Below are 144,179 nucleotides of genomic sequence, written 5' to 3' on the forward strand. Positions count from 1 at the left end.
AATTTCAATCTTTGCTGAGCTAGACCTCATGTTTGATACATAAACAGTGGCTCCTTGTTCTTGTCTATCTTTACTCCCTCCCACATCTTCTTATATCAGTGAGTGGTGCAGGACAAACTGCTGTGATTCATGTCTTGCCACTATTCACATGGCTGAGACTGTATCCCTGAGTTAGAGCTAGGAAACATGACAGACTGGAAACATAGCGCTCTTTGCATCTCATCACACTGAAACACATGGTAAAACCACCATGTGTTTCAAAGAAGTTATTTTAAAGCAAAAGAGAGCACCATAGAATCATAGAATGGTTAGGGTCGGAAAGGACCTTAAGATCATCAAGTTCCAACTCCCCTGCCATCAGCAGGGACACCTCACACTAAATCATGTCACCCAAGGCCTCATCCAACCTGGCCTTGAACACTGCCAGGGTCAGAGCATTCACAACCTCCTTGGTCAACCCATTTCAGTACCTCACCATCCTAACAGGAAAGAATTTCCTCCTTATATCCAATCTAAACTTCCCTTGTTTAAGTTTTAACCTTTTAAGTAGTCACTGGCAGTTATAACTAGAGAGCCACTTCACAGATTTTTGGGGGCCATTTTTGTAGAATAAAATGCTTTAGGCCTGAGGAAAAAAAGCTCTGTTCTTTTCCTTAGGAAATATTTACATTACATATGCCTCCTTTCTCCAGTCCCAATAGTCATGTAGGTCTGGCTGGGAAGGGAACTGATAAATAGAGCAGTAAGAAATGCAAGACCTCATGGGCCTTTCAGCGATAATACCTCTTCTAACAGATGCTGATGCTCACTACAGCAGTCTGATCTCATCTAACACTCAGTTACCTCAACAGCTCAAAGTAAACCAAAGTCACCTCATTCTCCTCACTTTTTGCTCTGCTATCCTCTGCATTAGTATGTGAGGCAGAAGGAGGACCACAAGTCCTGTTTTGGTAAGTGAACTGCAATGCAGGTTAGAGTACCTCTAATTAGTCTTTGCCGAGATGAATAAGCCTTAGCTTAATAAAATTAAGCTTATTCTCAATAGCAGGAGCAGCATTCATAGTGTAAGAAGGACACATTGAAATAGAACTGGATAAAATACAGTTAAATTAGTACATATGTAACTCTACACCCGCTTGCAAAAGAAGTAGTTGAAAAGGCAAAAGATCTTTCAGTGTGCAGTTGTAGATATCTGGTGTCATACAAGCATTAAGTCTTTTAGATGGAAACGGCGCAAAGGAGACTCCAATAAGACGTAGTTATCAAACATCACCAAAGGAATAAAGTCAACGGGCATAGCTTGGACACAAGTATCAGAAGTTTTATTCCCTGAATATGATGTAGAAAGTGAATGATCCTAAATGGGTGTCACACATTGGAAACCAAACAGGAAATGAAATGGGTGAGAAGAGAAAGCTAAAATTTAACAGGAGACCAAATCTAAGTTTGCAAACATTCCTTAGAGTTCATGTGCAATGAGTCAATAAAATTTCTAAAACTCCATTTCATCCACTCTTTTTAAGTTAAGACCTTCTGAAGCACTAAATATATTAAAAACTAAGGTGCCAAATCTGGCAAAAAAGAAATGGAGTTTCCTAAAGGAAATTATTAAATGTTGTTACTGAGATCATAGGTCTAATGAGAATTCTTGAAAGACAAGTTTCTTTCAGTGTTTCAATCACAAACTAGTTACTTGCAGAAATAACAAATCTGTGGAAGGGTATCAAGATCAAGAGAGGGGCATTGTTTTAGTCCTTAGTTTGAAAATGTTTTGTTCAAGTCAAAAAAATGTAGGAGGAGTTGAAGTTGCTTTTCTTTTTAGGAGTGGTAGCACATCCTTCCAATTTTCATCCACTTCTAGTTCGTATTTTTGTTTGTTCCAAAATTCATCCATCTTTCACAGTTGGCACAAGGACAGGGACATTCTGTGCTAAGGTGACATAGATGGTTGAGGGCCAACTGAGTGCAATATTTAACATGGACCTTCAAGCGAGCACCTCAGTCTTGTGCTAGATTACAACTGCAAGGTGGCTTACATCACAGCTAACTGCTTAGAACTCCTGAACCTCACACTTGGAGAAAGCTTAAGTCTGAAATGGCTGCTTCTGTATGGATAGACTACAATTCCAGTTTGAACTCCTGGCTTAACCAAACATGTTTTGTGCATAAGTCAAATGAATTATATGATTTTTATATTTTTTTCTGCTTATTATTAAGTAATACAAAACCCCCAAATCTTCCCCTAGATTGTGCAGACATGTTGCCAAACGATGCTAAAAGAAGTTTACACATGGTACAGTGAAAGAAGAATATATGAATCTGGAAGCCATAAAGCCTGTAGAATAAGCCTTAGGTCTGTTGGCTAGGGTTTGACACTGTTTATTGTTTTTCTCTTACTGTCTATGAGAAGCTGAAAAACATGCAGATATTTGGTCTTGTATAGCAGAGGATTTTGGCCTCAACTTTTTTTAACCAAAACAATCCAACTGGATAGCAGAAATCAAGTTAGATGTCTAACCAAAAGCACATGGTTCATCCACGTCTGTGACTCAGAGGACCTGATAAACCATGTGAACATTACTTCTGTTTGTCAAGTTGCTGAGTTTGAAGAACAAGGAAGCCTGGCAGAAACCCACCTATGATGGCCAGCATATTTAGTCTCTTGAAAGTCTGTATCATTTAAGCAGTGTTGTTATGCACTCACCAGAAGTTTCTAATACAGTCAAGTTTTGTTTTAGTATCTTTGAGCCCAGTCATGAGCTACTGAGAGCCCTTTCCCATTTTGTACTGGTGGGCTGGACACCAAGACATAGTTTCTCACTTGCTGTTCCTTCTAGACTGAACTATCAAAATCATATCCTTCCAAGAACTTTACTGAAGGCAAAAGGAGTTTTATGGGAACAAAGACAGAGCAACATTAACATAAATCCCCTTAACTGAGATGGAAGCAGACAGTGCTGGACTTTGTTCAGTATTTTCCCCAGCGCAGTATGTGAGGACTCGGCACCAGTCACCATGCTTTGGCTCTTATTATTTATATGATTAGACAAGAACTTCTAAAGAGTAACTCACACCATGGGAGCTTTTCCCTAGCTTCAGCTTGAGATCAGGAGTTATGCCGCTGATGCAAAGTAGTCGTGTTCTGCTCTTTTTCTCATCTCACTTAAATTAGTACACCCTGGTAATTACTGTATCTAAACATGACCCATCTGGGTCACCAGATCCACCAAGTCTCCAGGCTCCTGCTGTCTTCCTCTGAGTTACTCAACAGAGGTCTCAGGTTGCTGAGGTGGCAGGAAACCTTCAGCCCTGCCCACCCCTCCAAACAGACCCTATATCTGCTATAGAGACCAACAATTAACTCAATGTCACAATAACAGGCCTAGTTTCTCATGTTCCAGGACCATCTTGGACCACTTGTCATCTAGCAGCCAGACACCTTTCTTTCAACAAAATAGTATTTATTGAGAACAAAACCACTGGAGGAAAAAATAAAGAAACTATTAACCACATGTGTGCATAACTAACTCACCTGACCTTTTATGTGGAGATCCCAGCAGACCGATCAGATGGTCATGCAAGCCTGGTCCGGAGTCAAGTCTGGCTCCCTGCACTGAAGCTGTGGTTTTATACAGCATCATATCTTTCATCTATTCACACCCTTTGAATAAAGGCAAAGCAAATTGTGTGTCTTCTATTGTGGAGGGAAAAAGACTTCAGAAGCAAAGATTTGCATTAATAAGTGCCTTGAATCTGGGCAGTGGAAATTCCTTATCTCACCCTTTTGGCCCGAAATGCAACAATTTCTTATATTAAAAGAAAGCCTGAATTTTATTTTATGAATCTGTACTTCAATAACAGTCTCATATTAGCTTTCTACTGAGCCCAATCTATTAATGAGATAAGCTAATGACAGAAGAAAAACAGTTGTTTGGTGTACAAAACCGCATTTCTCATAGAAATACAACTTTGCTATTTGCCAAAGAAACTCCTACTGCCATTGCATTTATTAGTTATATTTATACACTTTTAGGATAGGGTTCTATTTGCCTTAATTGTTAAAAAAAATCCTGTTTGCCTTAATTACTACTTAAGATCACGCTGTATATTGGAAACTTAAAAGCTTGCATTAAAAACATCACAAGTTGCTATCACATTTCTATGCATAGCCATTACACCTGCATAATTGCAAACAATGCATTATTTGTACCAGAAAGATTAGAAAATCATTTTAATCTGGAATGCCTGCATTTTCTAAAAAGATATTTCTTACTTCAAATCTAGCCTTCAAATGTTCACAGATTATACATGACTGAAAAGTCTAAAGTTGAGTGAAAATCAAACTGAAAAAAACCCAATTCTCATTAATTGAAAAGGCAATTTTTAATATGAATATTCCATAAGAACCGACAGGAGAGGTGCCATGCTTGACCTTGTGCTCACCAACAGGGAAGGGCTGGTTGGAAACGTGGCCCTCCAGGGCAGCCTTGGATGCAGCGATCATGAGATGGTTGAATTTGAGATCCTTAAGACAGTGAGAAGAGCGTGCAGCAAGCTCACTGCCCTAGACTTCAAGACAGCAGACTTTAGCCTCTTCAGGAACCTGCTTAATAAGGTTCCACGGGATATAGCCCTAGAGGGCAGGGGGGGCCAAGACTCTTGGTTGGTCTTCAAGGATCACCCGCTACAAGCTCAGGAGTGTTGCATCCCAACTAGAAGGAAGTGCAGCAGGAAGGCCAGGAGACCTCCTTGGATGGATAAGGAGCTGCTAAGGAAAATTCAAATGAAAGAAGAGTCTTATAGAAAGTGGAAGCAAGGACAGGCAGCCTGGGAAGAATACAGCAATGTTGCCTAGGAAGCTAGGAACCAGGTTAGGAAAGCTAAGGCCCAGTTAGAACTGAACTTGGCTAAGGATGTTAAGGGTAACAGGAAGGGATTCTACAGGTACATAGCAAATAAAAAACAGACTAGGGACAACGTAGGCCCCCTCTGGAAGTTTTCAGAAGAACTAGCTGCACAGGATTTGGAGAAGGCTGAGGTTATTAATGACTTCTTTGCGTCAGTCTTCTCTAGCAAAGGCTCTGACCACACCACCCAAGTCTTGGAAGGCAGATCACAGTATCACAGTATCACAGTATGTTAGAGATTGGAAGGGACCTCAAAAGATCATCTAGTCCAATCCCCCTGCCGGAGCAGGAACACCTAGATAAGGTTACACAGGAACGTGTCCAGGCGAGTTTTGAATGTCTCCAAACAAGGAGATTCCACAACCTCCCTGGGCAGCCTGTTCCAGTGTTCCGTCACCCTCACTGAGAAGTTTCTTCTCAGGTTTAAGTGGAACCTCTTGTGCTCCAATTTGTACCCATTACCCCTTGTCCTTTCATTGTTTGCCACTGAGAAGAGCCTGGCTCCATCCTCGTGACACTCCCCCTTTATATATTTATATACACTAATAAGGTCACCCCTCAATCTCCTCTTCTCCAAACTATAGAGACTCAGCTCCCTCAGTCTTTCCTCATAAGGGAGATGCTCCACTCCCTTAATCATCTTAGTTGCCCTGCGCTGGACTCTCTCCAGCAGGTCCCTGTCCTTTTTAAACTGAGGGGCCCAGAACTGGACACAATATTCCAGATGGCAGGGACTGTGAGAATGAAGACCTTAGGCCAACTGTAGGAGAGGAACTGGTTTGAGACCATCTTAAAAATCTGAACGTACACAAGTCCATGGGTCCTGATGAAATCCATCCACGGGTCCTGAAGGAGCTGGCGAATGAAGTTGCAAAGCCGCTGGACAGCATATCTGAAAAATCATGGTAGTCAGGTGAAGTTCCTGATGACTGGAAAAAATGAAATATAACCCCCATTTTCAAGAAGGGGAAAATGGATGACCTGGGGAGTTACAGACCAGTCAGTCTCACCTCTGTGCCTGGCAAAATCTTGGAGCAGATTCTCCTGGAAGGCATGCTAAGGCACATGAAAAACACCAAGGTGCTTGGTGACAGCCAGCATGGCTTCAGTAAGGGGAAATCCTGCCTGACCAATTTGGTGGCCTTTTATGATGGGGCTACAGAACTGATGGACAGGGGTAGAGCAGTTGATGTCATCTACCTGAATTTATGTAAAGCGTTCGACACTGTCCCACATGACATCCTTGTCTCTAAATTGGAGAGACATCAATTCGATGGATGGACTACTCGGTGGATAAAGAACTGGCTGGATGGCCTCACGCAAACACTTGTGGTCAATGGCTCAGTGTCCAGCTGGAGACCAGTAACGAGCGGTGTCCCTCAGGGATCGGTGTTGGGACCGGTCTTGTTTAACATCTTCGTCAGTGACATGGACAGTGGGATTGAGTGTGCCCTCAGCAAGTTTGCCGATGACACCAAGCTGTGTGGTTCGGTTGATACGCTGGAGGAAAGGAATGCCATCCAGAGGGACCTTGACATGTTTGTGAGGTGGGCTGATGCCAACCTCATGAAGTTTAACCATGCCAAGTGCAAGGTCCTACACCTGGGTTGGATCAATCCCAGACACAGCTACAGGCTGGGCAGAGAAGAGATTCAGAGCAGCCCTGCAGAGAAGGACTTGGGGGTGCTGGTCAATGAGAAAATGAACATGAGAAAGCAGTGTGCACTTGCAGCCCAGAAAGCCAACTGTATCCTGGGCTGCATCAAAAGGAGTGTGACCAGCAGGTCGAAGGAGGTGATCCTGCCCCTTTGTTCTGCTCTCGTGAGACCTCACTTGAAGTATTGTGTCCAGTTCTGGTGTCCTCAACATTAAAAGGACATGGAGCTGTTGGAACAAGTAAAGAGAAGGGCTACAAGACTGGAGCACCTCCCATATGAAGATAGGCTGAGAATGTTGGGGCTGTTCAGCCTGGAGAAGAGAGGGCTGCATGGAGACCTCATAGCAGCCTTCCAGTATCTGAAGGGGGCCTATAGGGATGCTGGGATGGACTCTTCATTAGGGACTGTAGTGATAGAGCAAGGGGTAAGGGTTAAAACTTAAACAGGGGAAGTTTAGATTGGATATAAGGAGAAAATTCTTTCCTGTTAGGGGGGTGAGGCACTGGAATAGGTTGCCCAGGGAGGTTGTGAATGCTCCATCCCTGGCAGGGTTCAAGGCCAGGTTGGGCGAGGCCTTGGGTGATACGGTTTAGTGTGAGGTGTCCCTGCCCATGGCAGGGGGGTTGGAACTTGATCTTAAGGTCCTTTACAACCCTAACTATTCTATGATTCTATGAAACACTTTGGGAAATTAAATGTTTGTGTGTCAGAAACTCAAAACCTAATATTATTTATACTTTCTATATTATTTTACTGTTTTTATGGTCAAGATCAACAGCCTGGGGAGCTTATAACAAGCCAGAAATCAAAATATATAAAGGCAGGCTAATTGGAGGTCCAAAATAAAACTGGAACTTCTATTTCTAAAGTGGCCAAAAGAATGCAATGGAAAATTGGTTTTTTGTAATTCACTTCCTAGAAACCAAATTAAGTTAATAATTTGTAGAAAATTAATTACTAAAACAATCAGTACAACTCTAATAAGACTTTAACAGCTTCTCCTAATATGGAATAGAAGGGAAAAGGCATCTTCTGCTTCATAAGTTGTTAGATGCCAGGGCATTTCAGAGTTGACTGCAATTAGAAAGAAATTTTGATTTTATGACATATGTATCTTTCATGTAGACTTCCTTATCTACAATGCAGCTTATATGAAGCTTTGCTTGTATGCTTTCTAAGCATTCGTTCCTAATCAGTCTTTTAATCTGTGCCCCAAAAGATGGCTTATTTCTCTCTCTTCCTTCTTGCTTTCAGTTCCCTCCGAAAACTGTTCTGACATTGCTTCTTTACTGTATATTTTTCCTCTGCTTTCTAAATCCACTAACACATAATCAGAAAGGATATATTTTGACAAGAATTTGATTTAGTTACCCTAATATGTATCCTGACAGATACGTCAAGGCAGCATGATTCGCTGCTGCCAGAGAAGGAAAATAATCAGCCACTTACTCCTGCCTCGATATCAGCCTTCCCTTCTTCCAGCTACTCCATGAGATGGACCAAGGAACTCTTCTAGATGAAAATTAATTCTGAAAAGTTACTAATTTTCATTGTTTTAAATGATGGTTGCTGTGTAGCAGCACAAATGCTCATGTCATCCTAAAGGTGGAGATACTCCACTGATGGTAGGAGGAGGTTGGACGGCATCTTTTGGTGGACATGTCATTTCACAGGAGCTTAAAGTAATCATTCATCTGCAGCTGTAATCCAACATGTACAGGTGTCTAAACTTCAGAGGTGTCTTTCACTTTTGAGGATATCTTCTGTAGTAATCATTTTGCCTATGTGCGTATATACAGAATGTATTTGTCAGCAGGTGTTAGTAACTTTCAGGGTTCAAGAACGCAAGGATTAGAACTTCAGTTCTAGTTTACTTAGTTTGTATTAGAATACAAACAGACAAACAAATGCATACACAGGTGTTTTTTATGACCAAACTTGGAGAAAGAACTATGATAATAATATACAAAATGTTTTCAGATCATAAGTATACTTTTCTCCCTGACATGTCAACACTGATCTCTTCCGTATCTATTGATATGCAGATATATCTCCATCAACGGACCCTAAATAAAATCTGCTATTTTTGTGCCAGTAGGTAACAATGAAAACACTCCTTATTTTGTGTGGATAGCAAGATCATTAGTCACTGTAATGAAGTTACTCTTCCAATTCCACTTCCATAGCTATACTTTCATTTTCAGATGCAAATTTCCTTTTTTATAGGTAACATTGCTTCTGAACTTGAGGACCAATTTTTATGTGGTTTATACAATTGGTAGAGGTGAATTATTTGTGACCTGGAGTTCTATACAACCTTGGCCAGCTTAATTATGAGAACTGAGCAGAGCAGTGATTTGTTGAAACTCACCTGTTTGAGCTGAAGATACCATTGCAAGTCTTCTTGCAACTGAGACTCCTTTTGACACCAAACAATGACCAACATTTTGTTTGAGAAATCTAATTCCCTGTGCAAACATGACTTTTTACAAGGAGCTTTTCTATCATGGGATTAGAACCCTACTGTCATGGTTTAACCCAACCAAACAGCTTGTTAACTCACTCCCCCCCTTCTTGCCCTCCCCCTACTCTCGGAGGGACGGAGAGGAGAATCAGGAAAAAAAAATGCAACTCCCATGGGTTGAGATAAGAAAAGTTTAGTAACTAAGGTATAACACAAATCACTACTGCTACCACCAATAATAGTAATGATAAAGGAAATAACAAGCGAAGAGAATAAAACACCCCATCACCAGCCGACCAATAACTTGCCCCCCCCAGCCTGACCAAGCACTGACTGATACCTCCTCCAACCCTGCCATCCACCCTAGCCCCCTTCCGGGTTACTCCCAGTTACATCCTGGGCATGACGTGCTGTGGTATGGAATACCTCTTTGGTCAGTTTGGGTCAGGTGTCCTGTCTCTGCTTCCTCCTGGCTTCCCCTCCTCCCTGGCAGAGCATGAGGCCCACAGAGTCCTTGGCCAAACCAAAACATCATTGTTTTTCAGTTCTGTTCCCAGCTGAAAGTCAAAACACAGCACTGCACCAGCTACCAAGAAGGAGAAAAAATGACTGCCACTGCTAAAACCAGGACGCCTCCTAACCTTCAGACGACTGCAAGTGCCTGGGAAGCTGTCTGGTTTTGCCACCCCAATTTCTTTGTCAGAAGAATTTCTTATTCCACAGATGCCATGCTTACTAAGGGAAATCACCTATTTCGGGATTTAAAAAAAAAAGGACATTCTGAGGGTTCAGTTTCAGCATAGCATCGTATTCGAGACCTTTTGTTATTCTTAATCACTGAAGAACATTTCTTTAAATGGCCAGAGGCCAGGTCTTGTGCCAAAAATCGATTTGCAAAATCCTTTGAGTTCAGTTCCGCTTTCCAATACCCACCATCAGTTTCCATTAAAAACTGATGAACCTGTAATGCCATTTTTTGTAACAATGGATGAGAATATTTTAAAGTTACTTCATCTAGTTTTCTAGAGTCTACAAGTAACCAATTGTTGCCCTGTCTTTGTTTAAGCAAAATTAAATGGGTCAAAGACCAGACAGTAGTCTCCAACATGTCTTTCTGATATATTTAATGGCCCTTCTGGGAAATGCACAACCATGGCATTAATAATGCTCAGCAAACAGACTTTTCCCAGAAACATGGATTTCTGCAGAATAATGAAATGAATCCACAGTAAACCAGAGCAAGATTCAGGAAGGAGAATTTGGGCAAAGAAAAGAAATGGTCATATATCTTGCTGCATAATTTCAGAGCACAAAGCATCTCCAGAACCTAGTGTATGTCAGGCCATTGTAACACATGCTTCAGTACTATCTTTGTAGAATACTGAAAATGCAAATTCTGGAAAATCACAAACACCCTGTTCTGTTCTGTGGTCTGCCTACACAGATTCATTCCCCACAGTCTGCACAGTCTTACTTCCATGATCAATATATGGTTTTTTATAACCATAAAGATTTATAGTAGTGTAGAACATTTTCCTAGGATTTTTTTTAAATGTGCTAAGAAGAATTATGTGAGTTGGACAAGCCAACAAGCAATGTACCTGAATTTTCTTTAGGTTTTGGAAAGTTGGCAGTATTTTGCACCCCGCTTCAATTTCAGTTACAGAAATGTGTCTGTGGTATACTTTTGTCTAAAAATAAGAGTATCTGCTGAAGTGAAAGTTTTCTAAAAAGTGCTATAAAATAGGTTGAAAAGGCTCAGAATTAATGCAAAGAAATAAATCTGCATCTCATCTTTCTGTTATTCCCACACACACCATGGAATAAAGAATATTTGGTACAAATGACAGTCCAGAGAGAAAAAAATAATGCAAAACAATGCAAATGATACTTTATAAAGAGTAAAGGTAATGCAAACTGACTTTAAGAGATGGAGACTCTTTCTCTGTTTTGTTTCTGGAAGAAATGAGAAGCGACAAACCCCTATAGCTGTGGCACAAAAAAATGAGGTCTGTAGTAACCTTTGGAGTGCCTTGGCTTTGAAAAGTTTCATTGCTTGATGAGTTCACCAGAAGATAGGTCTAATCCAACCCTGATGTAATTCAAGTCCATGGAACAATTAATTTATATCTTTCTCACCTCTGCTGCTTTCTCACTTTGTCCACATTTCCTTTTCTTCCTCCTCTCTAATAACCCAGCCTCAGTTCTCTTTCTAGATAGAGCTCTACACAGCACTCATAGTGCTGCAAGAGTTATGCTTTGCCTCCCAAATCTGACTCTTCTTCCACTTTCAGATCCAATTCTATTTCCTACTCTGACCTACTCCTAGATCAGAATTTTATTACTAAATATACTGACAGGGTAAAGAAAGTTAAGGTTTCAGAAAGGCAAGGCATCTCAAGGTATCAGGTAAACATGTCCAGCTTCAGATAGTAGGTGAGAAAGGGACTCTGCTAACAGCTGTGATAAATTTCATGGTTATATTTAGCAGTGTTATCATTAAGCCTGGGGATGTAGAAAAGGAGCCCGGTACTCAAAGCAAGCCTGTGTTTGTGGTTATGTCAGCTCTAGTAGCTGCCAAAATACAACATGAACTTGTATGTTCTCTGAATGAATGACATTGTAGAATGAATGAGATCTAAAGAGTCTTGTAACTGAATGGATATAAGATCCTGTTGTGTCACACTGAAGTGTAATAGTTTTCCAGTGACATAAGTTTATATGTTAAAACTGTACGTTTTGGTCTACTGAAAATCTTATGCCTTCTTCCTGCTACAGTAGACATGTCAACTTGTTTTGGTGATTCCTCATAATGACTTTCATCCTCTGACTGATGGACCTATCCATCACTACCCATTCTTGCCACATTGTTGAATGTGCGCACACTATGCCAGATTTATTTCCCTCACCTAATGATGCTCCCCATTTGCATCCTCCTGTGAATGAAAGGGTACAAGTTGACCAGGGCCAGAATCTTGTTGGTCACATTACATTAAGATTAAAGGTATGACTCAATTCATGGAATCATAGAATAGTCAGGGTTGGAAAGGACCGAAAGATCATCAAGTTCCAACCCCCCTGCCATGGGCAGGGACACCTCACTCTAAACCATGTCACCCAAGGCTCTGTCCAACCTGGCCTTGAACACCGCCAGGGATAGAGCATTCACAGCCTCCCTGGGCAACTCATTCAAGTGCCTCACCACCCTAACAGGAAAGAATTTTCTCCTTATATCCAATCTAAACTTCCCCTGTTTAAGTTTTAAACCATTACCCCTTGTCCTGTCACTACAGTCCCTAATGAAGAGTCCATCCTCAGCATCCCTGTAGGTCCCCTTCAGATACTGGAAGGCTGTTATGAGGTCTCCATGCAGCCTTCTCTTCTCCAGGCTGAACAGCCTCAACTTTCTTAGCCTGTCTTCATACAGGAGGTGCTCCAGTCCCCTGATTGTTCTCGTGGCCCTTCTCTGGACTTGTTCCATCAGTTCCATGTCCTTTTTCTGTTGAGGACAGCAGAACTGCACACAATTATTCAAGTGAGGTCTTAATTCATTATTTCAATGACTCAAGCTTAGAGACCTAAGTAACTCCTATAGAATGGACTGTAAAATGTTAAGAAGCTTACACATCACAGAAAAAACTTAAGGTTATTATAGAAGCATGGAAAAGTCCCATTTTCAGGGGATACTTAGCCATGAACAGCCAATGGAAGTAAGACACAGGCATCCTGGAGATCAGCTTGAAAGGTCAGGTCAGAACCATCATCGAGCTTTAAAATAATTCAAGCTTCCTAAAGAGATAAGAGGAGGATCTTCTGAGTTATTCTTTTTGTCAAAAAATACCCTATATAAAGTTTGATTCTGATACCAGAGTTATATATATGACCAAATTCAATTGCCAATAGACTGTGGTTGCACCCCTTTTCCCTCTTTCCTACCTCCAGAAATTTTTCTTTCCTTCATGTGCATTTTCTGTGGTTGTGCTTTCATGCTCATGGAGTATGGGTTCAAAATCCTTCTTCCTCTTGTGTTATGGTATCTTGGACATCTGTTTGATGTAGTGAAGGTCTTTCTGAATTGCTTTTACAGAGCTAGATGCACAGTTTTACCTGAAATGTTCTTGGCTACCTAAGCATTGTGTGGAATGGATTCCTTTCTCTGTAATGAGAACTAACATCTATGATGATATGTTTGAAGTAACTTCACACTTTAACTGCTAGATCCCATAGCAGACATTACTGAGTCACTAGCCAAAAAGAGAAATAGTCTAAAATCAGCAGAATAGTATATAATAAGTACTATTTTTTTCCCTTATTCAGGCTCTATAGGATGGAAACTAACTTGTCATAGAAACTAAAAAACTAAATTGAATTAATTTAAATTAATAAGAAATTTTCTGCAGATGCCAATGGCTTGATGAAAATAAATTCCAAAGGAAAAAGCAATTTAGTAACAATCAAATAATTTTATTAGTCAAATGACTTAGCAAACATTTTGTACTTTGAAGGACTTTCTGAAACTGCAAATTGATACATTTGAAAGTATCAATTTGAAGATGAAAATATCAAATATTAGGGAATCAGGCACTACTTAATTAGATCATGACACAGACTATGTTTGTGTGTGCACTGAAATATTTACTTAACATATAATAACAGACTCATGTAGTCATCTCTGCTTAAATTAAGATACTTGGCAAACAGTGGCAAAAAAAATCAAAAATAAAAAAACCTGAAACCAAACAAACAAACAACAAAAAAAAAAAAAAAAAAAACAGAAAAACCACACACACACCCACACACACAAAAGGCAAAACAAAAACAACCAACAAAACTACAAAACTACAAAACTCTCCGTTGTTAAATCAGTACATTTTTATGCCAGATCTATTTCCCAATTTATCAAGTGCATGACTCAATATAAAACATACCAGTAATCTCTAACAAGGTCACTACAGCAATTTTTGGCTGATCAAAGATTTGTTTGACTTACAGTCTGAGAGTGTTCTGTATTGCTGCATAAGACACTTTCTCCAAGACAGGGGATTTGAAATATTTGGGTAATCTTTGTGTGTTATGTAGAAATTCATCCTCAGGCAGACAACCCATTTCAAGGTAATCAGGCAACAGAAAATGGAGAAAGTTCTAGCAAGAGTGGTGACTAGTGCCACAAAATGTTGGTGTAACATAATAACTTGGACAGGATTAGAAAGACAAGGCAAGAAACTGAATACAAACAAATAAAAGGTAAGAAGAAATACCCTATACATTAAAATAACTGGAAATAAAACAAATTAGTCAGTTTTGCAACTCCACAGAAATGTCAGGTGATACTGAGACTGTTCAAGTGTTTTGTGCCTTTACCCTTCGGTTTTCACTGAGTCATTCAGTAGGGCATCTGTCAGGCAGAGGACATTTAGCAGCAATGGTGAAGGTATAACTAAACCAGGGAGAGGAAATGTTGGCATATTTGAGAAGGTAGGTGTTGATTTGGCCTAATGAAATTCATCAAAGCAGACTTAGAAATATGGCTCTTGTACACCCAAAGTTGCTAGCATTTACCTTTGAGCCAACAGAGGATGACAACTTTTTTCTTTAAAAAGTAAGAAATGGAGGAACAGAGGAATAATAGGCCAGCTGGTTTAACGCTGAATTTCAGAAAAATAGCAAAAATTCTTTTAAGAATTTTTAAGAATTCTTTTTAAGAATTTTGTTCTACAGAAGAAAACAAGAATCTATATAAACAAGATCAACTTATCAAAAAGAAATTGTATCAAAATAATTTATCTTATAAAAATGTAATAAACTTTGTGGATAGCTACAATGCAGTGGGTGACAACTGTCATAGATGACATTCCCTTAAGCAGATAAGGGAAGCAAACAAGTCTGTTCTGAATTTGGTAGTACTAATATATTCATTAATGATGATGGATTACAGAGTATACAGCATGCATTTGCAGATTATCTTCAAGCACTCTGGGACACAGAATTAAAAAATAACATTGACAAATTACATATGGGTTGTGAACAAAATAGCATTTAACTCAAGCAAACCAAAAGCAAAGTCCTGCAATGGAGAGGAATAATCAGACAAACTTGTCCTGGGACTGCTGTGTACAAAATATGTGAAGTAATCCTTCCACTTTAGTCAGTGGTGTTAAAGTCCCAAATGATGTACATTTTCTGGCCTGGAACATAAATGTTAAAAGAACCTACACAAATCATTAGCAATCTAGAAAAGATCTGAGAAAAAAAGCAGTGATGATAAGTTAAAAAAAAAAAAAAATCAGAAGGGAAAAAGAAATTAGTTTTTAAATAAACAAGATACCTATAAATATGAAAGTTCAGAAATAATGAACTTAGATTGAAGCAAATAAATTTAGAATAAAGATTAGTAGAAGTGATCTAGCAATTAAAGCAATTAAGCATTAGAGCCGATTATCTGAGTGACACTGGCATTTCTGGGATAAAGGTTGGACTTGATCATTTTAAAGGTCTTTTCCAACCTAGCTGATTCCATGATTCTATTTCCAGGCATCTGTCAGACATAACAGCAGGACTGATTCAGCTGCCTGGAGATGGGGAGCACAGTAGGGAATAGATGAGAGAACCATGCAAAACCCCTTCCAGAACTTGCTTTCTACAAGTTTCTGAACCTATTGCTTAAATCCCTTAAAACTGTTCTTCAGAAAATGAGGTGAAAATTAGTCTCAATTAGCTGTTTTTTCCTTGAAGTAAACAACTTCAGCAGAATGATCCAACATATGAAGACTGGAAATATGTCTGGGAGCCACACCACACTTAACATCATTTGCCAATTCAACATTTTTGGTGCTGCCTGCAAGAAGTAAATGGGATGAGGTACGTGTGTAACAGTGCTAGGCTTTGAAATTTTGCTTTTCCTCTTTTCTCTTAAGGCAGATACTGTTAACTCAAGGGAGTTAAACTACACCAATAGCTCTACATACAACATTAGAAATAAACACAATTTCAATAAATGATGTAAGCCAAATTGACTATCTTGCTTTATGTCATTCTGATCATTAAAAGTGGTGCTGAGTAGTAAGACCTCAGTGCTGAAGTTTACTGATCATTCATGATTCGGAACAATGAAGTCTGGCAAATTTTAAACATTTTTATTTACAGAAGGGGGGGGTAAATAACTGCCCTACAGTCCTTCTGTGTCCTGAGCACCTGTCCAGTGTTTTTGCTTCCAGCTTGAGGTCGGAAAGCAACACTGTTTACATTTTTAAACCCTGGAAACTTCAAAGGAAACAAGTTTTCTGGTGTTGCACTCTTCCTAACAGACTATCTTCTGCAGGGCCTAAAATTATCCTGCCATGTTTACCATCACTTTTGATCCGCCACAAAGTACCCCAGTATCATGCATGGAAAGCAACAAACAGCACACATTACTGGCTCCCCCGTCTGCATCTGTCAACCAATTCCTTATGTGAGTATTAAAACCCAAGGAAGGATAAGAATCAAGTAAGTGAAGCAAGGAGGCTCTGAAGGAAGGAGTGAGTGAAACTAAGAGCCCTACTGATTGTTTGTATGAATGCAATGTTCTGGAGTGCCAGCTGCTAAAATTTTATTTGGAGTGTAAATGATATATTTATTAATTAAAATTATCATTCTCATTATCACACTTTATGTACAACTGATAGAGCTTCAAGAGGGTGGTATGAATTAATGTAATGAATATAACTTCTAGAGGAAAACAAAATTATTTACCTCTGAACATTTCTTTTCCTTACAGTCTCCAATAGTTTGCTGTAATAAAATCATTCATCTGTTGTCATTGTGCTTGAGAATGATTACAGATTCTAAGCATAGACAGGTGAATGTAGGTTCACTGAAATCCAAATGATCACTAAGTATTTTTTTAAAGTGGCAATCGTGCAAAACATTTCCTCCTCATATGACTTTGAATTTCAATTCTTTGAGACACCAAGCTTACTGCTATCTAGGTGGAGACTTCTTGGCACATCACAGTATCACAGTATCACAGTAGGTTAGAGATTGGAAGGGACCTCAAAAGATCATCTAGTCCAATCCCCCTGCCGGAGCAGGAACACCTAGATAAGGTTACACAGGAACGTGTCCAGGCGGGTCTTGAATGTCTCCAAAGAAGGAGATTCCACAACCTCCCTGGGCAGCCTGTTCCAGTGTTCCGTCACCCTCACTGAGAAGAAGTTTCTTCTCAGGTTTAAGTGGAACCTCTTGTGCTCCAATTTGTATCCATTACCCCTTGTCCTTTCATTGTTTGCCACTGAGAAGAGCCTGGCTCCATCCTCGTGACACTCCCCCTTTATATATTTATATACACTAATAAGGTCACCCCTCAATCTCCTCTTCTCCAAACTGTAGAGACCCAGCTCCCTCAGTCTTTCCTCATAAGGGAGATGCTCCACTCCCTTAATCATCTTAGTTGCCCTGCGCTGGACTCTCTCCAGCAGGTCCCTGTCCTTTTTAAACTGAGGGCCCCAGAACTGGACACAATATTCCAGATGAGGTCTCACCAGGGCCGAGTAGAGGGGAAGGAGGACCTCTCTCGACCTACTAACCACCCCCCTTCTAATACACCCCAGGATGCCATTGGCCTTCTTGGCCACAAGGGCACAGTGTCGGCTCATGGTCACCCTGTCGTCCACCAGGACCCCCAGGTCCCTCTCCCCTACACTGCTCTCTAACAGGTCGTTCCCCAGCCTATACTGGAACCTGGGGTTGTTCCTGCCCAGATGCAGGACTCTACACTTTCCCTTGTTATATTTCATCAAGTTATTCCCCGCCCAGCTCTCCAGCCTGTCCAGGTCCCTCTGGATGGCAGCACAGCCTTCTGGCGTGTCGGCCACCCCTCCCAGCTTAGTGTCATCAGCAAACTTGCTGATAGTACACTCAATTCCCTCATCTAAATCGTTGATGAATATATTAAATAATACTGGGCCCAGTACCGACCCTTGAGGCACTCCACTAGATACAGGCCTCCAACTAGACTCCGCCCCATAGACTACAACTCTCTGGCTTCTCTCCTTCAGCCAGTTCACAGTCCACCTCACTACCCGATCATCCAGACCACACTTCCTCAATTTAGCCGCAAGGATGCTGTGGGAGACCGTGTCAAACGCTTTGCTGAAGTCGAGGTAGACCACATCCACCGCTCTACCATCATCCATCCACCGCGTTATTTCCTCATAAAAGGCTAAAAGATTGGTCAAGCACGACTTCCCCTTGGTGAAGCCATGTTGAATGCCCCTCATAACCCTCTTATCCTTGATATGCCTTAAGATGGCACCAAGGATAAGGTGTTCCATCACTTTCCCAGGAACGGAGGTGAGGCTAACCGGTCTATAGTTACCCGGGTCCTCCTTCTTGCCCTTTTTGAAGACAGGAGTGACATTTGCTTTCCTCCAGTCCTCAGGCACCTCTCCCGTTTCCCAAGACTTGGTAAAGATGATGGAGAGCGGTCTAGCAATGACCTCAGCCAGTTCCCTCAGCACCCGCGGGTGCATCCCATCTGGACCCATGGATTTATGGATATCCAGATTGCTCAACTGGTCTTTAACCCATTCCTCATCGACTAAAGCAGACCGCTCCGTTGACCTATCTTCATCCGGGGTCTCAGCGGTACAGGGCTCTTCAGGATTGCCTCCAGCAGAGTAGACAGAGACAAAGAAGTCATTCAGTAACTCTGCCATCTCTGTATCTTCTGTCACCAGGGCACCCGTCCCGTTCATCAGCGGGCCTACATTGCCTCTGGTGTTAGTTTTACCTGCCATGTATTTGAAAAAGCTCTTTCTGCTGTCCTTGACCCCTCTCGCCAGCTTTAATTCCAAGGAGGAATCCAACTGGAAGTAAATCAAGTAAAAATAAATAGTTCAGTAAACGAGCAATTCTGACTTGATCAGAAATGAATGTTGGAAAATATCTTCTACATTTTGGCATGTGAGGTCTATAAACAAACTTCAAAAGAACAACTGAATATTACACTGGGGAACATTTAATTTCTCAGTCACACTTCAAGTATTTGTAGAAGTCACCTGTTTTTTCTGAGCAGCTTTGGAGATGGAATGCAAAATATATCATCAAATCTAGATCTTGGTTACTGCCTCAGGTCTCACAAAAGTGTCACCAGTTTATGTAAGCTGGAAGGCCATCACAGTTTCTTCAACAATAGCCAGTTTCTTCTGTCAGTCATTTATGCGTGCTCTAGACAGATTCAAGCAAATACAGCTATGCCAGGTCTAGATCCCACTCCACTGACCTCAGCATCATTGCTCTGCATTTCACAGCATCATATAATGGTTTGAGTTGGAAAGAGCTTGAAAGATCATCTGATTCTAACCCCCTGACACAGGAAGGGACACATTCCACTATACCAGGTTGCTCAAAGTGCCATTCAACATCTGGAACACTGCCCGAGGGATGGGGCAACCACAGCTTCTCTGGGCAACCTGTTTGAGTGAGATCTCAATGAGATTTTATATGTCTAATGGAGGAATGAAACATCCTTGCTTCTTTTAACACTAGACCAAGATCCACCTTCAGACCAGTCAGGTTTTGATTTGTATTTTCCCCAAGCTTTGATTGAAAAAATGTCCCAGAGCATGACTGCTACAGCACTTAGAAACTTTTTTCTGATGCTTATTTCAAATACAATGTAGTAATGAGAAGGGTAATCACATATTATGCCAAGTATTTCCAACAAGGAAAAGAAAATATTAATAACATGAACTTTGATGCACTGAGGTCCCACCTGTGACAACAGCAGACTCTGTTCAGACAGGATTAATTCAAATCAGAACAGAAATGGAGAAGTATTTTAGGATGATCACTGATACTTTGGTTTTTTTCCTATTTTATGTAATGAGATTATATGAGCTTGGCTTGTCTTCCTTAGACAAATGAGGCTTGAAAAGAGCTATAGATAATACCTGCAGATGCACTGAGAAATAAACACTGAGATGAACGGGCAGTGTTGGAGCTAATGGGCATTGTTACACATGATCGCATGGATATTAGTTGGCCACTGATTTGGGCTAGAGATTAGCCACTTACAAGTTTCATTTAAATACCCCTACTTCCCTCTTAATAAAAGAAGTAGAGGTATTTAAAGAAAAAGTGGAAAGGTTAATAATGAACAGGTACAGCAACATTTTTTTAATACAAGTAAGTACCTAGATTCAAGATAAAACTAGATAGATATATGAAGGGATTTTTTTTTGCTCTGACAGCTATAAGAGAGATTAGATGTGATGATCTTTCACAAGCTTTTTCCAGCCTGATTTTCTATTTCATTTCTATGTTAGGAAAAATAAAATTATCAAAGAAAATCAGCAGTTTACTCGGGCACACTTTTACTTGGGGAAAAAATGACTGACATTTAGTTCATTTAGTAGTAACTCACTTGATTTTAATTATTTTTAAATCTTGCATATCAGAGAAATATAACTATATTTGTTCTAAACTAAATATTTATCAGTGACTCTTTGCAGTGATACAGCTCTTAGCAGCTTTATTTGTAGCCCTTGCTACAATTCCACAGTTTCTTGGACTGGTTTTGTTAGTATTCTATGATGGAAGTGACAGAGTAAATGCTGTCTTCTCCTTGATGTGGTAGTTTCTACTTCTGTAGACTCCTTTACATTTTGAACACAATAGTCCTCACAGAAATAGCAACTCGGTCATGACAGTGTATGTGCTTTAGTGATTGAGCCAATAAGAGTTCAAATTCAATGTGAATGTTGTAATTAGTTTTGGAGTGTCCTGCCCATGGCAGGGGGGTTGAAACTAGAGGATTATAAGGTCCTTTCCAATCCTAACTATTCTGTGATTCTATGACAAGGATGTCTTATTTTTAATGGGAAAAATTGGGAAAGGCTGATTTTTTTAAAGGCTGTCTCTGAACTACAACATTAATTAATATAAATCAGAACTCACAGAGTGTTAGGAGAGCTTAGAGATAAAAGTCAACACTATAAGTGGTACACTAGGTCCATCAAAGCACAAAACAAGTTTTCATCTGTATTTTACAAGCTTAATATATTGCTTCTGGCCATTAGACTTTTTGACTGAAAAAAGGCAAGGGTCTAAAGTTAAACATCTACTATTCATCTTTTTCTTGGCAAAGTCTCTATGATTTCATCAAAAGGCATGTTTTAAGACATACTAAAAAAGCCAAAGCAACAATATATGCATTACATGGAATATATAATGTCAATTTTATTTGCTAGGCTCACAAATCAGAGAAACAATTCCTTTATATGTGAGCATGTTTATTTTCTGTGCTTCACAAAAGACTTGGAATCTAATCATATTTGCCTGAGGAAAGCATCACCATTTGCCAATAAAAGTTAGGAACTACTCTAAGCATTTGTAGTGAGATAACTGTTTAATATGGGGCTGATGAAAAACTGAACTTCTACCTAAGCATGATATGATTTTTGTGGTTTTTAAGTGGAATAAAGGTGAAGTGAAACAAGCAACAGTACCCTATTAAACACTTTGTAACACATGGACACTTTCCAAGAGGCACAGAAAACCTAGTGGTGCATTTTCCAAGTTCTGACTCATATAAATTTGGACATAGGCAGATTTATTTCTGGCAGGAATAAAATGCTTTACACAAGGGGAGAAAAGAAAGGCCAGATTTGGGGGAAGGGGAGATTTAAGGAGATTATTGCTTAAAAGCAATATAACCACCAAGGATATGCTCTGTGGGTGTTTATATGTGTATGTTTCTGCTTGTCTATGCAAGATCCCGCTTTATTTATGAATAGAATTATACAAAAATGTGCCTGTATAATTTGAAAATGAAACATGTCTTTTAATGTTAGGTCTTGGGAGAAAAAATAACATATACATACTTCTATTTATTTTCCTTCTTTTCAGATGCATATTTGTTGAGTAATGCTGTTTCTTCCTGAGAACATGAAGAAAAGACATTCTCATGGAGAGGACACAACAATCAAGTTTCATTCTCTGCATGACTGTATTGGATTTCAACTTGTGGCATTCAGCACTGCAGGTAGATCACTTCCTGGATCGGGTTAGCTTTGCAGAATGAAAATCCATAGCATCAGGGGAAAATAATTTCAAGAAGGAGAAGAAGCAAACATTTACAGAAAAGAATTTGATGAAAGGGAAATATTTCATATAATACCCCAGAACAATGAAGAAGGCAACAACAAAACCTTTGAAAAGATGAAAGACTTCTCAACAGCAACCTCTTAGTCTAATATGGTAACAAACAAACAGTAACTTGGCTACTCTTTTAGGATCTGAAGCTAATTCAGTCATAACAATTTCAGGGATGGTTGCACCCTCTCGAATTGCTTTGAATCCCATCCCTCATTGTCATCAAATACTCTTATGCAAAAAAAATGAAAGGACTATTTTCTGTTATCTATGAGAAAGTTTTCCTCATTTTCTCAGGAAGAAACAAGATCATTCAAACATGCTATGGTAAATCACAAGGTTTATCCTGCTTTTGCTCCAAATAGGTCTTGTTAAGCTTTAGCAAGGAAGCAAATTATATAGGTTAGGTGATTCACTCTTTCAGGTATAACTAAAAGTGACTTCCTTCATTCTGCCACAATCTAGTTTTGTGATTTGCAGGACCAGAACCAGAAGTCATCTCTTGTCTCTTTGTCTTTCAATGATGGCAATGTAGACAAAACCAGATTGAAATTCCTGAGGTGGAGTTTAGACAGACCTTGGGCACACAAACTCAGGAAGCCAGTCCAAAAGTTCCTTCTCAGTTGGCAGGCACATGAGATTCTTCCAGTCCTGGGTGCCTGAAGGTGCAAGTTCAGTTGGACTGACAAAGGAAATTTGCTTAGGATGTAATTTTCCAGTAACCACTGACTTTTGTTAAAATCAAATCTATAAACTCACATCATACTCTTTCTGTACACTTCTCAGAATCTGGTGTTTGCTTTGGGGTTAACCAGTTCTGTAGATCCTTGAAACTTTTCTCAGACCCAAGTCTTGCACAGTGCTTGAAGAAAGTTAGGTATCTAAGATCAAGATCCATGGAATCACCACAGCGAGTAAGAAACTGTCCAATTTGGTCTAATTTGATTTGCTTTTTTCTTCCTATAAGAACTCTCTTTCATCTATTGGCCAAGAAACTTCCAAATCTAGAAATTACAAGATCATAGAATCATAAGGTATCTCGAATTATAAGGGACACAAAAGGATCATAGAGTTCAACTCCCTCCTCCTTGCAAACTACCTAAAACTAAATGATATGGCTCAGAGCTTTTTCCAGATGTTCCTTTAGCTCTGACATATCATGACCAAATCCCTGGGGAATCTGTTCCATTGACCAGCCACTCTATCAGTGAAGAACCTTTTCCTAATTTCCAAACTGAACTTCTCCTTATGAAGCTTCATCCCATTTCCTGGTCACCGGAGAGAGAAGAGCACCTCCCCAGAATTTTTTCTTATACTTTTGAAAAGAAGGTAGAGCAGTGGATTGAACGACTTTACAAGCTTATTTCGCACTGTGGTAACTAGCTGTGGAACTATCACTCAACTGGAAACCTAATCTTACAAAACTGGCTAGAGAATCTGAGTGGCAGCTTCAAGCAACAATATAGTATCTCTCCGAATGTAACAGAGAAAGTGTAACTAGAAAAAGTACAAAAATGTTTGTACATAGATCTGAATTTTGAGTCTGAATCAAAAAGCAAAGACAGGATATATGCATAATGTGAAATTCCTAATTAGAATTCGAGTGGCAGTCTTTTTTGGCAAAGAATCTTCCTCATTTTAGACCATTTCACTATTAACATAATAAGATAAATCAAAGGATAATTTAGAATTTACAACTGAAGACAGGCAATCTGTGGGTTTTTTTCACTTAATCTGAGATCCTTTCAAACTGAGATCAATGAAGGAGGGACATGTTTGTTATGGTGCTTTTCACAATAAGCAAACAGCACTGAATAGAAAAATAAAAGCTCTGGTGAAGGGTGGAATAGCTTATGTAAGAGGGAAAAGAGTTAATGACACATATTTTCCAAGGAGATATGAAGTGAAAATTACTGTGTGCACGCAGATGATTCTTGTCCAGCAGGGAGTCGGATGCAACCTTGGACAATTGCACATGGGCATTTGGGGTGACTGTGAGAGGAGACATACACCCAAGCAAGCAAGGAAGCACTCAGGGAACAAGGACATCAGATGTTCAGCAAAACTCTGCTCAGCTTCTTGATGAGCATTTCTGGCCTGATCTACACATTTTTTTCTATATAATATTCTCAAAATGGAGTTCCATTAAAAACCTGCTATGATAATTCCTTTAGGCATTGCATGCAGATGGAGGGCTGCATTTGTTTACTTTGCAAGCAGAAGAATTCCAAATAAAATATTTTCTTAAATATGTTCAGAATTAAATATATCCTGCAGCTATTTAGCTTATAGGAAGCAGAGAGCCAAGCATTCATCTGAGAGGACTAGATCTTGAAGTCATTTTCCCATTTTACTGGAAACTTGTGCTACTTCAGATTTTCCTGAAACTGTCCTTGTTTCAAGTCATGATCAAGCATAACTACAACAAAACAAAACACATGAAAAATTGGCATTTAAATTACATACACAAAACCACTTAAAGTTCACATAGAAAGCTGTTATTTTCGCAGACTGTAAAGGAAAAAACTCCACTGAAAATCACTTACCTTCTGCAGGGTGATACCCAGAAGATCCTCAAGTCCATATCTTTTTGTAGAGCTACAGCAAGGAAGAAAGTATGTGCAAGACAGAAGAGCACTATATAAGGCACATGTTGCTCTAGGGAAACATTGATGTCATCTGTTGCCTTGTCTGTTATGGCCTTACAGAAGAGGAAAAATGACCACCTGAGAAAGGCAGCCCCAAAGGCAAGTGTCTGCCTCTGTATCTGCAAGAGGAAATAATGCACATGATTCAATTAAACCCTTAAATATATGAAAAAATTGACAGTCAGGTCCATTGCATAAAAGGGGCTTGGCAATTTGAGCTAACGCAATTTTTCATGGAAGCTATAAAAAGCCATCTATAGCATTTTGTTATTTCAAATTCATTTTCTGTAGTAAGCCCAAACTCTCTTCATTTTATTGCCCCTCTCATCAACTTGGAGTGCAGCATTATGTGACCACAATGACACACAATCACATCAACAGCAGTTGCTGATTTATTCCTTTATTCCCCTGTCTTTATTAAAGTTTTGACAAAATGCATTTCCCAACCCTCATTGAAAACAGTTTGTCAAAAATAGAGTAAAAAAAATTCAAAACTCTTTCAAACACTATATCCTATTTGCATGGCAACTTGCACTCTCTTCCCTGCCAGAGGTGTTTGAGAGCAAAGCTTGACAACCATATGGGTAGTAGTTTTCTACAGTTGCTACAGTTACAGTTTATTGTGTACCATAACTATGCAAATAGACTATACACTCATCTGGGAAGCACATGTCTAACTTCCTTCAAAGTTTAGCTTTCAAGCAGAAAAAATTAAGATTCGTGCACAGCCTGGACTGCCTTGATAAACTTGAGTTTCGTAAAATCCAGTTGATCTTTGCACATCTACTTCATAGGAGATGTAGCAATTCAAATTCTGATTATTTAGCCTCCTGTTTGTGTCTGAAGGTATGGCTTGTCCAGTATTTCAGCTGAAGATAAAGTTCCTATAAAGATTTCCTTCTTGTGTCATCTCCCATGTTTCACCATTTTCCTATGTGTCATTGCCATCTGTGGCTTGGTGTTTCATTTTTCCTTTCAGTCATTTCACTTTCCTATTTTTGCATCTTTTTTCCTTCTTGCAAAGCTCTTTAGTCTTCTGGTCTCTTACTGAACGCTATGTTTATGCTGTACACTTAATTTTACTGCACCTCTGAGAGATACCTTTATTATAAGAGACATCTTTCTAATGAAAGTTCCCCTGAATGTCAAGTATAATGTTTTTGTTTTTTTTCTTTCATGCTATTTAGTTGTCTTGCAGCAACCTTTGCTTTCTGTGTCTCTAACAGAACCTGTACTAAAAATCTGATAACTCCAATACAGGAAATACATTGTCTCTAACTATTGCTTCTTTTCCTGTTCCCCATTTGTAATAATAACTGCCTTCAGTAAATTCTTTTCTCAGTCTTGGCATTTCCTCTTAATTTCAGTCCCTTTATTTATAGATTTGGCTTGGTTATGGAAAAGACATTAATATCCTCTTGGCGTCTAAAGAAACAAAAAGTTGTCACTGATTAATGTGATATCACTACCATAATCTGTCTGTCCAGTTAGGAGCTCTTGGCCTATTTCAAAAGCAAACTGATGGAATTGGGCCAATTTTTCTTGCATTTGCTTCAGGCTATAAGTACTCTCAAGTAGTTGTCAAGGCTTTAGCAAATGCGGAGGCTTTGTAATCAGCAGTAACCTGAACACAGAGCCCATTTCGTTCACCTTATTCACCTTGAGCGCAAACTGGGACAAAAGGATTAGCTGAAAAGCATCACGTAGGGTAAAGTAGAAGTATATTTATTTGGTAGTCCCATGTTCTCAGTATCAAACCAGAAGCCACTAGGCCAGTCACTTATGAGAAACATCCAAACAAGTGCACTGGATGTTTGTGCAACACAGCGTCTGGTGTTCTACAGGAGACAGTACTGAGTGGAAAGCTGACAGCAGAAAGACAAGCAGATATAAATCCAAATCTGCCCTACAAACCCCTAGTATTCAACAGTCTAGAAGTTTAATGAAAGTGAACTGGTACCGACATCTGAAGACATTCAATATCCATGCTAAGTACTTCCATAAATTTGCTAGACTCCCACATTTTTATTGCCTACTATCTGGAAATGTATTTCATTTTCTTGAAACCCGATAACTGAAACTTTTTGTTGGTGTCTGTTCATCAAAGAAGCAAATAATTGTTCCTTATTTATTCTCTCTGTTAATTTTATGACATTCTCCCCTCACCTTTAGCCTTTTAGGTATCTTTATGTCTTTTCCTAGGCAGAAAAGTCCTAGACTAAGCCAGAGCAACTAAAATCACAGTAATCTAATTTGTGGTATCAGAGTCTCTGCCAGACTGCATTCCCTTTCTAACACACTTACCTGGACCTGGTAGTTTACATTACTTTTGCTTATGTTCACAGCAGTCAATTTGTTTCCCTTAAAAACCTGGCTGGATGGCTGCACACAAACAGTTGTGGTCAATGGCTCCATGTCCAGCTGGAGACCAGTAACGAGTGGTGTCCCTCAAGGGTCAGTGTTGGGACCGGTCTTGTTTAACATCTTCGTCGCTGACATGGACAGTGGGATTGAGTGTGCCCTCAACAGGTTTGCTGATGACACCAAGCTGTGTGGTTCGGTTGATACGCTGGAGGGAAAGAATGCCATCCAGAGGGACCTTGACATGCTTCTGAGGTGGGCTGATGCCAACCTCATGAAGTTTAACCATGCCAAGTGCAAGGTCCTACACCTGGGTCGGAGCAATCCCAGACACAGCTACAGGTTGGGCAAAGAAGAGACGCAGAGTAGCCCTACAGAGAAGGACTTGGGGGTGTTGGTCAATGAGAAAATGAACATGAGCCGGCTTCAGTGTGCGCTTGCAGCCCAGAAAGCCAACTGTATCCTGGGCTGCATCAAAAGGAGTATGACCAGCATGTCAAAGGAGGTGATCCTGCCCCTCTACTCTGCTCTCATGAGACCTCACTTGGAGTATTGTGTGCAGTTCTGGTGTCCTCAACTTTTATGGAACTGCTGGAATAAGTGCAGAGAAGGGCTATGAGGATGATCAGGGGACTGGAGCACCTCCCGCATGAAGACAGGCTGAGAAAGTTAGGGCTGTTCAGCCTGGAGAAGAGAGGGCTGCGTGGAGACCTCATAGAAGCCTTCCAGTATCTGAAGGGGACCTATAGGGATGCTGGGGAGGGACTCTTCATTAGGGACTGTAGTGACAGGACAAGGGGTAACGGGTTAAAACTTAAACAGGGGAAGTTTATATTGGATATAAGGAGGAAATTCTTTCCTGTTAGGGTAGTGAGGCACTGGAATAGGTTGCCCAGGGAGGTTGTGAATGCTCCATCCCTGGCGGTGTTCAAGGCCAGGTTGGACGAGACCTTGGGTGATATGGTTTAGAGCGAGGTGTCCCTGCCCATGGCAGGGGGGTTGGAACTTGATGATCTTAAGGTCCTTTCCAACCCTAATTATTCTATGATTCTATGATTCTAAGAGAGAGAAACACTTAGTTCTGAAACCAGTTTGTTTTGTAACATATACAAAACAAGAACTGACTTAAATTTCCTTCCATGAATGTCACCTCATTTACAGATGCAGTTTCATCTCATTGAACCCATGCAGCAAACCACACACAGAATGGTATAGTTGTCCTATATTAAATCCAGAGTTCTCATTTTAAAGTACTATTTAAGGAACAATCTTAATTTAATAGGGCCTGTAGCAATAGGAAAAGGGGTAATAGTTTTGAACTGAAAGAAGGTAGGTACAGACTGAATATAAAGGAGAAATTTTATGCAACGAAGGTGCCCAGACAGATTGCCCGGAGAGGTCGTAGATGCTCCATCCCTGGAAAAATTTAAGGTCAGGTTGGACAGATCCCTAAGCAATCAGCTCTAGTGGAAGATGTCCCTCTTTGTTGCAGGAGGATTGGACAAGATGATCTTTAAACTCTCCCAACCCAAACCTTTCCATGATTCTATGATTTCCACATCATTGAATGGTAAAAACGTAGTCCGTATTCTTTAACTGAAGAATTGGATGGTAGTTTAGCATTACAACCATGAAGATAAAGACAAGAGAGAAAACTATCTGAAAACAGTTTTATTAAAAGTACACTAGTAAACATAACCACTATAGTGAAGTGCTTTAGTCATGCAATTGCATTCCAAGATTCATACATCTTGATCTTTTAGATGTCATGTTGACACTGAAGAGAAAATTCCTTGTAATTACAGGTGTGTAATGCACCTCAAGATGCATTTACATTCATATTCTTTCCATAAAAATATATATAGCTCTCCTGAAATAGTCCTAGAGAATCATTCTGAGTTTAAGATTGTATCTCTGACCAGATAGAGTACAGATGCATCTCCAGCTGTTGAAAAGAAGATTTTTTACTTTATTACATTCTGTTGTAATTTTCAAAGCCATTGTTTTAAGTAAAGTATACCCCCCAAACCTAATTTTTAAACATGTTTGCCAAAAAATTTTTGGTGTCATTTTATATATGTACAGATGGATTCAAATAGTCTTTTAATCAGCAGTGTTTTAAGTACTCTGATCTCTGTATTATTTAACTGGTTCTAGGGTAAACAGAGTAAAAAAGTCAAGATTTGGCAAAGACTTCTAAAGTAAAATTAGAAACTTTAATTATTTCCCTTAAATCTAGGCTAACATCAGAACAAGTTACTGTGTTTATTTTATTGCCTAATAAAAATGCCTTAAAATGGTATTTTAAAAGCTATTCAGAACCTTGGGTCATGAAAAGTTGTTTTTGAATGAACAGTTATCCTTGGAGCAATAGACTTCATGTGTGAAACTATTATTTTAAGGTAGAGATAATGGAATCTTATGTTTTACGTAAGAAAGGCCAAAAATTTTAATCCAGTATTTTCTGCACCAAACCTCCACCTCTCAGTGAATGACAGGATATCTTTTACAGCACTGGATTTCATCCTGGTATTTAGTTGCTCTCAGGAGCTCTGTAACGGAAAATAAAATTTAAGGCTTAATTTTCACAAAAGCACAGAATGGTTGCGGGCAGAAGGTATCTCTGGGGGTAGGTCATCCAGTCCACCCACCTTGCTCAAGTAGGGCCATTTAGAACCCATTGCTCAGGATCACATCTAGATGTCTTTCAAGTATCTCTAAGAAGGAAGATTCCACAATGTCTTTGGTCACCCTCACAATAAAGTTCTTCCTGGTGTTCAGATGGAACCTGCTGTGTTTCAGAGTGTGCCCATTGCATTGTGTCCCCTGCATCAGCTTTTGGCATCTAGCATGAACAACCTTCTGCCTAAGTATAAATTAGCCCTAGTGACGCACCACTCTGAAACACACTTGAACAAAGGTGGGTTAAAGCAAAAGTGACCTCCACCTCAGCTGTTCTGAGCATGCCTTGGCTACTGGTTCAAGCCCCATTTCAATAGCAGTATGGTTTTTAAATTACTTCAGCAGCTTTTGTATATAAAGGTTTCTAGCAACAACTTGTACGTTTTTAGTAAATATGTGACATCTCTACACATGATCTGACTAAAATTGAGAAAAGCAAATGAATAATCATCACTGTCTGAAAGCATTTTTTTTCCTTCTTATGACACATAAAGCTTATGACACATAAAGCATTCATAAGAACAGAGAAAAAGATGTGTTACAGTCCAGAGATTTGTGGTGAATTGCTCAATTTACGAATGAAAAAATATCATCCCATAAACACTGCATTTAATCAACTCCTTGACTGAATTATTGTTGCCAGAAATGTGCTTGTCAATAATGATCTTTTTTCTACTTATTCTAAGGCTGATGAATCAACTTTAACAGCATGTAGAATCTGTGCCCTGCTAAAAAACCTCCCACCAGTTAAAATATGTTTGTGTGACACAATTGTCTGTATTTTAACTTTCCATAATTTTACATGCTCACAAATTAAATATTAGTTATTCTATATTAACCACTGTTGAACTACACACAATGCACCCCGTGGATGAAATAATTTTTTCCTAACAAAACAATGCAATTTATAGCAAGACAATAGATGAAGGTTTTAAAAAAGATAAAATAACTCAACTGGAAGAAAAGTTAGACCCTCAATAAGCGTTTTTGAAACACATTTTGTTTAATACAGATCTAGACAAAATAGTTTTTAAACATCTGCTAATGCTGAGGTGAAATTCTAAGCTTTATTGCTGAATTTACATTTGCTGGTTACCTCCCCTAGCTCTAGCCATAACACCAGCACTCTCTTATCCTGCGTAAAACAGTTCACATCCAAACTAGATAGTCTTATTCTTCCCTGGAGATTATTGTCTAGTTTGCACATGAGCATCTCTGTCAGAAAACTACCAGATTCTTTGCAGAGGCAATCCCAAGTGTAAACTAACATCTCTGCAGGGTCGCCTATGTAAATAAGTAGAAAAAGGGAGCAAAAACATTTTGAAAGTGTAGATGTGCCTTTTGCAACATACAGAGCAACATATTATGGTCAACTTCAAATTATATAGGGATAATTCAAAGCTGCTTATCCCTATGGAGAAGCATTTCTGTAAGGCAGGGTTATTTTATCAACTCTGCCTAGTCTGAATTCAGATTAACATGTCAGTCAGTCACTACACAAGTCATCTAGGTTTCTGCTCCACAGCTTCCCACTGATCCTCACAAAATGCCTGTAGCTGATGGCAAACATAAGTTAAAAACAAAAATCTGTATTCATTTGTGATTTAACCTTAATTTTTGCAAAAACCACACCAAAATTATTACTTTTGTAAGATATTAACTTGGATTCCAGCTTAAACTGTCTTCAGACTCTGAGTTTCCAGAGTCCGGGTTGATGGCCATATTTTATAAAAAGTTAGTGAATCTTGTAATAGCAGAAGAGGAGGGTGCTTTTTAATTCAATTCAGTGATACGAAGAACTGAATAAATACATGTATATTCATCCCAATTCTTTACATAATTAATATTCTTACTTAAAACTGCAACAAGACTTTCCTTAACTGCAGACTTTTATGAAGAGCCACTAAAGTTCTTCCAGTCATCATCTAGCCGGTGGTGATTTTCATGGGCTGATATAGACACTCTTTCTCTCTTAATCCATTCCACATATAGGTCATGATTCTGAAAGTTATTCAGATGGGAAGGGTGGGGCTAGAATTTATCTTAGGATGGAAATTAATATTTTGTATTAGAAATAGAATAATGCAAAAAATATAATTAATGTGTAAAATGGATTCTGATGAGCATATAAATCAAATAGGTTGTTAAAACTTCATTCTTGGATAAACAAAACCTAGACATTTTCAGTTTGACACAACAGCAGCAATTTCTTATGTTTCAAAAATAATTTTTCATGAACAAATCTTCTGTCCTTGACAGAAAATTGGCAAAAGATGGATTACACAATGTACTTAACAAATCTGCACTGGATCTAGGGAATAAATGCAATATTGCCTATAAAATCTACTATTAAAAAAAACCCCACTTCTGTTATTAATCATAAATTACAGTGTGGAATGATTAAAAACAAATGGGTATGGAGGAGCAGTTCTTTAAATGGAGACATCGAGTCTGTGTTTGAAGACTGTAATGTTTACTAGAAATGTCAGAAATTCATCACACCTTTGATATGTATTGATATGTTTTGATTTGCATTGAATATTTTTAATAAAATGGTTAGTTAACCATTAAAATAAGAAGCAATGCAAAAAGGTACAATAACTGTATCTCATGCCTATTCCCAATATCCCAGTTTGTGACTGTAACCTGCATCGCAACAGTACACTGTTTTTCAGATTTCATATTGAATGCTATTTTTACATGAAGATCCAAACCCACATATATTCATATTTCATTTTCCTCTGTACAATATAACAGATACATACTATGGGGTACTTTGAGGACTGCAGGGACCCTGCTGGCTCCTGAGGCCTCTCAGAGGGTGAAACCCTCATGAAACGGCTGTGGAAAGCAACAGAAGGACTGCCACCATATGATGACCAGGCTGTCCTGTTGGGCACAAGCTGCTGAAGATACGATCCTTTCCAGCACCACACCTGGGTGTGAAGATGTTGGACTGGTGCATATTCCTCATGCCAGTATTAAAAACCTCTCTGTCAGAATATTCCTTCCATGCTTTCATAGGAAAAACGCTTCCTATAGCTGCCTGGTTGTCTGGAAGACATCTGTGGCTTCTGTATTGGGGATCAGTGTCAAGGTTTTGGTAGATGGGGTCTGCAGGGTGGCTTCTGTGAGACGAAACCAAGGGCTGCCCTATTCTGGAAACAGGACTCACCACAGGACACAACAGAGCCCATCAGCCAAGCTGGTGGTGCTTCAGGGAAAACAGATTTCAGAAAAGGTAAAATGACAGAAAGAGAGGAGGAGAGAAGGTGGAGAGAGGAAGGAAACAGGGAGAGAAGAACAGAATCAGAGACACAACAGAGGCAACACCAAGGCCAGAGGAGGAGGAGGTTGTCCATGGTAGAGCAGATGTTCTTGAAGGATTGCAGACCATGAAGGACCCACATTAAACCATAGGAAATGAACTAGAAGGAATGATTTTTATTTTTTTTCTTTACAAAAATAATTGGTAATTGATTTTCTTGCTTTATTTCAAGCCACAGTTTTTTTTGCTCCTGTCCTTCCTACCCTTTCTCCCATCTAAATGCAAGAGGGACAAACAAGAAAGCAACTGGCTGGGTGCTTGGCACTCAGCTGAGTCCAGCCCTCCACAGCTTTTTTAATAACTAGGGTCAACTAAAGGCCGAGCAGGACAGTAAAAAGTGCCAGCTGAGAGGACTGGAAATGATTTATGGGATTCTCATCTAGCCCTACTAGTCCTACAGCCCTGTTCCTAATGGCCAGAGGGAGTGAATTGAAAGGGCTGTACATTGGCTGTACATTTTCCCAGGACTCAAGCAAGTCACATGAACTGAATGTGTTCAGATTGCATAGATTGGCAGGTTTTATATTGTAATGTGATGGTTTGGAAGTATGCAGGAGAGATGGTAAAACTTCATGGGTAGTTGGTAGAGCAAGAATCCCAAGGTACCTGTAAGAAACAGAGTACTAAGCCTCCTTCCTGTAACAAGCCATCCATAAGGCAGATACAAAGAGCATGAAACTTTTCCTGTGATCTGGAACAAAATGAACTATTAGATTCTCTTCATCCCCTAACAGAGCCAGGAAAGCCAGCCAGCTATGCAGGACACCACACTGCCTAATAGGGATGCACCTACTCTCCTTGAAGAGTTAGTCTTAAAACACAGTTATGTTTGTAGGAGGTAGGTAGTGCCAGGCACAGCCAATGGAGTTATCTCCAAATTAGCTAGTTGCTGACACAAAGGCAATATGGGTGTGTAATTTGGGACTAGCAAAAGCCTAGATTCTCTGGTTATTTTTCTATTTCATCCAAGTCAAACAGCCAACAAATATCCTAATACAATTTCTACAACTCAAAGGCAGTGATTTTTCCCAACTGTATTATGCATCAGGTCTAATTTTAATGCGTTGTGCTCATAACCTGTGCACTTCAGTAATTTCAATAGGCTCCAGATTCATTATGCATGCTAAAAATTAATTTTATGACATGAACATATACGCAGTGATGCCTTGAACTCAGTGTTCTTGGTTTAATGCTGATTTATCCTCATGGTTCATTTCCATCTTGTTCAGAACATGTAGAACTATAAAAACAAGCACAAATTACCAGTGTGCTTTAGGAAGTGTAGATTTGATGTGCTGGCCACTTAGATGTGCTTGGCATGAATTTCATGGCATACGCATAAATATTTCAGCCAAAATTTTTCAGACAAGCAGCCTTTCAGGAAAGCTCCAGATGCCTGACCAGTAGATGAAATTATCAGCTCTGCTGCTTCTGGGATAAACACTGTTACTTCTATCCAGAACTACACTGGCTTTATAAGCACCCTGATCACACAACACTCATCATGTAATAAACACTGTGAGATAATGTCTTTAAAAGTTTTAAGCCACAATGACTTGAACTGTGAAGCCCATCTTCTTCATGCTCTAAGACTCAGGACTCTTACTTGTATCAGCATTTTCCACAGGGCCCAGTGTCCCACCCTTGTTTTTTCTGAAGTTTCTGCATTTGGACACCACAGGTCTGAATGATAGATGGTTGCTATGGACATATTTCATCATTTGAGAATAGTAATACTTTTCCAACTTACTAATCATGTTTTGTCATCCAAATGTACTTGTAATACAAAAGTGTCTATGAAAATTCTGAGGGCATTAGCTCTCTCTGGTAAAACAATGAGGGCACCAGATGTCTTTAGCAATAATTTCAGTCTCCAGAGGGAATATGTTGTTAAAATAGTAAAGTCAGCATACAATGGTACATTTCTATTGCTGCTAATGCTGATCTGAAAGCTAAAATAGAAATGAACTGTTTGTGCAGGAAAGACTGTTAAGCGATTGAACTTTTTGTGAATAGAGCAGAAACAAAAGGATAACAAGCTGGTTTTGGTGGGGGAAAAGCCAACTGTTTATTAGTCTACCTTCATATGTGTAGTTATCAGAGATGGTAGTCAGAAGCTATCCTCCAGTACTCATAACTTAAAAATTAGATAAATTACTTTATTTTAGAAACATTCATCTTCTCTTTCTAATACTACATGTAGCAACCAGTACTCTGTGCGTTAATAATCAGGTTCCAGCTTGGTTGTAGAGCCTAATTTCATCTTTAATATGGGCAAACACAGTATAAGTCTGAGTGTGAAGATAGCATAGCTCTATAACTGTGTTTTGTCAAGAAACGTGTTCTCCACCTTTGGAGGTCCTGGTCCAATAAGCCTAATAAATTATGTTTGCCTCTTTAATTTTTTTAATTTATTTTTCATCTAACTACTAATTTTGATAACAGACACAATGAAAACTTAGGACATATTTCTGATTCAAGATGCCTTGCAAAGAGATCGAGATAGACTGGAGCATTGGGCTCCATTAATGGGTGAAATGTAAGAAGTCTAAATGCCATACTCTGTGCCTGTGACTGAGCAATGCCAAGTACAAGTATAAATTAAGAAAGGAGTGCCTGGAGAGAAGCCCTTCAGAAAGAAATCTGGGGGTGCTGGTTGACAACAGGCTCAGTGAGAGTCAGCAATGTGCCCTGGCAGCCAGGAGGGCAAACTACATCTTGGAGTGCATCAGACACAGTATAACCAGCCAGTCAAAAGAGGTGGTGATCTCGCTGTATTCAGTGACAGTTGTTGTGCAGTTCTTGGCCCCACAATGTAAGACAGATGTTTTCTTGAATGTGTCCAGAGGAAGGCAACAAAGGTGGTGACAGGGCTAGAAGGAATGTCCAATGAGTGGCTAACGACCGTGGGGTTATCTAGCTTTGAGAAAAGGTGGCTGAGGAGGGACCTCATTGCTCTCTACAGCTTCCTGGGGACACAAAGTGGAGAGAGAGGTGCTGGGCTCTTCTGCCTGCTATCCAGTGATAGAATGCATGGGAACAGATCAAAGCTGTGCCAAGGGGAGATTTAGACTAAACATTAGAATGCATTTCTTTACAGAGAGAGTCATCAAACACTGGAACAGGCTTCCCAGATTGCTGGCTGATAGCTCAAACCTGTCAGTGTTTAAGAGGCATTTAGATAATGTCCTTAATAACATGCTTTAATGTTTGACCAACCTTGAAGTGGACTAGACTACCATTGTACATCCCTCACAACTGAAATATCCTACTATATTCTATTCTACTTATTCTATTCTATTCTAATTATAATTTTGTGGCTGGAAATATATGAGAAAGACTTTCTCTGTACTTTCATTATTTTCCCATTCTTCCTTTGAGTGTCCACTGCTAGGCACCAGAACATACAGAGCACAAGGGAAGATGAACTATTGGCTTCACCTGAAATTATTTCTTATGCTTTTATGAACTTGATGTTTTCTAGTGAAGGACTCTAACTATCCAAACAGCTACACACCTAGGGGAATGCAAAGTGTATTCTACAGTCTACAAACTGTAGAGTCTACAAATTCTATCTAGGTTTAACTGAGTCTGCCAAATGGAACCTACAATTCTCATGACTACAGTCATGAGAATTAAAAGACTGAAGAGAAATAAAAAAAGAAAAAAAAGACCATTCTGATTCATGGAAACCTACAAGAATCTTTTGTTGTGAATTTACTTTGTAAGAAGCTAAAAGTTTTAAGTTGTGGTGTTTTTTTTCTCCCCGCCTTTAAAATGATGAAGAGGCTGATTTATTTTTCACCAAGAAAGCAAGCAACAGTATTTTCCATTAAAATGTGTGAAAAGCTTCCTGAAATTGCTTCACCACATCACAATTGATCCATGTTAAGCACATTTCCTATCACTTACACCCTCTTCCTATTTTACTAACAATGTCTTCTAGTATTGTAAAGTTAAAACCACAGAATGGTGTTAATATTGAAAAAGTTGAGTCTTATTGAACCTGAACTTTGCTGTAGGTCTCTCTTTATGGCAAACTGTACCAAAACTTGGAATACAAAGACCTCCAGGTATTTGACCTCAAATTCATGCCTTCAGTGCAGCTGGAGGCTAGCAACATACCTGTTAATGGATGCTTCTGTTCTCACCTTCTGTTATAGCTGAATGTATTTCTGGTAGGGAATGTCAAAAAGACCAGCAAATGTTACAGATGTGTTTTGTCTGAGATTACTTCCTGTGCTAAGTCCACAAGCAGCCTCTGACTGGCTGACCAGCTAACTGAAATACACAGCCATCTATTACTTCCATTAAGAAGATTAAACATTCCAGACTTTTGCCAGACCAAATGCCATCCTCTGGTTTCCTCAGAGAGGAAAATCTGGCCACTTACAATTAGTATGAGCCAAGCAATCAGCCTGCCAGGTCTGCAGCTGAAAATCTGGAATTATAACAGCAGTAGGAATATTTAGGGATAAGTGATTGTAAGAAAGGACTCATAGGACTGGCAGCATTCATCAGGACTTTGGCCAAGCTAAACACCAAGTAGAAAATGCTCGTCAGTCATTGCAGCATAATCCCAGACCCTCTTCTGTCTACACATATCTAACAAACTTAGTTTAAGACATTAGAAAATAAATGTGCAGACAAAACAAAGTTTCACATCCAGTTCATATGGATTTTTTCTTCCAGGTGGAGTGTAGGAAAGAGTAAAAGGAGCAGCTTCATGAATGGCTTCAAGAGATGAGACACTGGTCAGCAGCAGCTTGAGAAAAAGACTGAAGACAGCCGCTAGTCCCAGTGAGACCTCTGCACGTGGGTCATTCAATGACCTTGGCAAGCACCTAAGGCTGTATTTCTAAAATAGTGGCTTTCAATCTGTGGTCCAAAGAACTCCGCAAGCCCATGGACTTTTTCTGGAAATGCGAAGTTAGCAAGACAATTCTCAAGAAGGAGAAGTTTGGTAAGATACTGGGTTCACGGGGAAAAGATTCACACACCACTAACAAGAAAAAAAAAAAAAACGATGAAAACTCTGCTGTACTGTATCTGATCTGGCCATCTTCTGTAGACATGAGAATGTTAGAAAGAAGATAGAGAAAACATAACACATAGCTGACTGTTACTTAGCTGGAAGGTAAATGGCTAAGAAAAATAGCCATAAAAATACAGGCAAAACTATTCTGTCACTTTAGAAAGAAGCATGGGAGCAGGTCTTTAGAGTGGTACTCTACTCACAGCTGCTATTTGGAAAGAAAACGACATCTGTGGCCTCATTTGTTTTCTCCCTCTCCCCCTCTTCCTTTCACACAGCCCAAAGATTAAATAATTTTATTTTATTTTAGCAGATCTTCCAATTTCTGCCATTCATGCCATGGTTATCTCTGACTTAGACTGCTAGGACAGCAATTCTGAAAGAGCTAAATTGTAGACATATTTAAGATGTAAGGCCAGTGTAGGATTCAGGAGGTTACATGACATCTCTTTCAAATAGTGCACAGCATAAACAAACTTGAACTTGCACTGGCTCTTTAAAGGTTAAGAGATACCACTTCAGGCATCATCTTTGTCCTGTAATTGCACAGAAATGCTGAAAGAATAATTCTCTCTATTGCCATAGTTCTACAGGCATGATTAGAGACTGTGTCTGTTGTGGCGATAGATTCATGAGCAAAGGAAGCATGTGGCAGAGTTCTGCATGAGGCTACCTGGCATATAGAGAATAGGGGCTTTTCCTTCAGATGAAAATTATTCTAATTTTCTTGCCTTTTGGACATTCTGTTTACCTGAGCTGAAAAAGATTCAGTTAATCATGGCTTTAATTTAGGTAATAATAGATGCAGGATTAAGATTTGTCTTAATTATTGTTCTGTGTGAAGTCTTTTATTTAAAAACTGGGTTTTGAAGTTTTGTGGAAATCAGTACCAGTAATCTGCACTATTAGGACAGAAGCTGTGAATGCTGGGTACTGTAACAAGAAAACAATACCATTTCTGCATCAGGAAACTTTTCAGCATGACTGAAATGCAACTATAGCATTTCAGCATTACTTCCTTGCTTAGCACAAGGTTTACAAATTAATGTTTCTACTTATTTTACACAGAAAAGGCTTACCTTTTCTTTCACTCTCTATTCTCCATATGTGGGAGTACTCACCAGGCACTAAATATTTTAAGTCCTCAACTGACAGAAAGTAGGATTGGTAACTGGAACTGCCTTAAAAAAAAGGAAGAGTGTAACATTTTACAGATTGGATAGACTAGGACAATCAAATTTTCAAGATTGTGAAGGAGACTTATTGAATTAGTTAGAAAACAGAATACTCAACTTTTTCCAGGTGTTTTCCTTGATCATGACAGTCAAATGAGAGAGTAAACTCAAACTACGGAATGTAGCCACAACAGCATCTAATTTTTACATATATTGCAGACCAAATGTATCTTCAGCATTGACCAAGGAGCTTTTATCCTAAAGCTGAGAACTTAAAATGGTGAGAAATTTGAGTTGGCCATTAGGAAGTAGTATGGGAGCTCATGCTTACTATCCAAAGGAAAATGGTGGTAAGACAGTCAAGCTAATTACAAGTACACATGAGCAGCTATGCTCTCCCTGGTAGCCTCTGTGGCTACATGAGATGAAATGTTTAATTTTTGATGAAAAAAGATTTTTTTCTCACTTTGCCTCACAGTTGTAACAAATTAAAGAGATGAGTTACCAGAGCCCATCTGACATGCAGTTGCTCATGAAGCCACAGGCACCCACCAGCAGATTTCAGCCCTTAAAAATCTGTCCTTCAACCAGCATTACAAAGAATCCGACATAAACCCTAGTTTTGCAAACAGGGGGTTGTATCCATTAATCCCCTCCACAGTCTGCAGATTGCTGGTCAGGAAAGGCACCATGGAATTGGAAAACCAGGATCAAATTATTCTTTTTGAGACCAAAAAAAAAAAAAATGCATTCTGTTAAGAGTACCCAAGACTGAAAGCTTTGAGGCAGAAAGGAGACAATTCCTTCTCACTTGTTTTCATTGAATGCAGAATACTGTGAGGTGATTAATTTAATATCTTCTGGACATGAGGGAAGGAGAAAATGGGGTGAAATAAAATTACTATAAGCTGATTAATAAGAGGTGGACCTACATTTCTGGCCCATAATCTTTTATGCAAAATATTCCAATAACATTTTGAAAATGGCAATTAAACAAACATTCAAATCAAATGTAGGCCCACTCTTAATTGAAATTATTTTTGAAGTTGAACCTACAAAGAAAACACTGAGTAAGACATTTTAAGCAAATTGAAATTATTTTTTTTTCTATTGTTATTCACTCTGGCAGTGGGCCAGGATATTAATTATTGTGATAAGGTTTCATTTAGTCTGTATAAAAGGAATGCATGGCGTGTGGGACATTTTCCATCTCCTGTGGATCTGTGTAATGGACTTTGTGAGTCAACACAAGGTTGCCCTATGGGAGGTGCAGAGCATGAGTTCTCTCACTGCCAGCTAATTTTTTTTGACAGTAGGATGACTGTGCATCTTTCACCATGTGGCACTTTTCTGTGCAGTGAAATAGCAGCTGACCAACTCCATCTCTCCCCCTTTTACTTGCTACTTTTGGCTGATAGTCCAAGGCCACTGAAGATCCAGGTGATTCCTGACTTCCAATGCTTTCAGGTCTACCAGCCTCATGGCTGGTTCTCAGAGCCAAGCTGGACACACCCAAATCCTTTCAATTACTGCTAATTTGCATCAGAGAAATGCACGTGGAATTTAAAGTTATGGATGTGGAGAGTAAGGCTTGGGCCAAATACTACCAGGCCAGTCTGTGTTCTAGAGATGAGATATCTGTGCCCACTTAGGACCCATTTCTGCAGAGGACACTCTGATACTGTACACAGAGAGGTGCAGGTGTTTGGAGAGTTCCCAGGCCTCAGCATATTTATTCTCTAAAGACAGACAGCCAGACTTACTGGCCTCCTGCTTTCCTTGGGCTGACTTCACCTAATGGCAGGGTTTGGTCCCTTGGAGCTCATTTCTGTGGAGATTTGGGGGGTGATGTGCATGTATTTCTTAAAACAAAAAAAAAAAAACAAACCCAAAGCAACAAAGAAACATTCCTGGGCAAACCAGTTTATCCTGTAGATTCCTATTGTCCAAGCTAAATGTTAATGCACTTACAAACAGCTAGTACCTCGAAGAGCCCTGGGGACGGTGAGGCATATTTTCCTAGGAAGCCATGCTTTGGCGATGAATGTACATTCTCAAGTGTCTAGTATGCATGAAGCTCACTTCTGCCATTGGGGTATTTAGTAAAGACTCTCCTGGCAGAACTTCATAGTTCTGATGATAGCTCTGCTTCTCAGACTTGTGGGCTCAAAAGTTGTGAGATGAGGATAAGCCAAGAAAAAGAGAAAGCTGACTTTTATACACTCTATCAAATACAGGTATACTGAACAAGCCCAGATTCAGATAATAGAATTTATTTTTCTGTTGACAAAGACATTTTTTTCTCTCCCAAAAATTCCACTCCCAGTGAGTACCAAATTAGCAGAAAATCCAACAGTCAACTGAAAAGCTTTTCTGTTGGCAGTCTCACCAAATCTGGTATGTTCATACAACCTGTTGCAGTTCTAAGTGATTTTTATTAATAAAATACGAATGATTGTAAAAGCCCCAAACAGTTAAAGCTTTGGATTGATTATACTTGAATTTTGAAAACAAATGAGTGATGCAAAGAGTAGAATTAGATCTGATTTACCAGTCCATGAGGCTGTTCATGCTTGTGTAATTTGGGTCAAATATATACTAACAGCCAGGAGTTTATGTGTACATACTTAATTGTAATCATTGTCAGCTAAAAAGAACAATATCATAACACTTTACATGGGCTGATAAATGTTATCCCTTTAATATGGATTTTTTTTAAGTTTCCTTGAGAACATTCTTTGCAACTGTAAATATCATTATTCATTTATTTCAGCAACCCAGTGTGTGCCTTCTATTCCTCCAATAATTTCTCCCTCTTTACTATTCACATTATTATTCATTCAGTTTCCCTCCACACCATGCATGTAACAGGCCTTCTTGAGGTAGCACTTGAAACCAAGACTAAGGAATGTTTCTGCTGTGGTATTCAGAAAATAAACAACTCTTTTAATCTCATAATTCAGTTCACTACCCAGCATCTCAGGTTTTGTACACAATTTTAATAGGTAGAACTACTCAACCAGATTGATTAGAAACCAAATTACTTACCACCCACATGATGTAGGGGGAAAAAAATATAAAATGGCAAAGATTTAAGGAGTAGTAATTCAATCCAATTTTTTTTCCTTTCTTTTTTGTCCTTTTTTGATTTTTTTCCTTCTACTTTTGGACCAATTTAACATTTATTTGTGTGAGACATAAATTTTAGGGGTATATGTTGGTGAATTATAACCCTTCCACCCAAGGCAAGCTTTCTATTCATAATAGATCTTTCATAACTTATTCAATTACATACTGAAAAACCTAACACTGCAGCATATTATGAAGATGTTTTCTGTCCAAGAAGCTTGTCAAAAAGGAGTCTAAAAAGATAAGACACATAAATTGTAAGTGTCCTAAGACAACATACTAATTCAAACAGATATAACTCAGTGCTAAGATGGCCTCCAATAAAATGTGTTTATTTAGGAAATTATTTGTTTGAAGCAAAACTTTTGAAGTAAATTGTTACAAAGCTTTTGAAAAGTCCCTATTTCATATAGTATTTTGATGGTTTTCTTATTAGTTTCCTCAGTTGTCTGTAAATACTGATGCTTAAATATAAAAATATTCTAAGGGTGAGCAATTTCAGATTCCAATCTTCTATTAAAATTACATAAGATTATGTATGATATCCCATTTCCTTCCCCAAAACTGCTACTTCCCCATGTCACCAGTACCTGTGTTATCAGGTGTGTAGGGTTGAATCTGATAATGTGCATATTTCTCTTAGTCTACTAAAATCTCAGCAAGGAGATCAACAATTTAAAACTACATGTGCATGCCTAATTGCTTTATAGATCAGAGATGAACCACTTGTAAACTTCCTAGGACAAGAACATCTTTTTGTACAGCAAAGGACTGCACCCTTTAGGGCAATATTAGAAGTAACAGTCATATGTACACATTGTCCAAAAAAGTTTTTTGGCCTTGGTATCTAACATAGAAAATTATAAAAGATGAGAGTTGGCTAATTTAATGATTTTGTGGGAGATCAGGAAAATCAACTTAAACCTCATGGAAAATAGCTTTGTAAATCAAAGATTTCTGTGGTGAGCTTTCTGTTTTATTCCTTTGTGGTTTTTACGTATGTCTTTAATATAAACTTGTAATGGTAAACTAAACTAACAACAGATATGTTTGGATTCTACTAAATCATTTTAACAAACTTAGACAGCTTTAAAATCATGTGGTATTACAAGTAAAACCTGATGTTATTCTTTTCTAATTGTTTTCCTATGTCTCTATTATTTACTGGGTATAATTCCCATTCAGTGTAATAAGATTGGAATTGAAAATTCAGGTGGTATTTTGAAAATAAAATAAAGCAATTTATACACACACAAACGTATATGTGTATACAAATATATATATAATGCATATATACATATGAATGCAAGTTAACAGCTCAGTAAATTTTCACAAAGATTCCGAATTTCTTCTTTATAGATGCACTATGTCCACATGAAAGGGTTAAAAATGATAATTTTGAACACAGTTTGCAATATGCGGTCAGTGTATTATAACTATACAGTAACATCCACCCAAGTCTTTGCAGATGTTACTTAGCTTTGCCAAGGAGTTTCAACACTCTGGATGAGGTCTTGAACTCAGGTTTGGCTGATCCACTGTAATCTACAGCATTTCTTCCCCAGTGTAGCAAGGAAACCAAATGCACTACAATTGCTCTGGTCAGCTGATTCCCTCACCTCCATTTCTTGCATTTTGGAATTACACATGACCAAAAGTTATCTTCTGAGGACCAAAGAGCACAAGAGAAGCTTCTGAAAAGCAACCACAAATAGACAGAGCTAAGTATCAACACTTAATACCAGCTTAGTCTCACACAGGATAAATACATTAAAAGGATCCAGGTTAACAGGAAGAAACTGTAATCTTTTTATCTTATCCATGTTATTAAACTCTATTCCTTGATGAGGACCTGATTCAGTGCCTTGCAAACATAAATGTCTAAAGGAAAAACACCAGTCCTTTGAGTAATTATTAGCACTTCTTACTTATCTTCAGGTTTTCTTTGCAATGAGATATAATAAAGGAGAATTTGGGGGAATATAAATAGCTAAATAAAAAGTATAGTCAAGTCAAAAAACAGTAAACAAGAAAAGACCTTAAGACCTTTTCACAAGTGTTTCCCAATGCTGATTTTTAGCCCACTGAAAAGATAAGTGTCATCATTAGTCAGTAACAGCTAGTAAAAGACATTTTCACCACCCACGCTGTTCCCATTTCAACAAAAATAAAATGGAATTGTACTAGTACTGTTTCATCCCTTTACACATTTTGGAACAGTAAATTCTGTATGGGAAAACATCCCTTTTGTGCCACTAAGCTTCCCAGAGAATGCACTTTTTAAGAACATCAATTTCCACTCACCTATTTTCATATTTGCTTTGAATGAGTCCTTGGGAAATCATCTTATGAATTCTCTGAAAAGCCGATAGCAATTACCATCTTTTTACAAGGAGTCCTTCCATGCTTTGACAAAATGAGGACTTGGGAAGAGTCACAGGTGTGAAATGACATACCTGTAAGAAACCTTTGTCTTCCAAGGTCAGTTACATTTGCGAATATATAACATATGAATATATGCAAAGCAAATCCCATACACAAATATGCACCACTGATGAGAGTTTCACTTTCTCATGAGATTTATTTTTGTCTCCAACTTCCTAATAGATGGTAAATTTAACATAAAGACATTAAGTACTCTACCTTCAATGGCAGTGGAGCCTTTGTCTTCTCTCAAAAAGTGACTAGGTTCCTAAGATTTTAATCTAGCTAATTGGCACTTATGCTCCAAAAACTGCAACTTACTGTATTATTTCGAAGCAGAAAATGAGATTTACTCTTCAAAATTATGCTTGAGAGATACAATTCAAGAGAAAAGCTGGTGTTAGATCCTCCCAGATACAAGTTACTTCAATAAGGAGTCGTTTGTCTTCTCCAGGGCATTTCTGTACGACTTTTATTGATCTATTTTCCACTTTCAACTCAGGCAGCTGCAATTGCTAAACCATCAGACTAAATCACAAAAAACTGCATGAAGCAAAAAAGTTGCACTAGGGAGGACAGCTTACCTTTACATAGATTAACAGAATTGTCTTTTTTGAACTTTCTGTCCATTAACAATGTCAGGGATCTTAAAACTTTTGTAACAGCTGCAGTTAAAATGCTAGTGATTACAGTAAATTACTGCTTCATTTCTTATGATAATTTTCATACTTTTGGCACATCAGAGGGCTAAATCACTGTCAGTAAATAGAAGGGACAAGGAGGAGGAATTCAATTTTAATGACAAAAGAACAACTCCAGAGCACACAAAAATAAAACTGCGAGGTTTGGAGCTCAAGTTCATGATTGTTCAAATAAATTTAAACATCCTATAATCTTTAAATAAAGTTTTTAAGGGGGAAAAGTATTCAGAAATCATAGTCTCTATACATTTATTGTATTCACCACTATTCTTGTCTTCAAGCTAACTTAGATTTCTGACTTGTCTTGCTCTTGCATAAACATTGCTTCGAATTCAGGCACCAACCTCCTTTGCTTAAAACCCTGATAAACTGGCTTACCTAAATGGAGAATCATACAGTATCTTGAATCAAGCACTTAATTTTGAAATAAATCTCTTTACAAACCCAGTCAGCAATATTTTTGATACAAAGGATAAATTCGAAATAATTTGTATTAAAGAGAAAATTGACAAATAAACATGTTGCTAGCCATCACTTTACAGCTGTTAGCATATTTGAGTGCAAAAGGCAAAGCTTGAAAATCACACTACGTACATATGAACACATTCTCCTCTGCTCTTCTTTACCACTTGATTTCTCAGGTTGCTCTGCACAATGTAAAGCTTTGCTGGTGGATATTTCCTGTACACTGCTCCCTGCTATTTGTACTTTTCTACACCCCCATGCTCACTTATCTCTTTTATATCAAAACAGCTGAGACAAGCAGCTATCTACTTTCACAAGCAGCTACCTTGGGTACCATTAAGTTTGGGGTTTTACTACTTAAAATCATGTCGGCATCCAGTCCAGCTGAGGATTTAGGTCCTCCTTAGGGATTAGTATTTCCCCCAGACTCTTTCCTGTTGTGACCTCCACCTCTCACACATAGTCTAGAAGATACCTCAGATGTACAGCAGGACTGCACCATCAATACAGGCTTGTCTGGCAACTAGGGCTGTTGGCTGCCCTGATTAACATCCTGAACCTGATCTGATCTTCTTGTTTGGGTACCATCTGTCTCGGTCCTGCTTGCCTTGTTGGCTCTGGGCTCACCTGTCCATGCAGATCAGCTGTGGTCCTGATGCTCCCTGACAGCTCTGGGTTCATGCAAACCAACAGCTTCAATACAATACCTCTATCCTGGGGATCAATCTGACTCCAGCTCATATTTCAGAATAATAAGGTTCTTTTAACAAGAAGCATCAGGTTCTGCACATGACAGAATTGAAGCCATATGCAATCCCCAACTAACACTGTTATTTAAAAATCGTAACTTAGATAGTTTAGAAACACAGGGATTAATAGGAATTGAAATAGTTCTGAAATAGTACTTATGGGAATCATGTTTCGAAGAGTTCTTTCATGATGCCTGAACACCTAATCCGAAAGATAATTCAAACTAATACATAGATTTTGGCATGGATACTTGCTTTTAAGCCAGTGAAAATTATCCATCTGAGTCCTACGCAAGTTATACTGTTAGATTTTAAAGTAAGAAGGGTTTTGGACAGTTTTCTAGACAGTTAATTTCTGCCTAAGATTTTTAAATGAGTGCTCTGTTGCCAGAAACATGGGCTGGCTCTCACACTAGCAAAAACAATGTCGCACACATTAACATAGGGCTATTCCAGGGGTGAAGATTTTTACACACAAAGTTTCTACATATTAAGGTGACAGTCAATATGACACTGCATTGACTGAGGGATGAATCATGATTACTTGATAAGGAAAGGCAGTATCTGAGAATTTGCCAAAATAGATCAAATCTGTCCCCAGCACTCGGTTCTAAATAGCCTGGAATTTGTGTAATAATCCATATTATGAGTGATCCTATATAGCATCATTTTGTTAATGTTAAATTCTTAACAAGAATTAAAATGTTTAGGGGTGGAAATCACATGATTTTGAAATCACATGCTAGACATATGCTAGATTTCTAGTTTTTTATTTGGATGCAGGGGGAGTGTTTGAAGCATCAGAAGGGGCCTGCAGCGAACAGATTGAGTAATCCACTGGAAACCGTCAAGAAGACAAGTATATCTGCAAACTCTGCAACTTCCAGTGCTACCACACTGCCTTACATTCCTGTGTTCTGCATCTGCCTCATACTGAGGTCATGGTCCAGTGTCTTCTTACAGGCAGACTTATGTGCTGAAGTGATTCCTCTGAATACAGGTTAATGGATCAGCTATCCTTAAGGTCCTTCCAAAGGGAAAAAAATAAAATAATAATAAAAAAAATTAAAGTTATTACCTTGTTTGAATTTAAGAAAATAGGAAAAAAAATGTAAGGGGGGGGGAGTTTCATGCGTAAGGTGAAAGATTGTATATCAGTGTAATGATTTGGCTAAGTAAGTGCCTGTTAACTGGTCTTTGCCCTTAAATATGCTGGGTTATTAAACCTTAGCATAGACCAAATGTGAATGTGGAATTTGAAGTCACCAGCTAATTACAACAGTTGACCGAGATGAAAGAAAATGGCAAATCAATATGTTCAAGTCAGAACTCTGTGGAGAAGACTCGAGAGAGGTTCCCAGCACTGGGAGCTGGGAATTTCAGTTTGATAAATGTCAGCTCAGAACTGTCATGGATGACAGTTCCTGACAGAAAGTGCTAATTTCATCATTATATATATTTTACTGTGCTTTTAAATATGTAAGCTTATAGCCTGCAGATATTTATTAAATGTATTTATTAAATATGCATTATTGCCTCTTCTAATACTGATGGGGTAGAAATGCCATTAACATTCATCATCGTCATCATCATGGATTGATTTAGCGAACGAAGATTTGGGAAGGGCTTTTACCCACGCTTACTACAAGCGCGCTGATGACTAAGAAGGCGAATGCGGGATAGGCAAATCCGGCTACAAAAAGCACAGCAGAAGGTCTCCTTGGGTGGAACAGGTGGGACACGATTCTTCCTGCGTTGTCTTTTCTCCTCGAGACTAGTTCTTCGTGAGCACTCAAAGGAGTCAGCGGCATTATGTATGGTGTGCCTCCAAGTCTCCCGATTGGAGGCCAAGGTGGACCACTGATGGTAGTCAATATGGCCAAGGCTAAGGTATTGTTTCAGGGAGTCCTTATAGCCATTAACATTACTGGAAAAGAATAAGACATTTGTCACTGGCTATATTCCATCATATGGTGCCAGACAATTTTCAGCTAGAAAAAGAAAGGTGGCATAATCAAATATTATGTTCCTTTCATATAAAGCAGGAAGTAAAGAGCCACACAAATTCCTGCAGTTAGTTGTGAAATCCTTCAACTACTCTATCATATAACCAGTGAAAAGGTCTTAGGATGTGGTCTGTCTCACGGATTTGACAAGGTCTCTGCGGTCCTACAGAGCTGAAGGTATGATCTGTTTCTTTTGCTTCTGTAAGTGTTTGCTCTGCCAAACCGATACATTTTCTGCTCCAGAACATCCCAGACTGGTGTTTGTACACTTCTTCTATGACTTACATCTTAGAAGGTAGTGGCTCAAAGTAACTCATAAATGCTCAGTGGGTTGTTTCACCATTTTACTGGCCCATCAGCATGTATGTCCTGTATGTATGCCCTGCCTTCAGGACTTACATGACCAGCCTTCAGTAAGGGGCTGCTCTGGGCTCTGTAAGCGCTGACATTTCTGGGGAGCAGAAGGCCAGGGTGACTTACTGCTATGGATTTCTGGGGTTTTGCTACTCGTTGTTAGGGCACTTCACACAACTTCTCTCTTGCATTTGGAGAGTGGGAGTGAGTGGCATTGCTCTAGGGGGAACTGAAGAATTCTGGTGAACTGATGCAAAATTTTCAAGGGCTCCAACAGTGGCCTAATGCCTGAATATCTGCAGTCATTTGGAAGCCAAAGTTCAGATGACAACCTCAGATTATACTCACAAAAAATATCTGTTCTAAGGCCTTTAAAGGTGCTATAATTGAGAGAAGCAAAATAACTACCTCATGTAACAGAGCTGCACTCTGTGCTACAAAAGCTTTTCTATATCCTTTCCTATTCACCAACAGAAAAGAATATGGTAAAGCTCCTTTCCTGTACTTAATATGAAATTCACGACAGTTAATCTAAAGTAGCTAGAGTAGTGAATTTAAATTGTATTAATCAAACCACATTAAGCATTTGCATAATCATTCCCATTCAGTATTAAAATTCTTTAATATTATATATATATATTTAATTGGCTTCCCAAGTAAACAAAACCATGCTTGTTGAAGAAGATGACCTCCTTCACTTTCTGCCCAAAGTTTATCACCAGCTCCTGAGAACTTCCTTGATTATCTCTGAATTTTGTAGTAGCAGTTTACTGTAGAATCATAGAAGCCTAGAATGGTTTGGGTTGGAAGTGACCTTTACAGACCAGCTAGTCCAACCTCCCCTACAATGAGCAGGGCCATCTTCAACCAGATCAGATTTCTCAGAGCCCTGTCACAGAAACCTGTGCCAGTGTTTCACCACCCTCATCAGAAAAAGCATTCTTCCTTATATCTAGTGTGAATCTATCCTTTTTTAGTTTAAAACTATTACCCCTTGTACTATCACAACAGGCCCTACCAAAAACTCTGTCCCCATTTTATAAGCCCCATTGAAAGGCTGCAATAAGGTCTCTCTGGAGCCTTCTCTACCAAATAGACTTAGCTGATAAGTCTGTGTTTTCCAGAAATCTTGAATCAATGCTTCATTCCTCAGCAGCAGCTATTTTCAGATTTATCCACCTCATGTGTCCTGTTGGAGCCATATAACCTACAGTATGATGTTTCACCATTTTAAAATTATCTTTCTTCACAGGCTGCTGAGGCAACCAAAACAACTTCCTTAAATTAGATACTTTTTTTCAGGTGGTTGAAGTTAGGTGCAATGTATTTCACTCTGTAGATACTGTGTAGAGTTTTATATCCTAAGGAGAAAACAGTCTGTCTGTTAAAAATTGTGGTTTTATTTCCCTTATTGTGCATGTTTGGATGATTAGTATTTACATGAAATGTGAACAGCCGGAGCTTTTTTTTGTTCATGCAGGAAGCTTCTTCACATTTAATGTGCTATTTAAATTTTAGTTGCAGACATCTGTTCTCCACATCACTTCCCTTAATAGACATGGCTGCTTCAGAAAGCTGACAAGGTCCAGGACATAAATACATAGTCCTAAACACCAGCATGTGATCATCTCCAATGCTGATTTCTCAGCACAGTCCCTGGAAGGCTTTTGGCCTTGCCCAGTCAGTAATTTTCCAGCAGTTTCTGGGCACAAGTCAGAAGGAATCTGGTCCGTGGGCTGCTCCCCATGAACAATTACAATGCAGCAGCCTCAATTTTGGGGAAGTGGTTGATGCAAGACAGCTTAGCTTTGCTTTATGAGTGCAGTGGAGTTTGTCTTATGGCCAGAGAACAACCTGTTGAACATATAGGAAATTGCTGGGTATGCTGAAGTGGAAGAGAAGAGTTTACAGGTCATGGAAGGAAGGGCTGGCCACTTGGGAAGAATATAAGGCTGCTGCTAGAGGATGTAGGAAAGCTGCTAGGATGACTAAGGCCTCCTTGGAATTAAAGCTGGCGAGAGGGGTCAAGGACAGCAGAAAGAGCTTTTTCAAATACATGGCAGATAAAACTAACACCAGAGGCAATGTAGGCCTGCTGATGAACGGGACGGGTGCCCTGGTGACAGAAGATACAGAGATGGCAGAGTTACTGAATGCCTTCTTTGTCTCTGTCTACTCTGCCGGAGGCAGTCCTGAAGAGCCCTGTACCGCTGAGACCTCAGATGAAGATAGGTCAACGGAGCGGTCTGCCTTAGTTGATGAGGAATGGGTTAAAGACCAGTTGAGCAATCTGGACATCCATAAATCCATGGGTCCAGATGGGATGCACCCGCGGGTGCTGAGGGAACTGGCTGAGGTCATTGCTAGACCGCTCTCCATCATCTTTACCAAGTCTTGGGAAACGGGAGAGGTGCCTGAGGACTGGAGGAAAGCAAATGTCACTCCTGTCTTCAAAAAGGGCAAGAAGGAGGACCCGGGTAACTATAGACCGGTTAGCCTCACCTCCATTCCTGGGAAAGTGATGGAACACCTTATCCTTGGTGCCATCTTAAGGCATATCAAGGATAAGAGGGTTATGAGGAGCAGTCAACATGGCTTCACCAAGGGGAAGTCGTGCTTGACCAATCTCGTAGCCTTTTATGAGGAAATAACACGGTGGATGGATGATGGTAGAGCGGTGGATGTGGTCTACCTTGACTTCAGCAAAGCGTTTGACACGGTCTCCCACAGCATCCTTGCGGCTAAATTGAGGAAGTGTGGTCTGGATGATCGGGTAGTGAGGTGGACTGTGAACTGGCTGAAGGAGAGAAGCCAGAGAGTTGTAGTCTATGGGGCGGAGTCTAGTTGGAGGCCTGTATCTAGTGGAGTGCCTCAAGGGTCGGTACTGGGACCAGTATTATTTAATATATTCATCAATGATTTAGATGAGGGAATTGAGTGTACTATCAGCAAGTTTGCTGATGACACTAAGCTGGGAGGAGTGGCCGACACGCCAGAAGGCTGTGCTGCCATCCAGCGAGACCTGGACAGGCTGGAGAGTTGGGCGGGGAATAACTTGATGAAATATAACAAGGAAAAGAGCCTTGGGCAGGAACACAGGGAAAGTGTAGAGTCCTGCATCTGGGCAGGAACAACCCCAGGTTCCAGTATAGATTGGGGAACGACCTGTTAGAGAGCAGTGTAGGGGAGAGGGACCTGGGGGTCCTGGTGGACGACAGGGTGACCATGAGCCGACACTGTGCCCTTGTGGCCAAGAAGGCCAATGGCATCCTGGGGTGTATTAGAAGGGGGGTGGTTAGTAGGTCGAGAGAGGTCCTCCTTCCCCTCTACTCAGCCCTGGTGAGACCTCATCTGGAATATTGTGTCCAGTTCTGGGCCCCTCAGTTTAAGAAGGACAGGGACCTGCTGGAGAGAGTCCAGCGCAGGGCAACTAAGATGATTAAGGGAGTGGAGCATCTCCCTTATGAGGAAAGACTGAGGGAGCTGGGTCTCTATAGTTTGGAGAAGAGGAGATTGAGGGGTGACCTTATTAGTGTATATAAATATATAAAGGGGGAGTGTCACGAGGATGGAGCCAGGCTCTTCTCAGTGGCAAACAATGATAGGACAAGGGGAAATGGGTACAAACTGGAACACAAGAGGTTCCACTTAAACTTGAGAAGAAACTTCTTCTCAGTGAGGGTGACGGAACACTGGAACAGGCTGCCCAGGGAGGTTGTGGAATCTCCTTGTTTGGAGACATTCAAAACCCGCCTGGACACGTTCCTGTGTAACCTTATCTAGGTGTTCCTGCTCCGGCAGGGGGATTGGACTAGATGATCTTTTGAGGTCCCTTCCAATCTCTAACATACGGTGATACTGTGATACTGTGATATCAGTGTTGCCACAAGGGAATATGTAAACATTTAACTGACTAAAGCTGCCTTTAGATATTTGATTAAATGGTCTCTAAATCAGAACCTACATAATAATTTAAATTATATGTGTCATATATAGTATATTACTGCTTATACCTTTAATGCTTTTGCATTTGAAGCAAATAATTTTTCTACTTACAGAGGCTGTTACATAATATACTTGTAGCTGGGATAGAGGTAAAAATAGCCAAACATGGTGGCTGAACTGCATACCCGGAGCATGAGGAATAGATCTCATACTCTACTTAATTATAAACCTCTCCTTAAGACCGTTGAAGGGTAAAGAGACTCAAGTACATGCTTACATGCTTTGCTGAATAACCCCAAGTCTTGGTATTACTTCCCTTCATTTCAGTGGGAATATTCAGAGGCTGTAAAGCTAATAGCATGTGTAAACATTAAAGACTGAATCTTTAAGAGGATTACTTCTTAAGATGCCATTCAGTTCAAGTCAAGTTTACAAAACTACGAAGTAAGCAGGCAATACACCAAGTTAACATAGCACTAACAACTGTTTTTCTTATACTGATTTTCAATTTTTGACAGTATATGCATAAAGTCACTATATATAAGCAACACAGAAATATGAAATATGCTTAGGATTTAAAGCAACTAAATAATTTCCTAAGTCCCTTCACAACAGTTAATTTCACAAAATAGCAGCTAAAATAGCAGCTTAAAATTCCACTTCCAAACCTTTCCACTTCACTTTTCTGTAAGAACCCAGGTTTCCTAGCAAATCCCTCTGGGCTGCTGAAACCCCTGCACACAAAAAGCTAGAAATGTGTGTTCAAAGTAGAAAAGGTCTGCCTTGTTCATAAAGCAAGCACATAAACTCCATAAAAAAATATGCTGAGCTGACTAATCTGAATATTATATCTTTTTCTCCCTAAGTAATGTCAAAAAAAAAAAATTCTTATACATGCTCATTTCAAAGCATATATGCCAAATAGAAGTAAGTAAATCCCCATGCATACTTATCATTGCTTAGTGAAAATCACTATATATGAAAAGCAGATATTCTACTATTAGGGGTGCATATCTCTAAAAGTGCAACAGAGACATTACACTTTCTTTAGACTACAAAGTAGTGGCTTTCAAGTACTTGACATGAAACCAGAAAACCTTTCCTTTAAATTTCATCTACCAACACACAAAAACAGCATCAACACAATCAAAATCATTTATATGCATTTATCTTAACTTTAGCAGAAGGAATCACCTTTTATAAAATTAATGATCTTCCTAATTTGAACTGAACCCTTTTGGAGTGTTATCAAACATGCACAACCATTTTCTGCAAATAACATTTTTGTAATTCCTGGCCTGTTTGAATAAAGCATAAAATGTTTCCCTTAATTAAGGGAATTTAATTTTAACCACTAAATATTGAAATAATGACACACATGACTCATCTCCAAGTATACAGATTTCAGGCATAAATCTAAAAATAGCTGCTGCTGAGGAATGAAACATTGATTCAAGATTTCTGGAAAATACAGACTTATCAGCTAAGTCTATTTGGTAGAGAAGGCTCCAGAGAGACCTTATTGCAGCCTTTCAATGGGGCTTATAAAATGGGGACAGAGTTTTTGGTAGGGCCTGTTGTGATAGTACAAGGGGTAATAGTTTTAAACTAAAAAAGGATAGATTCACACTAGATATAAGGAAGAATGCTTTTTCTGATGAGGGTGGTGAAACACTGGCACAGGTTTCTGTGACAGGGCTCTGAGAAATCTGATCTGGTTGAAGATGGCCCTGCTCATTGTAGGGGAGGTTGGACTAGCTGGTCTGTAAAGGTCACTTCCAACCCAAACCATTCTAGGCTTCTATGATTCTACAGTAAACTGCTACTACAAAATTCAGAGATAATCAAGGAAGTTCTCAGGAGCTGGTGATAAACTTCGGGCAGAAAGTGAAGGAGGTCATCTTCCCTTCCCTGAGGAGATGCAAGAGTCATTTATGTGTATTAGTTTTAGCTCAACAATAGCTTGCAGCAACCAGCTCAAAGTTGATAATAATATTTATTGTAACTAATAAAAGCAAGTATGTCTGTCTGTCACTGTGCTACCCATTTCTCCATCATAGTTTCTTCCATGGCTTTCATGACTTCCTAAGTGACACCACGTCTTCAGCCATCTGTAAAAGAAGCTAAAGAGTGATTTATTTTTGCACATTTTAGGCTCTCCCCTGGCATTTCAAAGCTTCTTAAGGAAGAAGAATAGCCTCTTAAGGAAGAAAAGATGTATGTGGACTCTCTGGCTACAAGGGATTTCAGGGGATGCAAGTTTAATAGATTAATTCTGAAAATCAGTTTGCAGTCTCTGAATCAGAAGTTTTAGGTTGATTTCTTATGTTATACATACACACCTGTGTGTATACATACATGTGTACCTATGCATATGTACTTACTATTATAACAAAAACGGACAAATATAAACTGCCTCTGTATAAAAAGAGCGGGGCATTCAGTGAGTATTCTATAACAGCAGGGAGCTTGCTGAATCTGACAGGTTACTTAATGTGAAATATGCTCCATCTATTAAGGCCAAGATTGAATTTTGTTATTTCAGATACAGATCACCTAAGTTTCATTTTGTTTATAAGATCTCCATAAATACCATATTTAGAGTCAAAAGGACATGAGTCCTTTACTAAGAGTCTAAACAACTTAGATTAAATCAAAATGTGCACACCCAAAGGAACCCAATATTGTAGACTAGCATTTAGCATCTCAGGTATAACTTTGCCTTTGAAGAAACAGCTTATAACTAGTGATAGCAGGATGATGTTTCTTCCAGAGTAGTTGCTAAAACTCATAGGTCTTCTGTTTCATGATGTTGCATATTTTGTTACAGTCGCAAGGCCACTTTAAAGGAAACTTTATAAGGAAAAAATTCAAACAACATTTTAAATTAGTGTCTTTTCATTGGAAGAGATAGTATTCCCTGGAGAAGCTTCTCAAAAAAAGAGTGTTTTCCCAGCAGAAGTTTCTCTGAGAGATCAGCCAGCACTGTGCCACGTGATCTCCCACGTGCAGACTTAAACAGCAAACAAAAAATGCAGCTACAAGTCAGTGCTGCTTCATGCAGTGACTCCAGATCTTTCTGTCCCCGAGGTCTTTATTAGTATAGGATGTGAACTGCTTAAGAGAGCCCCATCTGGACACCTCTCAGTGTTGTGATCCACTCTGCTTGACAGAGCAAGAGCAGAGTTTTCACTGAGGAATATATCCATTACTTAGTGTGAGGAGAACAGTCAAAATGGTTTATACATAAAGCTTGAATATAACCACCTTGAGCATAGGAAGCTACAGGGTATGGAGGAACACATTTTATTTTCTCAGGCTCATGTGTGAACACAAGAGCAGAAAGGGGCTCTAGCTCTGAAAAGTCTCACTTCTCAGGTAACAAGCAGCTCAACCCTCTTTGGTTTTGTGGACATTGCCGTCACACTGATCACCCAGTTTCCTGCCATTTGTGCTGTGAATGTTGTGACTCACACTGGCCATATGTTCCCTCAACACCCAACCTGCAAAACATCTTTTCTGGCATGTTTGATATCGGCTGTTGTTTTTGGAAGCTTGTGTGGTTTACTTTTTATTCCTGCAGTTGGTCTGAGGGTTCTTTCTTTTCCTTCTGTAGCTATATATACTTCTAGAAGTTTATGTTAGACAAGTTTATGTCCAAGCAGGTCTTGGGGAAGTTCGAATGGTCTTTCCTTCCATTAATCTTCTGTTATGTTCCTTCCTGTTCATCGCAGAATGCCTGAGACCTCAGGGAAGCCCCTAACTCCACAGCGTGAAAAGTCTTTTTTTTTGAGTGGGGCCTAAAAGACTCTAGTTCCCAGTATAATTGCGCTCCTGCAGCTTTCAGGAAATAATAATACAGATTGGTGACTAACACATAATCTTAACTAAAAAAACACTGAAAAGAGACTGAAGGTACTGTACCCCATACCTTCAGTCCCTCTTCAGTGTCTTTTTAGCTAAAATTATGTGTTACTCACCAATCCATATTGGGGTGTGTGTGTGAATAAATCTAAATTCCATGAAAAAAAAAAGAAAACTTTAAATCATTTACTCTAAAAACCATGCAGAATTAGAAAACATTCAGACTTTAAAAACCTCATCATTCCCTTTTTTCTATCCATATTTCATTAACATTTCCTCTCCAGGAATAAATATTTTTACACAATGAAATGTTTAACAATAGAAACCATTTCTGTCTTTATTATTTTTTAATTCACAGAACTCTAGATTCACAGAATCCTTTAGCATATTTTATATCTTTATTTAACCCAAGAGGACATTATTGAGGAAAATGTAGCTTTTCAGAGTAGATACACTACATATTTTAGTGCCTTTTACTTTCTGCTGTGAATTATCAGTATAAAACTATTTTGACTACTTTTTTCTGTATAATCCTTTTCCTAAAAATATCCTTTATTTCCCTCAGTTTAAAACTACTGATTTCTAGAAGTCATCAATTTTTATAGAAATATTTATGAAAGAATAAATGAAGTAGGTATAATCTTCTTCTATAGAATCATTCATAACAAAAGAGTTTAAAATGTAAATAAATAGTCCCTCAAATAGGCTTTATCTCTTTGGACTTTGGAAAGTTCTTATTCTATCAGAATGTTTTCCAAGTTCTGCAAGATTCATTATATATTATAAATAGTAGGAGGGCCACGAGAATGATCAGGGGACTGGAGCACCTCCCATATGAAGATCAGCTGAGAAAGTTGGGACTGTTCAGTCTGGAGAAGAGAAGGGTGCGTGGAGACCTCATAGCAGCCTTCCAGTATCTGAAGGGGGCATATAGGGATGCTGGGGACGGACTCTTCATTAGGGACTGTAGTGATAGGATAAGGGGTAATGGTTTAAAACTTAAACAGGGGAAGTTTAGATTGGATATAAGGAGGAAATTATTTCCTGTTAGGGTGGTGAGGCACTGGAATAGGTTGCCCAAGGAAGCTGTGAATGCTCCATCCCTGGCAGTGTTCAAGGCCAGGTTGGACGAGACCTTGGGTGATATGGTTTAGTGCGAGGTGTCCCTGCCCATGGCAGGGGGTTTGCAACTTGATGATCTTAAGGTTCTTTACATCCCTAACTATTCTATGATTCTATGATTCTATGACATTGACATATACTGTGTAAAAGATTTGAATTTTGAAATTTAAAAAGCAGCTGCAGTGCCAGATGATTTTGCTTTGTCACACATGACCATCTCACTGGTACTGTACCATCCTGTACGAGGGAGTTGTGGTACTGCTGGCCAGGAACATAATGCTTTGTCATCTCAATCACTAGAAAAATGGTGAAAGGTCACATCCTAAGAAGAAAATCAAATTTGCTTGGAGGAATGTAGATCTCTCACAGAACGTTTCTGGCCACCAATAATTTTTCCTTCACTGGGAATGATTTAGTTTGCTTCAAGAAGGTAAAATTTTGTTATTAAAGTTTGTTTTCTATAAGAAAGTATTTGTACATTTTCAGTAAATTTAAAATAAAAATAATAGAAAAAAGATTAAGAAAAACAGTTATTTTATTAGATAGCTTAAGGCTTTGATGATGTATTTCCTCATTCTTTTTGCTGGCCAAAACAACTGCTTTGTAGTCTTTCTCCTTTTACCACTGCAATATCTCTTCTAAATGTAAATTCTTCATCTAACTAACTAAACAAACAAACAAACAAAACCCCTAAATTAATACTTTCAAGCCACAAATGTACATTATTGAAGACAACCTTCTGGAGATACTCTAGAATATCTTGAGTAACAACTTCTCATTTTGACACAGGCAGATTCTCCCTTCTCCCCATACTGCACTGAGTAACTGCACTCATTCAATATTGTTGGCAAAAATATCCAGAGCTGGGCAGAAAGGGTTGCTGAAGGGAAAACGAAGTCCAGATATTTTACACATACCCCTTGCATTCTAGTAACAAATACTTCTAGAAAGTATTTCAAATAAAGCATGACTCTCACTAACAACTGCTAGTTATTTTTTCTGAGATACACTGTTAAAGAAAAGTCTATGAAAGGATAAAGCTAGGTAGGATTTATGTAAGCTATCTTTATGATTCATTATAAACACATTTAGGTGGTTTATAATCAGAAGGTATCTCCTCTGTTATCTCCTCTGACATTTCTGCCTCGTCTTTGCGTAATAAAGAGCAGAACACCTCCTGGAATTTCCTGGATATCTTGTTGAATAAAGTAATTAAAAGAATTAGAATTTATAGTTAAATCCTTCCAAGACTATACGAATAAAAATCACTGGATATATCTCTTAACATTCAGCAAAATCTCAATCAAAATTATTATATTTGTCAGTCTCAGAAATAAATTAGAAAAGTTTAATTAGTAAATTGTTAATCAGCGGGATTTAGACATATACTTGGGTAGAGAAAGAGGCCATGCAAAAAAAAGATATAATATTTTCCAAAATGTACAATTTTCAATCCATTAAGATGCATTTTTCATGCCAAAGAAATTTCTTAATCCATGACATGTATTAGAAGTAGCTTGCCCATGATAAAATGTGAAAAATATTAGCAGTAACTTACCATCACTAGAGGTATCCATAATAACAAGTTAGCAGTAAACTGTTTGTTTGACTTTAATGTGAATAGCTTTCTTAGGACTTTCACTGAGTTAGAATCCATATTTTGACTTCTCCATAATAAGTCTTTCCAACTTATTTCATAAGGAATTCCTCAGGAGCAAGCACAATCAAGTATGGAATAAATGTGACTTCCATATAATTTGTACCTTCACCTAAACCACAGTTCTCTCAAGAACTGACGCTGCGCCATTTGCACCAATGCATTGAAACTAGTTGTTGTAAATACATGTTTCCAAAGCCATACTTCCCTGAAGATAAGCCTCACTCTCTACCCTGAGCACAACAAGCACATCGTTTTTTTTTCTTTCTCCCTTTTCCCCACTGTCAGAAACATTCATTGCTGGGATGAGAACCTTTTCCAAAGCATATGGCATAGGATAAGCAAAGTATACAGGGAAAATAGGCCTCTGTGTCTTTTTTCCTATGGCTGCAAAGAGTATATGTACCCTTCAACTTTCAAAGGTAGTTTGTTCCTGGTTAATTGGGTATTTTTTATCTGCCACACTGTATGTTTACTGAAATTTCTTATTCTCTTGATTTTTTAACTCATGCTTACCATGAATAAGATTCTTTAATTCTTTTCATTAGCTCCAAAAAGTTTCCTTCTCACTGTGCTGAGTAAGCCTCATGCTGCTGGAGAGTAAGTCTAACACCAACATCTCTGTACTGGATTAGCACTGTGGTAGTAGCTACAGTAGCTATCGACATTTGGGATTCACCTCTTAACCCTCATCATTGAAGCAGGACACTTGAGTCTTTGCTCTATCTTGACACTTTACCTTATAAGCTTTCCTTCATAAGACTACTACTTACTTTGTATATGGCAACCTGCCAGGTTCAGCCCTAATGGAAATCATGTGGCTTACACTGTGGTTCAGCTGATGTTTCCCTTGGCAGGTATTCTGATGTAAACAACTCTCTCAGCCCTTGCCCAGAGGTATTCCTGCTTGCTCCTATGCCATCCCCGTCAGTTGTACAGTACAGCTGTTTGTGGGCCTGTAAGGTGAACCAAACCAAAAAACTGATTTAAAGGACCAAAGGGTTAAAATGGCCTCATTTTTATTTTTAAGACATTTTTGCCCAGAATGAGCTGACCAATATATGTGTGATCAACTAGCAAATCACGTTTGCCAGATGAGACCATAAAAATCTCTAGTGGCACAAATGAGGAGATGATATAAAGACAAGAATAAACACTGGGGCAGGGGAGGTGGGCAGGAACAGTTTAAACCAGCTTTGCTGCTAAGAAAAGAGTGTAGGACCAAGGCCTTGCTGCCAATGTAAAAAAAGCACAAATATAAAAATTTTCAAAGCTTGCTTTTGAACATCATCCATTTTGTGACTGGTGAGAGCAAGGGCCTCTCTGTTTATAACATTACTTACAGAACGAGTGTTTAATACATCAGCAGCTTGGCAGGATTCGTTTTGTGTTTCCCTCTTTCTTTGAGGGAGCATCTGGCTTCATCAGCTGCTACCCAGTATAATGAAATATCAGACTTATCCAAATCATGTGAGTTTCAGATATGTGTCATGAAAAGAGTCCAACACTTAGGGCTGTTTGGTTGATTATTTTCTCTTTTTTCCTCTCTGTATTTATTTTGCTAGATTTATCTCTGTTCATTTTCTTTCTCTTCATGACTGCAGATTTTTAAAATTCCAGATGAAATGTCTTCAGATTATATTTAGAAAAAAAGTCTTTTGATTACTTAGGACTGTTTCTGTATTTAACTTCTATATGTGGAAATGAAGTAGACACTAACAAGAACTCTCCCAGGCAAACTTTCACTGCTAAGGGAATAGATACAACATGACTGAATTCTGAGTCTTCTGAATCTCTCATTTCTATTACTACTCAATCCATACTGAAGATTGTTGGGTTGGCAGAATCATCTGAAACAGACATATTTTATGAGGTGGCTCCATTTTGTGCACTTACGAAGGATCACATGCAATCTGAATTATAATACATTGATTAGTGTCAACCATCTTAAAAACAACAAATGCAGTCTGTACAAAAGTCTTCACTACACTGAACTTTGTGATTAAGGCTTGCTTCTGACAAGAGTTAATGCAATAACCATAAAATGTTTGCTTTGCATCTTCTACTTCACAGGTGGATTTTTTTCTTTTTAATTGCTATTTCATTCTGCTTGTCTGGAGTCTATTTTTGGCTTGGGGTGCCTTGAACATGCCTAAATTTTCATGACTTTATCATTTAAAAAATGCTTTCCTCTTCTCAAGGTGTGTTTGCATGTGTTTGTTGTAAGCCATAAGGTTAAAAAAAAAGAATGTAATCATGGATGGGCTAGAGCACAGAAACGTAGAAAAGTTAGGGTTGGAAAGGACCTTAAGATCATCAAGTTCCAACAACCCTGCCATGGGCAGGGACACCTCACACTAAACCATGTCACCCAAGGCTCTGTCCAACCTGGCCTTGAACACCACCAGGGATGGAGCATTCACAGCTTCCTTGGGCAACCTATTCCAGTGCCTCACCACCCTAACAGGAAAGAACTTCCTGCTTATATCCAATCTAAACTTCAACTGTTTAAGTTTTAAACCGTTACCCCTTGTCCTATCACTACAGTTCCTAATGAAGAGTCCCTCCCCAGCATCCCTATAGGCCCCCTTCAGATACTGGAAGGCTGCTATGAGATCTCCATGCAGCCTTCTCTTCTCCAGACTGAACAGTCCCAACTTTCTCAGCTGATCTTCATATGGGAGGTGCTCCAGTCCCCTGATCATCCTCATAGCCCTCCTCTGGACTTGTTCCAACAGTTCCAAGTCCTTTTTCTGTTGAGGACACCAGAACTGCACACCATACTCCAAGTGAGGTCTCACAAGAGCAGAATAAAGGGGCAGGATCACCTCCTTCGACCTGCTGGTCACGCTCCTTTTGATGCAGCCCAGGATACAGCTGGCTTTCTGGGCTACGAGCACACACTGAAGACCGCTCATGTTCGTTTTCTCATTGACCAACACCCCCAAGTCCTTCTCTGCAGGGCTGCTCTGAATTTCTTCTCTGCCCAGCCTGTAGCTGTGTCTGGGATTGCTCCGACCCAGGTGTAGGACCTTGCACTTGGCATGGTTAAACTTCATGAGTTTGCCATCAGCCCACCTCACAAGCGTGTCAAGGTCCCTCTGGATGGCATTCCTTCCCTCCAGCGTTACCAGCCGAACCACACAGCTTGGTGTCATTGGCAAACCTGCTGAGGGCGCACTCAATCCCACTGTCCATGTCAGCGACGAAGATGTTAAACAAGACCAGTCCCAACACCAATCCCTGAGGGACACCACTTGGCACTGGTCTCCAGCTGGACACTGAGCCATTGACCACAACTGTTTGCATAAGGCCATACAGCCAGTTCTTTATCCACCGAGTGGTCCATCTCTCAAATTGATGTCTCTCCAATTGAGAGACAAGGATGTCATGTGGGACAGTGTCGAACACTTTACACAAGTCCAGGTAGATGACATCAACTGCTCTACCACTGTAAATCAGTTCTGTAGCCCCATCATAGAAGGCCACCAAATTGGTCAGGCAGGATTTCCCCTTAGTGAAGCCATGCTGGCTGTCACCAAGCACGTTGTTCTTTCTTATGTGCCTTAGCATGCCTTCCAGGAGAATCTGCTCCAAAATTTCAGCAGGCACAGAGGTGAGACTGACTGGTCTGTAATTCCCCAGGTCATCCATTTTCCCCTTCTTGAAAATGGGGGTTATATTTCCCTTTTTCCAGTCATCAGGAACTTCACCTGACTACCATGATTTTTCAGATATGCTGTCCAGTGGCTTTGCAACTTCATTCACCAGCTCCTTCAGGACCCACGGATGGATTTCATCAGGGCCCATGGACTTGTGCACGTTCAGATTTTTAAGATGGTCTCAAATCAGACCCTCTCCTACAGTGGGCCCAAGGTCTTCATTCTCACTGTCCCTGCGTCTGCCTTCCAAGACTTGGGTGGTGTGGTCAGAGCCTTTGCCAGTGAAGACCGAGGCAAAGAAGTCATTCAGAACCTCAGTCTTCTCCAAATCCTGTGTAGCCAGTTCTCCCGAGAGCTTCCAGAGGGGCCTATGTTGTCCCTGTTTTTTATTTGCTATGTACCTGTAGAATCCCTTCCTGTTACCCTTAACATCGCTAGCCAAGTTTAATTCTAACTGGGCCTTAGCTTTCTTAACCTGGTCCCTAGCTTCCTGGACAACAACCCTGTATTCTTCCCAGGCTGCCTGTCCTTGCTTCCAGCTTTAGAAGCCTCTTTTTTCCTTTGAATTTTCCTCAGGAACTCCTTATCCACCCAAGGAGATCTCCTGGCCCTCCTGCTGCACTTCCTTCTAGTTGGGATGCAACACACGTGAGCTTGTAGTCAGTGATCCTTGAATATCAGCCAACATTCTTGGGCCCCCCTGCCCTCTAGGGCTATATCCCATGGAACCTTACTAAGCAGGTTCCTGAAGAGGTCAAAGTCTGCTCTCTTGAAGTCCAGGGCAGTGAGCTTGCTGCACGCTCTTCTCACTGTCCTGAGGATCTCAAATTCAACCATCTTGTGATCGCTGCATCCAAGGCTGCCCTGGAGCATCACATTTCCAACCAGCCCTTCCCTGTTGGTGAGCACAAGGTCAAGCATGGCACCTCTTCTTGCCAGCTCCTCTATTATTTGCAGAAGGAAGTTGTCTTCCACACAATCAAGGAACTTCCTGGATTGCTTGTGCTGGGCCATACCATCACTCCAACAGATATCAGAGTGGTTGAAGTCCCCCATGAGAACAAAGGCCTGTGAGCGTGAGGCTTTTTCTATCTCTATAGTGCTTCATCCGCAGGTTCTTCTTGATCAGGCAGTCTGTAACAGATCTCCACAGTAGTGTCTCCCATAGCTGTTTTCCCTTTAACCCTGACCCACAAACTCTCTGTTAACTGATCACCTGTCCCCAGACAGAGTTCCATACTCTCCAGACTATCCTCAGCATAAAGGGCAACTCCCCCTCCCCACCTGCTGGGCCTGTCTTTTCTAAAGAGCCTGTAACCTTCTGGTCCAACACTCAAGTCATAGGAGCCATCCCACCATGTTTCTGCGATGCCTATTATATCGTACCCCCATAGACGTGAACACATCTCTAATTCCTCTTGTTTGTTCCCCATGCTACGGGCATTTGTATAGAGGCATTTGAGTCGAGCTGCAAATGAAGCCAGCTCATTGACTGGAGCAGCTGGAGTATCTCTACATTGCTCCAAGCATTTATGATAGGTGCTGGCAACGGACTGGGTGTGTTGGGATGGAATGATGCCCCCCTCCCCCAGCACATCTAGTTTAAAGCCTCCTTGACCAGTCTGGCAAGCCTCCTACCAAAACTGTTCTTCCCTTTCTTTAGACCAGCTCCACCAGCCCCCACTAGACCTGGCCTACAAACTTAAGTCCCATGTTCAAGACATCCAAACCCCTGACTATGACGCCACCCTTTTAACCATTTATTAACCTGGCCAATCCTCCTAGCTTTTTTTAGGTCCTCCCCTGTATCCTGGAGAATTGACAAAATGACAATCTGAGCTCCAGAGCCCCTAACCACCTCTCCCAGGGCTCTGTAGTCCTTATGCCCCCCAGGCTACTACTATCTATATCCCTAGCACCCACATGGATCACTAGAAGTGGGTAACAGCCCATGGGACTTACTAGAGTAGGCAGCCTCTCTGCCACATCCCTGATCCATGCCCGTGGTAGGCAACACACCTCTCTTGAGTCCGGGTCATGCCAACAGATGAGTGCTTCTGTCCCTTTCAAAGTAGAGTCCCCTACTACTATGACCCATCACTTTCTCCTGGCAGCACCAGTAGAGATCTTCTTTACCAGTGCATCAGCCGGCTGTTTCTGGTGCGAGTGCGTTTCCTCATTAGGCCCAGAAGAACAGCAAAGTGGTTCTGCATGGGGACAACAGAATCAGAAGGAAGCCCCTTGCTTTTAACTGTCCTCTTCCTCCTTTGTTTCTTGGATTTGTTTTTTTTTTTTTTGTCACTAATTCCCAGCTTCCTGGGTTAATGGCCTCCTTCTTTCCTTCATGAGCTAGAGGGGAAGCTTGAGGCCCCTGCACAGTTTGGGCCTGCAGCAAGCATTCCTGCTTCCTCTCAGCTTGCCTGACATCTTGTAGCCTATTAATAGCATCCCGCAGCTCAGCCTTTGCTGCAGGAGAACCTCCACCAGGCAGCACCGAGTGCAGGGAGCCCATTGTGCACCTTTCCCTCACCAGACCAGTGCAGGCACTCTCTACACCCCAAAGTCTGCACTGCAGCCTCCCCTCTCATCGGCTCTGTCTGGGTGCCTACGTTGGCCACTGCCGGGGCAGCCAGAGCAGAGCTCCCACACCAGGCCCTGGTCATACACCAAGCACTCACCACCATACTCAAACTCCCTCAGCTCATGCTCCCTGGGGCAGGTTTTTAACCAGACAGGGCTGGCACCGCCCCTCCTGGCTCTGCTCCCTGTGGGTCAGCTGCTCGCGTCAGCTGAGCTGCCGGCTCCGGGGTAGCGGTTAAGTCCTGTTGAGGACTTGAGGCACCCTCGGTGGCTCTCGCCGGTCTGAGTTGAGGCTCCTGGATGCTGATTTCCCCCCCCTCGGGTGGTGAAGGCAACCTCTCTCGAGCTACTCGCCTCAGCAATAGAGCAGTTGATAGTTGTCTCCCTGCAAGAAAGAGAGGACAGCTACCAGCTCAGAGCCCATTCCAAGGTTCAGAATCTTGAGCAAGTATGGCCAAAGTCCAGCTGGGATGAATGGGCAACTCCTGATGGAGCTCATACACAAAAGAGAAGACCACAGAAGGTGGACGTTCCCAGAAGTATTAGAAGCACTGCCCAAGTGTGCAAGGATGGGATTAGGGAAGTCAAAACTCAGCTGGAGGTATAACTAGAGAGGAATGTTAAGGGCAAAGAAGGGCTTCTGTAGTTGCATTGGCAGTAAAATGGTTAGGGAACATCTGGCTATTGGGGCACAGGACCCAGTAACAAAAGCCTGTTTTCACTGGTAAGACTTGCACTCTGACATCCCAGTTCCCCAAGCCTACTAGCAGAATCTGTGAGAGTGAAGCATTACCCACAGAAGAGGAAGACACAGTTAAGGCGTGCTTACACCACTTGGACACACTGAATTCTGTGGAACCAGACAGGATGCACTTGAGGACTGCAGCAGCTGGCTAATGTCACTACGAGGCCTCACTCTAACATCTCTGAAAGGTCACGGTGACCAGGAAAGTTCTCTATGACTGGAAAAAAAAAAAAGATTATCACACTTGTCTTCAAGAAGAGAAGGAGATTCCAGGAAACTACAGGCTTTTCAGTCTTAGGCTTCTGGGAAGAGCATGGAAATCTACCTTAAACCCATTTTCAGGCACCTGAAGAACAAGAAGGTGGCAGGGAACAGGCAGAAAATCACATCTGACCAACCTAATCACCTTCCACAATTCAATGACTAGCTCCATGGACAAGGAGATGTTGTGCATCTCGACTTTAGCATGGCCTTTGACGCAGTCCATGGTATCTTTATAGGCAAATTGCTGAGACACAGACTGAATAAGTGGATAATAAAGATAGCTGCTGTTAAGTCATTGTATGGAATAAACTAGAAACTCATCTATACTGAGAAAGAGATTATTTTTAGATTTTTTAATATAAAAGGAATAATATGAAATGACTCAATAGATGAGTGAAAGTACAAAAAAAACTTTGTTTCCAGAAGTACAGATAATACCAAAGAAGGTTAAGCATTCCTTTATGTTTAGATAAATCCTTCATAAATTAATAGACAGACAAGCCTCTAAACATAAAAATATATTTAAGAAGAGAAGAAAGAAAGCTGAGTTTGAAAGAAAAACACTTCCCAAAGGAGGTGGGAGGAGCAGAAGAAATTTAGACTGCCCATTGCAAAGCCTGTGTTCCCAATTACTTAGCTGAATCCAGGTTTTCTTGTTAAATCCTGACATCCTGGACCCTTCTTTCAGCCTTTATTCCCATTTTATCAATTAGTCCAAAATGATCAACGTCAGCAGAATGATTCCTGGGGCAGAGCTAAGACCCTTGCAGAACTATACATCGCTCTTCTCATGAAAAGAGTGTAGTTTTGCCTGCAGACATTCCTCAAGGCAGTTTCTGTCTCTAAGTAGTCATATAACACCACCACAACTAGAGGTTATGACATTGTTTTAATTCATTTATTTTAGCCTCTTTATCCTCTTTATAACTTCATGACTACAACTTCAGCCCTTCAGGGGTGAACACTTCTGTGATTAAGAATTTCTTTAGTGGATTCACAGACTACAGTCAAAGGAATGTATCAACATGATGTATTCTTCATCATGCAGAACTGCCATTTCACTCCACCGATGGTGCTTTTCATTAAAAACATTCAGTGCAAGTCAACAGCACATTTAACTGGTTTAAGTGAAAAGAAATTTAAAGAATTATAAATCAAGTTTAGAAAAATTTTTCTATTAGATTTCTACTTGGATGATTCTCTGCATCTAACTTCAGTTCTTTTTATCATTGACAGAAAAGAGGTGAACAAGTGAGAGAAGTCTATACTGAGCACCGACACTTTGACCAGATGCATATTTATTTTTATTTTTTTTTTTTACTCAAGATGCATTTTTTTTATCCCAGATAAGAAAGGTTACTGAAAGGTGACAGAATACAGGACATCATTCATTTTACAGCACTGACAAATACTACTAAAGTAGTGGGTTTCAAATTCTTATTTAAGACGCACGATCATTTTCAAAATATAATAATGGACATTTCTCTCTCCCAACTACCACAGAAATATAGTCTGAAATGGAACAAAATTTGCAGAAGGATCAGCAGTTTCAATAGCTTGGAAACATCCAGCTTTAGTTTACAATCTGAGATATATGGCTACAGTCCTGGGTTACCTTTCAAAAGGGGATACCAGGAGGAAACCTTTGAAAGCTATTCCAAATCCGAGAAACTATACCTGGGGGAACAATTCCCCTTTGGCAAAGACACGGACTAGATGAGCTAGAGGTGTTTTCCATTACTGCTCAAGTCTTTTAAAAATCAATACATGTTTAATAAATTCTTATAGCTTCTACAAATGCCTCAACCTATACTAGCAGATGATTTGAGTTTAATCAGAAGGCCCAGCTCAGCCTGACCTTGCAAAACCTTACATCAGAAGTGGTTACCTATATAAGCAGAGCCTGAACTTAGTGAGTTGTAAGGCAGCAGCTTACAACAGCTAAGAGACAGCAGCTGGTATCTTCTGTTCTTTCCTTCCCTCATAACAGTTATGAAGCAAGTAGAAGAGAATGAATCCTACCAGTATATGAGGACCTTGATAAACAATCAAGTCACAAAGGCTAAGAAAAGGATTTGAAAATGGAGGGCTAATCCCTCCATTCAATACTATTTCCTCCATTTACTGATTTCCTCACCATGGAGGAGTGCTTCTGGCAGGACTGCTTTGAACTTCTTCTGTACTCTAAGAGATAAGAAAAGAATGGGACATGTTTTGAGATAAGGGACTAAGTCCTCTGTTTCTCAATACCTGTGCAAGCAACAAAACAAATGAAACAATTAATGAGTCAGAGATTTTAGAAAACATTTCAACAATGAACTTTACTTTGACAGCTGCAAATCTGATTACTAGCAAGCACAGATGATGCCAAAGAAGTCTGAGTAGTTATAATACAAGGTTTAGAAAATAATTTCATTGGTCAAAGCCATTAATATTGCTTTCTAAATGTCAGGCAACATACCATTTAAATGTTTAAATGTTTTAGTGACAGCTACAAGAGAGATGTCTATTAAATGGCTTGATAACATAAATGATGTTATAGCACAAATATCCGAGACTCATATGTGGAACAATAACAGAGATTAAACATTTTCCCAGTATGGCCTAAATATAGAAAAAGGTGTATCAGGGTTTGATTTGTTCTGTATTAATCCATCTCTTCTGAATGGCTTCTAAGTCAGTTACTACCTTTCCACACTAAGATGAAGCACTTTGGTAAAAGAAGTTTTGAATGAAACTTAATAGCAATAGACCAGATGAAGTTGGAACTGAAGAAAAATGTAGCTTTTCCCCCTTTCACAGAAAGACTGATACGACTTTTTCCTTTCCACAGAAAAAAATAACCCTGCCAGAGTAAGGGGGCAAAGAATAAGAAAAATCTTTTATTTACAGAACTCAATGAACTCAATTTTGTTTTGGAGTCTGCCCTGCTCTGTGGAGTCCTACAAGACAATATTCTTTTGACTAGCCACCTCATAATTAGGAGGCTTCCACTCTCCTGCTAAATATATCCATTTTATTTTATTTGGTCTGTTTTCTGAAGACTCTTGTATTTGTCTTGTGACTAAATCCCAGGAGCTCCCGTAGCCCAGTATGGGATATCACCACAAATCTCAGCTGTGGTTACTTGTGTCCTAGCTTGTTTCCAGTTGAACTTTTAATTTGCTTATTCATTCGGGAAGGATTTGTGTCTCTGCAGATTATGTATTAGCATCATATGTTACTATTAAGTAGACTGCTAGTATCGCATTTCAGTGTTGGCTCTGTCCAAAGAAAATGATCCTTGACCACATCTGTATTTAGAGACCGGATGTTTAGTCGACTGATTCAACTTTAGGGTAAACCAAATTCCGCCCTCAGTCCCTCTACAGCTAAAGATTTTTTCAGATATGGTATCAATATCAGGGATGATATTCACCTCTCATTACTTAACCAAGGGGATTCTTCACACCTAGATTTATGTAACTCACATCTTCCTTTACTCCCTAGCATATAACTTTGCTCAGTGAGGGCAGCAATTTTAAAGACTGGTTTGCAGCCAGTTTGTAGCTGGGTCAGAGAACTGGCACTTCCAATTTTATTGGGACATCTGGCAATAGTAAGTGGGGAGATAGGCACAGGGTTAGTCAGCGTGGATGTTCAGAGCTTTGCAGTGTATGTAAGTGGAAGTCTCAGTCATATAGCTTAATTTTCAGGACTCCCAGAGGAGGTTTCCCAACTTCAGTGTATAGTGTCCTCTGAAATGGTTTGTTCTTCCTGACCCAAAAAGCTTAGGTCTGTTGCCAAAAATTACAGTTAGCAATACCTGCAATTGAACTATTGCTGAAGAACACTTCTAATTTGTACTACAAAATGCCTGGACACTCCTAACAGATTTGCCTGGAAAGTGTTTTCCCAACTCATAAAACTTCATGAGCTTAGAAAATATTCCTAGGGAAGCCTTACATTTTTTGAAGGTTTTCACAGGCAGAAAGCAAAGCCAAGCAAGCGGAAAAAGAAAACAAGAAACCATCAAGGGATTGAACTCACAGGTTAATAGTTGCATCGCCTTACGTGTGGGACATCTTTGTCCCATTCCCAAACCCCATGCAAACGTATGTCTACAAAACAGTGCAATTCTAAGAACTGAACCTGGAAGAGAGAACAAGCAGCATGGGCTGTGTTGTGGAAGACAGGGATTAAGTTGCTGGTGTAAGTCCAAAAGAAAATCCAAATGATAAACTGTGAAAGGAAAGAAACAATTGTTTAATTAAACAGTTTTATCTAAAGGTCACACTGGAGCAAATGAGCTAACTCCTATATCTTCTGATTTCTGGAATCAATCCTACTCAATTGCTAAGATATTCTTAGCTGGACTCTGTCTTTTTTAGTGCTTGTACCGATCACGACATACAATTCCTCATCTCCAAGAGATCAGACTGTGGCTGGTTCTGGCCCAAACTAGGTCTAAAGGCAGCAGAAAGCACGTAACCTAAAATTTCGTCAAGTATTTGGTAAATTGGTTCAAATATTTAAAATCTAAGATTTGTATTTTTGTATTTTTACTGTGTGCAGAAAGAGCATACTCGATACCTTTTTCTCAGGTCTTATAGCAGGAAATGTATGCATTTCTTTTTACTCTTAATGTAGAAGTTGGAAACAGAATAAAGCCATGGATGCCTGGAAATAAGCATAAATATTTGCAGCAGGCTGTTCCACTCGTAATGGCATTTTTCACCTTTCTGTGCAGTGCAGGCTTTTCTTTGCCCAGAGTGTTCTTTCTGTCAGCTTTGGGGGGGAATTTTGAGTCAGACAGGCTACTCATTGATGGAAAAAGTGAGGACTACTGACAGCTTTATGTATTTCTCTGTATTTTAGAGTAAAATAGTATTTTCATATTTTTGACAGATATTAGTCCCTTGTTCATGTGAGTGATACAGAAGCCTTCACCATACTCTTAAAAGCATTTTGCCTAATAATATTTCCAGGTCCAGTGTAACTATATCACTGATGCACCTGCTTTTTAGATGTATCACACCATATATCATTTGTATGGTTCAGAAATGCAGGCAAGAGCAAAGAGATGGGCAAAGGCAGGACAGGACAAGACAGGAAAAGAGCTTATTTCTTAGCTCTTTAATTCTTGACACAGTAAAAAATTAAAAAGTATTTAGACCTAATTTTAAGATTTAAGGAAATAGATAAATTCTGGTTTAATTAAAATCTTTATATAATTGATACAATAAATAAAATAGTGTCAAAGTCTCCAGGAAACACTCAGTCTTAGACTTCATGGGTGAAAAATCACCATGTCAATCTGCAAAATTATGTGACTTTTCAGATTGGCTGGGCAGGAAAATAATAGTTTGTTATTAAACCATATGATCTTAAATGTGGAGACTATAAGTATATCTTATGAGAGAGAAGAAAGCACCCTTCTTTTTGAATAGTTAATAAATTTGTAGTTTAATTAAGTGAGGAAGAGATCTACTGTGAAGCAAGTCTGAGATACCAAGTTGCAAAGGAGGTTTTGCTCTGCATGTTCAACGTTGTCTGTGGACCCTGTGTTTTTCAGAAAGTAGCTGAAGATTTATGTGTGCATGAGCAAACAAACTCATGAAAGAAGCAATGAAAAGCTCAAGTGGGTAGGAATACAGAGGTCTACATAACTGCCAAATAAAAAGCAGATTGAATAAAGTCCTTTACCAATGGGAGCCAGTAATAATAATAGGGGAAAAAAGAGCATAGAGAGTATAATTTCAGTGTGAAAGAAGAAAAGAAACAAGGTTCTGTATGCACAGCACATGTGAAATAAAACAAAAGGGCATGCTTAGATTAACATGAACCTCCAATTTCATCAAACATTTAAATATTCTCTAAGTTCAAGTCAGGGTGGTAACAACATTACATTCTTTGAAAGCTGTATCACAGAAGGAAAAACACTGAACAAAGCTATGGAAACTGGAGACATTGCATTGCTAAACAAAGACTAGAATTAATGATGTAAGCAAATTACATCTGAGGGGTAAGCATTTAGGTACAGCAAGGACAGGTAAACATTGAGGATGTTTCAGTAGAAATGCTCTTTAACAGACACTGCAAACCTGTACATAGCCATAAAATACTTTTTCCTTCTCCACAGTGCTCTTGTTCACCCAAGGAACCTAGAAATTGCCAGAAGCCTCACAACAGCTCCCTGGTGGAAAAGTATAAAATGTAGATGAGAGGTGAAACCAGAATGAAATGCTAAAAGAAGCTGAGTAAATCATCCAGCCAAGCAACAGACATCTGTGTACTATTAATCCAATATTCTTTATGATCAGTATTTCTTGTTTCCTTTATTGTGTGCTTTTCTGTACATATCTGTCTCCTGTCATTGCCATACTACTTTCTGAGCTCCCTCTCAAACACAGTGTTCATCTAGGTCTCCAGCTCCCCTCCTCCACAGCAAAAATCTTTTTTTCTTGGTTCCCCAGGACCTTTCAGGATCCAGGACAGAATCCCCCTCCCTGACTTTAAGGTGACTTAGTCAAATTTATGACATGAGCATAGCCTTTAACACACATTTTTAACATCTATCAATTGATTCAGCACATATTCTATGTTCTTGGTGCTGAATTCATAGCACATGACAGATCCAGTGGCAGCTGTAAAGCATTCGGTGTGGTGTGAGTCTGTGAACTTTTCATTTGATGCTGGAAAAAAGCACTAAGCTCAATATCCAGGTTCTACTGCTGTAGAAAGAAGTTTCACTTTTTAATGAATGGGGGAAGAAAAGAGAGACATGGAAGCATATTTTTGGTGTCACAATCATGTGTGTCTCTCCATGTTTATACTTTTTGTCAACTGCTGAACAATCGCCTTGAATGAGTAGCCCATTGGGGCAGATGTTGTCTTTGTTTTGCTGAGCACATGAAAACCTCACATAATGGGTTTGAGGCTTAAGAAATAAACAGTGTGGGTTCTTTACAGCTTGTTAGTTAATCACAGTAAAAACATTCTTCATTTCCTCAGTGAAGGAAGGAAACATGTTTTGATTCAGCTCAGCTGAAGAGGGGGATGTCTGGCAGTACTTTTTTCAGGATATTACTGCTGCTTAAAACAGCATCGTTATTTGAAACAGGCAATTGCAAATTAGCCCAGGTTAGGAATGTTGTGCTGTTTTGTCATAGTTGCTCCACCTGTGTCCCAGTAAGGCCCACTCCAATAAGCTTTTCAAGTACTTACCTATGTGTCATTCACAGTGCAGTCTGCAAGCTGGCTTTCAGCTCTTACAGTGATTGTTGATTGCCGAGTTATCAAGAAGTCCGCCAGAACAGTGTGGTGAGTTTTAACCACGGAAACGTGTGGAAAACCAGTGTTTAGTCTCAGGACTGATGAGAAATAAAGTTCTAAAACCAAAGGAAGTGAACATGTTCCTCAAACGTTTTTTATAGGTCTCCCAAATCAGAGGTAAAGATCTCAAACACAGCAATACAGTGTTACTGCACCAATTACACAACTTCACCTCTTGAAAAAGGAAGGAATCAGAAATCCAAAAATATAGGAATTATTTTTCATGCATTAGAGAGGTGGATAACGGTAATTTGAGGCAAATTGCTGTAGCTCTTATCTGCTCCATTATCTAATGAAAATAATGCCTTTCAGTTTAAAGAAACTCATTAAATAGATCTATGCTTTTCCTGTGGTTAAATATTTTTATAGTTATTAGAGGAAGTCCCAAAAGAGATGATGCCAGGGATGGAAGTAGATGGGAGTGAAGCATATACTTTCTCCTACATGTTACACAGAATATGCTATGTACCAAGCAATGATCTGAGTGGCACATACTTCAGTTACAGTAGCCCTCTTTCTCCCTTTTTCCTTTCCCCACTGAAGTCTTCTCTTTGAATTAGGAACAAGGGAAAAGTGTAGACAAAACCAGCTGCGTTCTTATGACCTATCTTTAGCCATCTAAAACCTTGTGCTGGCAACTCAGCTTGCTGTTGGAAGGCTAATGGAAACAAAGGATTACGTTAATTAGCGATTCCTCTCTTCCTAAGGCCAGGAGTGGAAGACCTGTGGTTGAATTGCTTCTGGCTTCCTAAGGCCTATAGTTCTCTACCTGCAGACTGAAGACTAGTTTAGGCTGATTAAGCTGTAGACATTTCTTAGGTGAGCTGCCCACTCATAGCTCAGTAAGAAGAAAGATTTCTTTTTGTTTCCATCTTTCTTTAGTAGAAAAATTATAGTGTGCTAGAGACTTCTTTTACAGGGGAAAGAGGCACAGCAATAATCCATGGCTGGATGTTGAGGGCAGACAAGTTTAAATTTAACACAGATTTGTAGTGATGATATCAATCAATCATCTGAGCAGATTAACAAAGAAAATTATATATTTCCCATCTCTTGTGTTTACAAATCAAGATTGAATTTGTTTTTAAAAGATAAGCTTTAGCCAAATGTGCTAGGACAGTAGAATTAAAATGAATGCAGTTGTTTGGCCTATTTCACATAGATGAAACTAGATGATCTAACATTTCCTTCTTGTTTCAAATGCATCATTCTATTAAATGGTTTGTTTATTTAAATGTTCTTAGTCTGTCAGAGAATCTCAGATTGGTGTATTCTTAAAAGAAAGAAGTTTTTCATTTAAGAATCTGATGGCTAATTTCACCAGTGATTCCAAATATTTGGGAGTTAGGGTTTTCTTTGATATGACAATTCTCTTGGTAATTTAATCAAAGTCAGATGTTGTTCAAATAAAATTACAATTTTTAAGACGACTCATTGATCTTTAAATAAAAACCTGTGTTGTTTACTTTGTGCTTTATTTAATCAGTAGAGAGATTATAATCTAAATATCGAAGCAGAGAAGGGTAGATTAAAGCAGTTATCTTCTCTGTGACAGATTCTTGGCTAAAGACATCCTTCCTTTTCCCACAAAATTTGGTGACTACTAATGATAAACCTCCAAGGTTTTTATAGGAGAAATTTGGGAAAGAATGAGACTGAGTGGCTATGCATGGACCAGTTATGTATTTGCTGTCTTTTCTGACCTCTCTCTTTCCACTTAAGAAAAGAGATAGTTCTAGTATTTATCAGTTCTTTATCCATAATTGGAGCAACTAAAACCTGAAAAAAATGGAGAGTAGAGAAGAAGCTATTTAGTAAAATCATTGCAAATGCCAAACCAGTCACTTGCATTGATAATGTGTCATCTGTGGGGAGTCAGAAGCAACCTGGGGGTTGTGTGTTCAATAAGATTGCCCAGCAAAAACTCCTTGTAATATATGATACATAAAATACTGTGATGTGTTGAAAATGTTGCAATGAACAGAGAGATCACTGAAGCTCACAGAAGTGTATTTACTAGGGAATATGTGGGACAGTGAGCTTAGAGAATCTCCTGAGAGGCACAAGTGTCACCATTGCTGCATCTGTACCATGCTATTTCAGGGAGCAAAGGAGAGTGAATATTACTACACAGGTGTTTTACAAAATCAGAAGTAGTATTGCTGTTGGATGCACGAGTCATATTTTGTAACTTTCTTTTTAATCTTTTAAAAATATATCAAAGACATCTAGAACAAAAGAAGTTTCTGATAAGGAGATACTGCTGGGGGAACCTTAGAAGGGACTAAACTCTTTGAGACCATACCTCAAAAGAGGAACATCAGCATCTCTGCTTTTCCATCAGTTCAAAGTTGAGATAAGCTTCAAGCAACAGCTTAGTGTTTCCTTAAATGAGTTTGTGATGTTTCCCTTTTCTCTCTCTATAACTCTATTTTTATTTTTTCTAAATCAAGAAATTAACTATTTTCTTTGCCCTAATGTCTTTGTACCCTTTCACCTGGTTAGTGAGTTCAGAGTATCACACTTATCACAGTGGAGAATCGAGCCAACAGCGAGGTGTGTTTCAAGTAGCGCATATATTATCTCTTTCATAAGGTATTTTTTTCCTTCAAAAGAAATGGGACAGACCCCCATGTTGCCAGTATAAACAAAAAGATCATATCCCCATGTAAACCTAGACAGTTCCCCCAGGGTGTAACTCTCCCGGCAGCAATGGAATAAGGGATCAATTTGTCATGTGCTTAAACATTGAAGGCTTAACTTCAATATTGAGGTGCACACAGGGTTAGGACTAAGCCTTTAATTATGTTGTTCAACATTAATATCTAGAAGTGAGTTATTATCTGTTGCAAACCATGTATTAATGGTAGCCAGCTCTGAACATGCTTCAAGGCATGCTAAATATCATTAATATCTGTTTCAGTGTGAGCCAGAGTGCCTTTGTACATGATAGATCCAAGGTCTGGATCAGTTGCAACTGAAACCATTCAGCTGAAGTACCTCAGGCAGTCGCAGTATCAGTCTTGGCTCTTGCCTGTGCAATACATAGAAGGGCACAAGTCAGGAAAAAAATTTGGCCTCAAACCCACAGACAAAGTAGATATGGACAGCAGAGCTCAGTTCCTTATAGGGATACCTGACTAGCTGTGAACTTTCTTTCCTATACCTTTTGGAAAGCAGAGCAGTTTTGTAGGCTCACAGAATCACAGACCAATTCAGGTGGGAAGGGAGCTCAGGAACACATGAGGTTCAGACCCTGTTCAAAGCAGAGCCATCTTCAATCTCATATCACCTTACTCAGGGTGATTTAACTCAAGGTGATATCAGGCACCTCCCCAGCTTTGCACTGTGCCACGAATGTCTGCCTGAATATAGCTGTGCAAACTGCCTTTTGGCTCTGTTTCTAGCTAACTAGTTTAGCTTATGTTTTCCTTCTCTAGCTTGCTTGTAACCAGGCCCTGTTCCCACAACCTTAAAGTCATAGATAGTAGAACGGTTTGGGTTTGAAGGAACCTTCAGACACCTTCGAGTCCAACTGTCCTGCCATGGGCATGGGTAACTTTCACTAGATCAGGTTGCTCGAAGGTCCATCCAACCTGACTTTAAATATGTCCAGGGATGGGGCATCCACAGTTTCTCTGGGCAAACTGTGCCAGTGCCTTGCCACCCTCACAGTAAAGAATTTATTCCTTAGGTCCAATTTAAATTTACCTTCTTTCAGTTTAAAACCATTCTCCCTTGTTCTGCAACTACAGGCCCTGGAAAAAGTCTATCTCAGTCTTTCTTATAAGCCCTCTTTAAGTATTGAATGGTCAGAATAGGGTTTGCCCAGAGCCTTCTCTTCAGCTCCCACTCTCTCAGCCTTTCTTCACGTGAGAAATGTTCCAGTTCTCTGATCATTTTTACGGCTCTTCTCTGGATCTGCTCCAAGTGGTTCATGTCCCTCTTGTGTTGGGGGCCCCAGAGGTGAATGCAGCTCTGCAGGTGGGGAAGTCAGCAGAGCAGAGGATCACAATAACCTCCCTTTATCTGCTGGCCATGATCATTTTGATGCAGCTCAGGATAAAATTTTCTTCCTGGGCTGCAAATGCACATTAACAGCTCAGATCTAGTTTTTCAAACACCAATGTCCCAATGTCCTTCTCTACAGACCTGCTCTTAATCCGTTCATCCCCCAGCCTGAATTGATTCTGGAGGTTGCTGTGACCCAGGTTCAGCTCTGACCTGAACATATTCGCGTGCGCCACTCATTTCTCAAGCCTGTCAGGGTCTCTCCAGATGGCATCCTTTCCCTCTAGTGAATCAACTGCACCATTCAGCTTGGTGTCACTTAAAAACTTGTTAAGGATGCGTACTCAACCCCACTATCTATGTCATTAATGAAGATATTAAATAGCATTGGTCTATTGACTATGACTCAACAAACAAGTCTTAGCTTTTCATGTTGTACTGCTCTAATGTCTCTATTCAAAAAACCAATCACCATCAGGGCTGGGGATTTGTCTTCTTTTCTTTTTTTTTATTCTTAAAAATTGAAATTATGGGCTCTTTAAAGATTTACGCACCCACTAAATTTAATTGTTGACTCCCACGGCAGAAAGTTCAGGGCAACAGCACAGTGGATTTTCCTAAGCATATGCAATCCTGAATTACCTCATATATGGATTTGAGTAATTTTTCCTATGGATTTGAGTACATTACTTTAGATAGAAACATTCTTCTGTGGTCTGGAATAAATTAAGATAGTTCTGTGAGTTACTACTATGTGCTGTTGCCAATTAAATAGTAAGAACTCCCTATATGCACTCTTCAAAAAGAAGTGAAATTCGTTCCAAAATGTGCTTTACTTGCTATGAGACTGTTGTCAGTCCTCTTCCCAATAAGTAGTTTGTTTTAACTGTAGTAGTAGAACAGGATCAGCCAAACTTCTAAAACTGAAAAATAAATTGAGGGTGAATTCAGAGGATCTGATTCTGAAGAATAGAAGCACTGGCGGCACATATCTTTCTGAGGAGTCAACACCCTGAAAAAAACCACAGCACTCTTTTTCTTAACAGGGTACCTGATATGATGTGTCAGAGAGCATCTGACCTAACGCAGATCATTGTTGTCATGGATAATGTAACCAGCTCCTTAGCAATTTTCTCCTTAAACTGTGCTCATGATAGCATCTCAGTGGAGAAATAAGGTACTGTGCTTACAGATCTGTGAATGCAGCTAAAAGTCTGCTCACATCCATTTTGCTTGTGTTAGCAGTGGCAACAGACTCAGGGCGAAGTAAGGTTATCTGCACACACACACAGAAGCAGACATGAAAAAAAATTAACAGAAGTAGGTAGAAAGAATAAACTGGAGAAAGCCAACTACCTGGTAGCACTACCTTGGGTTCCCTTGGGAAGCTTTCTTGCGTTCAGTCCTAACCAGAGGGACACATGATTTAGTGCAATACATTTACTTCCTCTGTAGTATTACTGTAAAGCTCCAAACCAATATCAGGTGCAGTTCTACTTTAGATAGCACCTATTCACTCAAGGCTTTTGTTCAAGTCTTGAAGAGCACACAGTTTCAATAAGGTTAATCTTATTTTCTTTTACTTGTCTCCACTTTATCTACTCTATAGTGCAACTACATTCCAGACAATATACTAATGGGAAATAATATACTAGAACAGTGCTGGAAATTGTCTGCCTCCCAGGTAGAAAATGGAAGTGCAGCTCATGTACGTCCCAGGCTACTTGGACCAAGACTGGCCTTCAGGAAGTTAAAGAGTTTCCTTTTCATTACATCAGTATTTTGCTTCCTGGCAGCATACATATTAATGCATGTCTGCATATATCTGGGTATTCAATTGTTTGTTTATATTTGCATGCAGGCATGCACATTGTGCACATGGATACACACAATTTTTTTTCCTTTAAAACTAAACATAATGTGTCCCAGGAAGTCAAGCTAGAAAGAGACAGAAAGCCTATGGCCTGACACTGATTTTTTGTAGATGGGACTCCATCTGTGCATTTTGAAGTTTCTGCTGTGTATACTTCTGAAATCAGATCTGGGCACCTTCCAGACACTTGAAATGGTCTTAACCAAGAAGCCCCTAAGATTTGATCCCCAATTAATCTGTTGTGAAACTATTATTTCCAGAGGTGAATGGCTTTCAGTTCTTCATGTGATCTAGCTCCAGGGCTTCTCATATGTTTCTAAAACCTTAGGTTTTGCCCACACCTGTGAATTAGCTGTTCTAGGTACTCATTTGTTTTTACTTGTTTCTTTATTGAACGCGTTTCTGATACTTCCCTGGAATGCCAGAATGCTGGAGCGATGGCAAGATGCCATTTGAGGATGATAATTTCAGAAGGAAATAAAAGCTATGAAGAAGAAACAGAATGTAAAAGACATATCAGGAAAGGAAAAGGCCATTAGAGCTCATAAATACATACGGGAACATATCCAACAACCCGTGTGAGTACAAAATATTTGGAAGAGGTCTTTTCAGATGTTATCGTTCTATAACATGTAAATATCTGAGATGTTTGCTCTTTTCTAGCACATTAGAAAGTTAGTTTCCTCTTCCTGCCACGGGTGGCCAGGACAGCTGCTGCAGGTACTGCAGTGTTGAGGGCAGCAGCTGCAGAGCTTTGAACATCACACTCCCTCTGGACAAAGAGTCACCAGCGCTGCAATCATTATTTAGTAAATGAAAGAAAATGACCATGAAAACAAATTTCAGTTTACAATTTCTTCTATAAAGCAGCTTTCTTTCCCCGCAGCAGACACCAATCATAAAGTCAGACGCAGCTCTGATATAAACTGGCCAATCTTGCAGTGGAATTGGAGACTATTTAACAATGTAGAAGTTGAACAGGCAAGGTCAACCAAAACAAGCATAGATTTTAAATATTCCAGAGCACAAAAGTTTAGAATTTCATGCTTATCCACTACAACAGTATGACACTAGCTGTAATAACCAGAGAATCTAAGAACTGCACATAAATTTATACCTTTGTATGCATACGAATTACTTCAAAACTTTTCAGTGCCAAAATAAGCAATAAAAGAGGTTTGTAAACATACTTGTGGTATCATTAGTCTTTTAAATACTTGCTGTTGTAGAACTGACATATGTAATTAACCAATCATCTGATACACAACTCTATATTAATGTGCTTTTTCCCACACAGGAATGTTCTTACAAACAGCTGTTAAATACTCTTACTGTCATAGTAAATTTGAGTGCAAAGAATGATGCTAGTTAGTAATGTAAGTTAAAAGCACAGATGACCACGAGAATGATCAGGGGACTGGAGCACCTCCCATATGAATATTGTCTGAGAAAGTTGGGACTGTTCAGCCTGGAGAAGAGAAGGCTGCATGGAGACCTCATAGCAGCCTTCCAGTATCTGAAGGGGGCCTATAGGGATACTGGGGATGGACTCTTCATTAGGGACTGTAGTGATAGGACAAGGGGTAATGCGTTAAAACTTAAACAGGGGAAGTTTAGATTGGATATAAGGAGGAAATTCTTTCCTGTTAGGGTGGTGAGGCACTGGAATAGGTTGCCCAGGAAGGTTGTGAGTGCTCCATCCCTGGCAGTGCTCAAGGTCAAGGTTGGACGAGGCCTTGGGTGATATGGTTTAGAGCAAGGTGTCCCTGCCCATGGCAGGGGGGTTGGAACTTGATGATCTTAAGGTCCTTTCCAACCCTAACTACTCTATGATTCTATGACTGGTTTCAGTGTTCTGTTCTGAGGCATAGATTTGCCTTAGTGTTTTGTTATACGGAACAGCCCCTAGTGCAAAAGCTGATAATAAATATCTTTATGATATTTGTGGTCAGTGACGTCTTAGGCAACAGGAAAGGTACTAAATGAATTTTGACATTTTATGACAAATATGACCACTTTAAGAGACTAGACTAACAGAACCTTGAACCACCTGGAGATTAAGTAGGCTGGAGAAAAGTGAAGACAGGTTGAAGACAGGATGGGGAAGGACCTGAAAAGCTGTATAATTTTTTAAAAGTACTTCAGAGTACTCAGAAATTTAGTTTGACCAAACTTAGAAAGATTTGTTTTCTATTTTGTCAACCTAAGCTACATTTCTATAGTTCACCTTTGATTTTTGGCTTCAAATAAATCCTAAAACTCTAGGAGACAGTAAAGATCAAGTTTCTGGGCCTCTTTGTTGATGCTGAGCCCAGTACTGCTGTTGATATTTACTGACTTCTCTGGACTTCTTTGGGTTTTCTATATAATTGAGTAAATAGCTGCTGTACTCCTTTCTCAATTAAAAATATACATATATATAAAAATAATGTTTAAGAGTCCTGCACATATTTTAGCCACTCTGAATAAATAGCAGGTGTCACAGAAACATCTTTACCTACAGTAATAAAGATCAGGCTTTGCAATTACTCATGGATTTGTGTCAAATTAGCAAAAGTCTTTTGAGCCAAAAAATAGGGTGAAAAGACAAAAGCAAACAGAATTACACAGCTTTATTTTTTAATTTATGTCAGTTTCACTGGATTATGCACAGACATTTGCAGGAATTTCATGTCACTCCAGCAACAAATGGCAACAAAATCCTGCTGGGGAATTAGGTCGATTGCATTGCACTCAAAGGAAACCTACTTGGAAAAAATAGATAGACGATTGGCCACAGTGAAGACTTGGTAGAGTAATTTAAGCCCATCTATACACAGAAGATATCCTACTTTCTGTCCACTGATGGTTTTTTTTCTTAAAGAAGATGGGCCTAATGCTATTTTCAGCTGCTGGATTGATGGTGTTTTACTCAATCTTATGAATATTGCTCCCAGAGCTGGACATGTAATATTTAGACTTATGGGTATCACAGCTGTCCTTAGTTCTGAAACAATTTTTACCAGGATAGTTTTTCATTGGAAAATGATGGCTTCATATAAAACAAAATATTCTGCTGGTTTGTCAGTTTCAAACACAATTAAAAAATTAAAACCTATTATAATAAAGGCATAGCTGAATGGTTTAACATTTCTATAACAGAATGCTGAAACATTCATTAAGATTTATTTTTTGCATCACAGGTGTAATTTCATATGCTAAATAAAGTTAAAGTAACAAATTCCACAAAAAATCTTTCTAATAACTGGAAGCAGTTTATTACAATTTCATTTTGCAGGCAAATTCACATTTTTTCAGTCTGTTCTTATGATTCAAGTCTACCTTTTGAAATATTGGTATTTCCCATCAAGTTCCCATTCTAATTTTTCCACTTTGCTAGATTCCACTGAATTAGTCTTTAACACTGCGTCTCGAACATAAAGAAAAGTACCATTTCTTTTGCTCTTGTGATGGGGTATAAAATACTTCCCTGAGTATTCTTCTCCCTCATGGAAAAGAGGTAGATAGTACATCATTAAAAGTTAATGCTATACCCAGGGCACAATGCATACAATAGAGGATGCTGAGCTGAGTAAGAATGGGGCAGGAGAGACACAGACTGCACAGCTGCCACCACATGATTCAGATTTTTGTTCCACATCAGTTCATGAGGATGGTGAGAAACAAAATCCCTCTGCCTCTTCTGCCTTCCCAGTAAGTATTTGAGTTGGTATCTATATAATATTTTCACACAGAGGGTTGAAAGTCAGGTTGAGCTAAGGTAGCAGCCGGGTCAGTGGGTACAGCAGCATGACAACTTAAAGATCCTTATGGGCTTAACTACTATAAAGAAGGGTATAATATCAGTTAATAATATAAGGAGTTGCCCAAAGCAGCAAGTACAATAGAGATCAAGGTGCCTTTGGGATGGCAAATCTGTTACACCCCATTCTTGCTTTCCCTCTCCAGAGCCTGCAACACAATCTTACAGAATTGCAGGAAATCTTTTGAGTAAAATCCAGTGCCTCTGCATTTCTCATTTCTGGTTATTTAATTGTATTCTGCAGTTTCTTCTGGCTTTTCAGCAGGAAAGTTTGATTCAGGAAAGTCTGATTCAGGAAGGCAAATAGGTGAATCTGTCCTTCCAGATACACTGTACGGCATAAACGTCTAGAGGAATATTTTTAGAGTTATTCCTGAGGTAACATACACGAAAACCAAAAAGGTGAAACCAGCTGAAAACACACTCAGTAGGAAATTAGAGGTACTCAGCTAGCCAAAGTGAACCAGAAGAACCATATAAATTTTACTATTACAAATCCCTCATTCACAGTAAATTCATGCTTCACATATATATATACACACACATGTGAATATATATTGTGTTGTGTATATCTTTTAACTGTCCAATAAGAAAAAAAAAAACCACACAACTACATCTTTACTGAAAGCCTCAAATAAAATGTATATAAACGCCTAACAAATTTAACCTTTTTGGTTTTATTCAAAAATATGAGTATTTTTGCTGATGTATATAAGTGCTACTGAAATTTCTCTAGTTTAATATTCAAGTCACAGCTGCCCAAGCAAATGGTGAGGCCTTACAAGTGGACATTTCCACGAGATAGTCCCTGTCTATATACTACTTTGTTCCACTGTCATTCTCTTGTCAAGTGTGTGTTCATGTAATCCAGTCTTTTGAAAGTAGATCTTACATACATGGCATAAGTACTCAGAACAAACTCAAAGCCTCCAGGTGAAATCCCAGTTTCAGCAGCAGTGAGACAAGAATTAAGCCTTTGGTGATTTCCTGAATTGTGTAGGGGGAAAAGAGACACAGGCAGAGGTAGAATAGCAAAATAAATCTCAGTTCTTCCGTCTTTACATTTTGCTCCTAACTGTGCAGCTCTGATATACTCCTTTTGTCTTTGTGGTTTTGCTGTGCTTAATCGAATGATAAATACAATAGCTGTATAGCATGATAAGCTTATGTAAAACCGTGAATCTGTTTAAGCAGAGCAAATTAAAGCTCTGATTTTTATTCTTGTAACAAAAGTCCATTTAATTTATCTTAATTTTATTCATCCTGAACATGAATACTGCTGTACAGAAAAACAGACACTCCATGTACTGGTTCTGTTTGTCATTACTAGAAAACTGTCTCAAAAGACATATGTTAACATTTTTAATCAAATTGTAATCTGCAAGGCAATTTTCAACAACAAATGAATTAAGTCTATTTATACTATGTGTTCCTCAGAAATCTTGACCATTTGGATTTGATATACTAAAAAGAAAATATTTTGTAAAAAGATTAGATTCACATAGTGAAGCCACATTGCCGAGGAACATGGCTCATTTTTCTTTTTAAAACTCAAATAGCTTTACAGAACTAGGAACTTGCTGTCTGTAAGCAATGAGCTTGCAAGTGCCATTGAAGGCAGAGAAGGCTCCAGGTCAGATTGGACATGGTGTATCACCACTGAGCTGCCAGAAGACCCAGTACACACAAAAACCCAAGGGCCAAGGCAGCAGTAAGTGAAGATAGATAGCCCTCTGCAGCTGCCTCTCCTCCATGGCATGTCAGGGAGCCTACATTTCCCACTTAAGTTGAGCAGACAGTGGTTAGATGTCTAGCTGTAGGCCCCACCCTCACAGCGTTCTCTTGAAATGTCTTCCCAGCTCATCTAATTTTAATTCATCTTTCTTGAGCATGGATGGCTCACATACTCAACACCACAACTAGGGTCATACCGCTGCCTTGCTATTTATGCTTCTTTTCCCATGTAGGAATAGTCACACATCAAACTGCCAGGAATCACTAGTTTCTCTTTCACAACTGCAAAGTTTCTCCCACCCTTCCCTTTCACAATTTCACACTTTCTACTCACATATTCTGACATCCAGGATGAACTTTTCTGATCAGTTGGGATTTCCACTCCTAGTATACTTTAGTTCTGCTATTGATATCCTGCTCTGTGGTTAAGCATGTAATTAAATAAGGATAACTTTCTCACAACTTTTTTTGATTCACCTGATTATAAACTCCAGAAATATTTTGCACTATTTCTTAAAGAAATTCCAAGATCGTTTTATATTTCAGTCCCAGCTCAACATATAACATCATTAGCCTCTTCGTTTGATCAATATTTTCCAACTGAAGTCCAAGTTATGAGTTATAAAAGTACTTATGTTTACTGTCCTTTGCACTATTAAGTTCTACTTTCTCTAAGTGATTTTGATAAGAAAAGTTGGGGGTTTTATCTGTCTTGTCACCTGTGTCTTTAGATTGTGTAACCTATTTAAATGCCTTACCTTTCTTTGTACCTCAATCTTCCCTAAAAAGCACATAGAATTCAACACCTGTGTTCCTGTTGGAAATACTAGATTTCTATTAACCTGTAATACTTCCATTTTTGACTTATGTTTTGTTTTTTTGTTTTTTTTTTTTGGCCTTTCAAACATCAACAGTTTAGCCCTCTCATGTAATTCACAGAGTAACAGACTCACAACACTGCTAAGGCTGGAAGTCATCTATGGAAATCATTTAGTCCAACTCTCTAGCTCAAAGCAGGGTCAACAAGAGCAAGTTGTCCCAGACCATGTCTGCTTAGGTTTTGAATAAATCCAGACTGAGATTTCACTACTTATCTGGGCAGTCTGTTCCAGCATTTGGCCACCCTCACAATAAAAATATAAAAGAATATTTTTTTTTTCTGTTGTGTAAATGGAATCTCCTGTTATAACTGGACTGCTTTCCTTATTTACTGAGTACAGAGTCGAAACAATGACAACCTACATCAGGAAAATCTCATTAATTAATTCTTGGCTCTATGACTGGTGTAGCGCCAGAATTTGGGTAGGATTCTATCCCAGCAGTTAGCAGGGCTTATAGAGAGGGCTTTAAACTAAGTTTGGCAGGGAAGGGGATAATATCAGGCTCACTAGAAATGCGCCATGGGTAGCATACCACTGTTGGAGTCCACGTCCACAGTTCAACTTAAATGCATTTATACCAACGCCTGCAGCATGGGCAACAAACAGGAGGAGTTGGAAGCCATTGTGCAGCCAGGAAATCCTGACATTATCACCATCGCAGAAACGTAGTGAAATGATTCACATGATTGGAATGTTGCAGTAGATGGCTACAGGCCCTTCAGAAGGGATAGGAAAGGAAAAAGAGGTGGTGGGATTGCACTGTATGTCAGGGAGTGCATCAGCTGCCTTGAACTGAATGTTGTGAGAAGGCTGAATGTTTGTGATTGAGGGCTGAATGTTTGGGGTTGAAGATCAGGGGAAAGGCCAATACTGCAGATATCCTGGTAGGAGTCTGCTGTAGAGCACCTACCCGGGATGAATCTACAGGTGAAGTGTTCTGCAAACAACTGGGAGAAGTTTCACGATCACTTGCCCTTGTTCTTGTGGGTGACTTCAACCTAACAAATGTCTGCTGGAAGTACAACACAGCAGATAAGACACAATCCAGGACATTCTTGGAGGAGGATTACTTCGTAACCCAGCTGGTTAGTGAGCCAGCTAGGGAAATGCCTGGCTAGATCTGCTGTTCACAAACAGAGAAGGACTGGTGGGTGATGTGATGGTTGGAGGCCATCTTGGACAAAGTGATCATGAAAAGATGAATTTTCAATCCTTGGAGAAGTCAGGAAGAAGGTCAGCAAAACTTCCACCTTAGACTTCCAGAGGGCTGACTTTGGCCTGTTTAGGATGCTGGTCAGTAGAATCCCTGGGAAATATTAGTGAAGGACAAAGGGGTCCAGGAAGGCTGGACAGACTACAAGAATGAAATCCTTAAGGCACAGGAGCAAGCGGTGCCTATGTGCTGAAAATCAAACCAGCAGGGAAGAAACCAGCCTGGCTGAACAGAGAGATATTGCTGGAACTCAGGTTTAAAAAGATAATTTATCACCTGTGGAAGAAGGGACAGTCACCCCGTGAAAAGATAAGGATGTTGTTAGGTTATGTAGAAAGTTAGAAAGGCAAAGGCACAGATGGAACTAAATCTGGTCAATGGAAGGAAATAAGCATCTGCCTTAGGATCAGCTACACTCCAAGCTACTTAAATCAGACCTCTAAAGTGTGGTAAAGTGTTCCTATATATCTCTCTTTGTGTCTGTCCCTGATTACAGGAATTTAGCACAACTGCAGTCCTTACGTCATGCGAGGTGGTACCTTTGCACAGAATCCCTGCTTGGACAAAGCAGAATGTAACACTAGTTGCTGTACAAAAATAAGCATATAATTCTCAAAGGAACCGTATGACAAATTGCTCTATTAATGTGCTTTTTTAAAGGCATTTTTTACAAATGTGATGTTTTCCAAGAGTCAGATCCTGCCACTTTTTTCACAGAAAGTTAAGACCTGAATTATATCCACCTCTCATTGAATAGGTTCCTAGAGAAAAAATACTTTCTATTGTGTGGAAACATGGTTGAACATTTTCTTAAGTTATACTTAGGGATTAACTGTGGTTTTAGATAAGGTGGAAGGCACGGGGCAAGCACATAATATTGTTTACAAACAGGCAAAAAACGTGAAAAATGCAAAGAAACTGGATTCAGTGCTCCAAGTGGGGTGTCACAAGAGTGGAGTCGAATGGCAGAATCACATCCCTTGACCTGCTGGTCATGTCCAAGATGTCATTGGCTTTCTAGGCTGCAAGCACACATTACCAACTCATGTCCAGCTTTTCATCCACCAGTACCCCCAACTCCTTTTTCTCAGGGCTGCTTTCAAGCCTTTTACCCTTCGTACTGATACCAGATGTTGCCCCAACTGAGGTGCAGGAGTTTGCATTCTGCCTTGTTGGACCTCATGATGTTCACATGAGCCCACTTCCCAGTCTTGTCCAGGTCCCTCTAAATGGCATCCTGTCCCTCAAGCATGTCAACTGCACCACCCAGCTTGATGTCATCTGAAAGTTTGCTGAGAATGCACTGAATCCAACTGTCTGTCGTTGATGAAGATATTAAACAGTACTGGTCCCAAGACTTAACTGAATTTACTGTGCATTTTCCAACTTTTCAGATCTTTTTTCCACTATTATGATAGTATATTTACACATAAGCAATTTAGGAAGTAGTTTGTGAGCTGTCGCATTGTGTCTTTTCATTGGAACAGTATTTACAAGTAATGATCAAGGCCTGATTCCATCAGAATTTTGACCCAAGTCAGCAGGTGTGTGCTGCATTTTACTCAATGAGGAGGCACATGTATTCAAGTTCTGTCTAAACACTAAGAAGAAAATTAGATGGTTTTGTTATGGAAAATATTCAGACTTCAGAAAAGTCACAAAACTAAAACACGGGTTCCAAAATATTTCTGAAATGCAGCCACAATGCCTCAAAGAAGTACTTAATAGAACAATTCCTGATCCCACTCATGTCTGAACAGTGTCTTTCCTGAACTACATCTCCTATCATTCACCACAATCTATCACAGTTAATCAGTTACATCATAGGCAATTGCATATGACTTTTACAAAAGTTTGCATGTCAGGTACTGGGCATAGAAATTGCATAGAAGTGCAAAGAGGCTCATAGGATAGCCCACACCAAGTGTGATAAAACACCACACTAGGACTACAGAGGATGAAAATATTATGATTTTCTTTCAGAGGAATTCTTTGCAATTTAGAATGATTTGTGCAAAAATGAAAAAAAATTCATAAAATCTTCCACTTTCCAATGAGAAAAGTTTATCAACAGCTCTACAGGTTATGCACTTGACAGACTAAGGAGCAGCTTTAAATGAAGTTTTCTCAAAGGCAACAAAGTAAGCAAATAGCTAGGGCACTGAAAATGCTGTTTTGAATGAGGACACAGAACAAACCCATTCTCCTTTGGTTTTCACAGAGGCACTGATGACTTAGGCTTATTAAGATGTTAGTGAAAAGACCTGCAACAATACATGGTTTGTCTGCTGTGAAAGGTCAAAAGGCTGAGTCAGGCACGAAAGCATTTAAGCATCTGTTTTCAAGGAGTACAGTTGAATTTCAATGTTAACTGACTAAAGCACTCCTTCAGTAAAACATACTGTAATTCACATATTTCCTCTATGATTTTCACATGGCAGCAATTCAGCTGTGTTTTCTTTCCTGAGAAAAACAAATTTTCAAAGCGCAGCCAGTTTAAAAATTCTAATATTCATGCATCAGTAATAAAACTACAAAAATAAATTATTGATTACTTGAAAAATGCACTTAATTCCCCACTTAAATATTTGAAGATTATAAAAGTATTTTCAGCTGCTGTTTGTTTTGTATTTCTTAAATAAAAATATTAAAAGATGATTTCATTTACTTTTTTCCAGATCTAAAAATATTCAGCACTGTACATAACTCGCCATTCTCTAAGTCTACAAGTTCTAGCTGGCTTCTGTTCTGACTTTAGATCTCACCTGTGCTATCTTCCAGAAACATCATTCTGGAAGAAACATGTCTGAGAAAGACTTGGTGGTCATGGTAGATAACTAACCTGAGAAACCTGAGATCTAGCAATCCCAGTAGCTAGAGAAATTAAAACTGTCCTTGGCCACACAGATGGCACATCTGGGTTCAAGCTAAAGGGTGCCTGGCTGGAGTAGGTTCAGAGAAGAGCTCTGCAAATGATTACAGCAGTGGGGCATGGGATTTTTTCCACTGTGACCCTCTTCCCAGAATTGCCATCCCTCTGTCATTTCTACTTCTGAGTTGGCGATTTTACTGGGGACAACATAGCCTCCTTCAGAAACCACTACATTCCAGGGCTGAAAAACTTGCCTGGTGACAAGTTGTGTCTAGAAGACACAACAAATTCCTTTAATCTAAGTAACTCAAAGGCACATGGTGTGCTGGTTGGCATTAAAAGTTGCCTTTCCAAAGGAGCCTTAAGCCATCTAACTGCTGGGAGCACTGGCCCTACGCTTCCTGATGACTCCAGTCATGCACTCCAGCCTTCTTTCCAGCTCCTCTGGGGGTCATCCAATCCTGCACTGGATCTTTCATATGTTTGGAGTGGACTGTTTTTTTCACTTCTCAGGTTTACTTCCTACCTCTTTAGCACACTAATAAAAAGTTACAGATATGGAGGCAGTAGGCTGGCCAAATGCAATCACCAAATCACCAATCACCAAAACCCACATTTCTACAACTGGAGTGCTGTCCTGGGTTCAGCAGCAGCAGTCATTTTTCTCCTTCTTGGTAGCTGGTGCAGTGCTGTGTTTTGACTTTTGGGCTGGGAACAGAGCTGATAACAATGATGTTTTGGTTTGGCCAAGGACTTTGTGAGCCTCATGCTCTGCCAGGGAGGATGGGAAGCCGGGAGGAAGCAGAGAAAGGACACCTGACCCAAACTGACCGAAGAGGTATTCCATACCATAGCACGTCATGCCCAGGATGTAACGGAGAGTTACCTGGAAGGGCGAGGGACTGCAGGGTTGGAGGAGGTATCAGTCGGTGCTTAGTCTGGCTGGGAGGGGGCGAGTTATTGGTCGGCTGGTGGTGAGATGTTGTACTCTCTTCCCTTGTTGTTTCCTGTATTATTATTATTATTATTGGTAGTAGCGGTGGTGATTTGTTTTATACCTTAGTTACTAAACTACTCTTATCTCAACCCGTGGGAGTTGCATTCTTTTCGATTCTCCTCTCCATTCCTCCAGGAGTAAGGGGAGGGCAAGAAGGGGGGTAGTGAGTGAACGAGCTGTCTCGTTGTATTTAAACCACAACAAGTGCACTCACTGAAACTGGTAGATCAGTTTAAAATGAACACCAGGAAATACTTCTACAATATTACCCAGAAGGCAGCGATCTTCTGCAATCTGTTGTTGTAGAAGGTTGGATGGACAGAGACTATTGGCAGGTTCAAAATAGAATCAAACTGGTTGACAGCAAGTTTGAAAGGAGAACAGGGAGGAATGTACCCTCATCTGCCCTTCACCCAGTGACACAGGGTGCATTTATTATGATCTTAGCAATTCATTACAGGCTTGTAGGATTGCTGGAACTGGTACAAGAGGGGAAGCAGGACCACAAAGTGGAAAACTGGAATTGGGACAAATAGCAATTGGAATTATCTCCATATTAACCTTAAGTGGAAACAGTCCTAATAGTAAACTTCGGGAAATCTCTTCTTATGACTCCTTTTCCCTTTTTTTTTTTTTTTTTTTCCAGAAGTCTGTCCTGCCCAGTCTCTGCTAAGCAAATTTTTGTTTAACCACGTGTTGTTCACCACATGCAGTCAAGTGATGATCACACCAAAACCCAATTTTATAATATACTTTTCTTGAAATAAACGTGATTTGTCATGAATCAGTCACTGATTTCTATTTCTGAGAAAATTGCTCAGTGAACCACAAAACAATCTCTTATTTGATTTACTTCCTAGAAGTAACCTCTTTTATATGGAGCCAAAACTCTTTAGTCCAGTTTTTTCTTAGATAAACCAAATCAAAAAGAAACCACTTGCATATTGTCTTCTAGACCCTAAACATGGGTTTCTTATTTCATCTACTGCAGTGGATTTTCCACCAGCTCATAAAAACAATCAAGCAAATGCTTAGAATGTGAGTGAAGGTTTGTAGAAATAAAACTTTGGAGGGAAAAAAAAAAAAAAAAAAGAATGCCATATTTTTCCTGCATTTCTTCAGCAAAATATTCATAGCTAGAAAAGCAAACTGTCCTTTTCCCTGAAACAGTAATAATTCCTCCAAAATTACCTTATTTTGACATTTAATCTGCATAAACCAGATACAAATGTGTTGTCTGTACTTTCATTCTTGTATATTCATACATACATGACTTTATCCTACTTAAATAATACCAATAGTGAACAAAAGAATTGCTGCTGAAGTGTTAAACCACATAATAGAAATCCAAGTACATTCAAAACCAACAAAGCTGAAATTTCAGATATTTACAGTTTGAATTATATGGCCTTGGCCTGTGGTAGCCAAGCATGTCGACCAGTGAACAAGGGTTCCCTTACAATTCTGTGCTCTGTGTTTTACCCATTCTTTGTTTTCTGTCTGTTGAAAACCTGGATGGTGCAGTTATTGAGGATTTAGAAACAGCTGTGCAGGGAGTAGACACTTTTTCTACACAGGCCAAATTTCTTCAGTGGATCTTTATGTTAGCTAGTAAAAACTGAAACAGGCTACAACTCACAGTTTGTGATACTGTATTAAAGACTGAGGGCTAAAAATGCTGCTGTGCATTGTTCTCCTAAAAGGGGAAAAGCAAGAGCCAGAGCGTTTGACATTGGTTGATCTAGAATTATATCAGCTAAGGTTTCAGAAATAAGGCTGATTTTAACAAAGACGTATTTTTCACAAAAACATCCAGATTCAGCAACTTGAAAACTTTTTGTATATCTGTTTTGCTCTTAATAAACAAACTTATCTAAAGAACATTTTAACAATTTCAAAATAAAACATTTCAGATTTTCCAATCAAGAGAACTCTTAATTTTAAAAAATCTTTCAGTTTTGCGTTTAACTAAATCTGGTGCTGATTTCCAAAAAATTAATAACTGTGGGGAAAATCTCTTATTGCTTCTTTTTGCTGGAAATTTGCAGGAAATTATGAATATTGAGAAATTAACAGAAAGAATATTTTCATGTATATTATTATGTTTAAGAAAAAAAAATATATTGAAGTGAACTTAGTGTTCAGAAGACCAAATATATTTTAAAAATTTTTGTGCCATTATTAAAATTGTGGTAATGACTTTCCCCTATTAAGAATAAGTAGAAATGGATTTCAAAGAATACATTCTTTGCAGGCAGAGCATTGTATGAGTGTTTACCCCAAACAAGTATTTGCTTTACACAGAAGTCGGAAGTATAGTTCTGGTTTGTTCTTTTGAAAATGGTCTGTAACTTTATGATGAGCTGAGCCAAAAGTGTTCCATGCTCATGTTTGATGTTGGATGACAATTTATGCAGCTTTAAAGCGGACCAGAAAGATGGGCTTGATCAGGGCACTTGCAGGCCAAGCATCATATGCCGTCAGTCTTGTGCCAAGCCTCATGGGCTCTGTGCAAGCCTCAGTCCTTCTGCCAGCTGCTGCTGAAGCCCCTAAGACATCTCTCAGCTGCTACAGACACCAACTGGCAGGATAGGTCAATGTTTCCGCAGTCAGTCACACAGGCAGAGCACCATAGGCATGTCGACAGTGCAGGGTCTGTTGCCCTGTAGCTACGGGAGCCTTGCACAGCATGGCCACATAGTGAAAGAAGTCCCACCAAAATTGCCTAGCACTGAGATTATGGAGCACAAGTTGCTGCTTCAGGTCTACATCCAGCTCAGAGGTGCAGACCCCATGATCCTCTTCTGTGGTGAGCTGCAGTACAAAAACACCTTTGACACTATCACAGTATTTAGGACTCTAACACATGGGGACTTTTAAGAGCAGACCACAGGGATGCTATGGAGTAAGGTATCTCTTTTATCCATCACAACAGGGAAGAATCCATCTCATTCCATCTACTAGTATGCGGAAATTTGGGGTCACAATGCTTTTTAAGGCCAAGACCTCCAGTCTGAGATACCGAAAAAACAGCCTGATTTACAATAGCTATCTGCTATGCATCTCTTCCTGTCATGAAAATGTTGGGTAATTTTAGATACTTCTTTCAGATTTAAAAGTTAAACATCTGTTGTGGTTTAAACTCTCAGCCACACAGTCTCACTCACTCACTCCTCCCCCTTCCTCCCCCCCTGTTCCCAGAGGGATGGGGAGGAGAATTGAAAGAATGTAACTCCCATGGGTTGAGTCCAGAAACTAAGGTATAACACAAACCACTGCTGCTACCACCAATAATAATGATAAGGGGAATAACAAGGGAAGAGAATACAACCTCTCACCACACGCCGACTGATATCCAGCCCAATCCGAGCAGTGATCTCCCTTTCTGGGTAACTGTCCCCAGTTCTATACCCTGGGCATGACGTGCTGTGGTATGGAATATCTCTTTGGCTAGTTTGGGTCAGGTGTTCTGTCTCTGCTTCCTCCCGGCTTCCCCTCCACCCTGGCAAAACATGAGACTCAGAAAGTTCTTGGTCAGAGTAAACATTACTGAGCAACAACTAAAAACATTGGTGTTATCAGCGCTGTTCCCAGGCTGAAAGTCAAAACCACAGCACTGCACCAGCTACTGAGAAGGAGAAAAATGACTGCTACTTCTAAACCCAGGACAACATCATACAGCTAGACTGGACTTACTTCAAATTCTGTTTTTAAGCCCACAGATTAATAAACATTTTTATTTTTTTTTTAGATTTCAGCATCCAACTGTCTCTCTGGGGAAGCACACTAGGCTTTAAGTTAAGTACTTACGGTTTTAGCTAACTTTCCACTGAAACAAAACAGAATGATGACCTAATTCACCATAATACTGATTTGAGTAAAATAAACTATTGCATATTCTGTGCTTCTTTCATAGAAAAAGCCAATGTAATTTTTAAATCTGTTCACCAAATACATTCAGAAGTAGGTGGACAAGAAGCAATGTGAAAAATGGAATAGAGAAGTGTCCTAAATGCGTAAAACCTTTGCAGCCAAAATGTGTGACAGAGAACTTGAATTTCATCTTTGTAGTGTTTTTCTCTTATGACTCCAATAGCACAATAACAGATTTTTCCTGGCAGTAATGAGCCAATGAAGAGTATCTCCAGCAGTTGAATCAATATGTTTGGAAATGCCCTTTTTTTTAATCTCTTGGTAGTTCCAGAAAAAAATATATTTTCAGTTACAAAGACTTATTAGCTGTCAAATGCTTGATGAAATAATACCTGAGGAATGTTATAAGCCACATTTTAAGTTTCAGAGGCAGATTCTACCTGTATTCCTTCTGAAACATCACACTTTTAACCTTATTGAGTAAAAGTAATGAAAACTACAAAATAATTTAATTTTCTAATATAATTTCATTAAAAGTCAAGTATTTCCAAGAATGGCTTAATTTCTAAGAAGCTCTAAAAGACCCAAAATACTAAAAACTGCCTTTTTGAAACAGTAACTTGAACATGTTCACTGAAGTAAACACTGATTCAAGATTTCTTCACTCAGATCTTGTGAAACCTCAGTAAAGGTCCTGGTGAGGTAGGGCTGATGATTAATCACATATGTAACTAACACTTGCTGTTTGAGAAACCTTGTCTGTCAGCTTGGAGGCAGTTTTATCTCACTGAGGGCAGTTGACAGCAAGACTCCTGGACTCCAGCTGCAACTCCCCTTTTTCTTTTGGGCCTCCCAGAAGCCTCAATTCAACCTCAAGTTATTACTACAGAATGAATGTAGGGACATGCAGAATATATACAAATGCATAAGAAGAGGAATTACCAAGAAATATTTTAAGAACACATTTTTGAGGGGGGTGCATTTGAGGGGAATTATATTTTCATTGTTAAAGAGGAATCCTGTCCTTAGAGAATTCAACAGGATTTTCCCACTAGCTTCAATGAGGCAAGGGTTTAATATCCATGTAATAGCTTTTCCTAATTCTTCATCTCCAGATCTCTTCAGCACTGTGATGCTGTGATATGTCTTGGGATAAGTTAACAGATATCTTTTACTTGAATCCAGAACCTTTTTCACAAGAAAGAAAGCCCACAATGAATCTACAATACCTGGTTCATGGAAAAAAAACCAACCCAAGCAAGTTGAAGAGAGATGCACAATTGCCAAAGGTCAGCATTTGCATTTCACCATCACAGTGCCAGCAGTGATCTTAAAACAGTGACACTATTCTAACCTCAAAATTTTACCTTCACTATCATTTAATCTAATTTATTGTGTGTTAACTATTCTTTAATAATATTTCCCTTTCACAAAGATAAGTTTCACAGCAGAGCCCAGTCCCATTCCTTTTCCTCTCAGACTCATTTGATTTACTAGCACAGTTTACTGTTAAATTCCACTTTCTAGATTTTAAATGAGTTGGTAAAATAAATTTAGGGCTATTAGTGCAACAGAGAGCCACAAAGCATTGCAGCTGCAGTTGTTATGTTGCATGTAACACTATAACATTTATACTTGGAGTAGAAAGAATCCAAAAATGTGTCACCTCTTCCCAAGGACCAAGTTGTTGTGCCATTCTGGCAGTGAAAAAGAGCAGTTCTGCGGGTGATCACAGATAAACAGAACCTGCCTATTCCCCCTCAGGCAACAGAAAGTTTACTCTATTCTCACTGCCTGAGTAGGTACACACTCTCGTAATTGTCCTGCTTGGATCTACTGACTCAGCTATGATGCCAGAAGCCACCTTCAGAAACAGCTGTCCTAACAGCCCTGAGCTGCCTGATGCAAATACACAGTAAAGAACTTGTATGAATCCAGATTCCAATATTTTTCAGTTCTGTTTTACTTCCATATCCCTTCAGTTATCACCTTTTCTAGCAGCAGACAAAGGCACTATTTGAAGTTGTTTGCATGCATACAAAAATTACATTATCTCTGTAAGTGGTTAGCCAAGGTTCAAGGTTTTCCAAATTCTTTTCACTAAGAAAAACTGAAAATTGAGTCAAGAGTGTTTGTTCCAGGTATATGTATTTGCAATAAAATTAAAGCAAGCAAAGCCCCATTTACCCCCACATTGCAGGGATCAAAAATAGATTTTTACTCACAGTTCCAATCATCTTTCACCTAACATGGGAACCCTGAAATCCCCTTACTAAGTTATTCCATTGTTTCTGCACTTGTGTAGGGTTATTCTTTGTTCCCTGTTTATAATTTTCTTTGCTCCTTAGCCTCTTTCTGAGAAATGAAGTCAGCAAACACTTTTCCATTTGCAAATACATTCCACATGCACTTTGGTGGTACATAAAGCAGTTTCACGGTGTTTTCACAGGTGACTAAAACAACAGCCATCTCATAGTAGCAAATCTTCATGATGCCCATTTACTATCTTCATGTAATCTATAGTTCTACCTCTGTTAAGGAAAAAGCTGCATCCCAACGGTGAAAAAAGGAAATAAAAGGTAAGAGGGATGAAATGAGATAAATAAAAGAATACTTTGGATAAAAGCTTGGCTTGTAGAAAAAAATATATTATTAGCCCTTGAGGACACATAGAAGTTAATTTCAAGTAACAACTCATAAAGAGAAAGGCTACAGTGTAATGAGATAAGCGAAAGCCTACCTTACAGCAGAAAATGAACTTCCAGACAACCAGAGCAAAGGCAGGAAGAATTATTTGGTATTATCTGTAAAATTATACTATGAGGGTTAACACGGGGCAAAGAGGGCATATTCAGGCTGGAAAATAATATATTGAGCTAGGAACAAATGGATATGAAAACTTCAGCTCACAAACTACAAAGTTTCTACTCACCATAGCTGTTTTTGAAACAGAAATTCAGAATGAACATTCTTGGGAAAAAAAGCTTTTTGGTTTTACATTTGACCATGATAATTTAATGAAAGGCATTACATGGTGTGGTGGAGTAATGCTGTAACTGGAGCTTAGACTTCATGACTCAGAAGGTCTTTGCCAGCACTCTCTGGCATAAATCACAAATTTGTAGCTATTCTCCTAATTTTTTTCTTCAGGGTAACTTTAAATAAAGGATAACTTTCTGTCATATTGTAGTGCCATTTAAATAATCTTAAGAGTTTTTCTTTCCATGCCAAGTTTACATTCACTGGAGACCTTGTGCTCCTGAGCAAATCTGCTCACTGGGGCAGATCCTCTCCCTTTCCAATTCTGCTGGCAAACTTCACTCTTCCGGCATGTTTCCACAGATACGTTCTGTGGGTAAAAGAAAGATACCAAAACCTTGACCTCTAGTTCTTTCTCACTGGCTTTTTGACTAATTAGGTTTTCATCAGAGCACCCAAAAGTACTCAGATCCCGTTTCCTATTTCCTATTTCATATATTTAGATCACTCCAGAATAAAATACATATGGTTCCTTCACATAAGATGTGAAATCAGATGCTCTCTTGTTATAGTGCTCCTTTATGACAATGAATCACAAATTTTAAGGGTTCAGAATAGAGGGCTCCGAGCACAAATAGTTCATCTCAAAATTTATAAAAGAAATTTTTATGGATTGCTGCCTGAGACCCAGCCACAAGCACTGCCCAGATGCATTTTATACTTCCACTGTTTGCTTCTTCCACCTTTTAGTGATAAAAAACCGTCAAAGGTTTTTGCATTAGATTGCCCTCTGATACATAATTGGTACAAATTAGGCATCTCAAGCTTTATAAAGTACTGAAGTAAAGGTTTCCACAAGACTGTGGAGACACAGAAACCAATCAAATGTAAGGATCACTGCCGCAGAAAATATATGGACCCAGAGATCAATATGATCAGACAAAAGCCATTTATTGCAAAGCCTTAAATCCTTATATACTATTTCTTACAGGCACTTACAGTGATTTGGCATATTATGACTGGATACATGTCTTGAAGACCCTTAGTGACTAACATAATTGGTTAAGCACAGGTGTGAGAACTTGACCTCGAAAGCTTGCCAACAGTCCACAGTTCTCACAACTCAGTGAATTCCAGATTCTTCTTATCTTGCTTGCTTAAGCTTCCTCGTGTCACTCATGGCCTTGCTGTATCTATCAGGATTATTCAGAGTTTATGTACCAATTATCCATTCTCCCGTGAGAACACTGTCTCCACATCTCCCCCTTTTTGTTTTATATATCTTTTGGATGACCCTACTTGAGCAGGGGATTTGGGCTAGATCATACCTCCAACATATGCCAACTACAGGCTGCTGGGCCTGCCCCTTTTTTCTGCTGTGTGGCTCTCTGATAACAGGGGAGGCCATCCCTCACATCAAGGTCTGGCATGGCATGTGTCCCCACCACTCCACGCCTGCTGGCTTGCAGCCAGCAGTGGAGCGAATGGTTCTTTGTGGCAAACACAGAGGCCAACCCAGTCTTGCCCTTGATTGTGGTAGCAGGCATTTGGTCAGCCTCAATCCTTGCACCTTCTTGTCAATGCAGAGTTTTACCTGCTTCATCCAGTAACAAGTCACTACTATGGCAAAGCACACACAGATTTACATTAGCAGAGTAACTATTACAGGGTGAAGCATCATGTTGATGCTGATGGCAGCAAGGGACTAGCCAAAGAAATTTCTTACCAGTGGAATTCTCCCACTCTCTTTGTTCCATTATCTGCTTTATAACACTACTGTTGTATTAGAATCTTTCTAGATTTTGCCTTAGCATTTTCTAGCAGCTACTGCAAATTTACATACTCTGACATCTCTTTTACAAGTGACAAATTTATACAATACCAGGTGTAATTTTTTTATTAGCAACTGGCTAGTAAATACAGGTGGTTTTATACACAAGATCACAGCCTCTAATAATGGTTACTTTACAAGCACAAATATTCAGGCTGTTACTTTTGAGTTGCCACCAAGTGATGTTTTGCAATCATTAGTTTTTCTCTTTCTCTATCTCATTTTGCTTGGGGTATTCATGGTCAGCTCCTGTAGCTGAGGCATCAGGTTCCTCCACTCGTCTGTCCAGCTCATGGCAAGGCTTGACAAACTTTGCAGGCAGTCGCCATGGAGCTGTAGGCAGGAGGACACAAATATACCCCCTCCTCCAGGAGGACAGGTTAAACTGCACGTTGTTAACAGTCGAGGAGTTTGCTGCATCATTGCCCTTTTTTTTTTCTTTTTTTTTGAAGTCTTTCACCCTGCTTTGCACAGCTATAAACACCTGTCTGCTTGGCAGCAGCTACAGCAACCATAAATACCTGCCAGCAACCGCACTTTTGCATTAACCCTTTCTTGCTCGAAATGTTAAACTGCTACCCCTTAAAAACTTTACATGAACCCAATAACAAAAAAGTACACAGAACACCGTTTGCCCTCAACACACACACACACACACGTATGGGATCCCACGAGCACACTCCACACAACTACAGTATTTGAAACACAAAATGCAGACAATCATTACTCCCACTAAACACTCCCATGTACAGAACATGGCACAAGTACCCTGTGAAGACTACCAGGAAACCACCTCTGAGAAGCATCATCGCAGTGCGAGGTGGCAGGCTCAAATTTAGTGGGCGCCCCAGCAGAGGCTCTGCCTCCCCCACATCTCATGAGGCTTGGGCTTTTATACTGACCAAAATGCACACTCATTCCAACACAGGTGGCCAGCCTATGTTGGAAGAAGTGGTCAGCAATATCTGTAAAGGTCTCCAAAGGTCGATAGAACACTGCCAGGGATGGAGCATTCACAACCTCCCTGGGCAATCTATTCCAGTGCCTCACCACCCTAACAGGAAAGAATTTCTTCCTTATATCCAATCTAAACTTCCCCTGTTTAAGTTTTAACCCATTAGTCCTTGTCCTGTCACTACAGTTCCTAATGAAGAGTCCATCCCCAGCATCCCTATAAGCCGCCTTCAGATACTGGAAGGCTGCTATGAGGTCTCCATGCAGCCTTCTCTTCTCCAGCCTGAACAGCCCCAACTTTCTCAGCCTATTTTCACATGGGAGGTGCTCCAGTCCCCTGATCATTCTCGTGGTCCTCCTCTGGACTTGTTCCAACTGTTCCATGTCCTTTTTATGTTGAGGACACTAGAACTGCCCACAATACTCCAAGTGAGGTCTCATGAGAGCAGAGTAGAGGGGCAGGATCACCTCCTTCGACCTGCTGGTCATGCTGCTTTTGATGCAGCCCAGGATACAGCTGGCTTTCTGGGCTGCAAGCGCACACTGAAGCCGGCTCATGTTCATTTTCTCATTGACCAACACCCCCAAGTCCTTCCCCTCAGGGCTGCTCTGAATCTCTTCTCTGCCCAGCCTGTAGCTGTGCCTGGGATTGCTCCGACCTAGCTGTAGGACCTTGCACTTTTGGCATGGTTAAACTTCATGAAGCTGGCATCAGCCCACCTCACAAGCGTGTCAAGGTCCCTCTGGATGGCATTCCTTCCCTCCAGCATAACAACCAAACCACACAGCTTGGTGTCATCGCCAAAGTTGCTGAGGGCGCACTCAATCCCACTGTCCATGTCACTGACGAAGATGTTAAACAAGACCAGTCCCAACACTGATCCCTAAGGGACACCGCTCGTTACTGGTCTTCAGCTAGACATTGAGCCATTGACCACAACTCTTCATGTGCAGCCATCCAGCCAGCTCTTTATCCACCAATAAATAATATCTGGAAGAAGTCAGTGCTAGACAAAGGGTCTAACCTGGATATACATTAATCAATATTTTTAATATGTCAGTGCTAGACAAAGGGTCTAACCTGGATATACATTAATCAATATTTTTAATATGTTAATAAGAAGGAAAAAATTTAGTGGGTACATTAATACAGAAGAGATTAGATGTCCTGGAATTTAGGACTGTTGAACAGAAGCTGCTTATAAACTGGGGACCTTTACCTTACATGTAGAGTCTTTCAGAGTGCTTGTACTCAACACAGTATGAAATACATTTGAAAATCCAGCTCAGATCAAACATGCCTGACTTAGCTCCCTAGCTTGCAAATCTAATTTTATGGGCATGATGGAGCAGTCTTTCACATATGAGCTTAAATACTTTAGTTGATGGAGAGGCAGGTGCTATTTAAAGGTTCCAGAGAAATGCCATGTTGGCTTAAGCATAGCTATCAAGTGTAGGAGGTCCTGCCTCTGGCAGTTTAAAAGATCGTAACTTTGCTCCACTGACAACTTACAAACTAAAGCATTTGTTTTAACAGCAATACTTCAGATGTCACTTGCAAATTAGGACTGGCTCCAATTCCGTGAGTAACTGTCTCAAATCTTTTTACCAAAATCTTAATCAACCTAAGGCATTCATAATAACAATGTAAGTATTCTGTTGTGGTGGCTAAGGAGTTAGAGTCACAAGCCAGGACCACTCTATGCAAAGAAGGCAAGAGACAAAAAATCACCCTAGTCCATATAGCAACAAGCTATACATCACGCAGTTCCACAAAGGAAAACAATCCCACCAGCAGCATTTACAGACTCAGGATTTCTTGGTGATTTTTTCATTTATCTCTATGGGGACACATGTGACCTCCCCAACAAAAAAAGGGGTGCTAGTTAGGCATTGCAGCTTAAAAAAGGAAAAAAGCCACCAGCATAACAGCAATGCCTAGAAGTAAAACACGTGAGTCTCTGGATAGCATGGTAGAGGAAGGAATTGCAACAAAGCCAAGTGAGGAGGCCCAAGGAAAAAGCTGTATGGGCAGGGGGGAAGATGGTCACAGGGGTAATCAGCTAATATAGAAATGTGAGTCAAGATCCAAAGAACATAAAAAAATAGGTGAAGGGAAGAGAATAAAATTAATGGCTTTTTTACTTCGTAGTGAAACAATGAACAATATAATGCTGAATTATAAATGTATCTAAAAATTGTGTAAGCTGTACTTGTCATCAGAGGCATTAGGTTCAGAAAGGGAAGTGAGTTTCTCCAAGAGATAATGTTCCTGTCAAAATTCAGCGTGCCTAATAAAAATGTATGAAACGCCCAGCCTGGCGATGAGACAGTACCTCATAAACTCTTTGTTCAGATTCAATGCAAATTGGCATGTGAAGGAGGATAATCTGAAAAGCTGTCAACATAAAGTAATCAAAAACATATAGAAAGTTTCCACCCAACAATCTTAGCATGTTTTTTATTTCTGGCTTGTGTAATTACAGAGCCAAAATAACTTCACGGTTTATTTCTCTTTAATGAAGTCCATTTCTTGCCATATCTGGCCAATGGTTTTGTGCTACATGTGAGAAGGTACCTAAATAAATTGGCTGAACAAATACAGCTAAGAAACTATAAATATGTGTTTTCCAGTGCCTGGAACAAATGAGTAAATGAGTTCTTTCCCTCTTTCACCTTCTTTCCACTTCTTATCCTCAGTCTTAAAATAAGATTTCTTTAATTTATAAAACCTGTGAGCTGAGCTACCCAACATATCTTCTCTTGTCTTTCACTTATCTGCAGAGGTAAGTGACCATTGGAGTAGGCTGGTGCTGCACAGCTCACACCAGGGTGTAAACAGGAGAAGAAAGGCTTTTCATCTGGGCCAGCAGTGTGCTTCATATCCTTATGTGGACACTCACTGGATGAGTTCTGCTCATTTTCTGCAAACAACACTTCTGAAAATCCATATGTATTTGAAATCTGGTGAAATTCCAAAGCACTGGAGGGGCCCACTGACCTAGATACTTGCCTATACTATCCCACACACCCTGCTACTCATGACTGTCCAGCCTCAGAGAAAATCTCTTGGTCCTCCTATATCATTGTTTAACCCCAGACAAGACCCAAACTTGACTCTGCTTAACTTTTGAAAACAGACAAAATGGTCGTGGGCAAAATACACTTTGTATGCGTGCCAACATGGTGATCCCCATCACAATCAGCAAACAAGTCTCAACAGCATTAAAAGGCCATTCAAAAACTTCAAAACTCTCAAATGATGCTGTAAATGGTCTGGAGGGGGAACTGGGAGGGTAAAAGAATGTCTCCTTCACAGGTTGACCACCCGAGAAGGAGAAAAAAGATGTGTAATTGCTAAATACTTTTATTATATACCTCCCAAAATATAAAGGTGGTGACCATACCAGGAACATAAGCCAGGTCAGTTTCATGATCAATGATTCTATTGTATTACAAGTCATTACCATAAAGTACAATGAGACAAAAACCTTAGTCCAAGCCCCACACTTGAAAAACACTAAAACAGCAAATACCAGCTCAAAGTAAAGTACGATATACTGAAACTGTGAGATCAAGAAGAACAACTTTGACAGCCAATAAATCAGCGTTGTGACGGGTGACTATTAATCCGGACAGATCTGTCGTTATCTTAACCCCTCGGGCCCCATGTTGGGCACCAAAAAGAACTGTCTTGGTTTAAACCCAGCCATACAGTTTGTGCACACTCCCAGTGAATGGTGCTGGACTGGAAGCAGTCAAGGCCCGCGTTCCCTCCCCCAGGGGCTCCCCCCTTCCCGGGGGATGGGGAAGAGAGTAGAAAGAATGCAATTCCCATGGGTTGAGATAAGAACAGTTTAGCAACTGATGTACAATACAAATCACCACTGCTACCACCATGACAACAATGATAAGAGAAAATAACAAGGGAAAAGAGTACGATACCACCCGCCGAAAAACAAGTCCAACCCAGGAGACCCCGTGTCCTTCCGGGTAACTCCCAGTTACATCCTGGGCATGACGTGCTGTGGTATGGAATACCTCTTTGGTCAGTTTGGGTCAGGTGTCCTGTCTCTGATTCCTCCCGGCTTCCCCTCCTCCCTGGCAGAGCAAGAGGCTCACAAAGTCCTTGGCCAGACCAAAACATCATTATTATCAGCTCTGTTCCCAGCCTGAAAGTCAAAACACAGCACTACACCAGCTACCAAGAAGGAGAAAAAATGACTTCTACTGCTGAACCCAGGACAATTGTGAAATTGAAGAATTAATTGCTATATGACTTGGGGGATAAATATTCCCAAAGCCAAACTGAAGTTTCATAAATAAGTGAAAAAAGGAGAAAAAAAAAAAAAAAGTTTAAATTTCCCTGTTTATTACCATAAGGAAAAAAAATAATTTCAGCAAATGTTATGCTGACCTCAAGAATAAACAAAGAAATGCATATCCACAGGGGACTATGTAAAGCAACAGATGAGGGTGCTTTTAAATAAGTTGTGGTAATGAGGGAAAGCTGTGTGCAATCTTGTTCTTTATATGGAATATTCCAAAAGGAGAGCACACCAAAAAGAATAATGCCACAATTTTTTAAAACCATCAATGATTGCGTGTTTTCAAGATGCCCCATGACAGATGGATTTGCAGGTAATCAGGTGTGAATCTGGAAGGCACTTACTGATTTAGAAAGACTACTGAAACATTCATTTCTGAAAAAGCAGAATCTGGACATGGTCTGCAATGTCCATGCAAGTCCATGAAGAGAAAAACTACCTCCATGGAAGACAATGAGCTTTTTGTTTTCAACTACAGTGGGACCAGTATTTCACACCTTGAAATAAGCTGCTTGTTACAACCCAGAAAAGAAAGCAGTGGCTGGAATTGTCATGTGACAAGGGTATGAAAGCCCTCACTTTGCAGCAGGATGTTGAACTCCATCTGACAGTTCCTCACCCTTTAAACCACATTGTCCTCTCCAAACCATCTGTGAATTCTCCCTTCCTAGTAAAGCTGTGACATTAAGAGTAATCACAATTTCTGTTGAAATTCAGCACAATATAATGTATGACAGTAGACCAACTGTGCACCAATCCTTTGAACCTATAAAGAAGTATTAAAGTCAATGTATCTCCAGGCCTTTGATGCTTATATTGCTTTGCTTGTAATAATATGATAAATGCTACATGATATACGATATACATGTGCTACAGGGGACCTTTCAGGACTTATTGAAAAATACACAAAATAATTTAGCTAATATATTTTAAGAAATAATCAGTATCAGGGCTTCAATGTTTCTGTTCTGTGGACATTTTAGACCAGGCCTATCATGTACTAAGGCCTCCAGCAAGCCATCAGAAAAGAGTGAAAGACAGTCTATAAGCCTTGCACTGCAGAGACATAATTAATCTTCCAGACAGTGTTATAATGCTCTTTAGCCAAGCTGAAGAAGGGGAAGAGAGTGAGGCTGAAACAGAGCAAGACAAAGTAGCACAGAGCAAACTAGTTGCTCAGTTCTGTCTCCTTGGCACAGCAGCAGAAGGGGGGGGTTTCTGGTATGTGAAACTCTGGCACACTAGCTTGACTTAAGAGCAGAAAGGTCTGCTGGATATCCAGGGAGAAGGGTCAGAATTTAATTCCTCTTTGCAACAGAACTAAAATCTGCACTCCAGGGGAGAAAAGAAGCTGCCCTGAGTCTAACAGGATTTTGGAAAGGGAGCAAGCACAGCACAGGCCCCTAGAAATGAGACCATGCCTTTCTCAGGGGCTCTCTGCCTAAGGAAAAGATGCATTTGTTTTGACCAAATAATCTGTGCATTAAAGACAACTAGCTGGAAATGGCTGCTGTCATGTTTTATAAACTGAAAATTGCCCTCAACAGCAGAAAAGAAAGGTGTAGCCAGGGAATATAGGCTTTGAAAGGTTCCTTGAATCCCCAACAATAGCAAGCAAGCAGGACATCTAATCAGAGGTACGGAGCATATCTGGACTAGACACCATATAAGATCCCTAAATTGTCCCCAGATCCATGTAACAAGCTTAGTGTTGATGGTAAAAGGCATAAGAAGCTAGGGGAAAGGAAAGGATGAACAGACTTCTGTATGACACGCAGTAAAACCATGAAATCTATGAAGGCCAAGTAAGGCAAATTGAGTTGTATGTCTCAAGTTGGGGTCGCTTCTCTGGAAACAAACGGGACTTTTGAGAAGAGGAGTGTTTACTTTGACTGCCCGACAAAGTATTCAGAAGAGAGAGGAAACCCATCAATAGAAGGCAAGAAGGTTACATTCTTTGGGTTGAATGTATTTCTTCTTTTATTAGTGGTCGGTTCATAAAACATTTTAAGGTATTTTCAAGCCTTGTAAAAGCCCCACTATAGTATGAATTTATCACATGTCTTATCACATGACATGAATTTATCACATGTCATGTTACACTGAATCCCCAGAGAACCCTCATGGAGAAGTGGTCACATATAGAACATCGAGATTTCAGTCTTGGCCCAGGAGCTACAGAGATTAACAAGGGTAAAAAACACGGAAACTATGTTCAGGAAGTACATCAAGGGAAGTAGGAAAAGAAAAAGCCTGCTGATCCACAAAGGGCTAGGAGCACACAAGCTCAGAGGACTGCAAACAAACAGACAAAGCCCAGCTGAATATGGAATAGGTGGTAAACCTTACAACTTTATTCCCAAGGAAAATTTATCCATTTCAATGCCACTGGGAAAATTTTGCAGCAGATTCTCCTGGAAGGCATGCTAAGGCACATGAAAAACAACAAGGTGCTTGGTGACAGCCAGCATGGCTTCACTAAGGGGAAATCCTGCCTGACCAATTTGGTGTCCCTTCCCATGGCAGGGGGGTTGGAACTAGATGACCTTAAGGTCCTTTCCAACCCGAACTATTCTATGATTCTATGACCTTTTATAATTTTTATTGCACTAAAACATAAAAGTTTGGTTTACAGAAATGTCATTAACTGTTTAAAAATAGCATGAGAATTACCTCTGTAATTCACTGCACTTAATACTACCTTATGATGGGATTTAATTAGCATAGAAACTCTATTAACACCCCACTGTGTTCTTAAATAAACTAGAATGAGAGCTAAGTAATTGTGACATTCCTTCCCACTGAAGCCTACTCTTTCTTTCTGAGGTAGGACAACAACCACTCTCCAGAGCCCTCTATTGCATCTAAGCCTTTCACTGAACAGATAACAGCCTAGTAATTACAGCTTTTTGTCTTAGAACTGATGGTTCTAAAAAAAAACCCCACACAAGGCTAAGTGTGGATGTTTCTTAATAAGCTGAGTTTCCTTCAGCTAAGATGGTAAACAATACAGAAACCAAAATGTCTCTAACGTACTATAACATAGTGTGACATCTAACTTAAGTCTTGTATCACAATAGCCTCAAAAATACCCCAGATGCAGCTGAGAGAAAGAAGAAAAAAACTCCATTGTTTTCAGTAAACACATTATCTGTTTTGCAGCCAAGACATGCCACAGAAAGAGGCATGTCTCAAACAAAGCATTTTGAGATGACAGGATTAGGTCCTGCCTCATTAGGCTCCATGCTGTGCAAATAGCTATAATCCCCCCAAGGTCACCACATCCCTGCTTTTTGCCATCATCTGTTGACTACAAAGTGACCAATGGCTACATCTGCTCCTCTGCAGGATGCTGCTGTCTTACAGAAAATTGCCATGATCAAAAATTGCCATAGTCAAAAGAGAGAAAACATGTAAGTGGAGCACAGGAAGCCAAAGGTTACATGGGAAGGAATGGATTTATTTTGGCTGAATAGGAGAATTTCCTAACCCCTAGTTACACTAAGGAATGAGTGTTTTCTTCTGTAAGTGAAGGCAGGAGATGAGAGCCAATGGAAGAATAAGGAGAGCTGAGGACAAGAGGTACAAGCTGAGGGTGCAGCCAGGCTAGTGAAGGGACTGAGGAGTAGGGAATCGTAAGTGCAATTCCTGAGCCAGGCATTCAAAATAGTATCATAGAATAGTTTGGGTTGGAAGAGAGATTATCTGGTTCTAACCCCTATTCATAGTTTCGTAATGCCCTAAAAGGCTGCACTGGAAAGACAGGGAGGAAGGTGAACATTGGCAGCAGCTGGGATGCAGCCCTTTCACCACAGGCTTTGATGATAAACATTATGCCTCCAGGATGAAAACTCCTTTGCAAGTCAGGGGCACTTCTCCAACATTCTGAGTGACATTTTCCCCCAGGCTGCTGCTGCTGGAAGATCTGTGCAGGATGTGCTCTGAGAGACATCCCTCAACTCCCATCCCTACCCTGGAGCAGCCTGGGAAGGACTCACTGCCAGAACAGTCCTCCTGGACCAGCGAGGATGTTTGAGCTTGATGCTGCTGACAAGCTCTCCCATGTACTGACAGCAGATGTTCAGAGTCTGCAGTGCCCTGCTCCATCCCAGACTTCCCTGCAAGACTAGAGGCTCTTGCCAGTCTGTGTATATAAGTAAAACGCTAAAGGAAACATACTGGGTGGTTTCCATCAGCACAGCACTTTAGTAGAAACACAGAAATATCCACTATGCAATATGTACAAGTCTTTTACTCCACAGCTGTCTGTGGTGGCACTGACCTGGAGTGAAGTGAGTGGGGTGAAATCCACACTTGCAGAGGGCACAGCAAGGACGGAACTGCAGGGCTGTCTACATAAACTCCCATGCTTTCTGTCACTAGATAAACACCACATCCTAACGAGCCTCTTCTAAGAGGCAAAGATCAATGACCAAACCATCAACAATGATCCATGACGGAGGTACATGGAAATGGCAGCTCTCTGCATGGCTCAGACCTCTGGAATGGTGTCACTTCCACAGGGCTGATTCATCACTGCACCTTCTCCTCTTGAAACCACCTCTAATGCACACAGACCCAGCTACCCAGCACCAAAATTCAGGACTCAAACATTCCCTTGTAACATATTTGGGCAGGAACTGCAAAAGGAGGGAGTCTATTGACTTGAGTCCAAATAACTGTTTTCTGCATAGATTCTAATATCATCCGTATTATTGGGATAATAAAAAAAAAATTATTTATGAGTCCTTACAATTAAATAATAATAATAAACATAATTATAAAAATTGTCACATTAATCACAAGAATGTTGGCATGTATTTCTGATTAACTATTTTTGACATATTAAAAACCAGTTGATTTTGTCATTTTCAGTCCCTAATTTCAAAATTCTTTTGGAGAAGAAAAAGAGACAGGCATAAAATTGTTTTTGTTGGCTCAAAGTTCAAAGCAATCCAGTTCTTACATTTCATGTTCCTATGTCTATTTGCATATTACTTGGGGTATGAACGTGCAGGCATGGAAGGAAAAATAGGCCACAGTTATTAAAAACAGGGGTGCGACATTCTTCATTGTTTCAGCTTAGGACGAAACTGGCACTTCCTCTGTTACCCAAGGCTGCAGATGTTCTTAAGGAAAAAAATGGTAAGTCACAAAATTGATGAAGATGGTGAATACCCATAGTGAGATGAGAAACAATCAAATTACTCAGATTATTCATGTGTTCTGAGACCAGATCTACAAAATGCACAGGAAGAAGTCAGGGAAGAATTCAAGGTTGGACAAATGCTGCTTTTGTTTTTAATGAAAAGATAAATGCAGTTTTTTCAGTCGTTTGAATTTTTGCTTCTCCCTCAACTAGACTTTTGCAATTTTCTTTGCTTAAATATAGATAGATAGATAGATAGATAGATAGATAGATAGATAGATAGACATAGCTGAAATTATAGTAATTCCTGACAGCTCCTGCTTCCACATCCTCGGATGCTGTGCTGGGCAGATCAGAACAGATACAGCTGAAACAGTTGGTGAAAGCTTTCTTTAAGGACAAAACAATTTTGTATATCTCTGTAAGGGACAATAGACAACGATCCGTGGGGAAACAAAGATAGAAAAGTACTGTTTGTCCACTTTGGCTGCTCCCCGGAAGGTCCTGCTTTGGTTCCTCCCTGGAAAGTTCTGCTTTAGAAACTGTTGGAAAAGTCCTGGCCCTTGGAGACCTTTCTAGATATTGCTGGCCACTTCTTCCAATGTAAGCTGGCCCCCTGCATCAGAATGAGTGGACATTTTTGTCAGTATAAAAGCCTAAGCCTCCCATGATGCAGGGAGGCAGAACCTCATACCACCCAGGTCAACATTGTCTCCATGGGGATGCCTGCTATGGTTGAGCCTGCCACCTCGCACCATGATGGTGCTGGTTTCCTAATCATCATTACATGGTCTTTGAGGTTGGTAAGATAACCAAACATCCAAAGTATCCTTTACTGTATCTGTTAGTATCTTTATATTTTCCTATATTAATACACTAGTTGTGAGCTCTCTATTTGTGTCTCTTTTCTATCACTCAGAATCCTCAAACTGTGGAACAATACCCTTCATAACGATATAAAAAATCACTTAGAACTGGGGATATTGGCATGGAAAGAGGTCTCATTCCCTCCCTCAGCACTGTGTTTTTCTCCAGATAAAATAAATAACCAGTTGTGCAATATGTAAAAAATCATGTCCGACTGGAGTGACCTGGTGCTCATTAACACAAACCAGACTCCACAAGTTGCTGAATTGCTCCTCACAAGTGCTTCTCTTTAGTTCGCCGGTACAGATGTGGCAAATATTTGACACTAGGATTTGCTTTTATTTTGGTTTTCTCCTGGCTCTCAACCATGGCATGCATATTACTATATTTACATTTGCAAAAAATCATCATTTACACCTTCTCTTCCTTCACATCTAATAATTAAAAAAAAAAAAAAAACAAAAAAAAACCAAAGACATTTCAGAGTTCGTATTTTCCATTTTCTCAGAAATTAGTGGTTGAATTGTAGCAATATTATTCTGATTTTTATTTTTAAGCTAAAGAGAAGAAAGAAGCAAGAATGATAGGGAGTTAGGTGTCTTCAAAATCTCTTTCTCTTACATATAGAGAACAAATAAGGCCAGGCACTCAGAAGAGCTGGGGAGGCTGCCTAGGATAGATATGATTGTCACTGCTGAAAAAGTCCTGTTTTCAATAAGAAGGTAGTTTCAAAGTTCAAACACACTGTTAGCCCTTACAATTTATCATGGACTACTGTTTCCATCTTCTGACATTAAACCACTTTGGCATGAACTTACAGACATGAAGGCCACATCCTGAGACTCTAAGGCCACACTTTCTGAGACCCAGAAATAAAAAGATAAGTAGTCCCAGCAGTTTTACCTCATCTTTCAACCTCAACATGAGCCATGTATGCTGTGACATCCCAGAAACTGAGCACTTCTGAACCCATGGGAAGATTAATCTTGGCATCTGTATCTTACTCCTTGATTTTGTGAGGAACAACAATGAAGCCAATGATCACAATAATGTTCTTCAGTTACCATAAGTGAAAAACAGGACATTGCATTGCCTCCTTCCTGCGTGTAGTTTCAGGTCTTAATGACATCTGGGCTTTAAAACTAGTCATGCTTGTTAACAAAATTTAAAGGGGTGCCAGAAGTACAAGATGCAGAGTGCCAAAATGCCCCATGAGTTTCGAATGGCTACTACAGAGCCTTTGTATCTCCAAGGATACCATCACCAACCCTGACAACCCAGGGAAACACTATGGCTGGATAGGGTTCAAGCAGCAAAATGAACATTGTATGAGAGCCAGACAGAAAAAATAAACTTGGAAAGATCCAAGCAGATCTTTCATCCACACTCAGCAGTGGCAGGCAGAAAACTTTGAGAGTGCTCAGGGCACCCTATATGGATGAAGTTGCAGAAAAAAGGGAAGTTCTGAGGAACCTATGGAAAACTTGAAAGATCATCATTTCTAGACAGTTTATTGTCTTTTTTTTTTTTTTTTTTTTAAGTAGCTGCTTAGGTTAAAGTAAAGGAGAAGGGATGAAAAGAAGTTTTTCAGAGTCCTACATCTGAAAAGCCAATTCTATCAATATGGAATATTAAAAGGCCTTTTAGATGACAGCTTATCCTGGTTCTTAACAAAAACATCCCTGTAAAATTCCCAAGGAAGGGTATTTGATACTGAAGAATAGACACTTACAAGAGCATGCATAAAAGACACAAAGCAGCATAAGAATGTCTAGCCCACCAAGGTAAGTTGAAGATGTTGTGCACATAGTGAAAAATTTGTTCAGAACAAGCAGTGTGGTAAAATAACTATAAATATACAACTTAGTACTGCTGACTCTTGTCATGAGACTATTTGGTGAATTCCTCAGTAAAAGATGCAGAAATGCTTGACTACAAGAAAAAAAAAAAAAAGACACACAATCAAAGATGCCTTAAGAAGGCAGTATTTAAAGAAAAAGACTAGAAATTCAGATTTAACAGGAAAGAAACAAGGTGGCTTCCATCACTACACCACAATAACTCACTGAGAATTTGGAACTGATTGGCACTGATTAGTCAACACTTCCTTGATCTAAAAATAATACAATTGTTTATGCTTGAGGACCCCAGAACAAAGTGAAATGCTAGGAAGAAACATTGAGCGCCAGCTCAGGACACCTGAGGCAGAAGCTGAAAATGATTCACAAAGCTGTTCCTGCTCCAGTGAGTAAGACCAAACAGTTTGTGACCAGTCTCCAAATAATGCTTCTCACTATATGGCAATTGCTGAAGCAGCAAAGTTATAGATGAAGATGGAAGCAGGCACAAGCTGTGTTTGAGCAACTTACAGGGTTTCTCTATTACATTTGTTATAACTTCTGAGTTTAATCTAATCATGTGCCAGTTCTTTGAAAAGCAAGGTCATGTTTGTCTGCATGTAGCTTTCTCCATGTTTCCAGTGACACACTGATGCTAAACAAAAACATGTGGAGCAGTAACTAGGTGCAGGCTACAGCCAATGAACAGTAAGAAGTTCTTGTTACCTTATTTCATCATATAATTTAATTTATTCTGGATTGGGATCAATGTTAGCTAGCAGGATTGTTTGCCTTCATTTCCTTAGAACACCTGGAAAACTGGGCTTGCCCCACCACCGACCTCAAGCTGTAAGAGCCCACCTCCACCACTTTATCCAGTGACAGAGAATATACTTCTGCCAGAAACACCATGTATGCGGGCATGCATGTCAGTGTGAACCCCTAGTGAAGTTAGAAATCAAATTTGGCACTAGAAAGCTTTATGGTAATGATGGACTAAACAATGGCATAAAGAGGCAATGGACATAATGCTCAGATTTCAGTAATAACTGAAGGAGGTACAGACATGGAAAACGAAGAAAGAAAACCCCCAAAAAGGCATGGAGAAGTAGGATGAGACTGTGCTTGGAACAGGGTGGAGATGAAGAAGGAAAGCAGAGGCAGTGCAGAGATGCTTACTAAGGACTAAGGGATACATTGAACTGAGGAGAAACAATAATGCAACTCCTACGTAATACATCATTAAGAAAAGATATTTGTTAATATCTAGCAAGGGAGTTACAACATACAGCTATCTTCATACCATGTATGAAGCCAAATGACCTCACACTTAATAATCTAACTATGGTTTGGGTTTTTTTTTTCTTAAAAACATGAAGAAAATGAGCTCTGGCCACCCGCAGAACAAAAAATAATAGTGTATCACACAAAAAAATGGACAATGTAGTAGTAATATATACTGTAGCACCTCCATAACCTTTGCATTGTGTCTTGTTTGATAAGCAAATCATATTCTGGAAAAAAAAATAGAGAAAGAGCTAAATACTTCTTCCCTTAGAACAATCACAACAATATGACCACGCAAATTTTAGCCAACAGAATTCTTAAAGACCTGAATTCTGCACATGTGAAGTTCACTAGGGTTTGATGGAAAGATAAATGCAATAATTTGCAGGGACTGAACCAGGCACAAACTTTGGGGTAACAGCTGTCTTTCAGTAATACCAGTGTGGGCTCCTACCAGGCAGGATTAAGTCAGCTCCTCCTCCCTCAACACCACCTGCGCTGTCTGCTTGCATGCAAGACTAAGTGCTAGCTCTTCCCTCCCTCCAAGACCCACTCATCCACTGCATGCCAGGTTAGCCCTGTTTGTACGTTTCCTAGCACAATGACTCATGGCTGCAAAAGGGCTCCAAATCATTCATCATAGAGAAATCAGGACTCATACTGGCACCCTCTTACAGCATAACTGCCAGCAGTGGTTGTGTTCTCAGATTATAATACTATGACCTTAACTGCTCATAGCATTATGTTTCCCCTGTGCTTTGCAAGACTCAACACAAGCTCCTAAAGCTTCCTTTTCTAGTTTCAGTAAGGACTGGACTATGATTATTAGAAAATACTGCTGTATCCCTGTTTATCCTTCATTCTTGCAATGCTTTTGCAATGGTGTCGTTGCTAAAAGCTTTGAGAGCTTTGAACTCATATACCAACAGTAAATGATTAAGGGAATCTTTTCTGTCTTTATGCAGAACTACAAATTTCTTCTTTAAAGTCTTTTTTTTCAAGTGCTAACTCTCCATAATGCCTGGATTATTCAGAAGTAAAGACAGGATGGAGACTGTGGGAACGATATTATCTGGCTACTTTAGGTGACTTTTAATACCTAACTCAAGTGCAAGCCAGAGGAAGAAAGCTAGAACTTGATGTCCTCAGGAGAATCCAGAAGAGGGGGAAATTATCCTGGCAGGGAGCAAGGAATAAGAAGCTCATTGAGAGAGTTTTGAATTAGATTTGAAGGGGGAAAGAGATAAAACCAGGATCACTAGAGATAAGTCTGGGGGCAGCACACTAGCATTTGAGGGGTGGTGTGCTAGTGAGGTCCTTCAGTCTGCTGTCTCAGTTGAGGTAGGGGATGGAGACCCATGCTACAGCAAAGATGCAAGGGCTATTGATGTATTAGAAACCATGGAAGCTCCTGAGAATGGTCACATAGGAATTAGGGCTTCTTCCTCCAAAAAAGGTGTCAGGATCAATAGCCCAACTGAAGTGCAACTGGGCGGCAAACAAGAGAAGCTTGAATCAATCATGCAGCAGGAAAACTATGATATAGTTGCCATCACAGAAACATGGTGGGATGACTCATACAACTGGGGTGTTGCAATGGATGGCTTAAACTCTTCAGAAAATATCAGCAAGGAAGGAGAGGCAGTGTATGTTGAGTGTTTTGACTATCTAGAGATTGATGAGGGTGATGAAAGGGTTGAGTGCTTATGGGTAAGAATCGAAGGAAAGGCCAACAAGGCAGATATCATGGTGGGAGACTGCTATAGACCACCCAACCAAGATAAAGAGGCAGATGAAACATTCTGTAAGCAGCTGGGAGAAGCCTTACAATTGCTAACCCTTGTTATCATGGGGGGACTTCACTTTGTCTCAGTCTTCAATAATAAGACCAGTTCTTCTCTGGGTACCCAGGCCCCTGGCTGCTTGTGGCTTGAATGGGTGTACTCTTTGTTGGATAAAAAAATAGCTGAATGGCTGGGCCCAAAGAGTGATGGTGAATGGAGTTAAATCCAGCTGGCAGGATGAGGGAAGGGATTGTCCCCCTGTACTGGGCACTGGTGAGGCCGCACCTCAAATCTTGTGTTCAGTTTTGGGCCTCGGACTAGAAGAAAGACATTGAGATGCTGAAGCGTGTCCGAAGAAGGGCAGCAAAGCTGGTGAAGGGTCTGGAGCACAAGTCATATGAGGAGCAGCTGAGGGAACTGGGATTGTTTAGCCTGGAGAAAAGGAGGCTCAGGGGAGACCTTATTGCTCTCTACAGTGACCTGAAACAAGGTTGTAGCGAGGTGGGTGTCAGCCTCTTCTACCAAGTAATAAGCAATAGAAGAAAAGGAAATGAACCCAAGTTGTGCCAGGGGAGGTTTAGATTGGACATTAGGAAAAAATTTCTGTTGTCAGGCAGTGGAACAGGCTGCCAAGGGATGTGGTTGAGTCACCATCCCTAGAGGTATTTAAAAGATGTGAAGATGGGGTGCTTGGAGGCACAGTTAAGTGGTGGACTTGGCAGTGCTAAGTTAATGGTTGGACTCAAAGGTCCTTTCCAACCTCAATGACTGAATGATTTTATGGTCTATGTGAGACATACACCAACCATTGTATCCCCCCATTCCACGCATTTCATTGCCCATCTTTTAGCTTTGGCTTTTCTTGTATGGTATCTATCTTGCCTTTCCTCCTGCTAATGTATACATCACCTGCATTCATTGCTATCTGTCACATACAGTCACCTCTTGTTTTATAAGCCATTTTGCTATGCCTGTCACTAAGAATACAATGAGAAGTATTTCTCCCTCAAGGAAACACTGGCATTTCTCTAGCTTGTTTAATGGCCAAAAGTCAGCACACAAAACTCCACTTTGTCAAAGAAATGATTCAAAGATTGGTCACTACTAATATTCATACTATCATGACCTCACACGCTACATCAGCGACTTCCCACAAAAGCCCTAACTGATTCAATTAGCAGAAAAATAGCCATATCCTTCAGGTAAATGAGAAGATGCACCTGTCACCATGCTTTGGTAAAAAGAAACATCTTATGAGAGCTGGGGCCTTTTACAACCACATCATTTCGCTTTGCAAAGGGAAATTTTCAGGGACTGGATATCATAAATAACTTTTAACAAGTTTATGTTTTCTGTGTTTCAGCAAACTCAACTTATTGCTGATGATTGAGTGTGGTCTGGATGCTTTTGACATGGAGTCACTAACGGGTGTTTCCCCTTGGGAGTTTTTCAAGAGAACATTTTTATGGTGGAGTTTTCTGGTTTATCACGACCTGCTGGAAACAGCCCCATTTCAACAAGACCTCTCAGGTATGTCTTGTTTCCTCTCCTCTGGCAAACTGCTGCACTCCAACACAGGCAACATGCAGTCTCAGCACAGGCAGCAGCTGTACTACTATACATCAGTAATGGTCCCTGCAGGATTTTGAAAACGGGAAACCCCATTTTGGGATTTCTGGAAGTCAGGTCAAACCCTTTTCTGAAATTTAAGGTACACTTCACCAAGCCCAGGGCAATTTCCAGATCCTCAATCAGATAAAGAAAATATAAGTTACAATTTCGGGTATTAGATTCAAATGTAACTGCCTTATTCTAAAATTTGTTTATTCATTCCTGCCAGCACTAAAGTAATAGAGACAGATAGATCTGTAAACATAGCTCAAATATCATAGTCTTTTTAAATTCCCGTCTTTCCCCAATTCTGCCTCATTTTGCTGCTTCTCAGAGATATCCTATCTCACCCACTAGTTAATCTATTTTCTTTTTGCTCAGAACTTTAATTTCACGCTAGTTTTTTATGCAGTGTCACTGGTTTTGAAGTCATTTCATGCTTCAGTTTTCAAAGCCACGTAAACAAGAATCCAGTATTACTACTATAGTTTCCTATGGCCTTGCCATCTCTTCTGGGTCTTCCCTACATACCATCTGTTGGAGTTAGAAACTGTTTAGATAGGAAAGTCAGCAGAAAGCAGCGCTTGCTCCATGGCTCTGTTTTGGTGTGCTCCAGCTAGCTCTCTCCCAGGCAAAGTCTGAGTGTGGCTTTGAGGCTTGTTCACTCCTGGGACCCCTCCAAAAGGCCATATGGATAATATTACATCACATTTTGCTCCTGTTCTTCAATGACCTCAGATTTTGCTCTCTGAAACATACCCCATTTCCCAGGTTCCCCTCCCCAGAATTTTCAACACATAAGCTCAATTTCAGGTTATGAAAACACAATTTGGCAGGCTGCAACACAGTCCTTGTACTGTCTGAGATATCATGAAGTAAAGCACAACACTCGTTAAATCTTAGGGTCACCATACAGCACCTGTGGAAGCCTAGAACAATTATGTATGTAATGTGCCTGCCATGGCTTGCCAAGCTGATGTAGAAAATCTATAGCAGACCAGAGGATCAAATCTAGCACTCCCAAGACACAGGTTATAGTCTAGTTACCAAATCATCCTTCCTTACTAAAATATCAATCTTCTTGCCTCCTTTTTGCCTTTGTTTTCTGGTCACATAAATAGCAGATGATACTAACTCATGCTAACTTTCCAGAAGTATGGTCACAATGCAGTGAGATTGTAGATGTTAGAGCCAAACTTCCTCCCATACCTTTTTTGATCTCTTTCTGGTATTCCTTTTCACAGTGACAGGGCATTTGTTCACAGCCCATCCTATTACTTTTCATGTCTGCATTCACACCCATAAAGGAACCAAGCTATTGAACTATTGCGACTGCAGCTCCAGCTGCCTGGTCACCCCTCCTAACAGTTCATGTGTAAACCTCATCTCCAGCAGTGCTAGAGCATGCAGACATGAGGTGTCTCATTATATCTCATTCCCAGCATCCAGCACCAGCTGGCATACCCTGCTGAAGTTTAAGACTCAGATGTCATTGTGCAATGGTTCCAGACACATCTCTCTGGACTCCTCCAGTGCCTCTGCTCCTTGTCAGACTTTTCCTCACCTATTTCCATTCTTCCCTTGGCAAACACCATGCAGCACTGCTTCCACTTGATTTTCCAGGGTATTCTCAGTTCTGTAATACTTAATTGGCATGACTTCTTACATGTATGTTTCCAAAGTATTTTTAAAAATAAAGGAAAAAAAAATCAAAACCTCTGGATACATCTCTGAGGTACCTCTTCTCAGCCTGATTGATGAAAGGGTTTTTCTTCCGTTTCACCAGTCACTGCAGAAGTCTGTTCATTGATAAATACTCCCACTGGACTGTCTGCTTACAGACTTTCTTCAGCTTGAGCTCACTGAATTTTTCCATATGTAGCTAAGTTTCACCTGGGAGCCACGGTTTATAAATCTCTTGCCTTTCTTAGAGATGATAGGCTGTTGCCATGATGATGACTATATCTTCTACCTCAAGCAACAGTTGCTTGGCCAACTTTCTTCCTTATACCAATAAGGAACAGTCATTACTAGGCTTATGCCTCCTTGCATAATGAATAAGGAACATGCATATAAAGTAACAAGTGCTCTATGAAAGTTAAATGAGCATGGGTGTTGCCATACTCTGAAGGAAAAGTGGAAAAAAAGAAATCACATGAAAAAACAGTGATCCTCTGGGCATGCACACAAAGACAGTGATCAAATGAGGATTTACAGGGGAAGAAGTGAGCAGCTCTTCCATTCTGGTGTGAAGTACCACATGTGGCAGAAGCAATCATGTTGCAGACCAGCTCTGCTCAGAGGAGTGTCTGTATCCAGCCTTGATACCAAGTCTCTAGTTATGATTTAAAAGTGCCTCTAAGAGCACCTGTACAGCAAGAATTTCAGGCAAAGGTCAAAATACATCAGAGGTCCATCCACCACTCATGGTTTTCTTTCTATCTAACAGTCTTCACGTGAGAGGAGAAAAGGGATTGAGCAGCTGTTCCTGGAAGCATTTTCACAGCATCGTGGCTCATGTAGCTGATGCAAATAAATCATCCCTTTGTGACCACCATTAGCCAGGAAAGTTCTTCTTGCACATCAGAATGGTGGAGATTACTTGATGGATAGCAGGGATCACTGAGCTACTTGTAACTGTTGATTTTACTAACCACAAGAACATCAAGTTACTGGCTGAAAATTAAGCTGTGATTAACTTGCCTAAAGACAGTGAGAAAAAGGCCATCTAAATGTATGTCTGTTTTCTTGGTCTAACATATCTTACAGGTAGGGAAGTGTGTACAGTGCGTTCCCCTTTGTACCTGCAAAGATAACAGTGATACCTTCAGCAATGTGAAATACAGGCTGTTTCTTTTCCTTGATATGCAATGATTTACACAGGGAAATCACTGCTTGTTCATCAGAATAGGAGAAGTTGCCAAGGGAAAAAACAAACAAACAAACAAACAAAACCCAACCAACCAAACAAACAAACAATCAAAACCAGCAAAACAGCCTCACACCCTCTTTCACTGCAGTCTGGGACAGCAGCACGGTGCCTGTAAGCCAGGGACATCTGAAATTGCTTGAAACAGTACAGATCTCAGAACAAGTTCTTTCCCCGGTTTCTTAAGGGGATCTTGCACCCCATCTGGAGCTCCACGCTTCTTTAGCTACTCAGTCAGCCACACTTCAGAAAGCAAATTAAAAGCTGCTCTGTGGAGGTAACCACAATGGAGATCTACTCCAGAGCTGTGACTTTCAAAGTAAAGGATAATAAAAACAAACACACCGCTTCATTTTTTTGGACACACCAGTGTAAAAGCAGCACAATTTCAGTAAAGTAATAACTTAATAAGGACCTCCCTTGGTCTAGTGCAAGTTCCATAGCTCCTCATGTCCAAAGAAGTCACACCCATTCTGTGTCAGCCAGAGATCCAGCCCAACAAACCTTCTGTCACTGAAAGTGCCAGTCTGGATCTACCACTGAACCAGAAACTTAATCCAAATTCCCACCGGCAGAACAGATGTCAGAATCTGACCCAAACATTTATCGAGTTTTTTGAGTCTCTGTCAAGAAGCAGCTGTCAAGAAATGCCTGTAACTCTGCAGTGTGAAGGCATGAGGAGGATAATGAGGAAACAGACATGGATGGTATCTTCTAACATGGAGTTGTTCAGCAGGGAGCTCCAAGTGCTATGCATGTTAGACACAGCGAAATGGAACACAATGAAAAATTAAATCACTTGTACCAGAGGCATAGGAGTGGTTCATAAGAATGTATTTGTGTGCTGGTATTGGTTGGGTAGAGTTAACTTTCTCCACAGTAGCTGTTATGTGACTATGATTTGGATCTGTGCTGAAAACAGTGTTGATAATATAGGGATGTTTTAGTTCCTGCTGAGCAGTGCTTACACACAGCCAAGGCCTTTTCTCACCCCACCCCACCAGCAAACAGGCTGGGGGTGCACAGGAAGTTGGGAGGGGACACAGCTGGGACAGCTCACCCCAACTGACCAAAGGGATAACCCAGACCACATGGTGTTGTGCTCAGCATATAAAGCAGCAGCAGGGGAAGGAGAGAAGAAGGGATATTTGGAGTGATGGCATTTGTCTTTCTAAATAGCCATTACATGTGATGGAGCCCTGCATTCCTGGAGATGGCTGAACACTCATCCCTCACATCCTCTACTCCAGACTGTTGGAGAGCTTAAACATGTCTGGGTCCCAGCTTCTCTTTGGTCTATAGTACTTAATCATGAAACTATGCCATCTACATCACAGCAGTTCAGTGAGAGGGACCCAGAGGTGACTGGGGCACAAAATGAGGAAAAGGCCATTAGAGGTGACAAAAGGAAATCACTCAGACAAGAGGCTTAGCCAACCTGCCTAGCTCCAGCAACACAAAGAACTAGGTGGGAAAAAGACCATCACAGGAGTAAAAGTAATCTCACAAGCAGGACAAGTAATTAGTACTTCTTGTTCTCTTTATTAGGAAGGCTATACATCCCAAATTTTAAGATCCCACTCCCACAAAAGTTTTAAAGGTTGTGACACTTGTTACATGTTGGTCTTTAAAGAGCTGCAGCACAGGGCCACATCTAAGGTATCCAAGATCTTTTTAAATCGAATATTTCCAGTAACTGGCAATTTTTATCTTTGTTGGGAGAGACCTGACCTTCTCTTTGTTACCATGAATCAGCCTTTCGTGAAGCATTAGTCTATGATCCAAAAGGTACTAATTATGTGTTCTTATGATTTATGGACATGCATTCCTGTAGACACCAAAAAAAAAAAATATTAACACAGTTCAAGCCAACAGGAGAAGCAACACCATAAAAACACTAACAATACACTTGAGTTGGAGATTATTTTTTATTATTATTTTTTCTTATTTTCCTTTTTGGGGAAGATGTAGGGGAAGGAGTTTACATTCCACTCACAACCTCAACAATATAAAAATTTGGAAATGGATCAATATTAACCCTGTAAATGAACAGTAATACTTCTCAAAGGATTTTATACACACTAACACTAAACAGGCAGCAGTAAGCAGAAGTCCTCTGCTGAGTCCTGTCATAAAACTCTCCAAATTGATAGACACAATATGCTATTTCCACTGGGCTAATTATAATAGGCCAAACAAAAACATCCTCTGAGCAACTGTAATTTCTAAGGAAATCTGTCTTGCTCTGTGAAAGCAGAGATTACTCATAGCATGACAAATCTGGAAGAACTGTTAAAGGTTTAACTCCCACTTGTCACCAGTACTTTAAACCTAACTTCTAGCTTCCAGAAGTATTAATAATTTACCTAATATTTCCTTGGAAAACTTTGCCAAAAATGACACTTATTCCCACCCTTTAGGGAATGGTACCTATTAAGAATGCAGCACAATTTTTCATTTGCACTCTTTTGCCCTGTTATCTAAAGAATTCCTACAAGGACCTTGATCTAATAAAGCACTTGTACACATGTACAACTCAGTGGGATTAATAACATGCCTAAGACAAACATATCCATAAATACTATTACTATTTACAGGTAATAGCACCTTTGTTCAAGTCTATTTCCCAACTTTGTTTCAATACAGCATAACACAGCAGTGTAGAGCAGCAGTAATCTGGTTGCTGATACTTTAAATGAAAGAAAGAATCACATTCCATGTGATTAGGTTTATAAAGAAAAATATTCAGAAGCTGCCCACAGAGGAAAAAGCCTGACAAAAAGGAAATAGGAGAAATAAAATGAGCATAATAAAACTGAGACACTCAAAGGAGTTACACAACTTCATTGCCTCTCCCTATAAGGCGAAATCTCATACTGTTGGGAAAATTCACCAAGTCTTTCTCTCCCTGGGTGTACAAATGGGAGAGGAATACAGCTGATCTCTGACTGCAAAACCAATAAAACTAACGATGTGTTAGAAAGCAGACAGGATACAAAAAGAAAGTTGGTCTGTGGCAGCTTCATTCCCTGTGAATGTCTGTGAGGTTTTGAATCACAGCTGTGGAAAAAAGCTGCTGAATTTCCTCCCCTAAACCTCCTGGTAATTTTGTAATTTAAGGATAAATGATCTGGAAATCAGGATTAACACAGCACATTGCCGAGTGCCTTTTGTGCACAGAGGATGCTAGTGGGAGAGAAACTGTGACTTAAAGCTGTGTTGTCATGTGACTAAGAAAGCAAGGAAAAGAGGCAGGCAGATGATCTCCAGACTGTTTTTTCCTGAGCAGGAGATGATCTATATTGTCTGGACTTTATAGCAAAAGTGAGTCCACTGATCAAACACTTTAACATTGCTGATTACTATAAATTAAGGACTCTGTTGCAGTGCTCCGTCTGAATCAGAACAAAATGTTTGCCATCACAGGGAAGATGAACACGTGCTTACTGAGTAACAAAAGAGAATCTGAAAAAAAAAAAAAAAGAAAAAGAAACAGTTCAGTGTGTTCTCAGTGCATTAATAAATGTTAACAAATGTCTCCTGGACAAGTTTCCTTGGACCCCAGACTAGGAAAAGTGTATTCATTCACTGTAAGGAAAAGAAAAATGCAGCACATCATAAGCTACTATGGTAACAGAAAGCACTGAAAGTCAAAGGGTTAACACCACCCCTACCACTCACTAAAGAAGTAATATTATTCTATTCCTGTGTTACGCTCTGTGCTATTCTTTTCTGTAATGGAGAATGGAGAGAAACTTTGCTGCTGTGAAACTAAAGTCTTTGCAACTTTATCCTTGACCTTGTAATTGAACATGCCTAAAAAGTCTCCAGGGTAACTGCATGAAGCCTATTGCAGAATTGGAGTCATCTTTATTCTTCAGACACAATTAGACGCAATTTTAAGGTACATTTGTCATTTTTTTACTCATAAAGTACACTTTTGCACCAGGAGGTGCTGATCCACTATTTCCTCAATAAGAAGGGCACTCAGATTCTATAAAACATCATTTAAGTGTTTTTTCTTTATTAGAGCTAACTATAAAGAGAGTATAGCATATATAATCTCATGTCCCTTTATATACTGGGAACCCTGAATGATGCAGGATTGCACAGGCCCCAATCTGCATGTAACCATGCAGACCCTGTCTGTCTCATTTGTGTCATTCAAGCTATCAGAGGGGTTTCTTGCAAGAATACAACTGTTCTCATCAATTCTACTGTTAAACAGAGAAGACGTTTGCAGGAGAGCTTGGGCTGCACTTTCAGCAACACCATGCCTGTACCAAGTGGGAGCTCCCTTGCAGGCTCCTCTATTACTATCACGTGGCTGATGGTAATTACCATCATTACCTCCATTTCCATCATTTAGTGCCAAGGAAGACGCACAGCACGGTACAGGCCTGAGGGCACCTCTGTACATGCAGCGCAGCACAGGCCTGCACCTAAACACGGTCAGCATTACATGGATCACACCTCAAAGTGCTATGGTCTTCCCATCAGTATTGCTGCAGACACCTGATGCTCACCTACCTTGTAGAAACCAAGTAGATCAAAGGCCTACAGAGCCTTTAGGGTACATAGAGATAGGTGTTCTTGTGGTCTTTCAGGGAGACATCATGTTACACAGCTGTGTCACATGGATGAGATTTCTTTTTGGAGGTTTTCAACATTACCTAGCTCTCTAAATTAATAAATACTCAACATATGCACTTCACAGAATCACAGAATCCCAAGGGTTGGAAGGGACCTCAGAAGATTATCTAGTTCAACACCCCTGCAAGAGCAGGGTAACCTAGAGTACATCACACAGGAACTTGTCCAGGAGGGCCTTGAATATCTCCAGCATAGGAGACTCCACAACTCCCCTGGGCAACATGTTCCAGTGCTCTGTCACTCTCACAGTAAAGTTTTTCCTGATGTTGTTTCCATGGAACCTCCTATGCTCCAGTTTACACCCATTGCCCCTTGTCCTATCACTGGACATCACTGAAAAAAACCCTAGCTCCATCATCCTGACACTCACCCTTTACATATTTGTAAACACTGATGAGGTCACCCCTGTTTCCTCTTCTTGAAGCTAAAGAGACCCAGCTCCCTCAGCCTCTCCTCATAAGGGAGATGTTCCACTCCCTTAATCACCTTTGTGGCTCTGCGCTGGACTCTTTTCAAGCAGTTCCCTGTCCTTGAACTGAGTGGCCCAGAACTAGACATGATATTCCAGATGCGGCCTCACCAAGGCAGAATAGAGGGGGAGAAGAACCTCTCTTGACCTACTAACCACACCCTTTCTAATACACCCTAGGATGCCATTGGCCTTCTTGGCCACAAAGGCATATTGCTGGCTCATGGTCATCCTCCTATCCACCAGGACCCCCAGGTCCCTTTCCCCTTCACTACTTTCCAGCTGGTCAACCCCCAACCTGTACTGGTACATGGGGTTGTTCTTCCCCAGATGCAAGACTCTACACTTGCCCTTGTTGAATTTCATCAAGTTTCTCCCCGCCCAACTCTCCAGCCTGTCCAGGTCTCGCTGAATGGCAACACAGCCTTCTGGTGTGTCAGCCATTCCTCCCAGTTTAGTATCATCAGCAAACTTGCTGAGGGTACACTCAGTTCCCTCATCCAGGTCGTTGATGAAAATATTAAACAGTTGTTTTAGGATGACTGCTTTGTTCAGCAATGAAATATAAACTCAAGTTTGTAACTCAAGTTAGGCAGAATATATCCTACTAACTATCTTTTCTTACCATCCCCAAATTCACATTACCTTGGATTGTCATGACTTTTCCTATGGCCACATTTTGAAAACCTCTTATCTTTAATCCTTAAGTCAGAAGAAGTTTTTCTAACCCATTTCTTCTCATCCACATACAGAAAGTTCTTATATGACTTCAGCAACACCCCTGGAAAAGGCTCTCTGTCCTTCACAGTGTCCTTCAAAGTGGGATGGGGAAAGACAAGCAGATATAACTACCTCATAACTATGAATACAGAGGAGGGACAGGAGCCTAAGGGTTCAAACAGAACACCTGAACAGGCTTAAGCTGTGGTAGCTCAAGAAAACCCTGCTTGTTTCTGTGCATCTCACCATCATGCCAGAAGCTGCAGCAAGCACACAAGGAAATAATCACCGAATGCTCAGTCCCTGTAATTCAAAAGTCTGGGGTTTAGCCTAGATCAAGAGACATTCACTGGCTCAGACATACTTTCAAGTGCTACTGGAGGTTATACAGAACACTCCAAAATGCCAGAAAGTCCTCCTGGGTAAAGGGTAGTGTAATTTTTTATTTTTGAATCTGATTAGTTCCTTGCTGGTTTTACAGCCACTCATCCCAGCACCTTGTGTGTGCCTCAAGCAGAAGGATCATGAAGATGATTACAAAACCTATAAGGCTTTCATTGGAGTCTCTGTCCTCTTCCCCTTTTGAGGTGAAACTTTTTTTTTTTTTTTTCTTTTTTTGGTAGCAATTCATTTCCATCATCTGAGGGAAAGTTCTGAGGACTTTTTAGTCACACTTTGTAACCAATAGCATGTAATCACGATTTCACTTCGGGGTATTTCTGGCTTCAAGCACTGGTCTCCTGAACCCACTAAGAGGCAAGTAACAGACAATATCAGATTGATTTATTCTACATTTTTTAGAAAGAGGCTTATTTCTCTATAGTTTATGATAATCTGCTGCCTGAATGCTGGCAAGCGACAGGACTGTGAACTGGCTGAAGGAGAGAAGCCAGAGAGTTGTAGTCTATGGGACGGAGTCTAGTTGGAGGCCTGTATCTAGTGGAGTGCCTCAAGGGTCGGTACTGGGACCAGTATTATTTAATATATTCATCAACGATTTAGATGAGGGAATTGAGTGTACTATCAGCAAGTTTGCTGATGACACTAAGCTGGGAGGGGTGGCCGACACGCCAGAAGGCTGTGCTGCCATCCAGAGGGACCTGGACAGGCTGGAGAGCTGGGCGGGGAATAACTTGATGAAATATAACAAGGGAAAGTGTAGAGTCCTGCATCTGGGCAGGAACAACCCCAGGTTCCAGTATAGGCTGGGGAACGACCTGTTAGAGAGCAGTGTAGGGGAGAGGGACCTGGGGGTCCTGGTGGACGACAGGGTGACCATGAGCCGACACTGTGCCCTTGTGGCCAAGAAGGCCAATGGCATCCTGGGGTGTATTAGAAGGGGGGTGGTTAGTAGGTCGAGAGAGGTCCTCCTTCCCCTCTACTCTGCCCTGGTGAGACCTCATCTGGAATATTGTGTCCAGTTCTGGGCCCCTCAGTTTAAAAAGGACAGGGACCTGCTGGAGAGAGTCCAGCGCAGGGCAACTAAGATGATTAAGGGAGTGGAGCATCTCCCTTATGAGGAAAGACTGAGGGAGCTGGGTCTCTATAGTTTGGAGAAGAGGAGATTGAGGGGTGACCTTATTAGTGTATATAAATATATAAAGGGGGAGTGTCACGAGGATGGAGCCAGGCTCTTCTCAGTGGCAAACAATGAAAGGACAAGGGGTAATGGGTACAAATTGGAGCACAAGAGGTTCCACTTAAACCTGAGAAGAAACTTCTTCTCGGTGAGGGTGACGGAACACTGGAACAGGCTGCCCAGGGAGGTTGTGGAATCTCCTTCTTTGGAGACATTCAAGACCCGCCTGGACACGTTCCTGTGTAACCTTATCTAGGTGTTCCTGCTCCGGCAGGGGGATTGGACTAGATGATCTTTTGAGGTCCCTTCCAATCTCTAACCTACTGTGATACTGTGAAGGCAAGTTCTGACATATGGCAGTCTTTCATGCTGTCGTATCTGAACATAAATAAAGGAATTAAAAGGAGACCAGAAAGCTAATTCCTGGATCACCACCTGCACACTCTGACTCATTCATGGTAAGTGAAAAAGTCAAAGGGAGGTCAGGAGGGAGCAAGAGTCAAGCTTCATTAGAGCCAGCTGCAGAAAGACCTCCCACACCTTATTGGAAACAAATACCTGAAACATTTAAAAATCAGACAATGGAAAGACTCCATAAACAGTACAACAACCAGAGACATGTGTTTGCTGAATCCCTGGCATGTCTAGGGAAACTATACCTGTAAGGGGCTCCTGCTAAAGCCAGCCGTCCCACATCTGTGTGGCACTTGGATATTCCTGTGTCATGGGGTCAAAGAGATAGTTGAAGGCAGACCTGAGTGTAGCCAGACTCTGCCAGGCTCCATGGGGTATGGAAATGGCCTATGGCTGTGGAGTTAAAAGTAAAAAAAAAAAAAAACAACAACAAAATTCTCTCAGTAGGAATGAATGCTGCACAAATGTCTCACTGCCCAGCCCAGACAGTAGCCATCTATGCAAATAATGATTTAGAAAGGAAACCCTCCACCTGCAAACTAGGCGGCAAATCAGAGATGCCAAACTCAAGGAGACACCCAGTCTTCCCCAGTGCTTATGGAAAGAGATTTATGCTGGACTGGGTGTGTGAGAAATGATCCAGGAAAAATATCTGAGAGAGGAAAGTACACAGAGCTCAAAATCAGATTCCAGAAAAAACAACAAAGTTTTACATGCTGTGGCAAATAGCACAAACCAGCCTCTGCAAAACCAGAAGGAAGAATCACAACAGATTACACCGCTTGCAAAAATTTGGCAATGCCATCACAATGAGAGTAACACAGATGAAGATAACAGCAGAAGCACAACAGAAGAGTGGAAAATCTTTCCTAGTGCCCAAAACATCACAGCTGAGGAGGAAGAAACAGTATAGCCATTATTTTAAAGTGGGCATACATGTTAATTGAGCAAGGGAAACAGGAAAATGAGAAGAGAAAAGCAGGGCTAAAGCAGAAAGCATAGAAGTAAAAGTATTTACAAGTATCCATCTTGCTCTCTAAAGGAATATGGGAATTACAAGAGAGCAAATATCAAATTAGAATAAATATGATGTGTAATGCTATCACTAAATTGCTAAAAATACATTTTGCTTTTAGTTGTTGTCTAGAGGCAGTACTAGAGATGGAGTTAACATATTCAAGGAAGAGCTTGACATGGAAGCTTCCAACAGAATACAACATAGAATAACTCAGAAGCCGCAGGTAACGTCAAAAGTAAAAGAAAACACAAAAAGAAGAGTTAAATAAACCTATTTCTCCAGAAATCATGGCCAAGCAAAAGAGACCACAGGGTTCGTATACTTCCATGCTCACTGTAGGAAATGAATATACAAAACCTATCAAATAGCATAAACGATAAAGGTTTGAAAAAAAAATATAAAAAGACTGTTTTCCACTGAAACAATACATGTTCAGATATATGAATTTTGTATATGGTTACTAATAAGAAATTTTTCATGCTTGATAAATCGAAAAGGTACTAAGACGTACGCATAAAAAGTGGTATTTTTTGTGCAGTCAGAGTGCCATTTAAGATATACCCTTTCTTTAGACTGTATCCGAATAAATAAAAGGTTTCCCTGGAAAATATGGCCAATCTTTCAGAGTAGATAGTAAAGTATATGCAAACTATGGGAAGAGTATGTAAAAGTATGACAAAGAGTCTCTGCTGCTTTCAGAAGAAACATGCCACTTTGATCTCATGTCATATTAAAGAAATAAAAATCTCTATAAATAAAGGTACAGTAAGTAATATTGGGCTCATTGTCCACATTCCTTGTATGGGAAATCATTGACTGAGAACAGCATTGCTCATATGAGGATCTGAGGTGGTGTGTAAGGTGTGAGAGTGATGTGACTGCTCTGTGAAATAAATGCAAACAGAAGCATACATATTCTCACCATATAAAAATGCAACCTATTTTTCAGCTGATTATACATTAAAGACAGTACATTGTACAAGACAGCTGGCAGAACTCTTTTAAGAAAAAGTTAAGTTGCTTCTTATTTAAAAAAAAAAAACAGCTAACACATCTCTAATTGAATGCAGAGAAGCAGAGCAAAAGGGCGAGAGAGCTGTGTGAGGAACACTTCAGCTTTAACATAACATTTGTGTTGTCTTGATGCTATAGTGTCATTCATTGTGCCCAAGCCTTTGACTGAAAAGGGAACTTGACAGGATCCTAAAGAAAGCAAAGAAAATAAACGTGAATGCAAAAGCTATTAAAAGCTTATGTAAGAAACCAAGACAGGACCTGCCCTATGCCACAGAGCTGAACACTTTGCTGAATTACTAGGGGTTAAAATATCTCTCTTTGGTGTGATTATAAAACCATTATAAAATTGGAGGCTAAATTAACCACTAAGCACGGTGAATCAGCTCATCCTTCCCTTAGTAATGCCATGTTCAAAATCAGTTGCTTACAGCAGTAGCAACAGCAGACCTATGGGGTGGAACTGCCACACACTTAATACAAAGGCTGCTAATTCATCTTGTAGTTAGTTTTGTCCCAAATACTTGAGCTCCACATCTCACAAGACAATGATCTGCTCATCTAAGAATGACACTGATGATCTCCTCCACATACATACAAATGTATTCCAGCAAACACCTTGCAGAACCTTCTGTAGCATTTTAACTTACTCAGTTAGCATATTTACTTACGTTTTAAGGATAGCAAGGGTGGAAGAGCTAATATGCAATGACGTGATTTAAAATAGCCTAGGCTTTGCATCCAACTGGCCATCCACAGATTATGGTGCTGAGCAAAAGTCACACAAAACCCCAGTTTGTTTAACCATTAAGGAATTTCTGTTTTTTAAATAGTAAGTTTGATCCCAGTCCTAACTGTTATTTTTGCACTGGTTAGTTACCTGATATTTAGTTCTCAAGTTCAGGAGTTGATGTCTTATTGCATATGCCCTCTGTAATTATTTCGGGTATTTTTCCATATTTGTCCTTTCTGTGATTCAAGGAAATGATAGAGACACTGTCTGAATAAATGCGAGGAGGCCTATGTTAACAGGCTTTAGATGTGACCACTAAATGATGCCTTGACCCAGGAAAATGATGAGTTTTCATTCTGAAAATTACTAGGGCAATATTAAATCTAACTCGTCTGGATAACGAATATCTCAGTCCTAAGAAAAATAACTCTTTTTCTCTAGGTAATTCTTTCCCTTCTTCAAATAGATCCTATTTCCCAGACTGTTATGGAGAACTTATTCATGGCTGTCTTTCCCCATAAGGAGCAAAGAATGGGGCATGTGTAGTCCATTAACTGTAATACATCGACATTAAACATTTAGAAGTGCTCTTAAGCTCCCAAGCTTTCTGGCTGTGCCTAACTCTGTAATAGGAGAGAAACAGATGCTTCTCTTCCTGTTCTCCTTCCAGCTCTTCTTGCACTGATAAGAACCTTGAACACATTCCTTCAGTAAGATCTGCAAGGTCTTCCAACAGATGAGTGTGGGAGTAAAATACACTATGTACGTCTCTGCTTGAAGTCTCCAGCAATGGTGTATGCTGTTTGTTGCTGTAACTGGACAGATGCTAGAGAAATATTGAACCTAGCCCTAGGTTTGATTTCAGCGTGGGAAGCTGCAGAGAGCGCACTTTAATTACAAGTCTGACATGTTCTTAGGGACAGCAGGAGTATTCTTTAACATAATGGATAGAAATATAGCTGACAAAAACCCCAAACTTGAGGTGAAAACTGGATAGACCTTTAGCTACTAAGTATTTTAGAATCTGTGCATTCAGCATGCCTTCAGTTAATAAAATCTGCAGTGTAAAGAGGAAAATGTAATTAAAAGCAAAGTCACCTCGAAAATGGTCAAAATCATCTGTCTGTGTCTACTCCCCAGGAAAGTTCAGAGCAACTAATAAAATATGACTACTCATGATAAAAAGAATAGAAAGTTTGTCTTGTATCTCGCACTGTTTGGCAACCTGGAGACATGACATACATAGCTAATGCAAGTTCACTGAAAATAATGAACACATTGCAAAAGTCAGAATCAGCTGTCATATCCAAGGAGAAGGACAGCTTCTGTGCTGCTCTGAAAACATGTAAACACTTGTGTACTGTAAGTGTTTACAGCAGAACACTTTCAATGACAGCAGCATTTGCAACATGAGTAAATGTGTCCATAATTATAGGACATAATAATAAGAGGACATAATCAAAGCCAACAACAGTGACGGTGATTTTTTAAGTAGTCTGCAATAGAGCATGAAAAGAAATTCTGATCTCTTGCAAATCACTTTTTAAAATAAGAGTAAGGCCAACTACTGACACCTTCCTTTTTTGGCTGCCTACATCAGAATTCTTTCAGAGTAAAACAGAAATGATCACCAAACCTCAAAGGACCTTGAAATTATTATTTCATTTAGGATATAATGTATCCCAGAGATAGTTTCAAAACATTGTGTTTTGAACTTCAAGGAAAGAAAAAAAAAAGGTGCACTAAAGACAGTTCTTGGAAACCGATAAACCAGAGAACCCTAGAGCCTACATCTGCTGTCTGTACAAATCAGGAATTACTGAATCACTGGAACTGAGATCATTGGACTAGGAGAGGTGAAAAAGGGCCTACGTTATTCATTCTGCGTCACTTCTTTCTCTAAATCAAACCTACACAGAGGACAAGGGCAAGCATACAAAAACAAACTTACTTGTTCACAATGATTTTTCAAGGGAACATGACGGCTTTTCAATTAAATATATTTTCACGTGTTTCTCTCCTCCCACCCCCACCCCACATCCGTACATGCTTATTTTGCCCATTTTTTGATTTGGCTTAGTCATAATCCCGTATTAGCCTAGTAGTATGGAAGTTTGATAAACAACATGCAAAGACACAACCAGATGTTTTCAGAGGAAGCCTGGTTTTAAGTAATCCTAGGCTACAAAGTGGTGGAACTGAGTTTCTGCCTGTAGTGGGAGAAAACATCTGACAGTGGGTTTGACAAGCTAAAGTCTAATGGGAGTGACACTCCTGAAAATATCAGGGAAAGACAATAATTATGAGTGCCCTCTATTATTGATTGGTTTTGAGCCTCTAAGAAAAGATGTGAGAGGAGGGAAAACATAGGAGGTCTCTCCCTGCCTTTTTCATAGCTGATCAGTCAGGCTGTGCAAGGAGGACTTGCCCAATCAGTTTGAACTCGACAACTCTTCTTGAAAATACCTTCATTTACACAGGCATAATCACAGCTCTGTGTGTGACTGGACACACATTTATCCTTTTCCTGTTATTAGTCAGGCCAATCCACACATTAATTTCATATTTGGCTTATCAAGTTATTAGAGAGGATATTGCAGCTTTTCTCTCAGCTACTTTCCTGTTTCTCCAAGATCTCCAGGACTTATTATAACATTTGCATCTCTGCTTTGCTATATTAACCAAGTCTCCATGGCCTCATGCCAGTATCTACTGCCTTTGGCTCTATAGAATTTAGCCAAGGATGACTATAGAAGGTAGTCAGAAGAATAAAGCATAAACTGCATTTCATTCCACACAGGGGAGTTAAATTATTTAAAGAGCCCTTGCACTGATACCAGGAAATATTATTTTAAACACAGAGACAAGGATTAAAAAATAAAGCCATTTAGTTCCTCTTGAATGTTTTGATATTGACATGAAACATGTTCTTGGGCAACTCATTCATTCACTCAAAATTGCCTATAAATTCTGTCATTTTTACTTTTTTTCTCTGCTTCTGTGAAGGAAATACCTTTGAGTGTTGTGTTCCTGTGACCCATTCAAGACATTTTTATATTGCAGTATTAAGTTTGTCACAGCACACTAAAAAATGGGGTATTTAAGTAATGCACAGACAGGGTGTTCTTTGGCCCTGAGTCAACATTTATTGCAAGCCTATAAGCAGATTATAGCACAAAACGATCCCTTTGCTAGCAGCTCCTTCATCTATCCACCTGGCATGGTAGCTCACTGAATAGCAAAGATGTAGTAGTGGCATTCAGCAGTGAAGAGCATACCATGAAGGGAAAGAATCTAGGAGTATATTGTGATGGGAAGAGAGGGACATGTACCACAAGAAAACTGCAGACGCAGTGCTCCTAAGGCAAGGAAAGAGAAGGCTGTTGGAGGACAGAAAAGAAATAACCCACTACATACAGGGACCTTGTTTTCATTTTCCTAGTATTGGAGCAAATGTTATTACCCTTATCTAGTGTAATACTGTAGAAATCATAGACTATATACTTCATGGAAACAAAATGTAAGTATTAGAATTATTTGAAATCATATGTTTTCTATTATGGTTGCATATGAAATCATAATGGGTTCCATTCATGAAGCAGAAGGTGGAAATGCACCGTATTTCCAATCTGCCCTTCCAACCCTGTCAGCAGTAAACCCCACAAGAGCTTTAGCTTAAATTCAGTGAACTAATTTCACACTCATTTAACTGCTACAGAATATTTCTGAGTTTTGACAGTATTGTGCAATTTTTTTCCCTGTTTCGCAGTGTTTCTGCATAATCATATCCTTCAAGCAATTGCTCTTGTACAGGTAGAATACAGTTCAAAACAATTCAGAGAAACCGTAAGGAGACAAAAACTGCCAATTTGAGCCTGTAGGTTCACAGAAATCCTTCACAACATTCTTGAGGTTGCATGCAGTGGCACATTAAATTCGTATGTGCCATCATGATGGTAGCTTGCTCCCTTTCTTCAAGCACAGACATTCACTCACACTTGCAACAAGAATAACTTGAAAAGTTTTCCAGATTCCTTCAAACACATTCCTGGTTTTCCTTGACAACATATGGTGGACTACATCTCCAACTGGTCTAAATCAGAAGAGTTTCACTGAGTATCTAGAATTAATAAGCTACACAAGTTCAGAATAGCACATAAAATTTTACAACTTTCCCAATTTTCCATGGCATTTAATCTCCTGGAAACTGTATCTGTACCATATTATTCTATTCTACTGTGTTAATTTGTGACCCATTTTGTGTCCTGACCTCAGGGAAATTTTCACTTTCTGATAGCACTGTGCTACTGATTAAATTAATCTCAATATAACAATTCAACAAGCTGTTAAAAAAACTATTCATGGATTTCATTCCATTCTGAAAAGCCCATGAGATGATGCCAATCATTTCCAGAATCTGCTACAGTCAAAGAAGAAACTTTTTGTTGAGTTCAGGAAACTTAAGCAGGCTCCTATGTGTGTACTAGCCACTTTGCCAACTAACTGCTGAAGCTCCCATGAAGATGGCTCCTACCAGGCAGAAGAAGGATGTTTTCAAGGGACTCCTGAGGAATTAGAGGAATGAAATCTTCCTTAAAGAATGAGAAGCATTTTGGATGAGACACCAGAGAAAAGGCACTCCTCTCGTGAGAAATAGAAACCTTTTGTGACAGTACTTGTGAGTTTTCCTGGTTGTGTTTACACATACACACAAACTTGGCTGGTGAAGAGGACAGAGGCAGGAGCAATAGCATGAAGTACCTAAGCACATGAGCAATGTCCAATAATTACTGTAAGGAGTGTCAGCTTCCCAACTATTTTCAGAAACTCTGTCAGACTCAAAGCCTGTAACAACTTTGTCTGTATTAAAAATAAAACCACCTTCTGTTAGCCTGATTTTTTTCAGGTAACCAAATATAAAAGCAAATAGAATGGAAACAAAATAAAGATCTTCCAAAGTCAACAGATCATACATTAAAGGGACCTGTTGCAATTCCTTGCATTTTCTTTCTTCTCCCTGTAGTTGTAACGGAAATCCATATTGCACATTTTTGTAGAGCGGGTGCAAGGTTAATGCTCCCAGATTGCACGGTCGTAGAAAGATAATCAGCAACTTTGTGTGAAAAAGGGCTCTTTCAAAGACAAAAGTTTCAAAAGAAGTCTCAGGCAAAGAACCCCTCTATACAAGAAATAAAGGCACAAGTAGTGAAACTGAAAAGCAGTATATTTTAGAGGTGCCTTTTACATGACATAGTAAGCTGTGTGGGTTATTGTCATGAGATGAATTCAAGTATTGGTCAGTAATAAAAGTAGAATTAGTCATCCATATAATGAGAACATTCAAAGCTCTTTTTGAAAAGGTAAATGTTAAAGATATATATTATTCTTACCTTAGCTCACTAATGAAACATTCAGGAGAAGGAAGAACTTTCTGAAATGCAGGTTTTGCTCTTAGCTATCTGTCTGTCCTTAGATATATCTTTCTTAGATGCTAGTTCTGCTAGGACTGGATACTGAACTGAATGAGCAATTCTTTGCTCACAGGTGAATAGAGTTCCTTCTATTATCTCTGGTGTTCTCAGGTATTTTCCAGAGGCCCATTGTACATACATTACATACTGTTACTTATCACTGCACCACGCCATTCCGTGTGGCTCCTGAAGACGTCATGCTTCCACAGGTTTCTCTGTCTGTCAGCTGACTCTGGAGACTCCAGTCAGGGGTTCATAACACAGAGCTACACCAGTTGTTATAAACTCCATCTGCAAGAGCTCAGTCCATTTCTCCCCTGGTCTTCCTCACGGGGAATCAGTCAGCAGAGAAGTCTCTCTAGCCCTGCTTGGCATGGACAGAACTGAGCTGTGCAGCTGCTCAGAAGAGCTTCTCAAGATCCATTGGACACAAAAGCACACTGCAGAACAGCAGTCTGCCAGAATATACAATCACACAAAAAGGGCCTTGGCCATGTTAAGGAAATGGGCTCAAACCAAATCCCATTTGCAAACCAGCAGTTGTGAACAACTAAGATTATGCGCAAATGTCCCACCTTGTCCCAGAGTGAACGCAAGACTCAGCTGTAAGCACCTCTAATACTGAGAGTTGTTGAAATTAGGATCTGAATTAAACCTTGTGTCCTGGATTTATGTTTAATAGCCATACTGTTCTTATTGTATCACAGCTTGAGGGTCAATACTACTTTAGGGAGCTTCCCTTTTTTTTTTTTAATTGCTCAGCATCACGCTGTTGGATGGAAAACAATGTTTCTATAGCATTGAGATCTCTGGTTTCCAAGCTACACTTTCTCCTCTTCGTTTTTTTTTTTTAAAATCAGAATGACCAGGCAATAGGTAAGAGAACACTTTCATTAAGCAAACAATCAAAATGCTAAGTTTTTATTTCCTAGAGGAATAAGAGGCTGGACGCCTGAAAGATGCAGTCACTAGTAACTTAAGCTACTGCAACTCCAGAGTACAGACAGCTTTCCAGCAAGGGAAGCATTAGGCCTCTCTGTACATGCATAGACTGTATCCTCCAGAGGATCTCAAGCTTCAGATGCCAACAAGACTTTCCCAGGAACAAGCTGTGCTTCATAGCAGCCTTCCAGACTGAAGGAGGGACAACACCAGAAGGCCCATGGAAAAAGAGCATAATGACCAAGTGATTTATAGCATTCATCGAAGGCAGTGTTATTACAAAATAAGGAAAACATCTTTTTCAGCACTCCAGTCACTTGGTGCAAGGTAGATGCCAAAACCTCACACCTTTGTATGAAGACCTAGATTTGCAAGGAATAAAGCAGTGAAAGAGACTAATAACTGAGCTATGACACATGCAAATAGTTATAACATCAAGCAAAATCTCTCACTAGTTATTCTGAAGAATCAGGTTCAGGAACAAAGTAAATTCGTCCTCAGTCCATACAAAGCACTCTTGAAGCTTTCCACCCTGCTGTGTTATTCAGCACTGCAAATTTCTCTCTCCCACTGGCACAAGGAAGTAGCACTGCAATTAGTATTGACAGTAAGCTCAGCAAATACTTCAATTTCTACCTTATTGCCTGCTTTTTCTCTGTTGAGTCTCTCCTGATAGCTGGGGGATCATTATCTATAAAAGCTGTTAATGCTGTGAGGTTTTGTGGTTTTGTTTGGCTGGTTGCTTTTTAATTGCTTTCAGTTCCAACTCAGTAACTCTGCCAAGATACCTTATGAAAAAGCTTTTAGAAACATGCCCCCTAACCAAGCAACTGTGCTGCTCCCTCATGTGTTCCCTCTTGCCTTCCTGAATAGAAATGTACCTGTCTCCACCAGGTTAATTATTTTGGGCTGAATGAATTTAAGTGGAACCTCTTGTGTTTGTACTGGAACTTGAGAAGAAACTTATTCTCAGTGAGGGTGACGGAACACTGGGACAGGCTGCCCAAGGAGGTTGTGGAGTCTCCTTCTCTGGAGATGTTCAAAACCCGCCTGGACACGTTCCTGTGTAACCTGATCTAGGTGTTCCTGCTCTGGAAGGGTGAAGGGACTAGATGATCTTTTGAGGTCCCTTCCAATCTCTAGCATACTCTGATACTGTGAAATGTTTCTTAGTGAAATCAAGTGCCAATGAAGTGCAGAAAGAGCAAGTTTTGATTTGCATTTTGCTTCCAACTGAAAATGGGTTACTACAATTACAGTTACAATTCAGAGATCTGGTGTCACTGATGGAAAATTAGTTTACAGGGATACCCAGCTTAGATGTCAAACCCTGCAATTCTGGCAATAATAGCATATTAATATATACATTAACTAGTATATGTCTATATAAAAGAGAATAGAGCCAATCTGCTGTCACTCATTAGTTCAACTCCTGTCAAAACGATTTATGATAGAAAGCTGGCTATTCCTTATATGAAATGGAATGGAATATTTCAGTTAGAAGGGACCTACAATGACCATCTTGTCCAACTGCGTGACCACTTCAGGACTGAAGAAAGGGTAAAGCATATTATTAAGGGCATTACCCAAATGCCTCTTCAACACTGACAGGCTTGGGCTATCAACAACCTCTCCAGAAGCATGTTCCAGTGTTTGATCACCTTCTTGGTAAAGAAATGCTTCCTCACATCCACTCTTACCCTAATGCCAAGTCAATGTGACATGCAATACACAATCAGACATCTCAAATCATTCCTCAAAAGACAAGTTTTCACACCACATTTAACTGGGTGCTATGTATCAGTACTGTGATAAGCAGAAGGGCCCATCAAATCATGCACATAGCAAGAGTAAAGAGATAGCTCAGCTGTCTGTGTAGAATAATAATTGCCCCCTAGGTTCCCTAGGAAGCTCTTTCTGAGGCTGAGATTTACATGATGGGAAAGGAATAAGACCCATTTCAACTCTCCATTGTTTTGCAAAAGGAAATAATGCTCCAGGGCTTCCTAGAGACCTTTTCTATCCATAAAACATGCTTTTAAAGTGCAGAATGCCAAAATCAATCTGTGAGGTGCAGATACAATGTCAAAGTGCTGCTAATTATCTGTGGGGTGAGATTCTTCTAAAGATGCAGAGTCAGAAAGTACAGTACTTGGGCTGGTTGATTACAGCTGATTGACTGTTTTGTGGCTTTTTCTGTAACATCAATTTTGCTTTCCCATAAATAAATAAATAAATAAATAAATAAATAAATAAATAAATAAATAAATAATGAATATTTAAGTTGTGCATTCCCTCCAGTTTGCATCTCAGGAGCATTTTCACAGGGGAGGCAATTTGGTGGTAAAAAAAGTGAAATAACCAGTTAACACTTTTGCTGTCAGGTGAAGCAAAGATGCCAGCATCTGATCAAACACTGTATCTTTCTCCACTCCAGGCAGAGCAGCGGCACAAAGAACAAAGTAGCTCTTGGCTGAAGAGGCACCTGCTGCCCCTGGAGCTGCCTGGTCAGGCATTCAAGTCCCACCGTCTTCACCCATTTTGCATTTTCAACCCCTCCTTAGTAATTTGTCCAAACGAACCACAGAAGCCTGTAATCTAAGCCCACAGCACACACTGTGCAGATTTTCTCAGAACCAATTCACAAACCCTGAGGAGCTGTGGAATAGAGGTGAAAAATACTACCATACATTTACAAATAAGTAGATAATGACTACACCTTTCTGTAAGGAAAGCCTGACATTAAGTTATTGTATTAATCCATACTTCTGAGAGGAAACATCTGACAGACACAATGGACAGGCTTTACTGGGGAAACTCTCCCAGTCATGACAGACAGAAATAATTAATTTAACGAATAAAGATTATATTTTAATGGGCAGCTAAAAAAAAATAAATCTTTTAACTGCCTTTTCCAACAGCTCCCTTCAGGGCCGTATACAAGAAGATTAATGGTGTGCTATTTAGCACCGCCTTGTGCTGCCTTGTCCGTTGCAAAAGAATGCAGTAAAGGGAGAGAAACACACTCAGTCTTAACAAACAAACGGATAAGATGCTGAGTAAAACACTTTGGTGTTTGGGCTTGATTTGTTAGGTTGTTTTTCACGCACCAGCAATTTCAGGGTATGATCATTAAGAGCAGAAACTGCCAGTTATTACTATTATAGCATTTAAGATGGTAAAAAAAAATAAAAGTTTGTAATTGTTACAAGCTAACAAAGAAAACAGTTTATTATATTTACTACAAATAGTCTTGCAAAGCTGCCTCTGGCCTAAAACTTTACAAGAAGCAAGTGCTGAAATTAGAAATATTAGCTGTGTAGAAAATACGAATTTACTTAACTGCACTTTGAATAATGTGAGAGGGAAAAATCTGGTTTTGAAGTCTGCACACCACAGGGTTAATTCCTCACAGCTGCAGTTGATCTCTCTGTGGATATGAGGTTACACATTCACCCTCCCTCCTCCACCTCAGCCCTCCTGAGTGTCAAGAGTGAGGCTCACAGCCCTGCTGATAGATAGAGATATGTGCCTCTTCATCCTCAGAGCACCTCTGTGGAGTAAGAAAGTGATACTGTCTCTCCCTATCCCAAAGGGGGTCCTTTGCTTTACTCCTTGCCTAAAGTTGTGTAGCACAGGGTTTTTGGACCCAGACCATGGGCTAAATTTCATGACTGCAACCACACCTGCATTGGCTGCCAGGACCGAACGCAATTACCAATGCTGTGTTCAGATACTTGAAGTTCAAGGTAAAAGGCCCAGTCTGAAGCCTGACAAAACCTTAGTGCACAGCTTGTGCAAAATGATAACCTAATAACAAAAAAAGAAAACAGATAAAAGAAAGATAGATTAGCATAGAATTAGTTTAAATCTCTGCATTGGGTACCAGGCTGTAAAATATGTTCAATGTGGCATTGAAAACTCCAGGAGGTAACTGCAGCTGAAATATGAAGAGTTTCTCAGGCCGGGTGAAACTGGGAAGAATAGCATAAATCTATTCATTCTGGCCTGCATGAACCCCATTAAAGACAACTTTTTGAAATGAGTTTTCTTTAAAGGCTTCTGTTAATCTTGGGTGCAATTTAGAATGCACACCCTAGCTGCCTATCTTACACATTCAGCTCACTTGAGGTTCAGTGGTCTTCTCTGGGAAATGAGTCAGACCACCCAGTTATGCTGGAATATCAGGGGAGAGAAGCGACAGCTCCTGAAGACCTCTGGACCAGGATCCTGCTTCCAAATTCCTGGTACCTAGATCTGTTTTGGATCCAGCCTACTTGTTTTTCACCAGCAGGACTCAGGACTTGGTGACCACATCTTCCACCTTCTGCAGAGGTTCAAACACTCAGTTTTCACAAGACTGCCCTGGACTTCAGGATTGCAGGTCACTCATGAGAAGTGTTCTGTGCCAGCCATGTCAGGCTGCTGTGTGGTCAGGCACGCAAGAGTCATCAAGCCAAAAAGAGGGTAGATAAAGGGGAGTGTGATTAAAGGGTAGCAATGAGGACAATCAACTGGAAGGTAATAATTGTGGAGAACTTGTCCGAGGGCTGGAAAGAGACTTCTGGATTAGGTTCCTCCCTTTATCTTATAAATCATATTGCCCACTGCACATTGGTGAACAAATCTTCTCTGTCTCTTTCTCTCTTTCTGTCTCTCTTTCCTAGTCTATCTTGCTTTCTTTGTTCTTTAGCTCAAATTCCTCTCAAGTTTCCCAAAAGGAAAACTGAAATCTTTCTTGTATGAAGTGTGTGTTATTTCATCATAAGGCTTCGGCTCACTTCTGAATGACAAGGTTTATTTCAGTGGTTTGCTAAACCACTGAAACAAAAGACAGTTGTTTCCTTTTCAGCCACAACCTTTGTTCATTAAAACAAAAAAAAAAAAAAGAGTTGCTTCATCTGAAACTTGATTATAACCTGGGAGTGGTGGGCTGAGGAGTATGAGGAGGAACAGATTATTTTTGTTTTGAAAAATGTGCTTGTGACCAGAAAAGTTCTTATATGTGCATGGCAGGGGGGTTGGAACTAGATGATCTTAAGGTTCTTTCAACCCAAAATGTTCTATGATTTTATGCACGAGCATGTTCTTTTGCTGGGTGTATAAACCACCATTTTTTTTTCTATTAAATTGTCAGAACAATAGTTTTCTTACCAAATTCTGCAATTATATGACAAAAATAAGAGTTCATTTAATGTCCATAAATCCAGTTCAAAGTTACCTACCTCCAGCAGTGTTAACACTGCCAGATCACCAGCAGAGCTGTGAAAACTACCATACTTGAGAATTTTCCATTATTAATTTTTCCTGAAGCAGCTGGACAAGGCCTATTGATTCAGCATCCCTCCTGCTCCACCTGGGCAGATTTCAAACTTTCCCTAGCCAAAAACCTAGTACTTTTGGTTAGATCATGTCTAGACATAGTCTAGACCATGCCCAGTCCCCACGGACAGGCACACATCCCAGTTCCCAGGCCCAATGTGCATATCCCAATTCTCATCCAGGCAGGTGTGTCCCCACCTACACTGCTCACCCTTCATGTGCCCAGACAGGCACCATGCAGTCCCCACCATCTGCTGAAGATTCATGATGGAGAAGCCAGGACTCTGGGGACAGCTGATGCGGCCGAAGTAGAGGTTACCAGATCAGATTAATGAGGTGTAAGGAAAAAGCAAGCCAAGTTGATTCAGTTGTCTAACAGTGGTGTCTAGTGTCATTTTCGGTTACCTACAGTACTGAAGACACAGGGCTGGCAGGTATGACAAGAAGCTATGGATGACCTATGTGCCTAAGGAAGGTAAAATGACATCTTTTCTTTCTTTGAAGACAAGCTAAAATATTTGCAAAATGGGCAGTAAGTGCAGAAGACATATCTGAAGCAGTTTATCTCCTCTAGCTTGAGTTGGCTTCCATAGCTTATTCTTTGTTGCTCCAACAAACGTACCTCCAATTCATCGGTAAAACTTTTGTCCCATACTTT

The sequence above is a fragment of the Neopsephotus bourkii genome, unplaced genomic scaffold (genome assembly GCF_033783945.1).
Source record: "Neopsephotus bourkii isolate Nb327-2 ecotype Australia unplaced genomic scaffold, CSIRO-AGI_Nbou_v1 NB_36, whole genome shotgun sequence".
Taxonomy (NCBI): Eukaryota; Metazoa; Chordata; class Aves; order Psittaciformes; family Psittacidae; genus Neopsephotus; species Neopsephotus bourkii.